This window comes from Rhinatrema bivittatum, chromosome 9, assembly GCF_901001135.1.
Source record: "Rhinatrema bivittatum chromosome 9, aRhiBiv1.1, whole genome shotgun sequence".
NCBI lineage: Eukaryota > Metazoa > Chordata > Amphibia > Gymnophiona > Rhinatrematidae > Rhinatrema > Rhinatrema bivittatum.
Window position 1 is genome coordinate 103400436 of NC_042623.1, and position 144179 is coordinate 103544614.

The window sequence follows — 144179 nt, forward strand, 5'->3', positions numbered from 1 at the left end:
AGGGTAGAAGTTCCTCTGGCTCTGGGAGCCCATATTCCTGCACAGATAGAAGAGGAGACTGTAAAGGAACTAATTCTGTGGTGCTATGGATGTGTTCTACCATTTTCACTCATTTGCAACAATAAAGATTTAATTGAATACTAACCCAGTGGCTCCATTGACTTATTTGGCACTTCCAGCCACCTCATCCAGGTACTCAGGAGAGGAGAGTTAGTCACCCTCACTGGGACCTGAGAGTCCCCCAGTCGAAAGAATCTACATCTTGAAAAGAACAGGAGGTTGAGAACTAGCCAGGGTCCCTGCCCCCAAAAACTTATAAATTCTTTTATGGCCCGATTGGAATGCAATCTGCACCCAGGGATGTGGGGATAAAACTGAATTCCTACCCCAAAGAGCTAACATAGCTAAACCATCATGTCACACAGAGTGTGCCATTTCTTTCTGTAAGACATCACCAAAATGCATCCCTTCCTTTTGATCACATTAAAAATAATTTATCGACCCTATTATCACATCCTGCTTACATTTGTACAATCTGTTCCTCAAAGATCTCTCACTGAAATATTTATCACCATTACGGTCTATTAGAAATTCAACTGCAAATCTCATTTTTCTCCAGTGTCACAGTGGCTCTGTAATCCCTCTTCAGTATATTGGCTCCCCATTCACTTCCACAAACAGGTCAAGCTTTTCCTCATCTTCAAGTACAATCACATTCCAGTTCCTCACTAGTTCTTCTCTCTTATCTCTGCCTACACCTCTCATCACAAACTCTGTTCATCAGACAAGCAGCTGCTATCTGTGCCTTTCTTCTGCATTGCAAAGTTCTAACTTTGCGCTTTCCACCTTGCTGCATCAAATGCCTGGAATAGTCTTCCTGATAGTCTTCCTGAGTCGGTGCGTCATGCTCCCTTCTCTGGCCATGTGCAAATCCTGTCTAAAAATGCATCTTTTTTAAACTGCTTTTAAGTCTTAAACACTGGTTCTCCCCTGTCATACTTTATAATACATATATTTCCTGAAGTTTCCTATTTGTCTTTTCTGTGTTATCTTGACTAGATTGTAAGCTCCACGGAGAAGGGACTGTCTCTTTGTGCATCTGTCTACTTGTCTAGTAGCACTACAGAAATGAGAAGCAGTAGCAGAGGAAGGAGTATGGGCACGAGGTCAATCAGGGCACTATCTAGAGGTGCATTAAGCATAATGATTTTCAAATTAGCGTTTGTCAGATCTTACCTTACATCTCACTTAAAGTATTCCTCTCCTCTATTGTGGTCTTCTTTCCACTCAAAAAAATAATTTTTAAAAAGGATCCTCCATAGAGCCCCCTAAAACTTCAATTGAAAAAAAATAACATTCTGATTTTTATTTTCGACGCTTCTTCTGTACTGTTTTTAGTGCCTGGTGCAAGCTTCTTTATATCTCTGGTGGGAGACAGGAGGGAAGAGATGTATGGGTTTGGGGTGGGGGAAGGGCAGAAAATATGACATGCAGTGTAAAGTTGGCATCATTACATTATGGGATCATGTTCTGGCGCTGTCCTAATAAAAATTACCCAGTAATGCACATATTGAAGTAGACACTCTATTATAAACATTGCTTCTACAATACAACACCGCATAATCTGATATTATTTAAAGGAATAATTTAAACTATAAAAGGGGGTTAATATAGGAGACTTGCAATTTCATACAGTTTGAAGAGTTTCTTCAGTTCCTCTAATTACCACTTTCTTTGTGACTTTGAGCAAGCCCTTTAACCTCCCAGTACTCCCTTGGGGAAGGAACACTGCAATAATTTGATGTGTCCTAAATAGTATTGAGTACACCCAAACCATCACTTATAATTATTATAAGACATAAGTATATTGAGCAACATAATCCTTTATTTTCCCTCTAGAATTTTTAATTATTATTCAGAATAACTCTAATCTCTTATTTCTGTTGTTTATTGTGAGCAAATGTGTTATTGTACCAATGCATTTTTTAGTATTTCAAACTGCATACCTTTCTGCTCACTATTTCATGATTTTATATTATTTGTAGTATACTATCTCCATCTTGTGGAAAAGATAGTAAATAACTTTTTTACTTTCCTAATATCCATCAGGTAATAAATGTTAGGATACTTCTATAAAATCACCTGTTTACAACCCCCCATATTAAATGTAGTAGTCACAGATTATGTGCAAAGCTTAGTGTTAGTAGAACATAATAGATTCCACTATACAACACATAGACACCATATAGTCCATAAAGTGCAAGGTTTTTATGTGCTTGGGTTTTCAAATAAGAATAAAACATGGTTATTTATGTGTCCTCTGTTCTACAACAGAAAGATTACCACTTGCAATGCGATGCTTTGTGATGTGTTTTCACTAAGTGTAAAATGAAAAAAAACTTCAAAACTGGATTGTATACAGATATGCCAAATATTGTTTTATCATTTTTTTCTGCAAAAAAACCATGAACTTGCAAATGTGCCTATTTTCCTCTTTCACCTTATATCTTTTTCCCTTCTCACTATTTCTTAATCCCTCTTCATTTTTATTTCTGTCAATCTCCAGTATTGCCTCTATTTTTTTTGAACACTCTTGACATTTGTCATAAGCTAGCATAAAGACTGAAAAGGAAGGTTAATGTTGGCCAATGTATTTTTCTCCATAGTCAACTGTCTCCCTTCATATGAATCATTGAAATCACTTTGTATGGACAGTTCTGAGGTGGAATTCATATAGGGCTATTGGACATACTAAAATACCAATAAAATAATTTAATCTTTATGAAAGCAAACATTAGGTAGCTCATTGAAAATGTATGTTTTTCATAGCTGTACATTTCTTAATGAGTTATCATTCATTGACATTTATATTTATAACTATTTGTGTCAAAGTCTGAAGCACTAGAAAATAGTTGTAGGGATCATCTTGAATACATTTTAGAACATCTAGAGGCCAATGTGCTAAAATGCGTTATATAGGTTGTTAGCATGTATTATTTAGTTTGCATTAATGGCTCATGTTAATGACATATGTAAATCACTTTGCAGTTAATTTTCTTACATTAAAGCTGGCATTAAGGAAAAAAAACAACTAAACTACATCTCCCTGAGGTATTGTCAAGTTTCTTGCCTTAGTGAGTCTACATAACATTCACATGTTTTTTACTTTGAGCTCATAGGTAATGACCTGATTTGTATAATTTTATAGTTCATTCCCTATTTTACATTCACTTTGTGTTCATGTTCACAAAAGCTAATTAACATGCATTAAAACTGCTATAATTGCTCGTAAACGCTTGTGCGAACATTAACATACTTTAGTACATCAGCCCCATACAGAGCACTAAGAAGACACATAGGGGGTAATTTTCAAAGGAGTTACGTGCATAAATGTAACTACTGTTGTAGCAATTTTCAAAAGCCATTTACTCACTTAAAGTGCACTTATGCGAATAAATCCTATGGACGATTCAATGGCATATATTGTAGCAATTTTCAAAAGCCGACTTACTCGAGTAAAGTGCATTTACACGCGTAAAACCCAGTTTTACGCATGTAAATGCTTTTTAAAATCAGACCCATAGCTCATTCACGCTGCTTTACAGAAACATCCAAAAACTCAAGCTAAAATCATGACATTGAACTCTAAGGGGGTCATTTTCAAAGGAGTTACGCATGTAAATGTGACATACTATCGTAGCAATTTTCAAAAGCTATTTACTCGAGTAAAGTGCACTTACTTGAGTAAATCCTATGGACAATTCAATGGCATATATTGTAGCAATTTTGAAAAGCCCACTTACTTGAGTAAAGTGTATTTACTCGAGCAAAAACCAGTTTTGCTCGAGTAAATGCTTTTTAAAATCTACCCCAGAGCATATATTTTACTTTGAACTTCTTGCAAGGTCTATGAATTCCTAAGTACCAAAAAATATTTTTCTCCATCATCTTTGAATCTGTTTTTCCTTTATGGTTTCTCACTTTTAGCATAATTTAAGATAACTGTATTTCTACCTTTTCATATTTAATCTGTCATTTGTAATCTTTTAATTTCTCAGTATATGTTCAAGATCATAAGATAAAACATGGGCAAGGGAAATAAGCTATACCCTAATTCTCTGCTCCCCAAATCAGGAAAACAGAACCAGCCAGAAGAAAAACACATACACACACACACACACACACACACACACACACACACATATATATATATATATATATATATATATATATATATATATAGATATATATATATATAGATATATATATATATATATAGATATATGAAATCTATAAGCAACCAAAGACTACCCTCATTGCTGGAGCTTCAAACAATTTGGGGGAGATTGTCAAACTGTTTGCATAAGGATAAAGTGCATGAGTACTTTTCACCTGCAGATTTGTCTCAATATTCAAAACTATGCACATACTTTCATTTTGAAACTTGCCATGGATACAAGGTGCTTGTGGACTCTTGCATCTCCTTTTTTGTGCAGGTAGAAAATAAATCGGGTAGATTTGAAAATGTAATCTACACATGTTATTTTCCTCCCCTGATCAAAACAAGGCCCCGGGAAGACCTACATATGGCAAAAAATATACTTGTAGAACAACACACAGTACTTACTGTAAACTGCACTGAGGGAGTACAAATTTCAGTCAGTTTATGCATATAAATCACTATATGCCTGACTGAAAATTGTCCTCCCTATGCTGAAGTCTTGTGAAAGAAGCTTTCACTTACAATTGTAACAAAAGAGATGGATTTTAAAAGCCCTACGTATGCCAAAGCAAGAGATACGCGGGCTAGAGCACACCAATGCGGATTTTAAGAGGCGCTCAAGTATGCGCATATCTCCTGATATGCACACAAATTGGGAAGTCAAAAAAGGGGCGGGGCATGGGTGGGACATGGACGTTACAGGTCCGTAACATGAAATATGCACTTAAGAATTTACGTACACCAGTAGGCAGGCTGGAAGTCAGGACAGGCAGCAGACAGGAATGGTGGTGAAGTCCAAAGTCAAGGTCAGAATCCAGGAAGTCAAGCTGAGGGAAGGAAAGACAGACACTACAATGCAAGGCTGAGAGAGAAACAGCAAAGACAGGAAATATGACTGGGCAAGGCAAGGACAATGCAAGACCAAAGGAAACAAGGCAGGAGACAAAGGCAGGAATAGAATGCAGGAAACACTGGAACAAGGCAACACACACTGATGAGCGAGGCACATCAGGAGACCTATTGCTGAGGCTGATCTACTAATGCGGGGCTTGAGTAATATATATATATATTATATTATATATATTTATAATCTATATATATATAATATATATCTATATATATCATATAGATATATATATTATATATATATATCTATATAATATATAGAGGTGATGTTGTTTGACGTGCCCCGGTATATAAAAAATTCTTAAATAAATAAATAAATAAATATATGCCAGGAGGCTGACATCAGCCATTGAACTTCCGGCCATTGTGTGCATATTAGGTGCGTGCCTATGGGGAGGCTGGTCACGGCAGCATGGCAGCTGGATTTGGCGGTGTTCATGTTGGTTTGAGACCAAGTGAGTGCTGTAAATCCTAACAATATTTACTTTACTAAAAGTGAGGAAATAGTCTACATCCCTAACGTATAAATGTATATGTCATTGTTTTGAGTCATTCCTTAAAGTTGCATCCATTTTTCCTTGGAAAGCACGGATATCTGACATATTAAGCTTTTTACAGAGAGAATTAGCCAAAGGATTAGCACAGAGTAACTTAAAGATCTATTTGGTAGCTATATCTTGTTACAGAGGAAGAGTTAAAGGCCTAACATTTGCATCTCATCCTGATGATTGTGATGCTTCCTCTGGCCGCTGGACTCCAAAACTCAGCCTCTCCAGGGTCCAATCTTGGAGAGGGACTTTCCTGGCCACTTTAAATTCAAATAGCAATTATTTATAGTTTTTCCCCACAAGACTAGCGTGAAATGACGACCCAGCAAGTAGTACTGTAATATGTCCGTGGCCCACTTTGCGGCCAAAACACTCCTTTTCTACTGTGGAGTAGTTTTGCTCAGCCTTTGATAGTTTTTGGCTAAGGTACAGTACTGGATGCTCATCCAGTCCCTACCCCTGACTCAAGACCACCCCAATCCCCACCCCGGAGGCATCGGTCTGCAAAGCAAAAGGAGCTGAAAAATTCACATTTCTTAGTATAGGTTGCTGGCACAGGGCATTTTTCAATTCCTGAAAGGCTTCTTCTTGTTCTTTCTCCCACGCTACATTATTGGGTAGTTCTTTTTTTAACCGCTCAGTCAATGAACTGGCTAACTCTGCAAAGTTGGGGAAAAAATCGGCGATAGTACCCTACTAAACCCAAAAATGCCCTGAGCTGTTTCTTGGTTTTTGGTGCTGGACAGTCTAACACCGCCTCTACTCACTGTCGGGATGCCCTAATTCTAATGCATCATTAGTATCCTTTGAAGATACCTCCCTCTAAACCATGCGCTGCTGAGCGACTGTTGGCTTTCTCCTTTGTTCTAGTTTAAAAGCTGCTCTATCTCCTTTTTAAAGGTTAGCGCCAGCAGTCTGGTTCCACCCTGGTTAAGGTGGAGCCCATCCCTTCGGAAGAGACTCCCCCTTCCCCAAAATGTTCCCCAGTTCCTTACAAAACTGAATCCCTCTTCCTTGCACCATTGTCTCATCCACGCATTGAGACTCCGGAGCTCTGCCTGCCTCTGGGGACCTGCGCATGGAACAGGGAGCATTTCAGAGAATGCTACCCTGGAGGTTCTGGATTTAAGCTTTCTACCTAAGAGCCTAAATTTGGCTTCCAGAACCTCCCTCCCACATTTTCCTATGCTGCAGGTGCCCACATGTACCACGACAGCCGCCTCCTCCCCAGCACTGTCTAAAATCTTATCTAGGTGACACGTGAGGTCCGCCACCTTCGCACCAGGTTGGCATGTTACCAGGCGATCCTCACCCGGCTGTCTACATTCCTAATAATCGAATCACCAACTATGATGGCCGACCTAACCCTTCCCTCCTGGGTAGTAGGTGTTAGGGAGTCATCCTCGATGTGAAAGGACAATGCACCACCTGGAGATGCTGATGACATCCAGCTGCTAGTCTCAAGGCCATCACCATCCTAAACAAATGCCTGGAAAAAATTGCACACTGGTTATGCCAAAATAAACTAAGCCTAAATTTAAAAAAAAAAAACTGAGATGCTGTTGATTGGAAAACATGAACTTAGCTAACTCCTCTCAAAAGTGATCCTAGAGGGAAAAACCAATAGCTTCCAAATCCAGAGGCTAGGATTCATCCTAGACTGTTACAGCTATGGCTGCTGTGCAACCGCCTCACCACCAGGGGTCCCTCCCCGTCGGGCTCTCTGTCTTGCTATAAGGTTCTTGTGACCCTGCCTGACCTGTGACTTTGTTCCCAGCCAGTACTCTGCTCCATATCTCAGCCATCACCAAGCTCCATTCATTCCTGCCTGCATCTCATTCCTTCCCAGCCATTCATCACAGACCTTCCAGCTGTCTCTGTCTCTCTCCACCTGGAGTCACTCCTGAAGGTGGTGTTCACAACCCCGGACCACTGCCCTAAACGTAACATAGACTCTGAGCTTACCATCAGAAGCCAGATTTAAGCAGTGACCAGAGCAGCCTTCTTCCAATTCTGCCTGCTTCACCACCAAAATCTCTTCATAGATAACACATCCTTCAAAATGGCCATCCAATCTACTGTAATCTCTCACTTCATTTGCTTCAATTCACTCAGAATCCCAAATACCTTAAACTGCCATCTACAACTTATATAAAAATGCACTAGCCCAAATGACAATCAACATTAGAGATGTGAATCGTGTGATCGATCGTCTTAACGATCGATTTCGGCTGGGGGGGGTAGGGAATCTTATCGTCGCGGTTTTGTTTTTTAAAATATCGTGTAAATTGTAAATCGGGGGAGGGCGGGAAAACCGGCACACTAAAACATCCCTAAAACCCACCCCGACCCTTTAAAATAAATCCCCCACCCTCCCGAACCCCCCCCCCCCAAAATGCCTTAAATTACCTGGGGTCCAGAGGGAGGGTCCCGGTGTGATCTTTTACTCTCGGACCTCCGGTGCATTGTAGAAATGGCGCCAGCGCTACCTTTGCCCTGTCATATGACAGCAGGGCAAAGGTAGCGCCGGCGCCATTTTGTTTTTTTGTCCCCCGACGTCAGGAGCGTTGGAGATCGCTCCCGGACCCCCGCTGGGCCCCCAGGGACTTTTGGCCAGCTTGGGGGGGCCTCCTGACCCCCCACAAGACTTGCCAAAAGTCTTGTGGGGGTCCAAAAGACCGTACGGCATGGTCGGCGCCATTTTGCTGTTTGGCAAAATGATTCGAGTTTAGGAGGTCGTTCCCGGACCCCCGCTGGATTTTGGCAAGTCTTGTGGGGGTCAGGAGGCCCCCCCAAGCTGGCCAAAAGTCCCTGGGGGTCCAGCGGGGGTCCGGGAGCGATCTCCTGGACATGTGACGTCGGGAGCTAGGAATCAAAATGGCGCCGGCGCTACCTTTGCCCTGTCACATGATAAGGGCAAAGGGCCACCGGCGCCATTTCTCTTCACAGCAGCCGTGGGCAGAGAGCAGGACATCGCGCCGGGATCATCGCGCCGGGACCCCAGGTCATTTAAAACATTTTGGGGGGGTTCGGGAGGATGGGGGTTTGTTTTAAAGGTTCGGGGTGGGTGTTAGGGTTTTTTTGGTGTGCCGGTTTTCCCACCCCCTATTTAATGATACAATACAAATGCCCCTGACGATAAATCGTGGGCATTTGTATTGTATCGTGCACTCTAACGATTTTGGACGATTTTAAAATTATCTGACGATAATTTTAATCGTACAAAAACGATTCACATCCCTAATCAACATAGACAAATCTGAATGCATAACATCTTTCCTAAAATCCTTATATTGCCTCCCAACACTGTACTGTACCAAATTCAAACTCCTAACCCCAACCTATAAAACCCTCAATGGACTGGCACATACTTACCTAAATAAATCATTAACCCTATATGTGCCCACCCATGCCCTTCTCTCAACAACAAAAGTCCGCCTAACAGTGCCCTGCCCCAGAAGAATGTGCATCATCAATACCAGATAGAGAATTTTTGCAGGATCAGTCTCTACCCTAAGGATTTCCCTACCACTTCACAACAGACTTACCTAAGATCTCCTTTCTTTCAGAAAATTATTTAAGACTTGGCTTTTTGAGGCAATTTTTGGAGCAAACGAGTAACACAAACTCCACTGAACATTTCCCTTAGCCCTTTCTCTCTCTGCTGATCAAAAAGCCCACACTGGTTCTTCCCATCTCCTACCAAACAGGACCACGTCTGTGCCCCTTGATATCATTGGTAACTAAATCTGATGTTCCTTTGAACTACTTCTAACTGATATAAACTGGCCTTCTGTGCTATTCTCGGCTCTGTAATATAGGGCCAGATTTTCAAAAGCATTTACTCGAGCAAAACTGGTTTTTGCTCGAGTAAATACACTTTACTCAAGTAAGTGGGCTTTTCAAAATTGCTACAATATATGCCATTGAATTGTCCATAGGATTTACTCAAGTAAGTGCACTTTACTCGAGTAAATGGCTTTTGAAAATTGCTACGATAGTATGTCACATTTACATGCGTAACTCCTTTGAAAATGACCCCCATAGGGTATTTGCCATAAACTGACACTCTGTCCTATGCCTAAGACAGTAGCTATCTACTAGCTGCATCTGATTTAAATTAGCTTCTGTTCTATACTGAGCTCTGTAATATATTGTAGTTGTATAAAGATGTTACCCTGTGCTAATCTTAATCTGTACAAAGAGTTCACAAATCTTCAACTATATATTGTTCCAGTTTTACACTGTAGTGCAACATGCTGTGAAACAGCTCTGTTAGTGTTCATAAACATCCTTTGAACTCTCCAGCTGGAAAAGCATATCTAAAACAATGATGATGATCATGATGATGAAACTGCAAAACACACTTCAACGCTTCAAAAATTAATCCACCTTTATTTATACAAGACAAATATATTTCCAATCAATGATTACCGAAGGACAAAGATATTTGTTGATATTGACATTTAGGTCGATACAGTAACGTTCAGTTAAAGATTCCCCGTCTGTAACGTGCTGGGAGCGCACAATACAGACGAGTAAGGCGGTCCAGCAATACAGTCTCCAGTTTCACGCGTCCTTAGCGCTTCCTAAAATAAACACCTAACCCTTTCCGCACCCAGCATGTAGATGATGTGTAAATGAATGAAAAAGCTGTATAATGAAGGAATTAGCTATTCCCCTCCGATACTGTAACGGGCGCTGATATTATCTCCTCAGTAACCCGCTGTTTTGCCGCGGCCTTAACGTGCTAGTTTACCGCCTCCCCCTAGTAGGAGTTAGTGTAGTGTAGTTTAAAAAAACATTGCTTACCTGCCCTGGTCCCCGGTCCAGCCGTCCGGTGTAGCCCCAGTCCGGTCTCCTGCAGCCCCGTCCGGTCCCCTCCTCCCGAAGCAAAAAAAAAAAAAACGAAAAAGTAGCAAGGCTTGGGCCTGCTACGGGGGGGGGGGGCAGCGGGATCTGGGGGCAGCAGCGGCAGCGGGGGGGGCAGCGGGATCCGGGGGCAGCATAAAAAAATAAAACCATTTTTTTAAATACCTGTCGGAGGGCAGTGGGTCCAGGCGGCGGCGAGAAGCAAAAAAAAAGCGGCATCCGGGATCCGGGGGCAGCAGCGGGATCCGGGAGCGGCGGGTAGGTAGCAGGGGCAGCGGGATCCGGGGGCAGCAGCGGCAGCAGGGGGGCAGAGGGATCCGGAGGCAGCAGCGGCAACGAGGGGGCAGCGGGATCCGGGGGCGGCAGCGAGATCCGGGGGGCGAGTAGGAGGCGGCGTGTTCGATCGAGCGAGCGGGTAGGTGGCAAAAAAAAGATGGCCGCCTGCACGGGGGGAAGCGTGCAATTGGCCGCCAAACGTCGTGACATCACGTCTTTAGCGGCCAATTGCACGCTTTCCCCGTGCAGGCGGCCATCTTTTCTTGCCACCTACCCGCTCGCCCGATCGAACACGCCGGATCCCGCTGCCCCCCCGCTGCTGCTGCTCCCCCCGGATCCCGCTGCCCCCCCGCTGCTCCCCCCGGATCCCGCTGCCCCCCCGCTGCTACCCCCGGATCCCGGATGCCACTCCTATTTTGCATAGGCCGCCGGCACGCGCAGAGCCCCCGGGACGCGCGTAAGTCCTGGGGCTTCCTGTCGGGGCGTGGCGGGGGCGTGACGGGATGACGCGGCATTTAGGGGGTGGGGCACGGCATTTAGGGGGCGGCGACGTGGGCGTGGTTTTGGCCTGGGGGCATGGCCGTGGCCTCCAGAACAGCCCCTGGGACCAGACCACAGAGCAGGGCAGCCGGCCGACGCGCGCAAAGTTAAGGGGGGGGGGGTTTAGATAGGGCCGGGGGGGGTGGGTTAGGTAGGGGAAGGGAGGGGAAGGTGGGGGGAGGGCAAAGGAAAGTTCCCTCCGAGGCCGCTCCGAAATCGAAGCGGCCTCGGAGGGAATAGGCAGCGCGCGCTGGGCTTGGCGCGCGCAAGTTGCACAAATATGCACCCTTTTGCGCGCACCGACCCCTGATTTTATAAGATCCAGCGTACTTTTGTTCACGCCTGCTGCGCGAACAAAAGTATGCGTTCGCGCAAGTATTTAAAATCTGCCCCTCAGCACTGACAAATAGAAACCCTCCCTGCCAGGAATCAAGTAGGAGAAGCCAAAGGAAAAAGAAAATTGAGCATGCTTAGTTTAGCAGAGTCACACTATCTAGCTTCCCCTTGATAGGTAACTTAGGGCCTTATTTACTAAGCTTTCTTCCCATAGCCACAGAATGGGAGAAAAGCTTTAATAAATGACCCCCTTAGTCATGCTATTTTAGTCAATGCATTTTCATTATTTATTTAACGTGTTTTGTATACCGTCATTCGGTTTCGCCATCAGAACGGTTTACAGAATCATGCAACAGGTTGTATAAACATCATCACATTGTCTTATCATGTAGTGTAAGTTGATTACATATAGTAATTATTACTTGTAAGGTTAAATGCATACAGTAAAGGTATTACATACAGCAAAGATATTACATACACACTGTTGTTACATATATTCTTGGGTTACTAAGCTAGGGAGAGAGGAGTGTGTATAGGTTGGTCGGGTGAGGTATTATACATTTGGATCTGTAACAGCAGGGGGTTTAACAATACAAAAGAAGTGAGGTCGGTTGGGTAATCCATTGTTAAGAGTTCTTTGGTAGACCCAGGGATGTAACATTTTTCTTGTTGTTGGGTTGCATGTGTACTTGGTGGGCTGGTTGGTTGAGTAAATTTGAGTAGGCTCTGGTGAACAGCCAGGTTTTTAGCTCTTTTTTGAACATTTTACTGTGTTAGTAGGGACATTTTTTCCAAAGACTTGCACTACCTTTTTGCAGCACTCAAGTGTCATTTTAACATGCACAATACATTTATTTGCAAGTGCATACTAGACTTCTTTTAGCATGAGCTTTACTGCATAGATCCCTTTGTGTAAGAATTAGCATATTTACATTTAGACAGTTATTATGCAATATTTGTAATAAGTGTGGAGCACAGTATTCCAGTCATAACAGTGAATGATGCCTTTTTTTTAAATCAAAAAGTAATTTTACAATTGAAGTGTTTTTTAAGATTTTCAGAATCAAATATAAACAAAATGTAACCATGTGTATGTAGTCAGCAAATAAAGGCAGCCCATCCCAACTGCAGGCTAACTTCATTCTATGATAGCTCTAGGGTCTGCTTCATTGCCATAAATGCAGTCAGCCATGAAGCAAGCTCTCCCCAGATCCAGATGGCACTGCTGAAATAAATGTATCCCGCAGCTTGATACCTGGATTTAGCGGTTGCCAAGTATATTTTTTTAACAATAGAGATGATTAACTAGAAGTTTAAGGAGACAGCTGAGGAAAATAAAGGGATCAAAAATCACAATAAATATGGAAAGATAATTGAAGCAAACAATTCTGTATCAATATCGCCACAAAATTAATTTGTGCATATTTGCAGAGAGCGAGAGCTGCTTTCATACCTAAGTAGCTTTTACCTGTTTGCTAAAATTTAAGCAAGGATCATTGAAATTAAATGGTATTGATTTGTTTTTCTATTTTAAAATAAAATAAAAAAGAAGAGATTTCCTTTGGGGTCTCAACTGTTTGTTTTCAGATAGTGTACACTAGCTTTCAGTGATGACATTTCTTTCTTTTTCTTTTCTTTTTGGTGGTGGTGATGGTAGTGGTGGATGGCCAGCAATTTTCTTCTCCTTCTTTGGTTCTCTATTCAGTCTTAATGAGACTTGGGATGTGCCAGCAACATTCATTTCCCCTATTTATGTCCCCTCCCAACTCACTTAGCCCAGTCATTGCAGCAACAGTCCTCAGCCAGGGGCCACGCAGCTGAAAAGCCTGCAATCATAGACCCTAAAGCCAGTCCACGAGATTTCTTAGATAACAAACACACGATGTTTCTTTATAATAAACTCCTCAAAAATTTGATTGGTGCAACTCAAGACACTTATTAAAATTAACGACAACTTAATGACAACTTGTGTCAGGTTAGCTGTCAGCCTCATGTCTCCCAATATAGTATCTCTTGAAGTGTGAAAAGAAATATCTTGTTCTTACATAGTGTCTTTGTCAAATCACTTTACAGACATAATTCACACTTACTGCTACCCAGTCAAAATTGGTTTGCACTGAATTGAGTTTGAAAATATGAAAGTCTGAGTTGACCACTTGACCTTGTAAACCATGACTGTTTAACAGTGTTTTGCAGGGTTTGGAGAGCAGAGCTTTCTTTCTGCTAGTATAGTACCAACCAAGAAAGAAAGTATTATCTGCAAGCTTTTAAAGTCTGCTCTGTGGTTTTGGATGTCTGCAGATGCTCCCAAATTAATTAGTAATGCTTAATTTGGGAACAAAATCCAAGATGGAAGGCAGATGACAGTGGGAAAGTAAAAGCAGTATTCCTGTCTTACCACTGGGTATGATTTACAAAAGCGTTTACATGCTTAAAAATGGGTGTTACATATATAAATGTACTTTACCTGTGTTAAATGGCTTTGAAAATTGCTATTATCTATGCCATTGAAATGCCCATAGGATTTACTTCCATTAAGTGCACTTAATGTGGGTAAATGGCTTTTGAAAATTGCTTTGATAGTATGTTACTTAGTTTGCATAACTCCATTGAAAATTCACCTGTATTAGTTTAATAGTAAACTTGAGCAAAGTATTGTGGTTTCCATGTCAGTCCATTTGAATGTATAGGGGCGGATTTTAAGAGCCCTGCTCGCGTAAATCCGCCCGGATTTACGCGAGCAGGGTTCGCGTAAATCCAACCGGCGCGCGCAGAGCCTACCGGCGCGCGCAGAGCCCCGGGTCTCGCGTAAGTCCCGGGGTTTTTCGAGGGGGGAGGGTAGGGGGCGTGTCAGGGGGCGTGTCGGATCGGCGTGGCGTTTTGGGGGCAGGACACAGCGTTTCGGGGGCAGGTCCGGGGGCATGGTTTCGGCCCGGGGCAGTCCGGGGGCGTGGCTGTGCCCTCCGGAACCGCCCCCAGGTCGCGTCTCGGTGCGCTAGCGGCCCGCTGGCGCGCGGGGATTTACTTCTCCCTCCGGGAGGCGTAAATCCCCCGACAAAGGTAGGGGGGGTCTAGATAGGGCCGGGGGGGTGGGTTAGATAGAGGAAGGGAGGGGAAGATGAGGGGAGGGCGAAAGCGAGTTCCCTCCGAGGCCGCTCCGATTTCAGAGCGGCCTTGGAGGGAACGGCGGCAGGCTGCGCAGCTCGGTGCGCGCCAGCTACACGAAATCGGCAGCCTTGCGCGCGCCGATCCAGGATTTGCGCGGCTACACGCGTATCTACTAAAATCCAGCGTACTTTTGTTTGCGCCTGATGCGCCAACAAAAGTACGCGAAGGCGCGCTTTTTGAAAATCTACCCCATAATAATTAGGATCAACAAACAAACTGTAGGTGATACTTTTTTATTGGATTAACTCAATTCATGTATGACTAGTTTTCAAGAGCAAAGCATAGCTCTTAGAAGGTAGTCAGAGGTGTATTGAGTTAGTTCAGTAAAGAGAGAATATCTACTATTTGCTGTTTTTAAATTTTTACACAGAGTAAACTTGAAATGTTTGGAACCTGGTGAGAACAAGGGTTTTTGTTTTATATCTTTTTGCAATATATATAGAGAATACTTTAAAGAGATGAACACTCATTAATTGTTAGTTCTACTAGATGTGAAAAACACTTTTTTTTTGTTAATATGACTTGCCTGCCACTTGGACACATAATGGCCATTAAGTATAACCTGGACATTCCAAGAGAGTTCACTAATCATAAAAATACAGCATGATTTTTGTTTAGTACCCCAAACTACAACAATAAATAATGATAATATTGTAAAAGAAAATGAATTAAGGCAGATCATAAGATTTGCCATACTGGGTCAGACTAATGGTCCATCAAGCCCCAGTATCCTGTTTTCAACAGTGCCCAATCCAGGCCACAAGGACCTGGAAGGATCCTAAAAGGTCAGGGATAAGCAGTGGATTTGTCCACCTTAAGAAGTTAGGATTTTAGATATTTTGCAAATAATGGATGGAGCTTAGACACTACCTTTCAGGCTTTAGTGTGTATATAAAGCAGCCTTGTTTGAAATCTGATAAATCGACATTTTCTATTCCCCAGGTTACTTTTATCCTTGTAACTAGTGAATCAAATGTCAGCACCAAGAGCCTCAATTTTCAACAGCAGTAAATGGTCCTTGTATCTAAAAATATGTGTTTGTAGGCATTTGTGTATTACTTTGAAGAGGTCTGTTTAAAACATAACTTGGGGAAAGCAAATGAGTGCAAGGATGGACTAGCTCAGTTAATTTTGTATTTTATTAGTTTGCTCTCGTATGATGCTATATGAAACATGCAAGAAAAACAGAAGGGAAAAAAGAATTTCAGCCTCTCTATCTAAACAGATTGAAAACAAATATGACATCAATTTGTTAGAAACTTTTACGCGATAAACTTAGCCCTTCTTCAGATGTAACAAAACAGAGTACTCAAAAAAACATATCAAACTGGACTGCCATAAAAATGACTTCAAATTTCACTGTGTTGCTATGTGGATTGTTAACTTTAATCATTCTCCAGATAAAAAAATACTTCAAGTAATAGCCAAAACAGTCTCATATGAAGAAATCATTCTTTAAAATAGTTCTGGGAGTCTCTGTAAGTAGGCAGCAACCTTAAATTTCATTCAAATAAAGTAAAAATTTGCAATTGATACAGACTGATTGAGTTGAAACATGGTCAAGTCAAACTGCCTGTGACTTATTATGCTGACTGCTTTAGAGTGAATTTTTCATTTGAGGCTATTTTGGATAGTATTGGAAGTGAGTTTTCTTTTTCTGGGGAAAGATTAGAGATAAGACTCCTACATAGAATTAATGTGTGACATTAGAAGTCATTTTCATGATTTTGATTTTTCCATTTCTGTAAAAGTACTCTATTTCTTTTGTTACTATTATTATATCTTTTGAAGAATCAAGTTCCTTGAGTGAAAATTTCTTACAGTTACCAAACCTTATACAGTTCATAAAATTACGATAGTTTAATGTTTATTTATTTATTAAAATTCTACTTTTCATCAATTCAAAACATATTATATTCAGATACTGTAGATATTTCCTCTATCCCCAGAGGGCTTACAATCAAACCAGGTCATTCATCTAGCTACATTAGAGCTCTAACATGGTTTTTTTTTTTCAAAATAATTTTTATTGTAATTTTAAATAAATACAAAAATAAAAGACAACTTACAAAAATAAAAAACACAATATAAAAACCATAATATCAAACAAATATCCCAATATATAAACCATAGTATCAATCAAATACCCCCAATCACACAACTTTCATACATTATCTTTCACCCATTACAGGAACCTCCATTTAAGACCTCACACAACATTCATACATTTCTTTCCACCCATTACATAAACCTCCCCACCCAGATGCACACCATATTACAATGATCTTCTTTGCATGTGATTTACATGCACAAAAAATGCAAATTCATGCAAAGAAGTAAATGAAAAAGCAATTTCATGCTAATATTTTATTGCGGCCGACCAAGAATGTGGTCAGCCACGATAAAATAACAACACCTCCTAGGGAAATGTTAGATGTGTGGCGGGAGACCCGGTACCCTAACGTGAGTCCCAAGGCTCCTGCTGTACATTTAAAGAGTAGTTATAGAAACTCGAGATAGCTGAAAATCAGAACCTGTCAAAATGCAAAATAATCCAGCTATGTATGGAACTCTATGGAAAACACTTACATTGCAACCGTCATACGTAGCCGCAGTAGAATAATGGCTTATATTGTCAAGCCCTTGCAACTCTGGGCTTGAATAATCATAGGTTGCTGTAAGTATTAGGATGCAAACATTGTGTAAACACTACTAATGTCTGCACACCGCTTTCCACCAGTTAGGTAAATGATATCTTACGTCCTGAAGTGCTCGCTCCAACAGCAGTGTTTCGGAGTGTAGACTCCTTCCTCAGGGAACTTCAGGGAGGTAGTTTACTGGTGCAATTCTGTGTGGAAATACAATGTAAGAGTTCTGAAAAAATGCCAAAAGGCTATTAATATAACAAATGGCTGAGATTTGGAAGCAAAACCACAAACTTACTGTGAGATGATGGTTATGGTCAGTCAAATAGCGGTGAATAACACTGGCTGAGATCGCTAAAAAACATGAAAGACAACGCAATTGGGGTGCAGGGAAACCTCCCTTATGGATAAACTTATGCGTATAGGATAAAACATCTTTAGTGAATTAAAAAGTCTTTGAATGTCGTCAATGCGATGCCCAAGTGAAAAACTTACGTGCCCCAAAAGTGAGCAGCCTTGCCGTGATTCTTGCCGCTGGGATGACAGCGATCCGCGGGCGAAAACGCCGGTTTTAAAGGGGACCTATCGACTGAAGTTGATGAGGCAGGAAATGACGTTTGAGATTCCAAATTTGGTGATGACCATATTAGGTGAGTGACGTGTGTGGGGAAAACTAGCCCAGCTGAAATCCATATTTGGGCAGTGACGTCATGCGGCGGCCATTTTGAAAAAGGAGAATTGTGAAATGCATTCAAAATATAAAGCACTGCGGGTAGGGAATCCCATAAATGCGGAGGGAACTTCATAAACCTAATTGTCTTCTAAACAACAGGATGATAGGGTTTAAGAAGTTGGCCATGCTCAAAAATGACGTACTTGATTCATAAGTCAAAAGGAATGCAGTGCTGGAATTTAAAGACCATTGACACATAATCTGAAAAAACTGAGAAAGCACCCATGAAGGATTGTTAAACTAGAGAAAACCATTCTATTCTTTCGTTTAGCCCCAGTGGTTCAGTGGAGCGTAATAGAAAGATCCAACGATTTTCCTTAAAGTTAAGCTGGGATGTTCTATCGCCTCCTCTCCAATGATGGGGAATATGTTCCAGAATGGCCCATTTATATTCATCAAATGTATGTGTGTGAGCCAAGCTGTGTTGAACTATAGGTGCTTTGATGTCCTGGTGTGCAGACATTAATAGTGTTTACACAATGTTTGCATCCTAATACTTACAGCAACCTATGATTATTCAAGCCCAGAGTTGCAAGCGCTTGACAATATAAGCCATTATTCTACTGCGGCTACGTATGACGGTTGCAATGTAAGTGTTTTCCATAGAGTTCCATACATAGCTGGATTATTTTGCATTTTGTACATTTAAAGAGGCCATAAAAAAAACAAAAAACGCAGCCAAATGGGGAGGTTGAGTGGACGTCAGTGCTCATCCCCTTTCAACCCAGAGCTGCCAGTAGAGATGGCTCTGACTTCCCCCAAAATTAAAAAAAATTTCAGTAATGCATATAATGGTGATGGTAGCCCCTCTCCCAAGTCTAAGCTCCCCACCCCCGGCCCTCCTGATGCATACCTACCCCCCACCCCTGGCCCCTGATGCATTGAAAAACCCGCCTACCCCCTACCCTCCCCAGAGCCCACCTTACCTTGACCTGGATCCCACGTCATGAACGGGTATACCCTCACACCCATCCCAGTCGTCACCATTTTCCAAAATGATGCTGACCTGATCTTACCCCAAGCATGCGACTGGGGTAAGGTCTGGAGATCACAAGCAGGCCACAAGAAGCAGCAGTGGGATTTGAACCCTGTTCCTATGGTTTGCAGCCTGCTGCGCTAAACACTAGGCTACTTCAAAAAGTAGATTTATATTCCGCTTTTTGACACTTCAAAGCAGATTACATTCAGGTCACTGGATTTAAAAATATAATTCTAGATTGCATGTTAAACCAGTAACTTTTATTTATTTCCAACAGTATTTCAGAAAGCAAGTTGGCAGGCTTTATTTCCCACTAGGCATTTTAGACATGTGCCTAGATGTGCCTGGTCTTTGGAGGGCACCAACCTCTGTCAATTGGAAGTGCTGTACATGATGGACAAAAAGAGAGGATGCATGCTGGGTGGGGGGACCCTAACCAGATTCTCTCCCCTCTGCCCTTTTTGATTTTTGCAGGATACATGCTCACCTCTCCTACCTAGGGGCATGAAATGTGTACATTTGGCCCTGCATGTGGAACAAAAAGTGGTTAAAATACATAAGTCTGTGTGTATCAGGCAGGCAGTTTTATAAAAAGCCATTTCAGGGGGTAAAGCACTGCTTTTCCTGTAAAAATACCTTTTAAAATTACCTTCAAGCATAGTAGTTTTATAACATTCTTGATAATTTATGCTGCAGCTACATCCTTTGGAAATTATGCATAAGTGCATGCAGAAATTCACCCACACAAAGTTACACTGCTTCTTGCAATGCATAACATGTACATAAACCCCAAATATAACCCAGCTTCACTGCCCTAGAATGCCTCTTTTGTTCTGTGCATAAAGTATGCATTAAATTGTATTTCACACATTATTTTACATGAACAAACTCTGGGCAATTTTATAACAAACCACTTTCATGCCTAAACCTGTGTTTTAAGCTTTGAAAAATCACCCTTAAATGATTAATCATTACCATTCCTAGCGTATATTGAGATTGTATTAACATAACCTAACAAATGACTCATTCAATGCTCTTAGGGGCAGATTTTATAACCTGCGCACGTGGGGTACATTTGTGCGTGCTACCCGGCGCAAACAAATGTACACCCAATTTTATAACATGCGCACGTAGCCGCACGCATGTTATAAAATCCGGGGTTGGCGCACACAAGGGGGGCGCACACTTGTGCACGCCGAGCCCTGATGGCTTTCCCCGTTCCCTCCGAGGCCGCTCCGAAATCGGAGTGGCCTCGGAAGGAACTTTCCTTCCGCTCCCTCCACCTTCCCCTATCAAACCCACCCCCCAGCCCTACCTAAATCCCCCCCCCCCCCCCCCCCCCCCCACACACACCTTTATTTCATTATTTACACCTCTGGCAGGCATAACTTGTGTGCGCCGGCCGCCTGCCGGCGCGCCATCCCCTGGCACAGCCGCTGTGCCGGAGGCCTCGGTCCCACCCCTGGACCACCCCCAGACTGGCACCCCGCCCACCCCCACCCCTTTTTTAAAGCCCCGGAACATACGTACGTCCCGGGGCTTGCGCGCATCGCCGAGCCTATGCAAAATAGGCTTGGCGCGCACAGGAGCAGGTTTTCGGGTTAACGCACGTAACCCTTTGAAAATCTGCCCCTTATTGTGTGATGAGGCAATGGGTAGGAATCTGCATTCATTTTGAATTAATGCAAATAATGCAATGAATGAGGAGGCCATTTTTTGTTTGCATGAAAGATATGAACTAAAAAGTGGCCTTGGACAAACATAGATGAAAATTTGTGTATATTTGTTTTCATTTGCTTAAAAAAAGTCATTCAGTAGGGCAAGACCTCAGACTAGTCCTGTCCCCAAGGCCTGGACTTAGGCCCAACACCAGGTCTTCATTGCCAAAACCTAGGCCTTTGCCTGAGAACTAGGCTCATTTCCGATGATGGAACCCAGTCAAAGCTGGATCCCATTGTCAATGTCTGAGTCTAGCCCCAGGCCCAATGCCAAGGCCCAACCCAAGACCAGATCCTGGTCAACAAGATCAAGGCATAGACCCAGATCCAACTCTGAGGCCTGGCTGAGGTTGAGTCTTGTTGCTTAGACCCAGTACAGGGGACCAGATTGAGGCCTGATTCCAGTTATTGAAGCCTAGGCTTGAGTCTGACACCAAGAGCTGGACATTGGAATTAACTTAGGCCTACCTCAAAAATAAAGTGGACTCGCATGCAGAAGTCACACCAATGGGAACAACCAAAATAACACACGAGTGCTGCGTTAACATTCAAGTGGATGCATGCAAACAAACATTATTATTATTATTAAGCAACGGAAAACAACTCACAAAAGTATAAAGAGTCCTTTTAATCAGGGATAAATCCACAATACATTCCTTGAAAGACAATGTTCATAAGGAGTTTATCTAAGATTCAGTCCCCCAACACGGAACCGTGTTTCGCTGTCTTTTGGACATCTGAGCCCATCTCAAGAAGAATCACAAATTAATTAAGAAGACAATTTTTCTGTGAACTTCAATGCAAAAATGACCATTACCTGTATCAGCCGGACAGCCAGATCCAGTATGCTTTTTGAGCTGCTTTAACTAGAGAAATTCTTCGCTGCTGATCAGAGGTTTGGATCTAATTTTTTAGTGCCATGAACCGGCAATTGGAGTTGATATAACAGGACAAGGACTCATTTTCAAAAACTAACCTATACCAACTGTCCCTATGCCACTCATTCACACACTGAATCCACTTTTTCGATGCAGACATTTCCAGTGGCATTGATGATGATTTACTTTTAATCAGGGATTTGTTACTTGTGATTATACCTGTTTTTGTTTATCTGCATAGCTTTTTTACAGTGGATATTTCAATTCAATTTGCTTCTGTCTGTCTGTTGGGGAGTGCTAGGGAGCGGTCCCTATTCAGGAGAAAGTGTGCCCTTGGGCCATGGCTCGACTCCAGAGGAGGACTCCAGAAAAGTGCCAAGGCAGGTGAGGTGTATCCAAGCATGGGTGGACAGGTTGAAGACTCGAAGCATTCTGACCTCTGCCAAACCCGAATGCACCAGAAGAGACCCAGCAACGCAATGCTGGTCTCTGGGGTAGCTCTCCAACCACTCGATTGCCCTTTCGGACCCGCCACCTGGGAACGGCAGGTGCAACAGGATTGACAGAGGTCGAGGACAGGCAATGACTCTAGAACGAGGATGAGACATAAGGCTCTTGCAGTCTTGGATGAGATGAGGCACTTGGAGACTTGGATGAGATGTAGGCATTTGGAGACTTGGCTGAGACAAGGCACTTGGAGACTTAGGCAGGCACTGCCCCTCAGGGCACCCTACACAGCCCCCCATGGGCTAGTCACAGACCATCCTGTCCCACTGCGCGCCCTACACAACCTGAAGAGGTTGTAGAGAGCGAGACAAGCACAGGACGGAAGCAGAATCCGGGCAGCACTTGAAGACAGATCTGACCGGACCAGGGCTCCAATGACCGGGAACAGGACTCAGGCTCAGATTCAGACACGGATTCAGGCAAACTCAGGATGGTCATCTAGAGGTGGAATCTGGCGGTGAGACAGGGCTGGGATACCCAGAACCAGGAACTAAAGGAACAGGGACAACTGGAGACAGGGACCGAAAGACTGGAACTTCTGAAGACAGGAACATCTGGAGACAGGAACTGGAGAACTGGAACGTCAAGGCACTTCAAAATATAGCAATTTCCCACATGAATATTAGGGATCTTAATTTTCAGTTTTTATTTTATTTTCCCTAAGAATTTATCAGTGTTTATATTTTAACCTACAAAAACAGGAGAAAGTCATTGGGGAGAAAATGAGCCATATTTATCTACTGATTTTCTGCAATTTGGTTGATTTTAATAAACACTGATCAATTACCAGGGAAAATAAATTAGAAACTGAAAATAAAGGTCCCTACACATGACTTAGAAATATGAATTCAGGAAGGATAACTTTCAAACAAATGTGCATGGTGGCATATACATGCATATAAGGATGCAAGCAGATCTACACAAGTATTTTATAACCTGTTCCTATGTTAAACGTATGCTTTATAAAGTATGCATATTTCTATTCACAGCATATGTGCGAATACAGGCAATGCATCAAAACCATATATATCAATGCATTGTATATTTTATGCGCAAAAGTAAAGTAGGACTTGCTCGAATAAGTTAGCAATATTAAGCACGCACATGTAAATGAAATTAACCAGTTTACCAATTAGTTCACCAGTTCACCCAGCCTTCTCCAGGTCATCGAGACCTTCCAAGTTGTTCAGCCTGAATTCCCTTGGTTCATCCAGACCAACCACCCAGTCAGTACCATACAATAAACATGTTCAATATGACTTTTGCCAGATAAATGGCAGGTGCATAAATATGTAAGTTAGAAAATGTGCATGCATTTCTTTTAAAATAGCAACTTATATGCATAATTTTGCCCCCCCCCCCCCAGAATGCTCCAGACCACCCCTACTTTTTGCATGTGTATGTGTGTGCAAAAGTGAAAATATGTGTGCATTTTTAACTTTTATAAAATACAGAATATGCACGTAGAGGCTACTTATGTGTCTATATGCAAATTTTTATGTGCCTAATGTCTTGAAAATTCAACCCAATAAAAGCTTCTCTCACAATTACAGTTGGCCTGACTTCTGCAAAGTCATCATTCATAGCCCTTGGTAGGATAGGGTTCTAGGCATGGGTCAATAGCAACAAAATCTACTTGTGAGATCTATATGCACCTGTTTCTAAAGGAGGTGCAGTCTGTGGTCCCTTACTAATGATTGCTGCTGTAGTGGCAAAGCTAGAAAGAAAAAAGTGATTAAAATATGAAGAAAATTTCTAGGCAGCTGTGAATGAAGGCTCTTGGTGCCATAGACTCAGTCAAATCATGATTGAACCGGTAGCCTAAAGGAGTAGAAGGAATCTGCCATCAGGACAAGAAGAATTTACTGTAGCAGTTGTTTAAAGATAGAGGAAGTGTAGTTTGTTGATAATGCAAAGCCTGGAGCCATGCTTTTCTTCTTCCATATGTTTGAACTTATTGCACAGGAAAGAGAAAATGTTTGCTTTAATTACAGTACTACTTGGTGTTTTCTATCCCCTAGCTTCCTAATTTAAAGAACTCTTTAGTTTTTGTTTTTCATGGTGATTTTGTCAATGGGGTTTCTGCTAGCCTAAGGTACAGTTTGTCAGTTAATTTGCAAGGCTTAGTGGCTGTGATGAGATTTTCCTGCAACATCTGTTTTTTACTCAATTTATTAGCAAGGTGTTTATGTTTTGTAGGCTTTTTGAATCTCTTTCAGTTACAAGTATGTACATTTTTAGTTTGTAATTGAACCAGTATTTGCTAAAGTACAATTTTTTTATGTTTTTATTTAGAAGCACAATACCATCAAATAAAACTTTTCAAGTCATAAAATTGAAACTTAAAGAACAAGCAATAGGGAATCTCCACCTGACAGTGTAAAGTCAATGTAATGACCTTCGCCATGTCCAATATATCTCCAGCACCTGTTCATATATCTCCAAACGATCTTTGAAGGCATATGAAAACGGATACACTGAAGCAGTATCCTCAATTGCTCTTCGCTGGTGTTCCAACAGTAGTTTCTGCTGCCAATATGCTATAGTAATTCTAGCTGCATTTATAGATGTGACATCAGAGTCTTTAGTTTCTTATTAGAGACTTGTGATACCCATCTACCCAGTAAACACAATTGGGCAGATGAGTCTAGGTTATAACCAGTAATTGATATAATATCACTTTGTATCTCCATCCAAAACTTGGACACAATATTACATTTCTACCTCATGTGAATGCAATTAGCCTCTTCCCCACAGTGGGCTAGAGTTACTAAATCTGGAGTAATAAAGAAGATATTGATATGTTCAGGGTAACAACTTGAACACGAGTTCTCTGTTTTTATTACAGAATTGAAAGCTTCTGAATAGAGCTTCAGTTAAAATGCCAGTTGTCACCATCTAAGTCATTGTTTCCCAACCCTCTCTTGGAGGCACTCTTAACTAATCAGGTTTTCAGGATATATGCATGAGAAAGATTTTCATACAATAGGTTTCCAGTGTATGCAGATCTATCTCATGCATATTCATTGTGGCAATCCTGAAATCCTGACTGGATAGGTGTGCCTCCAGGACAGGGTTGGGAAACACTGATCTAAGTCCAAAGATAAATCATCATTTCAACTGCTGATAACACTTCTTTCTGATGCCTTACATAACAATAAAACTGTGAAATTACTTTCTTATCTGTTACTTCACAGAAATTATTTCCAGGCCATTCCTTGTTCACAATGATCTGTTCTTGCCCCTTTCCCTAAATATATCCCATGTAACTGCAAAAGTAAATAATCTATTGGCTAGGGTATAGAAAGTTCAGCCACCAAGTCAGAAAAGGACTTAAAATTATCACCACACTGTATCTGATCTAAAACTCTAACTCCTTTTTAATACCAGCTCCGTATATCTAGTGATAACATAGCCAGAGATAGTTGAGATTTTTTGATAGAGAAGATAAAGAAGAAAATGTTTCAGTCCCCACTTTTGATACTTTTTGTGTGAGATTTCATACCTTAATACTTTGAGATATAATGAAATTGTTCCTACATTCTCTAGAAGGACTACTACCTGCCCCAGGGGGGTTAAGAGTGATGCCAGTCCATGCACTTGAGCCTGTAAGTATTCCAGGTTAAGCCAGGAATAAGCAGTATCTCCTAACCAGTCCCTAGTGCCTAAAATTCTGGCACATAGATAATACAGAAAAAGGTCAGGATTGTCCAAACAACCAATATCAATGGTAATTTAAGTGTGGAATACTTACAGGACGATACAGTAAAAATCGTGGGAGAGCGGGCAAACGCCCGCTCTCCTGTGCGCGCAATTCAGTAAATTAATTTATTTAAATTAGGGCCTGCGGTAAAAAGAGGTGCTAGGGATACTAGCGCGTCCCTAGCACCTCTTTTTTGACAGGAGCGGCAGCTGTCAGCGGGTTTGACAGCCGACACTCAATTTTGCCGGTGTCAGTTCTCAAACCCGCTGACAGCCACAGGTTCGGAAACCAGACACCGGCAAAATTGAGCGTCCGGTTTTCAACCCGCGAGCCACAGGCCGATTTCAATTTTTTTTTTTTTTAACTTTTTTATAACTTTCAGGACCTCCGACTTAATATTGCCATGATATTAAGTCAGAGGGAGCACAGAAAAGCAGTTTTTACTGCTTTTCTGTGCACTTTCCCAGTGCCGAGAGAAAATATTGCCTACCTTTGGGTAGGCGCTAATTTCTGAAAGTAAAATGTGCAGCTTGGCTGCACATTTAACTTTCTGAATCGCGCGGGCATAACTAATAGGGCCATCAACATGCATTTGCATGTTGCAGGCGCTATTAGTTTCGGGGGGGGGGGGGGGGGTTGGACGCGTGTTTTCGGCACGCTATTACCCCTTACTGAATAAGGGGTAAAGCTAGCGCGTCAAAAACGTGCGTCCAATTGCGGGTTAACAGTGCGCTCCGCCGGAGCATTAAAAAGTAAGGATAATAATGGGCAGCACAGCCTAGAGCCCCTTTCAATAATAAAGGAATCTGAGTGAAGGCCATTGACCATGATCTGGGCCTAGGGATTCCTATATTAGGCCTTGGGTTTTGTAGGCTAAATTAATCACTCTGCATTTTTAAGCATTAAATCTTAGCTGCTAGTCTCTAGACCATTCCTTGATCTTCGCTAGATCCCTCCTTTAATTCAGAGCACAGCCGCCAGTGCGCAGCCAAAGCCACGCACCAAAGGGGTGCACCCCTGGGAAAGAATTTGGAAAGAAGGTTTTCTCTACTTTGATGGGGAAAAAGAGAAAAATGAAGATTCTGGCATCTACACCTGTGGTAGAGGAAGTGAGAGGTTCGATGGATGATCATCTAGTAAGGAGGGTAGTCAAACCTCAAGAGACGTTACCCCAGATATAACATTCTTGTTGGGGGCTTCTGTGAATCCTGCCCAGAGCCATACATCCAATTTGTCCTCTGGTAGCAATGGGGTTAGTGAAGTTGAAACTTCCCCAAAGCTGTTGAATTTAACATCTTCTGATAACAGAGGAATTAATGTAATGGATCAGGTGTTAGTCGTTAAAGTGGCAGATGAAAGCAATACAGCAATGTGTGTAAATAACTTGCCCTCTGAATTAGATCTAGAAGTGACTGAGCCTGAAACTATTACCTTGACTGATGTGTGGAGAGCTGTTATGAAAATGGAGAGAAGACTCTCAATCCATGTCCCAATCCACCAATTTCGCTTTAGAAACTAAGAAAACATAAGAAAACCATGGAAAACGTTTAGAACAATGCACTGTACTGTATCGGCCCGTTAGTATGGGGAAAGTTCTTACTCCACAAAAAGTATGCTATAGCACTATGAAAGGCTTTGAGTGGTACGTTACTTGGCAGATACTGAAGCAAATACAGTAATTCTGGTAATGTCATCATTTTTCTTAATAGGCCCTCCCCAAGAGTGAAAAGGATAGCATTGTCCATCTATCTAGGTCTCTTTTAAGCTTATGAAGGACCTTAGGGTAATTAAGGTGGTATAAGTCTATAATATTAATAAAAACATTTATTCCTAAATACTTAATTGAATGTCAGTGATTGAAAAGCTGTTTAGACAGCTAGATATTCTTTTTCTTAGGGTCAATATCAAGTATAATAGATTTATTGTAGTTTGTTTGATATACTGATAGAGTGCCATATTAGTTTAACAGCTCATTAAAAGCAGATGCAAACTTTCCACATCTGCAACAAATAAAGTATAACATCCACATAAAATACTATCTTGATTTCTTTGACCTCAGGTGTAAATCATTTAATAGCTCCCTAAACCTTTAAATCATTTAAAGACTCCCTTAATCTTTGTGCCAATGGTTCTAGTGCTACATTAAAAAATAAGGATAATAATGGGCAGCATAGCCTAGAGCCCCTTTCAATAATAAAGGAATCTGAATGAAGACCATTGACCGTGATCTGGGCCTAGGGATACCTATATTAGGCCTTGAGTTTTGTAGGCTAAATTAATCGCCCTGCATTTTTAAGCATTAAATCTTGGTTGCTAGTCTCTAGACCATTCCTTCATCTTCGCTAGATCCCTCCTCATGTTTTCCACACCTTCCTGGCTATCTACCCTGTTGCAGATTTTGGTATAATCAGCAAAAAGACAAACATTTCCTAACAATCCCTCACAAAAATGTTGAAAAGAAACGGTTCCAGGACAGATCCCTGAGAAACATCACTAGTAATGCCCCCGCCTCTGAGTAAACTCCATTTACCTCTACCCTTTGTCACTTTCCACTTAGCCAGTTTCTAACCCAGTCAGACACTTTAGGTTTGCTATCAAGGGAACTCAATTTATGTATAAGTCTGTGTGGAACCTTGTCAAAGCTCTTATTGAAATACAAGTACACTACATCTAGCACTCTCCCTTGATCCAACTCTCTGGCCATCCAATCAATGAAATCAATCAGATTTGTCTGACAAGATTTACCACTAGTAAAACCATGCTCTTCGCATTAAGCAATCCATTGGATTCCAGAAACTGCACTATCCTCTGTTTGAACAGCAATTCCATTAATTTGCTCACCACAGAGATCAGACTAACTGCCTGTATTTGCCAGCCTCCTCTACTTCCACTTTAATAAATAGGAAGTTAGGAACCACATCTGCCTCTCTCCAGTCCACTGGAACTACTCCCAACTCTAAAAAATATATTGAATTGGTCAGCCAGTGAAATTACCAGTTCTTTTCTAAGTTCCCTCAATACCCATGAATGTATCAGATGTATCTCATCTGGCTCCATCGCCTTATCTACTTTAAATTTAGTTAGCTCAATACGAGCACACTGTTCTGAAAATCAATTGAGGTTTACCTTACTGAAAATCTTATTTGTGTTTTATGTGATCCTGCTCCAGGCCCTTCTACAGTGAACCCTGAACAGAAATATTTGTTAAGCAATTATGCTTTTTCCTCATCAGCCTCTGCATATTCTTCCCCTTCAGCTTTGAGTCTCACAATCACACTTTGCACTTCCTTCTATCACTAACATATCTAAAAATGGCTTGTCGTGCCGTTTTACCATATTTGCTATTTTTTATTCCATTTGAATTTTTGCATTCCTAACTACTTTCTCAGCTTCTCTTAGCTGATGATAATTTAAAGCCCTCCTCAGTAGGTTTGCCAGTGTATGTTGGAACATGCTACTCCCAGGTGGACCCCATTTGTGCTCAGTAGTCCTTGAAACTTAATTCCATGGCCAAGGAAGTGAAAACACTCTCATCGACACCCTCTGTACAGCCATTCATTTATCTCTAGAATGGGAGCTTCCCTGCCTGAGCCTTTATCCTTGACTGAGTGAATGGAGGAAAATACCACTTATGCATCTATTTGCTTCACCTTCTTCAAGAGTCATGAAATCACTTTTGATATGATCTGTCTGGAACCTGGCAGTATAATTCTTGCCAACATTGATGAGCACCATAGTATAGTAATCAGTAGGCTTGAGTATTTTCAACATTCGCTTCATAATGTCTTGGATTTTGGCACCCAGCAGACAGTACACTTCCTAGGACAACATGTCTGGTCGGTAGATATTAGATAGATGCCTCCATGCTCCTCAGAAGCAAGTCACAAACCACCACTACCCTCCACTTTCTAGATACAGTGGTTCTTGAGCCCGCAGTTTTGTGCCTGCATGTTTTGTTTTTTCTCCTCCTGGGCTGTGTCTCCTCCTACACTTTCAGGGCTGCATACTGGTTCTTCAGATCACAAGAAAATGGATTCAGGGTATAGGATCTAGTAGCCATAGTAATCATGGTCCAGCTGTTATCTCATTGTCCAGTAACACCTTCCCCTCTGCTTGAGTTCTCTATCACTGATGCCTCAATAAGCATTTTATCAATGTAGTCCTCATTCTCTTGGATGCTTCAATCTTGCCATCACCTCTATGAGTTCCAGTTTCCTGAGGGAATTGATCTGCAAACATCATTCACACTGAACTGGTTCCTCACTGTGAATCAGGAATTCTTTACATAAGCACAAATTAAGAGCATTGTATCTGATGATCTTAAAGAGGCCAAACTAGTGGATAAAGCAATAGTAAAAGTAAGAAAGAAGGACAATATGCTGCGAAGTACCCCTGGCTCTCGGGTGACAGCCTGCAACTATCTACCTGCATTGGCTCCTCCAATGGGGCAGCAGCCCCATTAACTCCAGGGAGGCTCGGTGAAGACTGTGGAATAGAGATCCTGCGGGTAGGATGATGAGATAAGACTCTCTCTCTAGTCCATTCTTGGAACTGCAGATCCAACCTCACGGCCACCTCACTGCTCCTACAATTGTGCCATAGAACTGGTCCCCAGCCAGGTCTTACCCTGAGACAGAGTATATCTGCTGTCTGCTCCCGAAACAGAGGCCATGACCAAATAATTAAGGAACATTTTTATAGGGGCTTTGTTTGCCCCTCCTCGTCACTTGCAGGGGCTGGATTCTTCTTCAAGGGGAAGAAGGACTGGTCATTACATCCCTGTATCGTGGATTCAACTCTATCACTAAGAAAAACTGCTATCCTCCTTCCTTTGATCTCAGAGCTCTTTGACCTCCTTCAGGGCATACAACTATTTACCAAGCTGGACCTTCAGGGGGCATATAACCTCATCAGAATCCAGAAGGTGATGAGTGGAAGACTGCCTTTAACACCCATGATGGCCACTACAAATACTTAATGATGCCCTTCAAGCTAAGCAAGCCCCCGCAGTTTTCCAATTTATGGTCGAGATTTTTCTGGACCTTCGCTATTCCCAAGTGGTAGTCTACCTAAATGATACCTTGATCTTCTCCAAGTCTTTGATGGCACATTGATGCCATGTGAAACAGATTCTTCAGAGACTATGGGAGCACCAGCTTTATGCTAAATTAGAGAAGTGTACCTTTGAACAGGAAAGCTTCCCTTTCTGAGATATATTACCTCTCGCCAAGGACTATGAATAGATCCAGATAAATTAAAAGCCATACTGGAGTGGCCCCACTCCATGGGCCTAAAAGCACTACAGTAGGCTTCCTGGGGTTTGCTAACTACTATAGACAATTTATCCATGACTACTCCTCCTTAGCAGCCCCACTCACAGCCAATGTTCCCTCTAAGTATTGAGTTGCTGAGTGCAAACATTTTGCTCGTGAGCAAAAATTTTTGGTTTGATTTCCCTGTGAGCACTACTTTCTTTGATGCAAAAGCCTATCAATTTATGCTCACAGCAACTCAGTCTTTAGAGGGAATATTGGTAGCAGCATGCACACAAACTTTCTTACATACATAAATACACACTAACACACTTGCTTATTCACTCTCAGTCTGTCTCACAAATACATGCTCATTCTCACAAACAGAAACACACACTCACATTCCTTTCATTCACTCACCAGACTCTCACATACAAGCTCACTCACTCGAGTCTTCTCCACTTCTACACACACACTCATCTCAGTAACAGTAAACCCTTCACTGCCAAACACTTTGAGAAGAAACACAAACCCCTGCAAAAAGAAAAAAAAAAAAAAAAAGACACCTAGAACCTTGTCATACCATACCAGCACTATCTCAGTAATCAACAGCAGCAGCTTTTTCTATGATAAGGCAGCAATGCAAACATTATATCATGCCCTAAAACACTAATACATCACCTAATGGGGTTAACAGAACAACCTTTACTGCTTCAAAATGCATCTCAAAAAAGATATAATTGCGATGGAGAAGGTACAGAGAAGGGCTACCAAAATGATAAAGGGAATGGAACAACTCCCCTATGAGGAAAGACTAAAGAGGTTAGGACTTTTCAGCTTGGAGAAGAGACGACTGAGGGGGGATATGATAGAGGTGTTTAAAATCATGAGAGGTCTAGAACGGGTAGATGTGAATCAGTTATTTACTCTTTCGGATAGTAGAAAGACTAGGGGGCACTCCATGAAGTTAGCATGGGGCACATTTAAAACTAATCGGAGAAAGTTCTTTTTTACTCAACGCACAATTAAACTCTGGAATTTGTTGCCAGAGAATGTGGTTCGTGCAGTTAGTATAGCTGTGTTTAAAAAAGGATTGGATAAGTTCTTGGAGGAGAAGTCCATTACCTGCTATTAAGTTCACTTAGAGAATAGCCACTGCCATTAGCAATGGTTACATGGAATAGACTTAGTTTTTGGGTACTTGCCAGGTTCTTGTGGCCTGGATTGGCCACTGTTGGAAACAGGATGCTGGGCTTGATGGACCCTTGGTCTGACCCAGTATGGCATTTTCTTATGTTCTTATGTTCTTAACAAAATAACTACATGCCAGCAGAAATACTGCACCTCAATTACACAGGTAGAACACAAACAGACCCTTACCTAATATAGAATAAGGGACTACAAATCAGAAACAGAAACATGCAGACAAAAATAAAATGTAAAAGCCCTATACAAAGCACATTCCCAAAGGTAATATATGCCAATCAATAAAAAATATATATATATATATATATATATATATATATATACATATAATTATTTTTTTTTTAAACTTTTGTTGTCTGATCTTATTTTTCTAATTGGTTGGTCCCAGGCTTTTTTTTTCTACATTCCCTTTCTCTGTCTTCTAACAATTCCTTTTACAGGGTCTCTTTTTTTTTTTTTTTCCTGTTTCTTGTCTTCACATGTCTTCTTCCCTTTCTCTCAAACACATACTCAGAATCTCATTCTTACATGCTTTCTCTCTCTCTCATACACACACACTCTCACTCTCTCTTGTACATCATGTCATGCATTTGATGAAGTGGATACTGTCCTCAAAAGCTCATGCTTCAATACATTGATTAGTCTATAAGGTGCTACCCGACTCCTGTCATTTCTTACTCTCACATGCTCTCTCAAACACAGGCTCCCACTCTCACATGCTGTCTCACACATAGGATCTCTCTCTCACATACATAAGCTCTTGCATTCTCTCTCTCTCTCTCTCACACACACACACACTTGCTCCCTCTCTCACATGCTGTTTCGCACTCACACACATGGTTTTCACTTTCACATGCTGTCTCTCATACATAATCACTGGCTTTCTCTTACATGCTGTCTCACTCAAACATACTCTCATTTTCACATACTGACACACATACATATAGGCTCTCATTTTCACATGCTCTCTTTCACAAACACACATTCTGCCTCTCACACATACACATCGCTCTCACTTTCACATGTTGTTTCTCTCACACATATAGTCTCTCAACTCTCTCTCTACAGAGCCTCAGCCTCTCTCTCCCCTCAGTGCCTCCTCTTCTTGGGCCACACAAGATGGAAATGGCAGTGGCCCTGCCATAGACACTGCTTTTCTGCATGTGAGTCTATGCACCTCCTCCTCTTCCTTCCTGCACATGGCTGCAGTAACATTTTTCTTCCAGGCTATGTAGACAGGAAGAAGAAAGAGCACACAGAGTTTTGGGGCCTCTTTCACTTTGGGCTATGGTAGAATGGGCTCCACCACAGCCTGCTGATCTTTCTGCACAGGGGGAGGACAGTAATAAAAGCTGCACTCAGCCATGAAAAAAAGTTGTGCGTGGGCTTGCACGCAACGTAGAGGGAAGAGTGCTCACAGCCCTAACCAAAAAGGGCTTTAACACTAAGAACTGGAACAAAGATGCCATACAGGTTTTTGAACATTTCAAAGAAGAGTTCACCCTTGACCCATGCTTATACGATCCATCCAAGCTATTCATCTTGGAGGTAGTTGCATCTACCCTTGGAGTAGGTGCAGTCCCCTCCTATAGCATAACCATAGCAGCACACTTATGACATGCTCCTACTTTTCAAAAAGTTTTCCCTAGGATAGAATTACACCATAGGAGACCTCAAGCTATTAGCAGTCAAACTGGCCTCGGAAGAGTGGCAATACCTGCTGGAAGCAGCTAAGCATTCAGTAACAATTTAGAGACCACAAAAATCTGGAACACATGGTGCAGGAACAGAGATTAAATCCCAGGCAAGCCTGTTGGTCATTGTTCTTTAACTGATTTGATTTCGAATTTTGGTATCGACCCACAGAGAAGAACCACCAAGCTGATGCCCTCTCCTATTTTTTTGATGCCAAGGGAACCATGGAAGCCCCCAAACATATCATAGATCCTGCTATAATTGGGCTTGTGCCACATTCACAATTCCTCCAGGAAAAATTATGGTACCCTGGCGCCTACAACAGAAAGTTCTGCAGTGGGCTCATGACTCCTGTCTAGTCATCCTGGCATCACTCAGTCATTGGAATTAATCATGTGACACTGCTGATGGCTTAGATGAAGATTGACATTAAGCATTATGTTGAGTCCAGCCCTACATGTTCCATGAGTAAAAGTGTGAGAGCACGGCCTTGAGGATTGTTATAGCTGCTGCCAGCCTCCAAGGAACCCTGGACCCATCTAGCCACTGACTTCGTCATTGACCTTCCTTCTTTCTGGTGGCATTACCACCATATGAGAGGTAGTGGATAGAAACTTGAAGAAAGTGCATTTTACACCACTCTCAGGTCTCCCATCTGCACCTGACTTGGCAAGACTCTTAGTTGAACACATTTTCCACCTGGATGGCCTGCCACTTCATATTCTCTCTGACCAAGGAGTTCAGTTCACAGCCCATTACTGGAAAGACTTGTGCAATAAGTTTGGAATTTCATTGGCCTTTACCTCTACTTATCACCCCAAGAGCAATAGACAAATTGAACGGGTGAATCAAAGCCTCAAAGCCTTTCTATATGCCTACATGACTCAATGACAAGACAATTTGGCTTTCTCCTTTCATGGGCTGAATTTGCTCATAATAATCATGTCAACAGTTCCACAGGGTCATCACCCTTTTACATTGTCTTTGGGCACCATCCCCATATAACTAGACTTGTATCCATCCCTGACACCTGCCCAGCAGCTAACCTGATGGGACAAGAACTCCAGGAACTATGGCAAAAGACCCACCTCCTCCTGGATCAAGGGTTGAAATGTTCTAAAAAAAAAACAAGCTGATAAAAAAAATGTCACCCAGTGCCAACACTCTGCCCATGACATTCGCACCGTGATTTATGGTATCCTTTCCTATTAAGTGACAACTTGGTCCTGTGGCACACAAACTCAAATTACCAGAATTATTAAAGATTCACATCTGCCCTGATATTTGATTAAAACACAAAACACAGATGAAAAGATAGGGATTCATTAAACAAACCTGGTTATGCAATAGAAATGCTATAAATGGATTAAATCTAGACTACCTGGTAGATTAAATTGGTCTTCAAATCCAATAGAAGTGACATGGCCTGAGAAAATCTCTCACTGGATCCTAAAGGGTAAATAGCAGGAGGAGTTCCAACATTTATTCAAACAGGCTTTTAATAAGTCTTCAAGTTCTTTTTGAAGTCTTGCAAATTGGTGATTTCTCTTAGTGACTCTGGGATTCTGTTCCAAAGTTTTGGTCCTGCAATTGAAAAAGCACAATTTCTAGTGATATCTAATCTTGTTGGTTTAGGAGTAGGAACTTCTAGTAAGTTCTTATTTGCAGAACACAAATGTCTGGTAGATTTGTAATTAAGGAGTGATGTATTTAACCAGATAGATGACTCGCTGCATACTAAATTGAAAATCAGAGTATTTTATAGTGGATCTGTGATGCAACTGATAACCAATATAAGTAATGCAAGTCTGGGCAATATGATCCCTTACATGTGCATCTGTAAGGATGTGTGCTGCAGATTTTGGATCAGTTGTAAAGGTTGGATGGAATGTGCAGGTAAACCCAGGTACCTAGAATTGCAATAGTCCAAATTGTTTAGAATCAAAGCTTGCAGGACGGTTCAGAAATCATGTGTTTCAAGTATAGGTTTTAATTATTTCATTAGTTTCTAAAAAGAAGATTTAACAAAATACCTAAACAAAGGGGGAAAGAATTATTTTATGGCAGTAAAAATGTGTCCGGTGCATTGAATGTAGAGGTTTCAGCCACATTAAGGCAATACCAATAGCCAGGCTATTGTACTGATATATGAAATTAATTTTTTCTCATTTCAAAACACATTTTTACTATTTTTTCTTTTTTAATGCAAATAAAATTATTTCAGCTTCAAGTGTTCATTGTTTGCCCTCATTGTAATCCAGACACTTGGGAGGACTGTATAATTAACTTATCTTTAGAGCATTGTCATACTACTCTATGAATTAAAGGATGGTGTCCTGCACAAGGTAAGATGTCTGACCCTGACAGCATTTCAATGACCTTCATCTGCTTCAGGGGCTGGAGAGGGTACTTAGCAGATGACAATGTTTTATCAGAATCCAATATTGTAAAACAGAACAAATGTCTTGCCTTAAAAAGTACTTTAAATCAAACTTACTGTGCATTGATCAGCTTGCTTTACCTGGCTGCCATCTTAAGGTAGCCTTCAGCATCTTACCTGGTTTAAAAGTCACTATGGGTCCAATCAGAGCCTCGCTTCCTGAGGATCTCATTTCTGATTGGTTAATTCTTTAATGAATTGTTCTAAATTAAAAGCTCTGAATGAAATGATAAAATGAAAAGAGATGTTTAATAGAAATGTGTCCATTCTATTTCTTTATTTAAACCATGAGGGATGACTGCATTCCAATTATAAATGAACTGTTGTTCCATTTGTAACAGACATAGATCAAAATCTCTGCTTCTGGGTGATCTTTTTAACTGGATTAGGAAAACTGCTCACATCGGATTTTGGTAGTGGTTAAAAGGAGATTTAACAACAAAAGATGTATGATTATGCATGGAAAGATTTATGTATGACTCCTATATTGTTGGCTTTGTGTGTTATTGGAATACACTGTCCTTGAAAGTTTAGAGGTTGAAATGTAGGTATAGTTCATGTCTCTAACTGTTGATTGACCATGAGGTTTCTGATGTGATCCACAGACCCTGGACATACTTAGTGCGCTCTAACATCCAGTAACTGAAAATGTTACTGATAAGTTAAAAAGTGTCAATTGGGGGAGCACTTCATTAGCTAGAGGCTTGGCAACACATTAGCTAGAGGCTTGGCAACACAAACAAGTAACTAAGGAGACAGCCAATGGGAATGCAGAACCATAGTACCAGCTAATGAATTGTTTCTCCAATTGACACTTTTTAACATATCTGAAATTTTTTCAGTTAGTGTGCACAAAGTCCCGTTAGTGTGCACTAACTCCAGAATTTAGGGAACCCAAAATAAACACCCCCAAACCATTTTAAAAACAAAATCAAACAGATAATGACTCAAAATGAAAACAGAAAAAAAAATAAACAAAGCACACGCCTAGTGGGGTCATCCCCAGCGGCAAAAAGCAAGATCCTATAGATGTGATTCTCTAGCTGAAAAATAAATTCATCCTCATCATTGTGCAATTTACTGCTACATTTTAATTTATCATCCTCTTGGGCTTGAATCCTAATTCTGCTCTGCCTATTTTCTTGGTGATCTTGGCTTAAACATATTACTTTACATATACCTGTTTCAAACCTGATAATATTTATAGTGGGATAGATACCTTTCTAAAAGGCTTTGTATTTGTTTGAATTTAAAATATTATATAAACCCCTAATTATTATATACCTCCAAATGTTTTTATCAATAATCTTTGATAAAAGATTAACCAATTTGCTATTTATATGCCTTAAACTGTAAGATCAAATAGCTCTCAATATATAAATAAAAACTCTGTATTTTAGATTACACTACTACTAGGAACACAATTTCAAGCTTAATGTGTCCATAGCATTTTTCATTTACTAGTTTATATGGAATTAAGCTATGAAATTGCAAATATTTATTTCCAGTCAACTTATCAAATGGATGACCTAAATTATATCAATTTGCTGCTCTGTCTTCCTAAAGTCTGAATTTTACTGCTGCTATACCCAGAGTATTCAAATTTCCATCACAGCACATGCTGAATCTCAGCAGTTCATATGAGGTATGACAGCTGTTATTTTACAGTGCTTAACTAGTGTGAACTGGTGGCCAACCACCCACTGGAAATAGCAATTACAGGCATAAATAACACTGAACTGCATGATTCCTAGAACATAAACCCATTAATGCTAGCCATAATTTAGCTCTAAATTCAGTTTCTCACAGCAGCTGAATATCCAGTCTTTTTTTTTTTTTTTTTAATGAAAATCAGAATCTTTACGGTGAACTTAATACATTCAGAAAGGCTGCCTTCTAAAACAGCTTACTCGGAAATTTATTGTATTTTAATTATTTCCTTAATACTTATTCTTAAAACATTTATGTTTTTAGCATGTCTCAGCAGCATCATTTTAGGGTTTTAGTAGGTTCCTTTTTTGAAGTTTGTTATGATATTCCAGGATTGCAAATGGTGCAAGGGTCCTGGGAAGCTAACAGTATTTTTCCTTCTCTTCATTCTTCCCACACTTCTCAATGCTATCCTAATCTTTCACTTCTTGTTTGTCACTCCTTCTCTCCCATCAGAGGTTGGAACCCTTTGATCTTTTCAGTTTCTTTTAGTGCTCTGTCCTCAGCCATTTATAAGTCAAAAAAGAGGGGCAAAGCAGTACAGAGGACAATTCTCTGATTCTTATATCTGCCTGAAGCTAACAGGAAATCTCATAAAAGAAATAATTCAGATGGAATTTTTACCCCATTCTGTGCAAATCAAAAATATATTGATGGAAAATATCTTTATTGAATTTAAAAAGTGATTCAGACTCAAAAGGGAGGACCAACCTAAGAACTACATATTGAATATTAATGATGTATATTAACTTGAAACAAACAGGCAAAACAGAACAAATGAGCCCATACTTGTTTCATTTAGAAACCCTGAATCAAATGGATAGGGTGTCGCAAATGAAATGATTGTTCATTGTCCCATTCATTTATGTTTCTCATTCATTTCAATGGCACATTGACATCTATGGCTGTCTACTGTTAAGAAAAAAAGCAAACAAACTGGTAACTATAGCATTCAGCTCTTGCCTGTGTGATTTCACTGCCTTATCAGAGCCAAGACAGGATAAGTTGGCAAGGAGACCAGCCCGAGAACAAACCATGACACAGCATTTTTTTTTTAAACTAGCCTATAGCTGCTATCTGGATGAAGTAAGGCTGATATTCTCCCACTGTAAAGGCTAAGCATTTGCAAGAAGCCACCTTTATTTCCTCTTAGCTCACAAAGAAACATGGATTAGGGAAAGCTGAGTTTCAAAAAGCATAACTTTTGGATTTGATACTGGTAAAGAGGTGCTTCTAAAACTGTTTTACAGTGGTCTCACTCATTGTGCCAGGAAGAGGGGCAATACATGGCTGCTACTTTTATTTTTCTCTTCACTGGGAGCAGGTCAGGGTGGGAGACAGAATGGAGATTGCAGTTGCAGCAGGGCTAGTGGTTTTCATTGTGTCTGGACAGTGAACTGAGGGTAGCACACTCAGCCTGAAGAGAAGAGTGTTAGTAGATTGCCATTCTTTTTTGTGTTAGTGCTTAACAGATTTTGAGTGTGGAATCTGTCAGCACTACTGCACCCAGCACGCCATACCACACATGAGTGGAGGAACAGAGAAACATAGAAATGACAGGAGAAAAGGAACAATGATCCATCCAGTCTATCCAGCAAGCTTCCCATGGTATTATCTACTGTGCTGTGCAGGATACACCCCTGGATCAGGCAGTGTTTGATATGCTTTGTTTATGATCTTGGCTGTAGAAGCAGTCCTGTGTTTCCCCCCCCCCCCCCAGTCTGTCCATCATACCCCAGACTAGAAAAAAAAAAAAGTCATGGCTCATGGTTGTTGTCTCTGAATCCCTTTTCCTCCACCCCCACCCCCCATTGTTGTAGGTGTATCAAAAGCATCTAGGCTTATTGGTTAAGGGTAGTAATCCCATGCCTTCTGTTAAGGGTAGTAACTGCTGCTCTGTGCAGATTACCGCCATGCTTATCAGTTCCCAGACCGTAAAAGTCAGGGCCCTCATTGGTTTGCTGTCTGAATCCAATTACCCTTTTCCCCTGCCGTTGAAGCAGAGTAAGTTGGATCAAAAGTATCAAGGCTTATTGGTTAAGAGTAGTAACTGCCACACCTCAAATTACCCCCATCCATGCTTTCTTCGTTTTGTTTAGGACTTGGCCATAGAAATAGTCCTTTGCTTTTTCCCTTATTCCTGTATATCAGTATTCCCAATTACAGTACCAATAAATTCATTTCAAATATTTAAACCCCCAGTATGCACTTCAGCAAATTCTATCATGTCATGGAGAGATGGACACAGAGCAAACTGGCATCACAGTACATAGAAACCTGAAGTGACATCAGCCTGCCAGCAGTTTCTTCAAAAGCAAACTGGACAGACTAGCAAAAATCTTGATTAAAAACAGATAACCATGTCAATACTCAGCCAACAGAAAGCACTGAGCTCAGACAAGAAACATATCTTGACTCTTACAGGTTAAAGCACCATTAAGCTTTAACCCATACGCTCTATTATATCACTTTATATTTATTTCCTGCCTTATCTTCTTTCCAGCTTGTTCCAAGCTTCCAAGTTCTTTCCCTGTTGATTGTAACTTTGACTTATTCCTTCCTATTGTTCATTTTTGTTTACCTGAATTGTTACCACTGTTATACCTTGTTAACTGTAAACCGATCCGATATGGTTATTTACTATGAAGGTCGGTATAAAAAACTGTTAAATAAAAATAATAAAAATAAAATATCAACACTAGACTAGGGACTCGACTAACACTTACCAGTAATCCCTGTAAGTGTCACATAAGAGGTCCATAGTACAATCATTCTGGAGCCAAGGGAGGGAAGCTGGATTTATCTGACTGTCCTAAAGAAAAGAATCAGGTAAGTAGTAAGTTCTCATTTCTTAGCATCCAGAACAAGTGGGATGTACCCCAGCTATCCCAAATAGGGCAGGAGACTGACAACAGTCCTGTCAAAACTACATGTGCAAAGGCTGCGTTCTCCCAGGCCTGCACATCCAGACAATAATACTTGGAAAAGGTGGGTAAGGAGGACTGTGTCGCCTCTTGGCAAATGTCAATAGGAGACAGCAACCTAAATTCCACCCAAGACACTGCCTGAGCCCCAGTAGAATGAGCCCTAACCTGACTAGGTTATGGCTTGCAAGCATCAACGTATACTACTGTGATTACCTGTTTAATCCAGCGGGCTATTGTAGCAGAGGCCAGCTCTCTTTGTTTAGAACCACCATGAAGGACAAGCAGGCAACCTGTTTTCTGTAAAGGCTTTGTAACCTCCAGATACTGGATAAGACTACAGAGAGATTTCAAGACTTTCAAAAAGAGCTTAAAGACATGGCTCTTTAGAGAAGCCTTTCCACAAAGAGAGCGAGAGAGAATAAAACGCTGAAAGCTGTACACAAAATCTTCATACAGCACTAGCACATTATATGTATGTATGTCATGGTCTGTCGTTTGCACCTTATATGTATGTATGTCATGGTCTGTCTTTTGCACCTTTTAAATTAAATGTATATTTTAACAGTCTTTATCTTAATCATCACTAAACTTAGCCATTACTATGAAACGATGTCACCGAGATCATGAGGCACCTCCTTTCTAATAGGAACATTTGCGTATACATTGTACTATATGTGCCTATATGTGAACCATTGTGACGGTATTCTACTAAACGACGGTATAGAAAAGATTTTAAATAAATAAATGATCTCTTCACATCCAAGGGTTGCAACAGATTATACTCCCCTACATCTCTCTCTGTTCAGATAGCAGGGAGATAGACTGAGTCAAGTGAAATTCAGTGACCATCTTCACCGGACCAAGGCACTCATTTGAGGGACCACAGAAATCACCTCAGGAATTCTTAACTGTGGGAGGGATCTTTTGATATCACTGGAGAGCAGGGTGAATGTAATATCCTTAGTTCTTTTTCAAAATGAAGCAATCCCCAGTAGGGAGATGCACATCCTCCATCTACTGGAGGATGAGAATACTGACAGGGGTATATGTACTGTGATGTCAGTTTGCTGCTCCATCTGCTGGTAGAAGTATAACACCCACTTGTGATGATTGAACTGCCTGAGTGCAGAGGAAGCTTTTTTTGGTTGTTGCTGCCCCTAGATTCTGGAATTCTTTTCCAGGATTATTGTTTAGAAAAGGTCAAGGCACAGCCATTCATTTCTGTTTGGCAAAATCTAAGAGCACAGTATCTGGATGTGATATGGAAGCAATTATTTTAATAGTGAGAAGAAAATGATCAAGCAGGTAGTAAGGATTTTTTTAAATTTTGGTTTTTTTTTTTTTAATTTAGGACTTAAATTAGTTTGGCTTTTATTATTTTAGTTTGTTGTAAATCACTACAAGAATATAAAAAAAAAAAAGTTATATTGTAGATTGTATATCTGTTTTTACCTACAGATATCTACTAGCACCTATTTAGTGATTGTTTTCAGGGACATTCCTTCCACAGGATTTTTCCCTTTTCCTTCTACCTGCCATTTCCATACTTCTATCCAGCTACATATTTTTTCTTTTCACCATTCTGGTCATGGTTCTTAAACTAGCTGGCTTTCACTTGGCTGTTCCACTTTTGACCAGTATTAGAACTGCTGCTCCTTTATCCTGGTCTGATCAGTTGAACTGAGCTGCTACTGTCTGGTCAAAAAAACCCAAAAGCAAACACACGACACCAAAATTGAGCTACTGCTTTTGCTCTGACTAGTAGACAAGGTTGATTCTCCCTACTCCTATATCAGTTCTTCATTCAGCTGATCCCTAACTCCTCCTCAGCAATGGACAAACATTTTTCAAAATGGAACAGGCATCAGTTGAAGGGAAGGACCACATTTTCAGAACCATTGTTGGAGAGTGACTGGATTTTTAGCACTCAACATGATAAATGTTACCAAAAAAACAAAAAAAACTGCAAAGCAAAAATTTTCAAATCATAAGTATTTTATTCAGCTCATGCACTCTTTTTCCATGTGCAACTTGATATATTTATCTAGAGGATTAATATTAACATGAAGTATGCTGTGGAAATATGCAGAACAATGAATTTTACATAAACAAATTACACTGCAAAAGTATTTGCACAAAAATCAGAATAAAAGCACATCAAATTCTTGCTCTAAAAAAAATATTGCACATACTACTGAAGTTATTGACTTTCACACAGAAGATGAGGTATTAGTCAAAAGTTTCAAATGAATCAGGACTTTGGGTACAGACATAAGAAAAAAGTGGAAACAGTTAAAAGTTATGCTGGCCAGTCAAATAGCCTCTCCCCCTCCCATAATTTAAACTGTCTTTAGTCCTGCAGCCACCAACCAAGTGACAGATCATAGCTTCTCTTGGATAGTCGCAGTTCAAAAGGACTGGCAACACGGAAATCCTAAAATTGAATCTTTTGATGCAGCATTTGGGTGACAATTGGTTGTTTTGTATGTCCTAACCACGAGGAGAAGCCGAGAGGGACAGAGACACGCTGCAGTCAGTTTTCAGTTTGTTTGGGGAGGGGAGGGTACGGCGGCTTTGGTCTTGAATCACTTAGTTTTAAAGCATTTGAGCCCAACGTGGCACTTTTTGATTCTTTAAAAACTCTGGTCTTGCAACAAGTTTGCAGGACCTGTTTAACCATCTGAAAAATTTGCCAGAAAAATGAAATGGAATGATATTACATTTAAGTTTAGTAAACTAAAGTAATATGACAATTTAAAAAGGGAAGAACAAATCAGATACCAATTCTCCTTAAGATTTAATGAAGCCCCAAAGATACTTTGGTACTTCCCCTTTAAATAAATCCTAAACCTGTGAACTTTAAGCTCAAAAAAGTAAACAATTAATTTGCAGGATCTATCTCTCACAAAGTTTTAATTCCTGTATTTTACAAGTTAGTCTATGAAGGAATATAAATCTTTAGTAAAGCTAAGCAGTAATATTTTAAGTCTTCGCTGCCCCACCTTTGAATTTTCAGGACAAAATCACCGCCAGGATTCCCTACTATACCCAAGCTCTGTAAAGGAAATACAAGCCTTGAATCATACTAAGGAAAATATTGTCTATTTCAAATACTGGAAAATGTAATCCCCGATGTTACCCTCACAGCACCTAAGAGTAAGAGGGAGAATGAGTGCATTGAGTACAATAGAATTCTGAGGCAGGATCTAGGAAGACTGTACTCGTTATACATAGTGCCACATATTTCAAATGAGGATTCTTGGGCTAAGAGGAGAACCTTATCTACTTTTGCTAGATTGCTTACAAAACTGCAGTCACTGGCATGCTACTACAAATAAATCTTCCTAGTCTTACTAGAAGATACATGAATTTCATAGGAGATTAAAGTAGAATCAAAACCACCAACTTTGCAGAAGAATATTTTGTACAACAGCTTTTCTAAAGTGTTTAAAATTTAAAAAAAAACACAAAAAACACAAAATGACTTTAGGTTTTATGAAAGACAGCAGCTTTGAGAACAAATTACTAGGCCACATGTATTAATGAGTTTTCACATTGTGTGTCTAGGGCAAACACACAAAGCTCATCTGGTCCGAGTACTAAACCATTAAACTACGTTCTAGACAAATACTAGTGTAGGAACCTTAAACTGGTAGAATTAAGCTTTGATTTCTGGTATATAACTTAAGGCAAAAAAGTCACACTATTCTATTCTAAGCTACCTTCGAAAGAGGCTAGGCCAAAATAAATAAAAAAAAAAAAGGCTAAGCTTTATAGAGAAACATTCCTGTGTATGGTCTGAGAGCATTCAAATGTTATAAAATTCAGTGTAACTAGAGATTCTAAATGCCTTTCCTCAGTCCTTTCAATCTTTTTAATCACTGAAACTTGAAGGAAAAAAACAAACAAAAAAAACCCCACACTGCAATACTTATATAAGCAACATGACTTAGTAATTACAAAATGTTCAATCTACTACTGCATTTTTTGGTCTCCAGTACAGTTATGCTGATATGGCACACTTCACAGCCAATTCCTTTAAAATACTCACTTCTAAGCAAGTTTTACACAGAATATTTTCTTTTACATGACCAGGGTATAGAGAAATCACCTTGTATTGAGGGAAGTGTACAGGCATATTTTCTCTAAACTGAAATTAAAGCCAAAAAGAACTGCATACTGATAATAGCAAAGTTATGTGATAAATGCTGTAGGCCATGTATTCCTGAAACATACAGTATAATCTATTAAATTAGAGTATCCAATGAAGAAAACCAATTTTGTGTTTTTGGCTGGAAAAGAGCTGCATTTTGCCTTTTGAACATGCAAGAATTTAAAAGTTACTCGGAGAACATATGTCCTCACTCCAACTTAAAAAAAAAAAAAAAAAAAAAGGCAGAAATTGGATTTGCACTTCAGTGTACTTACAAGTGCAAGAAAAATAGTGGAAACTATTGTAAAGAACAAAAATCACAGAACACAAACTTGGGACTGAGCCAGCATGGATTTACCGATGGGAAATCTTGCCTCACAAAATGCACTACTTTTTTTTGAAGAGGTTAAACAAGTGGATTAAGGTGAACCGGTAGATGTAGTGGATTTGGGCTTTCAGAAGGCATTTGACTAAGTTACTCATGAGAGGCTTCTATAAAAATTAAAGTCATGAGACAAGCGGTGATTTGTGGATTGCAATCCACAAAAGGACAGGAGAAAGGAAACAGCATTATTAAATGGTCAGTTTTCTCAGTGGAAAAAGGCAAATGGTGGCATGCCTCAGGGATCTGTATTGGACCGGTGCTTTCCTAGAAAGGGGTATGACAAGTGAGGTGATCAAATTTGCAGATGACAAAATTAAAAGTAGTTAAATCACATGCAGATTGTTATAAGTTGCAAGCAGACCTTGCAAAATTGGGCATCCAAATGGCAGATGAAATTTAATGAGGACGAGTTCAAGGTGGTGCATATAAGGAAAGATAGCATCATGTAACTGCTGCATGGGTTAGGTTTCATGTTAGAAGTTACCACCCAGGAAAAAGATCTGGGCATCAGAGTAGTCTGCTCAGTGTGCTGTGGCAGTCAAAAAATTCCTGTTTGCTTTATTAGGAAGGGAATTGTGAATAAAACAGAGAATGTTATAATGCTTCTATCAGCCCATGGTGAGACCGCACCTTGAACATTGCAATTCTAGCCAATGCATCTCAGAAGAGAAGGACCCAAATGATAAAGGAGATGGAACAGCTCCCCTATGAAGAAAGGCTTAAGTTAGCTGTCTCTTGTCCAAGCTGAACAGATAAATGTGAATCTGTTATTCCTTCACATAATAGAAGGATTAGGGGGAACTCCATGAAGTTAGCAGGTAGCATATTTAAAACAAGTCAAATAAAGTTCTCACAATGCAGTTAAGCTACAATTTGTTGCTGGAGAATATTAGGGCAGTTAGTGTAACTGGGTTTAAAAACTTTATGGACATCTTATCCAGGAACTTATTAATCAAGTTGACATAGGGAATAGCCACTGCTATTAACATGGAATCTAATGTTTTGGGTACTTGCCAGGTACTTCTAACCTAGATTGGCCACTGTTGGAAACAGAATGCTTGGCAACATGTTATGTTCTTATCTACAAGTGTTAAATTTGAGTAGCAAACTGTTCTACCTATCTCCGGAAAGTCAAATTTTGCCCTTTAAATTTACCCTTGTCTAAATAGCAGTGTACAGAAAATATTACCAAAAATCCAGTGCAAAGATCTTCCATTCTGGGAAAAACAAACCGAATAAGACAATGACTGGGACATTATATAAATCAGTTCGACAGATAGCTGAAGAACAGCACAGTGTAGTACATGAACTTGAGGACAGAAATCAATATTTTATCTACTGCCCTTAAATAGTAGATGCCACATATTAAATATTATAGTTACTTTTCTTTATGGTAGATTGTAATTAAGAAACCTGAGTATTTATATAAGGGATTACATTTTTCCAAGCTTCTCTTATATAAAACTGCAAAGCAAGCTGGCAATCTTTTATATACAGATAGTACAAAAGGAAAGTTCAAAATACAGCTATTCTGCAGCTCTATTCCTCAGTGTTGAGCCTTTTAATCTGATCCAAAAAAAACAAACAAGTAACATGTTATTGTAATTAAAAGGTGTTTTCATAAATAGCACCCACCTTTATTAGTTCATAGTGAATTTCAAAAAGCTTCTTGATGTTTTACTTCTAGGAAGCCAAGTTTTCTAGCCCAGAGAACATAGTACATAATTACTAAGTCACTTTCCATTGCTGTATGTTCTTACATTAATAGAAATTACTTCCAACACACAATTTTTAAATAACAAAAGTTCATAATTTTTCAAACAGACAAAAAGCAAGCTTTTATTTGTTTACATGTGCACAAACCCAACATTGAAACCCAGCCTGTAAAGTAGTTTACTGTCCTGAACAGTCTGTGTAGGTAGTGACCATGTTTCCTCTGCGCTGAGTTACAGTCCTACAATGCTTGCTAGACCCATGGAATCTGTTTTCAGTTCGCACTGTGTGTCTGTGGGTATTGTCAAAGCCACTGAATGAGAACATTTTTTCCATGTCTTCAAACATATCATCAAACAGTCCGCCACCAAAAGAGAATTCCTGGAAGTGACGCCTTTGCCGGTTATGGGCCTCCTGGTGACTACGGAAATGATTTTCAAAATGCTTCTTAGAATGAGTATTTTGGTTTTCACCAAAAAAGTTAAAGTCCTTAAATAGATCATCAAAGTTGAAGTTAAAGGACTGATGAAATGGGTTTCCAGGACCACCTCTTCTTCCACCTGCATTCGTAAAAGCCTCATGGCCCACCTGGTCATATTCTCTTCTTTTATTCTCATCCGAAAGGATTTCATAAGCTGCAGAACCACAAAATAGTTTTAAAATGTTACAGTATTGGTACTTATTTCTTAATAAACAAACACCACCACATCACCAACAACAACTAGTACACCATGTCCTGAAACATGAAGTACTGATTTCAATGTGAAGCTACTCCTCAGTATAAAACAAAAAAAGCTTTTCTAGTAGTATGCCTCAAACATTACTGTTTTTATATATTCAAAAGTATCCTAAAAATATTGGATTCATGTTTCTCAGCTCACTCATTTATCTCCTGCCATTTACTATGTTCTGAACTTATTCTTCCTTCTCCTAGACATTTGAAAACCATTAAGTCCGCATATATTTATGAATATGGCTATAAAAAAAACCAGAGTACCAGTTCACCTAAAATATGACTATGTCCAGGCAAGGAACTAGTAGTTAGGAAGAGGAGAAGCTGGGCCCAGATCAGAGAAACTATGTTTAGAGTCTGAGGGGAAGAAGCCAGGCAGACAGCAACTTCCAACAGGCAAAAAAAAAAAAAAAGAGCCACCAGTGGGGAAAGCCCCTGCCACTGAAGAGGAGAGGCTGGAAGAAAGGCTGGAGAAAGCAAAACGAACAAGCAAAAGAAAGTTAGCTTACTGTAAACTGTTTTTGCTGACAGTAAGATGAAGTCATCTGTCAGAACCAAATGGATTTCTCCCCTAGCTAGTAGGGCTTTTGCTCTGAGCATGTGCAGAAATTCCTGCTTAAGCGTTGCCTCATGAGCCCCCCCTCAGTCAATTAAGTATCCAAGTCTAACTAGGTATTTCATTTTCCAGGAGACTGACATGTATTTAGTACAGCTAAATAAGATGTGGGAGGGAGGTTCTGGAAGCCAAAATTTAGGCAGAACGCTGCAAACCAGACCCTCCAGGGTAACATTCTCTGAAATGCTCCCTGTTCCACGCATAGGTCCCCAGATGCAGGCAGAGCTCCGGAGTCTCAATGCGTGGATGCGATGATGGTGCAAAGAAGAGGAATTCAGTTTTGTAAGGAACTGGGGAACCTTTTGGGGAAGCAAGGGGGAGTCTTTTCTGAAGGGATGGGCTCCACCTTAATCAGGGTGGAACCAGACTGCTGGTGCTAACCTGTAGTTGAAAAGCTGCGTCGCTCAGCTGTTGAAGAATTAGGTTAAATTATTGCTTTAAGAAAACTGCCTCATGTTGACTAGTAACTGGAATAAAAAGGCCTGAAGAGGGAAAAATGTTATTGTCAGCCCAAGGCTGGGAACGACATAAGAATGCAGAGTGAATTCCTGATAAGAAAGGTGCCAAGAAAGTTACAAGAGACAAAGGAAGTACTAAGTAAGCAGAATGTGTGATGTTTGAGAGGCGCATGAAGGAAAATTACGAGCAAACATAGGGGGATGAGCGAGGGGAGGGGTAAGCATATGCGAGCCATGTTTTACAGAGTATAAAAATAAAAGGAAAAAATTTAACACATTGAGTAAACTGGCGTTGCTCACAAAGCAGTATATTCTGTAAGATGGGCTCCTTTACTCCCTTAAGGAAACAATCTGATTCCTTATCGTTTCCTCTATTTTAATTTTGTATGCATGCATGAAATAAACAAATACTGCCATTTCTTATAAGATCTCCAAGCTACTTAATAAATGTTATGTTTTGAAACTGACAAGTCTATTTCATCACTGGTATCTCTGGGGAGGAAACCAGGCGGGGTAAGTTTCAAGGTTTTTACCATTATGCATGGTTCGGAGGGAGGTATCTTCAAAGGATACTAAATGATGCATTAGAATTAGAGCATCCAAACAGTAAGGTTCCAATAAGAAAAGTAGTCCAAGTGCCTGTAACTAAAAACTCACCTGAACTAAAAAATTCCAATTTATCCCTTTCAATTAAAAAGCAGAATGAAAATACAAATAAAACACACTTTGCCATGTTTGTATGCTAATGCCAGAAGTCTAAGAAGATGGGATAATTAGAATGTATAGCAGTGAATGACAGACTTAACTGGCATCTCAGAGACATGGTGGAAGGAGGATAACCAATGGAACACTGCCATACCGGGGAACAAATTATATTGCAATGAGAGTAGCACCTGGGAGACAGGATGGTGCTTTATGTCCGGGTTGGCAGAGAGTCCAACAGGATAAAGATCCTGCATGAGACTAAATGCACAATCAAATCTTTATGGGTAGAAATCCCTTGTGTTGGGGAAGAGTATAGTGATAGGAGTATACTACCGTCCACCTGGCCAAGATGGTGAGACAGACAGTAAAGTGCTAAGAGAAATTAGGGAAGCTAACCAAATTGGTAGTGCAGTAATGGAGAAATTACTTTCCCGATAATTTTGTTTTCCTTACTGTAGACAGATGGACTCAGGACCAATGGGTTTAGTGTGCTCCTGATAGCAGCTGGAGACGGAATAAGATTTCAATCTGATGTCAGCCCTAGTACATATACCCCTGGCAGGAGCTCTGCTCTTCAGTATTCTCTTCAAAAAGCTATTGTGGATATATGTGTGACTGAATAACTTGGTTAACGTGATTAACGAACTGGTTGATGTGGTTATAGCTGGAGATCGCCAGTGCACTCAACTGAGAAACGCCGACACCCGGAAGATATGGGTGTCTTAGAGGGAAGCTTGGCTTACCAGTGTTTGTCTTGCTCTTCGGGATTGTCACTCGAGGTTTCCGTGTTTGTCAGCAGCCGTGGGCAGGATGCTGAATCCATCTGTCTACACTAAGGAAAGTGAAATTATCAGGTACGTAATTTCTCCATTTCCTAGTGTGTAGCAGATGGATCAGGACCAATGGGATGTACAAAAGCTACTCCCGAACCGGGTGGGAGGTTGCCTGTGGCCCATTTATTACTGCCTTTGCGAATGCTGTGTCCTCCCGAGCCTAAACATCCAGGTGGTAGAACCTAGAGAAGGTGTGAATGGAGGTCCAAGTCGCCACCTGACAGATCTCGGCGGGTGACAGCATCTTGGTTTCTGCCCAGGATACTGCATGGGCTCTAGTGGAATGGGCCTCGACTTGAAGTAGAAGCTTGCCTGCCTCTACGTAGGCCGCCTTGATAACTTCTTTGATCCAGCGAGCTATGGTTGCCCGTGAGGCCGCTTCCCCTTGTTTCTTCCCGCTGTGAAGGACAAAATAGGTAGTCCGCCTTTTGTACGGATTCCGACCTTTCCAGGTATCAGACTAGGAGTCTGCCGACGTTAAGATGGCGAAGCGGCGAGATTCTTCAGAGTCCTTATGCTCGTCTGGCGATGGCAGAGATAGTTTGGTTTAGATGGACGTGAGAAACCACTTTTGGGAGGAAGAGGGGACCATGCGTAGCTGTATGGATCCCGGTGTGAACCTGAGGAACGGTTCAACAGGACAGTGCATGAAGCTCGGAGATGCGACGGGCCGAACAGACTGCCACTAGAAATGCAGTCTTCAATGTTAGCAGTAGGAGGGACAGACCACGGGTGGGTCTGAAGGAGGCTCCTGCTAGGAAGTCTAGGAATAGATTGAGATTCCATAAAGGTACCAGTCACTTCAGAGGTGGTCGGATCTGTTTGACCCCTTTCAGGAAGCGGGAGACATCCGGGTGAGAGGCTAGGCTGCTGCCCTCCACCTTGGCTCTGTAGCAGGCCAACTCTGCCACCTGCACCTTGATGGAGTTGAGACAACCCCTTCTGTACGTCGTTCTACAAGAATTCCAGAATCGTGGGAATTTTGACTGTCCGCGGGAAGATGTCGCATTCTTCACACCAGGCACCGAATATTCTCCATATTCGTATGTAGGTTAGAGATGTGGAAAACTTGCGTGCTCGGAGGGGAGTATCAATCACTGCCCCCAAGTATCTGCTCTTCTTCAGGTGTGTCCTCTCAATGGCCAGAGCATAAGAAAGAATAGAGTTGGGTCTTTGTGGAGGATCAGGATTTGTTGGAGCAGATCCCGGTGTGGAGGGAGAGGGCTTCCTGTCAGTAGTCTTCGCATGTCTGCGTACCACGGCCTTCTTGGCCAGTCCAGGACCACTAGAAGTACTTGTCCCCTATGGTGTTCTCTCTTGCGGATGATCCCGCCCAGCAGCAGCCACAGAGGGAAGGCGTATAGCAGGATTTCCTGTGGCCAGGCCTGGGTTAGGGCATCAATCCCTTGGGATTGTGAGTCCCGTCTGCAACTGAAGAAGTTGGGAACTTGGGCATTGTACCGGGTTGCCAGAAGGTCCATGGCTGGTGTTCCCCAGCGGTTTACTATCAACTGGGTCTAGATTATCTCTGCTGAGGTAATCCGCAGTGACGTTGTCTTTTCTCGCGATGTGGGCGGCTGAGATCTCTTGTAGGTTTGATTCCGCCCACGCCATGGGGGGGGGGGGGGGGGGGGTCTATTTCCAGGGACACCTGTTGGCTTCTGGTTCCTCCCTGGCAGCTGATGTAGGCAACTGTTGTGGCGTTGTCCAACATGACTGACCGATTCACCCCGGAGTCTGTGACTGAACCATAGGCAGGCTAGCCCGACTGCACGTGCTTCTAGTTGATGTTCAATCCCACCTCTTCCTTGTCCCATTGCCCCTGGGCGGTCAGTTCCTGGCAGTGGGCTCCCCAGTCTTGTAGGCTTGCATCCGTGGTGAGCAGGATTCAGGTCAGCAGGGATAGCCTTACTCCCTTGCTCTGATGTTCTTCCTGTAACCACCATTGTAGCTGGGTTCGAACCTCCTCCGGGAGCTGGATGCGAACAGAATAATTGTGTAACATCGGATTCCATTGTGACAGAAGGGAATGCTGTGGGGGGGGGGGGGGGGGAAGAGGGGTGTTGCATGTGAGCTCTTGCCCATGGAACCACTTCCAGTGTGGATGTCATGAGACTGAGGACTTGAGGTAGTCCCAACACCTTGGGGCAAAGACTGCTTAACAGGTTTCACAATTGGTTCATCAGTTTTGTTCTCCTTGGAGGAGTTTGAATGACCTTGTCTTGTCTGGTGTTGAACCGGATTCCCAGGTATTCCAGAGATTGGGAGGGCTGCAGGCAGATCTTGTGTGTGACCACCCACCCGAAGTTCTGCAGTAGAATTTTGACTCTGGTGGTTGCCTGATGACTTTCCTCTGGGGATTTTGCCCTGATCAGCCAATCGTCTAGATATGGGTATACGAGGATTCCTTCTTTCCTCAGTGTCGCCGCCACTACAACCATGATTTTGGTGAATGTTTGGGGTGCTGTGGCTAGCTCAAAGGGTAGTGCCTGGAACTCGTAGTGGTGTCCAGGATCGCGAAGCGTAGAAAACGCTGATGCTCGTGATGGACTGGGATGTGCAAATAGGCCTCTGACAGATCCAGGGATGTGAGAAATTCTCCAGGCTATATCACCCTTATGACAGAGCGTAGGGTTTACATGTGAAAGCGAGGTACCCTCAGGTGGCCGTTGATGGACTTTAGGTCCAGGATGAGCCAGAACGTACCCTCTTTTTTGGGAACGATAAAATAGATGGAAGAGTGCCCAGTATTTTGTTAATGCGTGGGCACCAGCATTATGACCTTTAAGTTGAGCAATTTGGTCGGTGTGGTTTCCACTGCTGTCCTCTTGGAAGGGTCGCGGCAGGGAGATTTCACAAACTTGTCCGGAGGAATGTTGTAGAAGTCCAGCTAATATCCCTCTCGAATGATGGTTAGGACCCACTTGTCCAAAGTTTGGCCCATCTTTGGTAGAATAGGGCAAGTCTGCCCCATATTGCTTCTTTCTGTCAATGGTCGGCTGATCTTCATTGCGGGGTGCGGCTGGGGCCTGGACCTGTGCCGGTTTCCCTTTTGCTGTGTTTGTTCCTGCGGGATGAGATGCTTGATATGTACTTTTGTACGGATTGAAGGGCTGTGATCCCCTGCCCTTAGACATTCGGGGGGGGGGGGGGGGGGGGGGGGGAGGTGCTGGCTTCTCTTGTTGTCTTCCGGTAGACGCGGTACTGGGCATTCGCCCCATTTGTCGGCTAACTTATCCAGTTCGCTTCTGAACAGGAGGGTTCCCTTAAAAAGCACTCTCGTGAGTCTCGTCTTGGACATCGCGTCAGCTGACCAGCTTCGGAGCCAGAGAGTTGTCTTCTGGATGCCACAACGGACGAAACGCCTCTGGCTGCGGCGCGCACCAGGTCAGAGGTCACATCCGTGAGTAATGATACCACTGGTTCTAGTGCTTAGACTGGTATGGTGGTGTTCCTGGTCTTTGATAAGCAGGCACGTGTCACCACGGCACAGCAGGCCGTGATCTGTAGTGACATAGCTGATACATCAAATGACTGTTTGAGGATGGATTCCAGATGTCTGTCCTGGGCATCCTTGAGTGCCACTCCTCCATCGACTGAGATGGTAGTGCGCTTTGAGACTGTGCAGACCCATGGCATCCACTTTGCGGAATACCATGAGATCTTTGTCAGCAGAATCCAGGGGTATAGGGCTGCTAGGGTCCGTCCTCCCTTGAACGTGGCCTCCGGAGCCTCCCATTCCAGGTCAGTCAGCTGTTGAACAGCTTGCACCAAAAGGAAATGGCGGGAGGCCTGACTAAGTACCTCTAAGAGGGAGTTAGTCTTCGGATACCCTGTGGCACTCTTACCTGGGATAGCGAGCTCTTTCAAGCTGTGCACCACGAGGTCTGAAAGTTAGTCTTTGGTGAAGAACCGCCTCATGGTTTGGGGTAAGGTTCCGTTCCTGGAGGGATTTCCCCTTCCTCCAGGGAGTCTTGATCCTCGGCAGAGGTGTCTGTGTCCCAAATGTTGGGGCTTTTGGGCAGGAGAGGCACTTCTGAGTTTAGAGGGTCCCGGGATGTTAGGGTCCTCTGGGGGGAAGACTGGTTGTGTCATTGTAGGCGCTGGTTGCATGTGGACAAAGGTATGTAGGCTTTTGAAGAATTCTACTCAGAAGATGCTGGCTCTAAATTGAGAGGCGCTGCGTCCTCCGGGGAGCCCCGTTTGAAGGAGGCTCCCACTGGGGATAGCAAGGTCCGGTGTACTGTCTGTGGATCCGGATCCCAGTACTGGCTGGGGAAGACCTTGACCTGGTTCACCCAGAACCTCCTCGCACTGTAGACACAGGGCCGTGGCCTCTTCGTGCTGCGCAGCTCTAATGTGGCATGCTGGGCAGAGGACTTGAGCCTTGAGTTTGTCCAGTGGTGCCATGGTTTGTGCCACGTAGGACTGCAGAAACCTCTGCTTTGTGCGTTCAAGTGTATGCCAGGAGACTTAGTTATGCGCTCCGGGTGTGCCGAAGTTGTGCGTGTAGGTCAAATGCGTGCGCCGCTGTGCACATGGGGTTTACTTATGCGCCCGGCACAGTTGAGAGTGTGGCCGTGGGCACAAGTGATTTTGTGTGCATGGCTTGAATCGGCAGACAGGGCAGCGATCGAAAATGGTGATGGCAACCACCTTGGAGGGTCTCCACGTGGGAGGTCCCTCACATCGGACTGGGGTCTAGCCTGGATAGGGCTGATCAATCTGGTAGCACTGACGCCGGCTGGCAATCTGTGCGGCTATTCGAGCCTCAGAGACCAGAGACTTTTAGGACGTTTTCTACCTTAGCTTGTCTCTGCATTTCCCTGCACTTTCACCGCCACGCTTGAAATTGCACCCACTGCCTCTCAGCTGCACCTGTTGCCGGGGGCTAAGTCCCTGCCAGGGATCGCAGAAATCACCTCAGGAATTCTCAACTGGGGGAGGGACCCGTAGGTATCACTGCAGGAGAGCGGGGCTCGTCTGTAGAGGTAAGATTTTTTTGGTTAGAATACTAATGCTGTGGAAACAAGTATAGAATCCAGAACTGCTATGGAGACGGAGAAATATTGAAGAGCAGAGCTTCCTGCAGGGATGTATATACTAGAGCTGTCAGATTGAAATATGACTGTCTCCAACCGCTATCAGGAGCGCACTTTACCCATTGGTCCTGAGTCCATCTGCTACACGCTAGGAAAAAAACAAGTTATTCTCAATAGTTTGTGATTAGTCAATCTTTCAGGAACAGGGAAGAACATGCATCCCCTGCTGACAGAGGGATGCAGCTACCATTCTATGGCAATAGGAAAAGGCTCTCAAAGCCACAGATAAGATAAACCTGAGTACCCTGTCCTGGTAGTGAGAAGAATCCACCTTGAAGTTAAGGTAGGACGAGTATGAGCATTTAGATTCGAGAGCACATATGCATTCCCAATTTTGTATGTAAGAGAAAAGCATATGGGAGGAAATACGTTTACAATTCCTAACAAAAGCAGATGTTTGTTCAAGGGCTTCAAATCCAGAAATAAGCCTCACTCCTTGAGAGTGTGAGTGTGTGTGTGAATTAGGAACATGGGGTATAGAAACCTCATCTAAGCAGGGAGGCAGCTGTTTTACCGTTGGTTGAAGCTGTTGCACTTCAGTGAGACCGAGTCAAGTGAGACTGATAGGGATAAAAAACTCAAGTAGTGTGGTGGGACGGCAGCTGGGAGAAATGCAAACAGCATCCAGACTCCATGGACCTAGAGCTCCTTGGCTATCTGATGCCTTATCTCAAAGATTTGGATCAGGAGTTGAGAGAATGGTTTAAAAAAAAAAAAAGTTGAAAGTTCATAGACTACACTGAGAAGGTAATGAATGCCTCCACCTTCAAAAGTAGTTGTGGGTAATAAGTCTCCTGTGGAGTGCAAGAAAAAAACAAAAAATAAAAACCCCTCAGGTTTTGACTAAGTACTAGGATAGTAATCTACACAGAACCCAGTGCATAGAGATACAGGTGGGAAATATGGCGTTTCAGAAGAATTCCTTGCCAAGAATGTCTAGAAGTCCTATTCAGGGTAGATCCAACAATGACTAGCTGATGCGGCAGCCAGATGACTGAACCCCGGATAATTTGAACTCTGCATTTGAGATATAGCTTTGTAACTATTAGAATGCCAGTTAGGTTATATCCACATTCTCATCAGTGAACAGTTCAGCTAAGAGAAGTCCATTTGGTGCTGCCAGACGAGATCACACACATGTAAAGGCTAAACCAACCTTGCTTGAAGAGTAAAAAAAAAAAAAAAAAGGCTAAAGAGAAATGTATTTCATGCTGTGGAACAAAATAAAACTAGCTTAGTGTCCCTTTTCTGCAAGTCTTATGATTTGATATTGCAAACAGCTTCTTGTTTTCAGGTGTAAATGTTGATTTGCACCTAGGATACAGTTAGTGAAACTGAAAGGCTCGATGTTTATGGGAATGAAGGAAGGAATGTCACAAGGTGGGATGGAAGAAAACCACCACTAGTTGCCTTTCCAAAATGGAGGCTTAAGGAATACATTGTCTTAGACTTAAGACAGTGGTCAGTGGGGCAAGCTATGGAATTAAAATATAAGTTGATGAATCAGTATACAATTGCATTGAGAGCTGTAGGCCTGACCCTTGATTGGCTCTGGGGTACAGTAATGTAAGAAGATTTAGGGAAATGCATTATCAAATGTATGTATGCTTACAAGGAAAAGTGAAATTAATATAAATGTCTGTGCTAGTATCAGGAATAGCAGCCTTACGATGTCATCTTGTCCTGTTTTTTCTTCTCACAATAAAAACAAAAGAGGAAGTTCTAATTTGATGTGAAATAATTCTTTTAAAGCCATTTTTCTTGTAAAAAGCTCCTGAAGGTAAGCTACTCTCCTGGAGGTGGCTACCAGGGGAAGGCTGCTGGTGGCTTTACAAAGGTGGATCCTTTTTCTTAACCGGAAATCCACAACACCAAAACAAAAACTATACTTATGTTTCTGAATATTAATACATAGTTTTTATTTAGCACAGACCATGCATTCAAACTCCAGAAATAAGTGCGTCATAACACTTAAGAGTAACTTGTGTTGGCAAAAGTGATAGCATTTCATCTCATCCTCTAGTCTGAAGATTTACAGACTGACAGCTCTTCAGCTAGGCTTGGAATTTCTTAATACATGTGCCTAGGTCCCACCTTGCACTCTTACCCTCTAGTCCCATCACTAGTTTGCTGGGAAGGAGACATCTCAGGAGGCAGCTTCTAAAATTTGATATATTGGTACTTGTGTGTGCAGCAAAATGTTTAATACTAAGTGCAAACTAGTCAGTGTTTCAATTGTCCAGATTTTCCAGACAGGGCTTATACTTTTCAATTTAAAGTAAAATACAAATTAATTTATATGTGAATTTTTTCAGTATTTTAACAATACAGATTGTGAGAAGGAAAACTGGCAACAATTTTAACTATCAATTCCCTCCATTTGCTTTTTCTCATTTGACAGAAGAACTCCAGATAAAATTCAACCTCACATTACTAACCAAATATCTATTCAGAAGCCAATGTGCTGTTTGATTCTTTTGTGCTCAGATTTCTTCAAAGAACTCCCAAAATTAAAAAATCCATCTTTTATTTATTTCAATGTTTATGGTTACAAAAGAAAACGAGTCAAACTTGTTGAAAAATATAGATGGGAAAGCTTAAAAATACCAAGCACCAGAAAATCAAAACCCCTACTTGCAAAACATTCAACTAGCCTATCATTATAGCATATATATCCCAAGATACAAAACTAATTAACAGGAACCCCACCCACATCTAGATCTGCCCAAGCTACATGACTTCATAAAGGTGCAACTCGGAATTTATGCTCAGTATGTAATTAATTTTAGAAGACAGTCAACCTAGTAGCTCATCCTTGGTGCATTTAATATCTCTAATACTAGGTGTTGCTGTTTACATTAACATACACCAAATAAAAATACAAAGCCTTACCTTCAGCAATTTCTTGAAATTTTGTTTTCTGCATCTGGACTTTTGTTTTTGTCCGGGTGATACTTCATGGCTAGTTTGTGAAAAGCTTTTTTGATCTGTCGTTCAGAGGCATTTTTTGGAACTCCCAAAATATCATAGTAACTCTTTTTAGCCAGAATTAATTCTGTTATCATTAAAATGCAAATGGCAAATGTGAAGACAGATTGAGTATATGCAGTTGCCATTGTTGACTATTCCTGAAAGAAAATAAATTATGGATAATTGATCACTAAAGTTACAATACACGAACATTTGCACACAAAGAAAAATAAAAACGGCAAACAAACATCTTCCTAATGCATATCTGAGATGTAGTAAGCAACTGAAACAACCGAACTATGGAGCTGATGTAATAAGACCTACAGCGAACCAGCACAGTTTAAGCTGGTGCCTCCACGTAATGTAAAAAAAAAAAAAAAAAAAAAATTATGCAAACATACACACAAATCCACTCACTCATGAAGAAATATGCGTACAGACATGTTAAGGCACTATGCAATAAGCAGCTGCATCCACACCAACGGTCTGCACATAACAGTGTGGCGAGCAACCAGGTCTCCCTTTTCAGCTAAATTATGACCCCGCAATAGACATGCATATATTTCTAATAACTTTGGGCTGCTGAAAACATAGCAACTATATTAATGGGTAATAATTCACTATGCATGGTAGCCTGCCAAACCTTCTGCAGCAGTCATCCTTTGGTAAAGGCGCAGGATGTACCACAGTATCAGGAACACCTAGGCACAACCAGAAATCTCCATAGTAATTAGACTATAGCTGCACAGACACACAACGACACCACACCAATGCAAGCAATGGAATAAAGTGGCCCCCCAAGTCACTGCTACTTAACTCATGCCTTGACCGTGGCGCTAAAAAACCCACACTAGCATTTCTATCTTCTGGCACAGCTCCCTGCATTGCCCGTGAATAATCGCTTCCTTTGCATGCCATTAGCATGCACTCGTGCCAAAAAAAAAAAAAAAAATGCAGGTCAGTAAGTGTTTTTCCCCTCTTGCACAAAACCATTGCATACCCATATAGGTATGTGCAGGAAAATGTGCAAACACACATGTAGCTGTGCACAAACCCATGGCAGCTTCAGTGCACATTACATTGGTCCCTTTGAGCCCTGTGTACTAAAATGGGTTAATACTAGTGTACATTTCTTGGCACACGTTAAAATCTGAACTAGCTATCAATATACTAAGCACAGGCACTGCATATTACCTTAGTGCATTGTTTTGCTTAGCTATTATATACTGTCGTTCCATCTATAGATCACAACAGTTTACAAAAGTAACATTCATAGCTATAAATCAAACAATGACTGGCTAGAGGTAATATTCATAAACAGGCATTACCTTCTATCAAGTGAAATGTTCTAATACATATTAATTAATGATTTAGGACATAAGGCAAGAAGTACAGGAAAGTAAACTGCTCACATGCTAATAATCCCCTCAGATTCTAATCCTTCCCTCCACATTCCCCTTCCCCTCACTGCCACAAGCCTCTGTAGACCTAATGGGAGTATAACTTCAAGAAGAGTAAAAAATATATTTAGCCCAAAACAAAGATATTATACCTACATGTTCAGCAATGTCTACCCCTAAACTACACAGCGCTAACTGTATCAGTGCATGCTTAAATAGTGAAAGAACTTGTAGTTCGTATTAAGGGGATCTTATGAAATTGTTCCCCAGGTTGACTGGAGATGCTGCAAAGACAGCATTCACAGCCACAGGAATATATGGGGGGGGGGGGGGGGCAATTTTAGAAAAATACATGAGGTGATGCAATCGGGTCTCAATCAGTTCCCGCCCAGTCCACACCAATAAAGGAGCGGACTAGGAAGTAACTTCCCTAACCCCCTAAACCTATCCTAGGGGAGATATGATAGAGGTGTTTAAAATCATGAGAGGTCTAGAACTGGTAGATGTGAATCCGTTATTTACTCTTTCGGATACTAGAAAGACTAGGGGGCACTCCATGAAGTTAGCATGGGGCACATTTAAAACTAATCGGAGAAAGTTCTTTTTTACTCAACGCACAATTAAACTCTGGAATTTGTTGCGAGGATGTGGTTAGTGCAGTTAGTATAGCTGTGTTTAAAAAAAGGATTGGATAAGTTCTTGTAGGAGAAGTCCATTACCTGCTATTAAGTTCACTTAGAGAATAGCCACTGCCATTAGCAATGGTAACATGGAATAGACTTAGTTTTTGGGTACTTGCCAGGTTCTTATGGCCTGGATTGGCCACTGTTGGAAACAGGATGCTGGGCTTGATGGACCCTTGGTCTGACCCAGTATGGCATTTTCTTATGTTCCCCAATTTTTTTTTTTTTTTATTTCAGTACTTACTGTTCCAGTCCGGAGGAAAAGTAAACTCCATGTCCCTGCCCCTTTTTTGAGGTCCGGCATTTCTGCACATATGGGGAGTTACACCTGTGGCCGGACCCTTTCAAAAATGCATGCAGTTCACATAGGACCCACCCCGTGTGTAACCACCCAATCGAAAATTTAGGCTTTATATAGTACATAAGTATAGTTTAAGTAACTGAAAATAGCATCTTGTGGAGGGTAGTCAGGGTATGCATAACAATAGTATTTTTGTGCATTTAAGAAATTCATTTTTATGCAATTGGGACAAGCTTTAGAATGTTACCATAGAAAAAAAAATCCCTTGAATTCAGCAACTAAACAGAAAACTGCCTAGAAGTGTTTGATCAGCCAAAATAGATATAATAGTACTTGTAAGTAAGTCTGAATACAGCAAACCATAAATATAACCAAACAACGAGTATAGCTGGAGGGCATGTAAAGATGGGAACAGGCCATAGACTATAATATAGAAGTAAAATATTTTATGCCATTCCATTCATATTTGTGGTGGGAGGATACAAATAATGAATACAATGAGAGCTCCTTAATCTCCACTTTAGTGAGATTATACAAGGCACACAATGTTCCTTTCTTATTTTAAGTATTCACTTTACTACTATATAGAAACTATTTAAAAAAATATTTGAGACGTTTATAGTATTCTGCTTTTTTTTTCCCCTTCTAGTTCCATTACTTTTCTACATTCTGAAGTTTTTCCAATCATTTATTCTCTACTCTTTCCTTATATGGATCCCTCTGAACACATCTAAGATACTCCAATTATCTAGTCTGCGCTCTGTTCTATAGCCAAAGGCTTCATGCTGCACCAGAAATTATATAAAACACAAGAGTCACTCAAATACTGCACATTATAACAAAAATTAAAAAGAAACATGAAAGCAAAATGGACAAGTCTCACAGGAAAACTAATTCGAAACTCAGAGGCAGCTAACTAACAAAGAACCCATTTCACTAAACCAGCATAGTGCCCTCGTCAAGAGCAGGGCGAATCTTGCACTCCAAAAGAAGTTCAGCGTTACTCTAGACGTTTTGGGGTGCAAACCCCTTAAAATGCAGCTCCACACAACCCATGCAGCAGGGAGGCCGCCAAAGACCTGCTGCCCCATGAGATGGGAGGAAACATCCCGCGTTCGTTCAAAACCTGAAGCTATATCTCTAAGCCAGTGTCCACCCGCGCTAGCCAGCTCCAATGCCCAGCAAACAACTAGAGAAGGTAGCAGCCACGACCTCCAGGAATGATACCAAGCGCAGATACCGCGCAGGCCCCAAGCACTTCCTATCCCGGGACAATATCGAAACCCCAACTGCAGAATAAGACCCACCTTGCGTCGCTAACAGATTGATCTATTGCTCACTTACTTGGACCACTGCGCCAGACGTCCCCTTCATCTAACTGACGCAGCTTATCTGTTATCCTAAACGCGCCGAACTCGCCAGTCTCCTCCCGCCAGCTCAGCGCCGCCACGCTCGAAACACCACGAAACGCTGCCCCATTGGTCCACTGCCGTTCACGTGATCTTAATGGGTAAGCGCACGTGTAAGACTAGTATTACTCGCCACCTGCTACGTCACGCTCAGAGCCAACCGGAAAGAGGTCGGAGAATGAGGAAACGACTTGAGCAGACCCCGGATACGGAACAGTGTATTGTAGGAAGAATATGTTGCCTCAGGTCACGTGATACGGTAAAACTTAGGCGGAAGTAGATATGCTTGGAGTTGTTTCTGACGCAGTAAATATCTCATTATCGCGTGAACGTTCTCATCCACTTTTTATCGGTTTGACTCTCCGTTCGTCAGACATGACTCGCTATTGCGCGGCATTTTCTTGTAAGAGCCGAGGCGGTCGAGGCATTAAAGAGGAGCGAAAGTTGAGTTTTTACCCGTAAGTTTTCCTCCATGCAAGTGATAGCTCTAGTTCTTACTTTTTAATTAAATTACTCAGCCGTCCCACCTCATTATTGGGCCCCCAGTTAGTGTATGTGTGATCTTGTGTGATGTAAAAAATGTATATAAAAATATGTTCCTTTTGTTCTGCTACACCATTCCTTGCTCACGAAATATTTCCGCTCTTCAGTGGAAGGAGGTAGAGGACACACCTCTTATGACTTCACTTAGTGCCAGAAGGGAAGTGTTGGGTGCTAGGCTGTGGCGTTGCTAGTAGTCTGGGTTTCTAGCAACTGAACACAAGTGTGGTCTTTTCAAAAGCTTCCAGATAGAACCTAGGGTTAGCCTCAGTTTGGTAGAGCACTCTTGGTTCCTGGAACAGTAGTCTTTCGGGGCAGAGTTGTGTTTTGTAGTGTGTTTTTTCTTCTGAAGTAGCCTTTCTACGCGGCTTACCCAGTACACTCACAGGCGAGTTTTCAAAGCTTGGTGTGCATAAATACTGGGAGATACGCGCGTGGTCGTACCCTGCTGGGCCGAGCGCATTTTAGAAACGGCCTGGCCACACTGCTTTATCTGCCCGGTAGGCGCAGAAGTGCCGGGCCTTTCCAAAGGGGCGGGGTCTGGGCCGGACAGCGCGCGCACACTTCTGCTCTTTAGAGCAGGTAAGTTGTAAAACGAAAAAAAAATATAAAGGAGTTAGGGTGGGTTTAGGGGTCGGGGAGGAGAGGGGGGAAGGGTAGTTAGGACAATAGGACTGGGAGGGAACTATGAAAGGCCTACTCCTGTCGCTGCGCGATGTTTTTTTTAATATTCCCCCCTCCCGCGTCTGCCAGAGGGAATCCTTTTTTATAACATGACGATGAGCCTTTAAAAATCCACCCCTTAGGGTTCTGTGGACTCCATAGGGTTCTCTAAGGGCACTAGTCAAGTTAGAAGGTGGCAAAACTGAGCAGTGTCCCCAGTCTCCCCTTATCTCATCTCTTTGCTTCCTTTTTTTCTTCCCCTTCCCTCCAATGAAAAGGGCATCAAAAAGAGAAGTAGGAAGGAAAGCTTGAGAACAACTACTGCCCGGGAATAAATACTGCTTGGGAAAGAGAGTGTAGGGAGAGCCGATGCATACAGAGGCATTGTTTTGTTTTTTTCTTTTTTTTTGGGGGGGGGGGGTTTGCAGAAGGTGGATCCCCTGGAAATGATGCTCTGACTAAAAAAATTAAAGAAAACCCTGCCATTGTCAGGAAAAGCACTGCAGGGAGCAGTTTTCCTACCACCCTAGCAATTAGCAGTTTGCAGCAGTGAGAAGGAAATCCTAACTGTAAGCTAAGTGGCAGAGAAGCAGTCTTCACTCACTGCCATGTTCAGAGACAGAAGTTATGCAGGCTGTGAGGCTAAACAGGTTCCTAGCATTGCACAATCCTTTTGTCTTGTTTGTGACATGGTCGGGAGCTGGGCACACAAGAGGAAAAAGGAAGGCCCTCCTCTTAGCAGGAGGAAGTTTGAACTCCAGAACTCTCTTGAGGGAATTAGCACCTCCAGAATTACAACTGAGTCCAGTGGGGGCCTGGAAGGAGCGCCCCCCCCCCCCGAATTTGTGTTGATGCATCAGGTATTTTGTGCCCTAGAAAAGCTGGATTGGCTCCCATTCCCCAGGATTTCAGAATATAGCCATTGCTTAAAGAGAACAAGGGAAGTATTTCAGATCCCCCTCCTTTTCATACACAGGAGTTTAAAGGAAGCTCCTGGTTAGAAGAAGACTTGGACCATGATTTTCCAGTACATTCCCAAGAGGAAGAAGAATACTCCTCGGAGGAAGAGCCAGTAATGTCCGCCTGTGTAGAAGGAGAAGCTATCAGCCCTGACAGATCTAAAAATCATGGACCCCAGCCCAAAAGATCCGATACTTCAAGGGTTTAAGGAGGCTACCAAAGACATTCCCCTTCTACAGCATTTTAAGGCATATGGGCCTTACAGAATGGGACAACCCACAAGAAGAGTTTAAGGGAGACAGGGCAATGAGTAAAATTTACCTTCTGCCCCTGGAAGAGAGAAACAGTCTTCAGAATACCCCTGATTGATGCTTTAGTTTCAATGGTTACATGCAAGACAAAAATCTGGTGTTGGGCTGAAGATCTCTGCAGCACATGCACATAGAATTTGTTGCAGTAGAGGATTATTAAGAATACAAACACACAGCACTTTCTGACTGCAGATAAATTTAAGGAGATAATTCATAATGAAGGGTAATCACAAGTGGGATTAGGCTTGTTTCCAGTCGGGTCTTTGCACAGTAGATTCTTTCCAATAACAACTCATTCACAGAGACAAGACTTCTAAACTTCACACCACAGTATGACATTAGCACATAGCAGCAAGAACTCACAGGTCTCCTCCAGCTCCCATGTCTTTCTTTGGCCTCCACACCATCTAAATGCTGGAAATTCTTGGGAACTGTCCCAGCACTCCTTTTGAGTACTCTGAGGACCAGTCCAGATCCTCTGGTGGGGCCATAAGCAGATTATCTTTAGGTTGAAGTTGGCGTTTTCTGAGACAGTTTGGGGCTCTGTGCACAGCATACCAGCCCCAGATCCAGCAGACTCTGGTTCAAGATCATGAAACACACCTTGTTCCCTGACAGAATTCCTCCTCTCCTTCAAGGAGTCCCTCTGGACACCTCAAAATTTCATCAGGATCTGGCCACATACCCTATCCCCATTGGCGATGGGTTTGCCAGAAAATATCACAAGAAGTCCTGCAATGGAAATGGGTGTGGTAGTTCTGGGTTCAAATACATGTCCTATGAATAGAAGCTTTTCAGATTTTAACACTTTTAGATTTGTATAGTCCCTAATACTGGGAATAGGATCTGAATGTGTAGTTACGATCAGTAAAGGTAAGCACAGTATGTGGTTCAAAATCCAGTTCTGTAGACAAAGGAGTGCATCCTTTAGGCACAGGGTCAGATGTATCAGAAGCACTAGGTGAAGTTCTCCTTTCAGGCACAGGGTCCAGCACGGCAGATGAAGAGTCCATCCCGGTAATCACAAATTCCGGTAGACCAAGGGGTACTGATCCTGCACAAAAGCTTTTGGACCTTCTGTGTGCTCCATTTTATGTGTTCATTAGTTCTTGTTAGGTCAGGGGTATCCTCTCTTGGAATGGCTTCAACACTTGCAGGTCAGTCACGCAGAACAGGCACAATATCTGGCATTGGGCTTGCACCTGGGACCAGCCTGGTATGAGAAACCGGCTGGGCAGTTAGCACCACATACAAAAAAATCAACACACAAAATAAGACCCTAGCTCTAACCAAGCAATGACTATAATTAACTTAATTTTCTAGCTGGTCTCAGACCAGGGTAAGATCTCTCTTTTGATCTGAAATCTAACAAGAAAACACAGGGGCTGCAACATAAAATGGCAAAAAAAGAAACCATTCCTTTAAAACTACCCATGGTTCCTCTGGCCAGCTAGCTGCAAAAGCTGGAGGTAGAGTAGAGGGTTCTCAGTACGATGTCAGGCTAAAGACCTCTGTAGCACATGCATCCAGAATTTGTTGCAGTAGAGGTTTTATTAGGAATGCAAACACAGAGCACTTCTTGACTTATGCACTGCAGGTAACATTAAGGGGATAATCCATAATGAGGGTAATCGTAAGTGGGATAAGGCTTACTTCCAGGCCAGGTGTCCATTTGGGTTTTAGCACAGTAGATTCTTTCCAATAAAAACTCGCACATAATTAGAGACTTCAAAACTCGCACATAATTAGAGACTTCACTGAACAGTATGACATTAATACATAGCACCAAGAATTCATGGGTGGTCTCCTGGATTCAGCACCTTTCTTTGACCTCCATGCCATTTAAATACTAGGAACACTTGGGTGGTGTCCAAAATAATAACTAGTTATTACTATAACCATTTGTTGTCAAAATTCCCATGAGATTTTTAACAGTAAGTGCAATAACAATCTTTAATTTGGCCATTGCCAACATTTCGCTTTAACGCTGCATCAGGGCGGACTAGTTCTTTCTCAACCCTCGGGCTTGTTGGTCACTCACACACAGAGACAAGACTTCTAAACTTCACACCACAGTATGACATTAGCACAAGACCGAGGGTTGAGAAAGAACTAGTCCCACTGATGCAGCGTTAAAGCGAAAAGTTGGTGGTGGCCAAATTAACAGTTGGTGATTTTGGAAGGCACATATTTGCCTAAGGAAAACGAATAACTCAGAGCAAGTTGAGAGATAAGTGCCTGGTTGTTTAAAGATGTTGGGATAATGCTTTACACAAGAGAATGTTACAAGTATTTTTCATTCACGGATTCTCATGATTGGGATACAGCCATACCGGGCTATAACTTGTTAAGGAAGGACAGAGAACAGAAAATGGGGAGGAGTAGCTCTTTGTCAAGAACAATATCCATGCAACTGAACTGCAAGGAAAGTGGGGTAGAGAAGAAGCATTTTGGGTAGTCCTAAAAAAAAGATGGTTCATCCATTTTCACTGGTGTGGTTTACAGGCGGAAGAACTAGGCAGAGATCTGGTTGAAGACATCCAAAAGGTGGGAAAGAGGGAGAAGTGCTGATTCTTGGAGATTTTAATATGCCAGTTGTAGACTGGAGAATCCTTTCTGTGGAATCGAGAGATAGTGGATGCACTGCAAGGGGCTGTCTTCAAACAAATGGTAATGGAACCCACAAGGGAGGGTGTTATACTTGACCTAATGCTCACTAATGGGGAGATTGTCTCTGTCTGGGTGGGTGCCCATCTCAGCACCAGTGATCATCAAACGGTATGGTTTGAAATAGCAAATAAGACACGGAGAAGTTACATAAAGACCTGAATTTTGCATTTCAAAAATACGAATTTGTTGAAATGGGGACATACCTGGAGGTAGAGCTAGAAGACTGGGAGAAAATGGGAGAAGTGGTACAACAGTGGGCCAAACTAAAAGGAGCAATTACAAAAGCAACAAATCTATATGTTAGAAAAGTAGACAAAGGTAAGAGAAATAAGAAACTGATCTGGTTCTCAAAGGAGGTTGCTGACATAATAAAAGCAAAAAAAGCAGCATTCAAGAATTATAAAGGATCCCAAAACGAAGAACAAAGGGAAGAATATCTGGTAAAACTTCGGGAGACAAAAAAGTAATCAAAGCAAAACGTCTGGCAGAAGAAAAGATTGCCAAAGAGATAAAGTAAGGTGACAAAACATTCTTCAGATACATCAGAGAAAGGTCCAAAGAGGTATTGTGAAATCAAAAGGTGATTAGGATCAATGTGTGGAGATAGTCAAAGAAATGGCCGAAATATTAAATACTTGTATAAAACCTCGGACTAATGAGACCAGTAAAGACCAGTATTAAGAGTCTAAATAGAAGTTTATTAAAAGAAATGTGTCTTTTCTTTGGAGCAGCAAGCAATACAAAGCAAGTGGTGCACAGCTCAAATCTGCTCAGTGTTACACTGCTAGTGCACCGGGTTATAAAGGGTTACCTTCAGCCAATCAACAGGTGTCTGCATTTACCCACCTCTTACCTTATGACCAGTCATTAAATTTATGCATGTATGTACGTGCCTGGTTACTATGGACAGAAGCCCCTGCACTCATTTCCAGGAAATGAGTCCAAGTAAGTTTCGTTTTCATAATTTTCACAGTGCTGTTGTCACGTGTGCTGGCTATCAATCCACTAGGTGTAGTTTTGTGCTGGCTATTCATACATTCCCCCCTTTTGAAGGGTTTCTCCTAGGAACCCTTCACACCTATCTGCGTCACATATCGCCTTTCTTAGGTTGTTCCGCCTAGTTAAAGCTATTCCTTACTGGCTAGAGACTTACCCGTCTTAGTACCAATGTGCTCATTTTTCACAGCTAGCTATTATAGGTGGTGGGGAATGGTTCGGTGTCATCATTGGAAGCCAGGAGCATCAGGTTCAAAGTTTCAGCTTGACTTAGCACAGGGGTGGGCAATTCGGGTCCTCGAGGGCTGCAAACCAGTCGGGTTTTCAGGATATCCTTAATGAATATGCATGAGAGAGACCTGCATACACACTGCCTCAGTTGTATGCAAATCTATTTCATGCATATTCATTAGGGGTATCCTGAAAACCCGACTGGTTTGCAGCCCTCGAGGACCAGACTTGCCCACCCCTGATTTAGCATGATCCGGGTGCTGGTCTGAGTTATCAACATTTCAGATACTTGATCGCGGCATCTTCATAAACAGATACAAAGGCATGGCAGACAGAGGCAGACAACAAGTCCCAGTAAGGCATTCGTACACATGGAGCCAATTAGAATTTTGAATCCTGAACCTAAGCTAGTGAACCAAGATCCAAGGGATCCAAATGGGTCACTGACATCAAGGCCTTTCCAGGTTTGCACAGGTACATGAGCAATTGACATCATGTTGCGGGTGATCTCTTCAATTACTTCACCCTGGTCGTCTATTTGAAGACAACAGTTACTGAGGTTAAATTTACCACATAGTCCTCTTTCTGAAGCTAGTATGTAATCTAACGCTAGACAGTTCTGGTAAATGGCATTCCAGAAACCCTTTTGCTGTGTAGCTAATATTCTCAGTGGTTTTGCAGTTTCATTAGTAATTATTTCAACAACAGCTTGCAGTCTTATAATACGATTTAACATGTAAATTGGAGTTCTTTAACCCCAAGAGCCATCCTGAGCCCAGGAGGCTGGATCGTAATAAGCTACAATTCGTTCTGGGGGCCATTCGTCATCCTTCCAAGTACCTATCTTAAGGTCTCTCTTCTTGCGCACATCTGAGTATGTACCATACAGGGGCATCCCTAGTTGCTGACCCATTTTTAGGGGAATTAAGAAAAATGAGGGGCAAATAGTACCTATGGTACAGGTTCCAAACCAATCATTCGGTAAGGCGGCGTGTGCGTATTGTCCAGGGATGACCACGAGTACAGGAGCCACCCTCAACAGTATAAAAATACTTCAGTGTTCACTAAAGAAGACCCTGGGAAAGGACAGTCACTAATTAACAAGACTGTGGAAGGGGGTGAAATAGACAAAACTCTGTTTACAGCAAAGAAAATATGGAAAGAGCTAGGAAAGCTGAAATTGGACAAAGCCTTGAGAACTGATGAGGTTCATCCCAGGATACTGAGGGAACTCAGATATGCTGGCGGGTCTGCTTTGTGACCTGTTCAATAGATCCTTCAAAATGGGAGTGGTGTCCAGTGATTGGAGAAGAGCAATGGTAGTCCCGCTTCACAAGAGTGGGAGCAGAGAGGAGGCTGGAAAGTACAGGCCAAGTTAGCCTCACCTCAGTGGTGGGAAAATTTAATGGAGACTCTGCTGAAAGAAAGGATAGTTGAACTATCTACAATCCAGTAGGTTGCTTGATCCGAGACAGCATGGATTCACCAGGGGAAGGTCCTGTCAAACAAAGCTGATTGATTTGGGTGACTAGAGAATTGCACCAGGGAAGAGCGCTCGATTTGGTTTACTTGGACTTCAGTAAAGCTTTTGATACGATCCCAAATAGAAAACTTGTGAATAAAATGAGAAGCTTGGGACTGAGCGCCAAAGTGGTGGTGTGGATTACAAACTGGTTGATGGATAGAAGACAGAGTGTGATGGTAAATAAACTCCTGAAGAGAAAACTGTATTAATTGGAGTGCCACAGGGATCAGTGTTAGGACTGTTTCTGTTCAGTATCTTTGTGAGCGACATTGCAGAAAGGATAGAAGGTAAAGCTTGTCTATCTGTGGATGATACTAAGATCTGCAACAGAGTGGGCATGCCGGAAGGAGTAGAGAGAATGAGGCGTGATTTAAGGAAACTTGAACAGTGGGCAAAGATATGGCAGCTGGGATTCAATGTCAAGAAGTGCAGAGTCATGCGCCTGGGGTATGGCAATCCAAAAGAGCTGTATGTGATGGGGGGTGAAGGGCTGTTGTGCATGGAACAAGAGAGAGACCTAGGGGTGATGGTGTCTAGCGATCTGAAGTCAGCGAAGCAGTGTGACAAGGTGATTGCAAAAGCCAGAAGAATGCTAGGCTGCATTGAGAGAGGAATAACCAGTAAGAAAAAGGAGGTGATAATCCCCTTGTACAGGTTCTTGGTGAGGCCTCTCCTGGAGTACTGTTTTCAGTTCTGTAGACCGTATCTCAAAAGGGACAGAGAGGGTATGGAGGCGGTCCAGAGAAGGGCGACCAAAATGATGGTGGGTCTCCATTAAATGACTTATGAGCAAAGTTTGAAGGTCCTAAATATGTATACCTTGGAGGAGAGGAGGTGCAGGGGAGATATTATACAAACCTTCAGATACCTGAAAGGCTTGAATGATGCATAATCATCAACAAACCTTTTCTGTTGGAAAGACATCGGAGGAACTAGGGGTCACAAAATGAAACTATAGGAGAACAACTCAACCAATGTCAGGAAATATTTCTTCACAGAAAGGGTGGGGGATGCCCTTCCAGAGGAGGTAGTAAAGACAAAAACAGTAAAAGATTTCAAAGGGGCATGAGATAAACACTGGATCCCTTAAGGCTAGAGGATGGGAAAGAAGAAAAGAGTACATGGGGGTAACTTGCTGGTGTGGCAATCGCTACCCTTAACCAATAAGCCTTTATGCTATTGATGCAACTCCATCATTGCTGTATACTTCAGTGGCAGAGGGAAAAGGGAAACTAGATTCAGACAGCAACCAACAAGGACATTGAATTGCACAGTCTGGGAAAATAAATACTGGCCATACAAGCTAGCTTGCTGGTCTGACTAGATGGACCATTTAGTCTTTTCTGCCGTCATTTCTATGTTTCTGTGAGATTGTTCCGTCACCTCGAAAGCCTGACTAAATCATCCTATCTATTGAAAACACCATTTACTATAAACAAACTTGCTTTTCTTTTTTTTTTTCCCAACTTAGATTCCTTAAGAAAAGCCGAACTACATCTCCCTTCATGCTTTTGTATAAAACCAAGATTCTCAGCTTGTTCCCCCTGACAATGATCATCCAGTTCATACATCATGCTCCTGTGTATTTGAAATAATTTAGGTACCACACTTGTGAGACAGTTTTATTTCCATGACTTGATTTAATTTAAAGTGACACCCTTGATTTCATACAAACAGAAGAGATAACCTAATTTTGTCAAACTTGGTATCTGTGAGAATCATTGATGTCCAGTTTCTTCTGTAGTATATCTCAAGTAAAACTGAATGATAGGTTGTACATAGTTCAAATGTGCCTCTTGTGGTGTTTGATTCACATAAACAAGAGGCACATTTGAACTATGTACAACCTATCATTCAGTATAGGGTAAAAATGTTATCTCCTATTTGCAAGGAAATTTAAAATTTTTAAAAACTACCAATTTAAAATGATTACAGAATAAAAATTAACTGTGATAATTGCTGTGTTGCTACATAATTAATGACATCTCTTAAATTGGTTCTGAAGAATTTCACAGTTGAAAATTTGAGGTATGTCTGATCACCTGTTATTTATGATGAATGTGGATGAAGGCATTTTATGATGATTATAGGTTGGGATTACTGTATCAGTCAGTCATGTCTTCATCACTTTGTATGTGAGACTGTTTTTTGGTAGTGTCATAGAAGCAAATGACAGCACAATTGATCGCTGTTTGCTAGAAATCATAGTCTCATCCTAATTTTGGGTAAATTTTGCTTTTACTAGCTGACACCTGTGAAGTTCCCTGAAAGTTCCTATGAATTGCCCTCCCAGCCAAAGCACAGCCTGCCCTCCTGCTATGAGTCCCAGAATATCCTACTTGGCTCCACCTCCCCCCACCTCAGTCCCAACCTAGGCTACCCTTCCCAGCCCCAGCACAGCCACTCATGAAAATTTCAGTCTCTCATTTATTGCCTTGCCTCTTTCCGATCCCAGCACAACTTTTTCTGCCCCATCCAGCCCCAGCACACTGTCCCCCATCTCTGCAGCTCCAGCCTCAGCATATCCTGCCGCTGTAACGCCAGTCTTAGCATAGCCAACCCCTCCCCTCAAGCTAAGCTCTCCCCCGCCTCAGCCACTCTAGCCTCCAGAGATCAACTCATTCTCTGAGAGCTAGGAGCTCTTAGCATCAAGTGTACACATACAACCTCTCACCAACTAGTAAATAATTATACATGTGGCACTTAGTGCAAAAGACTTGATAGCCCCCATCTCGTTGCTGGACTACTTTCTGCATCTTAAGTTTGTTCACTTATTAACTATTTAAAATTTATAAGAGAAACCTTAATCTATTGCTTTATATTTGTCAGTGATCCTCCAGAGACTACAGTTAATCTACTTATAACTACCAGTTGCACACCTTATTGATCCTTGTTTTGATCTAATTCCCTGTTACTGTGTCATAAATAAAGCGGTTGCTGAAAATGTATAGGAAGTGGGAGCTGAAGCCTAGATGACTTGCTGTATCCTGTAGAATCCTCTGCTAGGAGAAGTATGCAGATCAGCCTTCTGGTCCTCTGCTGCTAGGAAAAGTACAAGTGCTAGGAAAGTTTAAACCTACGGGCCGATACAGTAAAGTCCGCGGGAGAGCGGACGAACACCCGCTCTCCCGGCGCGCTCACCGGCCCTTCACCGGTGTGCGCGATTCTGTATTTAAATTTAGGTGACGCGGTAAAAACGGGGGAAAAGGCGTTAGGGACACTAGCGCGTCCCTAGCGCCTCCTTTTTGACAGGAGTGAGGATACTCATCTAGTATCCGGCAGAAGCGAAGGCAGCAGGGTAGAGAAGAAATGGCACCTACAAGGTGCTTATTCACAGCATATACCCATCTGCTATACAGCAGAGAATCAAGGAGGTGACTACCTGAGTTAGAAACTGGTTGATTGGGAGGTGAGAAAGGATAGTGGTAAATGGAGTTCACTCAGGAGAGCACTGTTACTAGTGGTGTGCTGTCGGATCAGTCCGGGCCAGTTCTTTTCAACATTTTCTTAAGTGAAATTGTGGAAGGATTGTCGGGAAAGATTTTTCTTTTTGTGGATGATACCAGAATCTGCAAAAGGGTAGACACAGGCAGATGTGGGCAACATGAGAGATCTAGTGAAGCTCAAGAAGTGGTCTATAGTCTGGCAGCTAAGTTTAAATGCTTAAAAAATGCATACTGATGCATTTGGGCTGCAAAATCCCAAGGGAGTTATATAGGGGTGAAATTAGAAGTAATAAAGAAGTGGGATCTGGTGGCGATTAATATATCTGATGATCTTATGGTTGCGAAATAAGATAAGGCAAACGGCAAAAGCTAAAAAGATTTTTCACTGCATAGGGAAAAGATTGGTCTACAGAAAAAGGAGGTGATATTGTTCCTGTTGAGACATTGTTTGGAATATTGTGTACAATTCTGAAGAGCACACCTTCAAAAGTATATAAATTGGAGTCCATCCAGAGAGTGGCTTCTAAAATGATCAGTGATCTTCATTCTAAAGCAGACTTAAATATCTAAACATGTATACCATAGAAGAAAGACAAGATATTGGAGATATGATATTTCTAACCAGTACAAAAGAGAAACAGAGGAGTGGAAGTAAAGACAAGGATTCAATCAGAGCTACAACATTTCTTAGGTACTGTTTAAAGGAACTCTACATTTTAGATGGAGTGTCTATTGTACAGAGTCCCAATAGTCCCTAAATTCCAGTTGGAATAGAGGCCCAAAATTTCAGGATGGACTAAGGAGGACCCCAGTAACAAAAAGGAAGGGACCACGCAGTTGCTGATTCAAATTTGTATTTCTGGATTGTGGATTTACCAAAGGAAAAGTATATTTTATATCTGATCCCTTTTATTCCACAAGTGCTTCAGTAAAGATTTTTTGGAACACCAGTTGTGTCCCTCTGATTCCTTAAATTCACTTGATGATTGGCACATTTAATATCTTGGGCCCTGGAGAATATTCCTCTCCCCTCCCCCCCCTATGAAGAATCAGCTGAATGATCCTTGAAGAGTGGATTGTGACTGTGTATGTGACTTGGCCCCAATCTTTTGTGACTGACCATGAATTTCAAATTATTCCCCAAATCCAGGGTTACACAAAATGTTGCCCAATGTGGGATCTCAGCTGTAAGAAACTTTATTTTCTGTGGAATTACTGTAAAAAGTGGTGATTTTGGTGTTCAGGAGACACTGTCGCAATCTTGAGAAAACTTGTGAAAAGTGTAACATAGGGACCCAAAATTACCATTGTTCCCACCACAGGGACAAGATGGAAGATAAAGCGTGCAAGATCGCTGAGATAAAGGGACTTGCATGCATGCCCCGGAGTTCATTGATGAAGAGATGCAGTGTGATGTACAAGGATATGATTGCATGAGGCTGCAAGCAAGAGAGTTATCAAGCCACAGCTATTCATTTAGCTCTGTGACTTGTATGCCAGAAGAAACTGTGCCAGATGGCCACATTGGTGAATGGAGAAAGAAATCAATTGAAAGAGATTTCCACCCCCCCCCCCCCCTATGTTTGGGGAGGCACTGCAGCAAGCATCTATACAGCTGCACGGTCCAAAATGGGAAACTACCATCCAGTGTCATGTGTGCTATGGTCCAGAAGAAACACAAAATGGCTAATCATCAAGGGACTCCTACATCACCCCTTTACATGGTACATGAAAAGGTATGGTTGGATTTAAGAATACCACTACTCCATTGAGTTATGAGTGCCGAGACAATGGTAGAGGCCTATCTTGCTGCATTGTGAGTCCTGCCAAAGTAAGTTATTTAATTGAATTTGAGAAATCGTTGTTCTATCATAAAGCAAAGCAATGTACAATTTAAACATTAAAACAAATGAAAGAAATTACCATCAAAATAAACTACAATAACAAAAGAAAGTAAAATAGTCTTAAATGTCATAAATTAGCATAAAATAAATCTTGAATAACAAAATCAGCATTAATGAACAATAGTATAAAATAGTACCATCAGCAAGAAAAAGCGTGGGAAAATAAGTCTTGAGTAGCTTTCTGTAAATTGTTTGCCGAGGAATTACCAGAAGAGCTTTTTCCTCCCAGCACATTTGAAACAGCCCAGGAGACTAGAGCTATGTGTATCCAAGTGGCAGGGCTAGTTTGACTTTCATCTCCCCCTTCATCTGATGGCAGCTCGCACGCTCAGCCTGGAAGTTTGGAGGTGAGTGTTAAGGGATCTACAGGAAAATGTCCTGAATCCCTCTGAGGGACTTCACTGGTACCTGAGAAACTTGTAGTTACTCCCAGAGGAAAGGCTGACTGCATGTGTTACTCAGCTCCTTGAGAACAGCGTTTTGGGCCTAGAGCCCTAAATAGATGTGGATCCACCCTAAAGAATGGGAGGCCTTCAGCCTACGTAGATTTCACTTCCCAGATCTGGGACCGATGTTCACAGTAGAAGCTATGAATGAAAGATTTCTCCCAGTGACTTATAACTACTATGACCTTGTGGTAGGGGCCATAGCCAGATTAAACACAATTATGAAGCAGCTGCTCCATTAATAACTAGTCCCATCCAGCATTGGATGTCTTTGTTAAAGAACTAGGAATTGGTGGTAGGTATGTTGTACTCTGAGTCAAGTTAGCTCTTCCTGCTAGAAAAATATCTGGTTTACTAGCCCATAATGCCTGATTTATATTAGGATTATCTTGACCCGGCTAGAGAGCCTGATTATTAACTGTAAACTTCAGAAAGGAGTAAATAAGCCTGTCCTGCAGTTAAAAGGTAAGAAAATCATCCTTGGGTAACTGGAATCAATTCTCAGTATTGCCTGAAATAGATCTCATAGCTTTCTCAATCCTTTCTTTTCCCGTCGATAGCAGGGCTGAATTAGCCATGCTGTCATGGGATCTGTCAATCAGGTCCGGGAGGCGGAGCTTGTCAAAGCAGAGATCAGAGCTTTGCTTTCTGCGGCTGCGCGTGTGTTCCCGCGCAGGAAAGTAACAGAATCTCCTCAGTCTGTTCTTTCCGTGTGCGGGATTGCACGCGGAGCTGTTCTTCTCCTCAGTGTTTAAAAAACAAAAAACAAGTCAAAATCGAAGTTTAAACTCTGTAATTGCGGCAAGGTAATGTTGGTCACGGATGGCCACGACCGATGCCTAGATCACAATCGGGAAGACTGAATTTTGTTCGAGGATGTCACCCAGAGCACTGAAGCAAAGGGCCTACAGGCTTCAGGAACATTTTGCTTCACTAGAGCCATCGGAGGCTCATTCGTCGCCTGGCCCTGTGATTTTACTGGCTCCCTCAAAAAAGAGAGCATCATCGTGGAATCCTCACTCCTCCAATCTTGGAGGTAAGGATATGGCAAGCCGGCAAAGGCCATCGGATTTTCAAAAATCCATAGAGCCAGAATCGCCGGTGCAGGACACTGGCGCCAAAAATCTCGGCGCCTAAAACTTCTGCACCTAAGCCGCCTTCTGCGCATAAAACAGTGTCGGCGCATAACACTTCTGTGCCTGAGTAAGTATCGGTGCACAACACTTCTACACACATGGCGCCGAAGACACTTGTGTGCACGACGCCGAAGGACTCTGTGCGCATGGTGCAGAAGATTTCTGCGCGCAGGGCGCCGACGACTTCTGTGCGCACGACCAAGGAAAACTCTGCGTGCATGGCACCGAAGTCACTTATGCACACGACGCCATCCACATCTGCGCACACGGCACCGACATCACATGCGCACACGGTGCAGATACTACCTCCGTGTCCGGAGCCAAACATATCTGCGCGCAAGGCGCCAATAACTCTTGTGCGCACGGAAACAAAAAGATATGCGTGCAAGTCTACATCCGCGCACAAGTCTAAATCGGCGCACAAGACGCATGAGCACCCATCTCATGTACTACATCATGAGTTGAAATGACGACGTGGACCCTCACAAATGTCTTCTTCCTCCTCTCCATCAATAGCTCCACCTCATTCGGGTACTTCCCTTTCTTCGACAGCTACTTCGACAGAGTTTACAATAAAACGTAGAAAGCGATCACAGTCTTCACATAGAACTCCTACAGACTCGTCGTCACACTATTATCATAAGCACTCACGACATTCCCACCACAAAAAGTCGGCAAAGAGGAGTGCAACATGGGAAGTAAGCCCTTCGACTTCTAAAACATCTCATGTACCAACTACAAATACCTTCTCCCACAGAGAGGTAATACAAGTTGCTTCCTCTAACGCTTCTACAGCTTCAGAGGATTCGATGGACATAATATGCGACAAAAAACAGAGAGACCATAAAGTATCCAGTACTTTACCTCAGAACACTCCAATGCAACCTAAAGCATTTGAGTCACAAGAATTAGATCGTACAATAATGCCCCCTCGTACAAAAGAGGCATTTTATCAATTGTCTCAATCCTTAGCAGGATTTTATGAAACTCTTCAGTCATCATTCAAAATGACTAATATTGCCTCTGTCAGTTCTCCCGAACATAAAACACAGACTATTAGAGAACTGTCGGTGGAACCTCTCAAACATCTCCCATGACAAACCAACCAACTTCACCAAATTATAAACAGGATACATCTTTTGATTCTCCTTCACCACCAACATCCCCATCATCTACGGGATTCCATCGGAGCCACAGGAACAACCTCAGGAGCTGTATTCTCCTCCAGAAGACCTTACATACCCAAAATTTCTAGAAAAATTGGGTATAATGCTGCATCTAGAGGTCCAAAAAGAGACAAACCCTAGGTCAGAAACACTTGGTCTCCTAAAGATTTTTGATACTCCAGGAGAACCAATATCTCTTCCACCACAAGAGCTCCTGCATTCAGTCTTACAGAAATCCTGGGAAACACCTTACGCAATCTCAGCGGTATCCAGGAAAACTGACATAAAATTCTGTATGAGGAAAACATCACCGTACTCTATTCCACAATTACCTCATGCTTCAATTGTAGTAGAGTCGATGATGCAAAGATTTAAGAAAACGAAGTCGCATTCCTCATACCCACTAGGCAAAGACAACAAATATTTAGATGAGTTTGGCAGGAAAATATACCATAACTCAATGTTGAATGCCCGAATTATGCACCATCAATTCTACATGGTACAATACCTATGAGTGCATACAAGCTATAAAAGGTATGCTTGCCTCGACTGCGGATCAAATACCTCCACTTCTTCATGACATGGAAGAGTGCTCTCGACACCTTTTGAGGTCAATTTATGAAGCATATGAAACATCTTCCAGGGCATCTGCATCAGCCATTGCAGCCCGCAGAATGGCATGGTTACGCTCAAGTTCGGTACGTGAAGATTTACACGAGGAACTAACAAACCTTCCCATGTACAGGAGATAACCTGTTCGGAGAAAGATTCCAGGACACAGTGGGCAAACTGAAGGAGGAGGCTCTAGCAGTACAATCATTGACATCACATCCTCACTATTCGACCACACATCGTTATAGTGGCTTTACTCGCCGGCAATCATTTGCCAAGAGACCCTACAGATCTTACCAGTCCTTTTGTACACAGCCTTACTCTGCTGATCAATGTCCTCCTCCACAACAGAATACCTCAAACCAACGTAGAGGTAAACCACGTAACCAGAGACAGCAGGCACAGCAGCCGGCTACTGCAGTAAAATCGACTCCATCTTTTTAGTTACCCAGCCACCACCACAACATCAAGCACCACCCGGCAAAATTCATTCTTGCCTGGCAGCCTGGGAGAGAATAACATCCGATCAATGGGTTTTGGAGATAGTACGTCACGGTTACCAACTTCAATTTGTCACAAAACCCATATTACCTCATCTTTCCACTCTCAAGATTCAAAGCTTTCAACCAACCACAATTGGGGGAAGAAATTGCTTTGCTTCACAAACAAGCGATACAACAAATATCCCCGGGGACCCAATCACAAGGATTTTATTCCCCATACTTCCTCATACCCAAGAAATCAGGTGGACTTCGTCCCATCCTAGACCTAAGAGAATTGAACAAATTTCTCACCGAAGAGAAATTCAAAATGGTATCGTTGAAATCAATCCTTCCTCTGATTCAAACCAACGATTGGATGTGTTCCATCGACCTGAAGGATGCTTACACACCCATCCCAATCCATCCATCCTCGTGGCGTTACCTATGCTTTTGCTACAGACATCAACACTACCAGTACAAAGTTCTCCCCTTTGGACTATCAGCTGCACACAGGGTTTTCATCAAATGCATGGTAGTGGTGGTGGCTCATCTCAGACAACAGGGTGTAACCATCTTTCCATATCTGGACGATTGGCTCATAATTGCCCCAACTCCAAATATCTTACTAGATCACCTCCATCGGGTGATACAATGCTTACAGGAATTAGGATTAGTGATCAATTTTCAGAAATCACACCTACAACCAACACAACAGTTACAGTTCATAGGAGCATGCCTGGACACTACTTGCAAGAGGGCATACCTACCAAACGACAGAATATCACAATTCCATCACCTTCTACATACCTTGAACCATACTCGGACACCTTCAGCGAGACAGGTTTTAGTAGTCCTAGGCCACATGGCGGCGGCTGTTTTCATGGTTCCAAACACCAGGCTACACATGAGACGCCTGCAATGGAGACTAAAACGCCAATGGAAACAACACTCACAACCATTGACACAGAAGTTATCTTTGACCGCCGAAATGAAAAAAGATATAACATGGTGGCTCCTAAACTCCACCCTGTCCAAGGGAGCATTGTTCAGTTCCCCTCCTCACAATGCAGTCTTAACCACAGATGCGTTTTGCAAGGGATGGGGTTCACACCTCGAGACTTACGAAACACAAGGGTTATGGACAATCTCGGAACAAAACCTACAAATGAATTTATTGGAACTCAGAGCGATTCGGAATGCATTACAAGTGTTCCAAGACCACCTGAAAGAACGCAGGGTCATGATCTTACACGGACAATCAAGTGGCAATGTTTTATATCAACAAACAAGGAGAGTCCGGTTCATGGTCCCATCTGCAAGGAGACCCTGATAATCTTCGAACACGCTCACAGGAATTGCATACATCTGCAAGCAACTTACCCTACCAGGAGTGGCAAATACAAGAGCGGACAGGCTAAGCCGCATCTTTCATCCTCACGAATAGACACTCAATGCAGAAATAGCCCAAAGCATATTCATGCAGTGGGGGACGCCTTCGATAGATCTCTTTGCAACGGAGATCAATGCTCAAGTTCCCAAATTCTGCTCAAGAAGACCAAGCCAATTCAGGATCGCTCAAGATGCTTTCCTCATCCTGTGGACGACAGGCCTCCTGTACGCCTTTCCTCCCATACCACTCATAACAAGGACAATTCAAAAGTACCTAGCAGACAAAGCTCAACTCATACTCATCGCCCCAGCCTGGCCGAGGCAACCATGGTACAGTTTCCTTCTCAGACTATCCATCATGGATCCAATTTGTTTACCGAATCGCCAGGATCTTCTCTGCCAAGATCAAGGAACACGTCTACACCCGCTACACTTGACAGCGTGGAGATTGAAAGGCTCCTTTTAACAGAACAAGAAGTTTCCACTTCGGCACAATTCATTTTGTTAGAATCCAGGAAACTCTCAATGAGGAAAAATTGTAGCTATAAATGGAAACGTTACTCGACCTGGTGCACTTCCAAAGGTGTACCACCATTGGACTACTCACCTGAGTTGCTCATTGATTATCTTCATACACTATATGCAGCTGGTCTAGCAACATCATCCATCAGAGTTCATCTCAGTGCCATAGGGGCATATCATAGACCAGTTAACAATATATCCTATATTCAATCACCCCTTACTCTCTCGTTTCATTAAGGGGTAAACTCACCTTCGGCCTCCCATCTCTAAGCCTCCAGTTCCATGGAACCTCAACATAGTTCTGGAACAGCTCATGCTTTTCCCGTTTGAACCCATGGATTCGGCACATATTAAATACCTTACATGGAAAGTTGTATTCCTGGTTGCAGTAACATCTGCACGAAGAGTCAGTGAATTACAGGCCTTGGTCCATTATTCTCTATATTTGCAATTTCATCACCAAAAGGTAGTTCTCCGAACTCACCCATCCTTCCTACCAAAAGTGGTTTCTCAATTCCATCTCAATCAGACATGGAATTACCCACCTTTTTCCCTAAACCTCATACAAATGATAGGGGAAAAACTACTGCACACACTAGATTGTAAAAGAGCTTTAGCATACTACAAAGAAAGGACAAACTCGGACTCCCGTGTTTCTCAACTCTTTGTCTCCTTTCACCCAAAGGCACCTGGATTACCAGTGGCTAAACGCACAATCTCCAGCTGGATAGCGCAGTGCATCAAATTCTGTTACGATAAACAGAAACTACAACTACATTCAGAGCCTAAAGCTCTCCAAGTCAGAGCAGTGGCAGCCTCATTGGCACCCTCAGAATGTGCAACCCATAGACATTTGCAAGGCAGCTACATGGTCATCGCTTCATACCTTCACATCTCACTACTGCCTTGATCAACAAGCAGCCACTGATGCGAAGATAGGGCAAGCAATCCTGTAATCTCTATCCTCCTGTCCACGGTGACCGCCACACTGTCAAAGATCACGTACAAATATACATCATAAATGACGTGATCGGGAGCTTGGGACTCCCATGACAGCATGGCTAATTCAGCCTTGCTATCAACGGGAAAAAGCAAGTTTGCTTACCGTAAACGGTGTTTCCTTAGATAGGATGAATTAGCCATGCTGACCTACCCTCCTCCCTGGCAGTCACCAAGTCTTCGACTACATTACAGCTTAATCACAGACTGAGGAGATTCCGTTACTTTCCTGTGCGGGAGCACACGCGCAGCCGCAGAGAGCAAAGCTCTGATCTCTGCTTTGACAAGCTCCGCCTCCCGGACCTGATTGACTGATCCCATGACAGCATGGCTAATTCATCCTGCTATCTACGGAAACACAGTTTGCGGTAAGCAAACTTGCTTTTACCAGAGGAATGGAAGAAATGCCATTGGTTCGGCTCAGGAAGTCTTCTTGAGGACAGATCATTGACATGTCTACCTAGTAGTAAAAATGGTCAACAGGAGTTTTGCAGCATAGTACCTATAGTACCTATTTATGCCACTTGATATCATGGACTATATTGAAAGACAAAGGGATGAGTGACATGTTGAAGAACAGATTATAAAAGACTGTTTATATATTAATCGCATTAAAACCTATCCAGTGTTTCAAAATATTATGGATTTCAGATGCATTGAAATGGAGATGGCTGAGGGTGGATAGGATAGAAATCTATAAAATCATGAAAGGACTTGAATGGATAAATGTGAATTGATTATTTACTTGTTCAGATGATAGGGACACTCCATGAAGTTAGCAAATAACACACTTAAAATAAATATGAGAATTCTTTTTCACTCAACGCACAATTAAACTTAGGAATTTGTTGCTGGAGGATGTGGTAAAAACTGTTGGTGTAGCTGAGATTAGAAAAGGTTTGGACAAGTTCCTGGAGGAGAAGGCCATAAACCATTATTAAGGTGGACATGGGGAAATCCACTGCTTATCCCTGGGATAAGCAGCATGGAATCTTATCAACCTTTTAGAATCCTGCCAGGAACTTGTGACCTGGATTGACCACGTTGGAAACAGGAACCTGGGCTTGATGGACCTATAGACTGACCTAGTATGGCAAATCATATGTTCTTAAATGGCAGCACTTTCCGCTATCCTGGTTTGAGAGAAGAGCAAGCATAAAGATGAATGTTACCTAGAATATGTACTGTATCTGACAGAAGAATTTAGTATATATGGAGGAAAAGATCTAGAGTGGCAAAAGAATTCATGTTTCAATGTAGGAAGCTTGGAGACAGAGTACCAAATTTTAAATAAATTGGACTGCTCAGTTAAGAACTATAGTGGAATGGTGAAGAAGGGGGAATTGTTTGTCTTATTGTAAACTGATAAGACAAGTTTATCTGCATGTAAAATGTATCATCATTAAACACCTAAATATAAGGTGTTTAATGCTGAAAATCCTTAATAAAATTTAAATTATAAAAAAAATTGCTTATTATAATACAAATGAAAACATACAAAAACAGAAAAATGTAATAGTGTTCATGCATTAGGTGGGTGGTGGGAGGTTGGTATCCAAAGCCAAAACTTGGCCGGAAGTCTCCCTCCAGAAAGTTAGTTTTGCTCTATTTCTGCAACAAAATGCCCTGTTGTAGCACAGTATTGAAATTTTAGGTCTTGAGCATTTTTATTTTATGCCCAGGTCATTCTCTAGCAGTTTTAGCATGCAATCCGTTGCATCTTAAAGCTCTATTTTTTCTAGCATTTGCCAAAAAGCAGCTCTCACCTTCGCTATTTATTAATGGCATTACCAATGCATCAGTCAATACATTGACATCTGTTGTATCACAGGAAAGTGAACTACGGTAAGTCAATTTGCTCTGTGTGCAAGATAGCCTGCAAGAAATAAAACATGCCATCATAAAACCTGAGCAAGTTACATAAAATATAAATCAGTGCATACTCTAATGATATCCAATTTCCCCTTTTTCTATAAAATAACAAGCACTTCCTTACTCCCTAATGGCATACTGACCCACACTGACCTCTTTACAAAATGTTTGCCTTCTGATAGGCCTAACCTTGTGAAAATAATGTCTATACTTTTTACTATCTGTATTGGTTTGCAATGCAATGCACTTTTTGCCTTTTATGGATATACACCATACCCAATTTAATTAACAGCAATCATTCATATTGAACTAGGTTGCAATTATGGTTTTATTAAATTTATTTATACTGAACATACAGTCTGTTACAATATATGGTAAATCACTGTATGTGTGCATTGACTGTGCTGGATACTTGGATTGACATGTAAGAGCACAGAGCATTAGTTTGATGAAGCAATATATAAAAATAATAAACACTGTGAGATCCTTTGATATAAACACTGATGTGCAAATACTAACACTACCCACAAATTCACTTTACAAAAACCATGCAAGTCATGCGTAGAGCAACAAAATGGCCTGTGCAGTGCCCAGGCAAAGAGCTGGAACATAAGAAGGCTGCTTGCCCAGGCACTAATTTTTACACCTTAATATTTAAAAAGCTATCCAGATCCGGGACTTGGGTCTACAGAATATTGACTTTAAACCTTGATAGAACTTAAAAATGCTTGGGATAAATGGAAAGCAGAGTGGCAAGGGCAGGTGTAAGTGAGTAGAAGAAATGGAGGAGAGATTTAGAATGATATTTGGTCTGTCAAGTTTCATATGACTGAACAAAGAGGGGGAAATGCAAGCAAATGCGCAGAGGGGAGTGGATGATTTCTGTAGACTACCCAAAAAAAGGGGGGGGGGGGGGGTTGGAAGAGGCACAGAGCAGCAGTGGTACAGTTGAATCAGGTTTCCAAGAAAGTGCACAGAACAGCCATAATTATATCTCTAATATCAGTGAGAATGCTTAGTACAGATAGAGAGCAGTGGTGGGAACAGGGTTGAGCAGTCGGGTAGAAGAAGACTTGAGTTGGAGATCTGATGTTTTAAGCATAGAAAGCTGTGTGCTCAGCTATCCAAGATAGTAGAAACCAGAGAGGCAGACAACTGGGTATATTGCATGGACTAATTAGTCTTCACTGTGTTACTATTCTTCAAAATTCATATCCTGTGCTTACTGACTTTTAAATCAGTACTTCAACTGTTTTCTTGTTTCCAAACAGTAAAAAAGGGATTTATTTTTACCTTCCTTGTTTTTGAAATTAAGATGCACCATTTTATTATTTGTCTTGACTAGGCATTTTTTTTTTTTTATATAAATTGGGTCAAAACCTTTGGTAAACAGGCCACCTAAATTGCTGCTTTAAAAATGACTTTATAGTACTACATATTACTTTGTATGTGCATATCACATCCTGAAACAGAAATATTTTCATATTTCCAAAGAACAATTTAACTTGGCTTGACCCTTTTCTACTATAAGTATGCATGCAGAGTTAGGTACCAATGACTAAACAAATTCCTATCAATTATTTGAAAAACATTGTTCGGGTGTTGATGCATAAGGTATGAAACAGGTTTTCTCTTTGTGACAGTTTGACTTGACACAAAAAGAAAACCTGTTTGATACATGCCTTATGTTGCATTAGCACCTGAACAATGTTTTTCAGTGTGTGTTAGTCATTGGTACCTAACTCTGCAAATATCCTCTCCCCTATTTTGTTTCTCTTCAAGTTGCTTGAAGCAGCAAGCACTCACAGACACAAACAAGCATGGACACAGAGCGGACAACCTACATCCAGACCAATGGAGAGTCCCCACACCCAGCCAAACACAAGCACATCACATTTAGACACAGAGAGAGACAGCACATCCAGACAGACAGGCTACCCACCACAGACAAAATGGTAAGGGGTGAAACATTTTTCATAAACTGAGGTGCCAGCCAAAATTCTTAAGAGTTGGGAAAAACTCTCACCTTGCCCAACATTTCTTTTTGTTTTTTTACTTATTCCTATTTTTCTCTTTATTTTTGTATTTTTTTCTTAGTTTGCTCATGTATTTTTTTTTATTTTGTCATGTTTTGTTTATGTAATTTTTCCGCCAATAAGCAGTCTGAATTAGTCATGATCTCTGGGTTGACACCCTCTGGTGGCAATGACCAGACCTCTCTCTCATAGCTAGTAGAGCTTTGTGTTCTACTGAGCATATGTGGCAGTTCCCGCATAGGCAATACCTGTACCCTCCTTGCTCTTTTTTTTTTTTTCCATCTGCACAGGAGCATGGACGGATCTCTTTTTCTTCATTTGAATACCTCAAAGTTACTCTCTCCATAACAATTTTTATTTCTGTGTTCTTGACAAAACACTATACTAGAGTCCCACAAAAGGCACTTTCTTGGCGTCCAGTCAGATGAATCCAGAACAGGTGGGTTATGCACCTCTACCAGCAGATGGAGATAGAGCATACTGACGTCACAGTGTTTATATACTCCTGCAGCGACATGTGCCTGCCAGTAGTCATCTCCAGCAGATGGTGGACGTGCATCTCCCTACTGGAAATTGCTTCAATTTGAAAAAAGAGAAATAAGGAAAATAAATTTGCCCTGCTCTCCTGCGGTGATACCAAAAGGTCCCTTTGCAGTTGAGAATTCCTGAGGTGATTTGTGTGGTCCCTCAAATGACTGCCTTGATCCGGTAGCTGGTTTTTCAGCCGGTGTGGCCTTACTGTTAAGCAGCTGAAAGGCAGCAGGTGCAAGAAACTGAGCACTGCGGTGACGGCATATGCCCTCTTCCCCCCACAGCCGGAGACCATCTCTGTATTCAGCCAGGTAAGGCTGAGCTCAGGTAAGTTTAAAAAAATAGAGACAGAAGAAGAGGATTTTTTGGTGTAGGGCTTCCTCCTTCCTCTCCTCCCCCCACCTCCGTGCTTGGTGCGCCATTCCGACATTCTTCCCGCTTGGTGAGAGGTCTAGGGACATGGGCAGCCTCTATAGGCTAGGCCTTACTCTGAGGCTTTTTTGCTGCGCGCAACATGGTGGGCCTCAACAGCATTTCACATGCTTTCTTTAGGCTGCACTGTACAAGATTATCGGTTCGGTGTGTGCTTCTAGCTAAGCGTCCAAGTTGTGCATCCAGCTTTTGGATGCATAGGCAGGCCTAGTGGTCTGTGTGTCCAAGTTAAGTGGCGCCTTAAGTGGCCATCTGCTTATCTGGTCCAAAGAAACAAAATGGTAGACGGTCTAATAAAGCCAGGAGGCAAACAAAGTTATTATTTTAAATAAAGGAATCTTTACATCTAAGGTGACCAGTCTTCTACTTTGTTCATCCATTTACCTATGCACAGAAGTTGAGCGTTGCTGTGCGCTTAAGTTTTTTATGGCGCCTATCCTAAGGATGCCTAAGTCTTGGGCACCTAGGTGTGAGATGCCTAGGTTTTAGAAGTCTAATTTTTGGGGACACAGAATTTTTAGGACATCCTAAAAAACAAACAAAACCAAAACCTAGATGCACGCCTCTGACTGCTGATCAGCGTGCTGCTGGTCTAATGGCGCCTATATCTAAGAAATGTAAACGCCTTTCTCTTTGCACTGCCTGTCACATTCGGGCATCTCAACCAGGAGTGCCCGCCGACCTGTGCCAGCACACTTTGGAGGCTCAGGGAGAACTATCTTCCTCTGATTTCACTAAGCCTGGTTCTTCCCAGCCAGATGTAGGTCTGGGTAAAGACATTTCAAGTGGGGTGCCTGATTTTGGAACTCCCCTAACTGGTTCTTCAGCAAGGAAGGCAGCTCAGTGAGTATGCCTCAGGTACCTCCTGGTCTGGATACTTCTACATTTTCATGGATAGAATTTCCAGGGATTCCAATCCTTTCTTTAGATGCAATTCTCAGCCTCTTCCAATGCTCCCAGGACAGATTTGCAGGTGCAAACCTTGCCTGGACCTACTGTTAAGTGCTAGAGTACTCCTAGAGCAGCAGCTGGACTGCCTAATAGAGATCCGGATGGCATGGATGATGAAACTGATCCTGACACTTTTGAGGATGGTGAAATTCCTCCAGGATTAGAATCATATAGGACTATGCTACGGTTCTTCCATGGAGATGAATTGCCAGCCCTGATTTCCCAGACCTTGAAAATTCTGGGAGTATCTGGGGCAGATTCCTTTTCTGAGCCAAAGAAAAATCCCATTTTGGTTTCTCTGCTTAAAGCCTCATGTTTTGTTTTGGTTTTTTTTTCCCCCTGTGATGGAGGCCATTCAAGAATTGATTGATCTTTGAGTGGGGCGCCCCAGAGGCTAATTTCAAAAGGAGTTTGGGTTTTGGAAGGCTTGTACCTTCTGGATCCGGTGGTGAGAGAGTGTTTGTTTTCCAAAGGTGGATACACTTGTATGTGCAGTCTCCAAGCGAATGATAGAAGGATTAAAACGGATTAAAGTGATAGAAGGATTAAAATGGATTAAAATGATAGGATTAAAAAGAAGAATTAAGTCATTCAAATGACTTAGTCATTTGAATCAGTGGCAATGTCTTTGCAAGTAGGTTCTTGTTCCCTGATGGCTCGCTCTTGGTTACTTCTCTTTCAAGAAGGTTGATGACTCTGGATTGGCAGTTATGGAGCCAGTGGCCGCCTTCTTGGTAGATGCAGACTCCGATTTTTGTCTGCACCTCAGCCAGAGGGGTGTCTTTGGTAATAGCGGTCAGGTGTCAGTTATGGCTGAGGAATTGGTCAACCGATGCAGTCTCCAAGGCTAAACTCACGAAATTGCCCTTTAAAGGCTCGCTCTTTTTGGGAGTGAGTTGGAGAAACTGGCCAGTTAGTGGAGTGAATTACCGGAGGATAAGAGGCAGATGCCACGCTGCTTTGGCATGAGAGGTCACGCTAAAGGTACCAAGTGTTTTTGACCCTGAAGGGGAACAACCTTTCAGAAGACTCTGTCTTTTGGTAGGTCTCAGTCCTTTCGTCCCAGACAGCCCAGAAGGGGCATGGGCTCAGGAAATGGATACTCCCGAGCCTCCCAATGAAGATTTGCCAATCCACTCCCAGAAACAGGAGATGCAGGGACAAAGGTGTCCCCCTTTTCAGAGGTGGGTCGAGATCACATCGGATCATTGGGTCCTGGAGACTATACAAGAAGGATATGCGTTAGAGTTTTGCATTATTCCTCAGAACGTATTCATGGTCTCTCTTTGCCACTCCCCCGCAGAAGAAGCAGGCAGTGTAGGATACATTGGCAAGGCTCCTCAGTCCGAGGGCTGTGGTTCCAGTGCCCATGTCGCAAGAAAATACAGGGCAATATTCAATTTATTTCATTGTGCCCAAGAAAGAGGGATCCTTTTGTCCCATCCTAGATCTCAAAGTTGTCAACTGTCATCTGCAGGTGACTCATTTTCGTATGGAGATTTTGCGCTCTGTTATAATGGCCATACAGTTGGGGGAATTTCTGACCTCTTTGGAACTGTCCAAAGCATATGTTCACGTTCCCATTCGACTAGAGTATCAACACCTTCTGCAGTTCGCAGTTTTGGGACGCCATTATCAGTTTCAGGCATTGCCTTCTGGTCTGGCCACAGCTTCCAGCACCCTTTCCAAGGTAATGGTGGTAGTTGTGGCAGAATTGAGAGAGGAATGGATCCTAGTACACCCGTATTTGGATGACTGACTGATTCGAGCCAAGTCACTGGAAGGGAGCCACCTGGTGAACACAAGGTGATCTTCCTATGGCAGGAGTTCGGCTGGGTAGTGCACCTGGCCAAGAGCAGTCTGCTCAGTCATTGGCATACCTTGGGGTTCAGTTCGTCACAAAGCAGGGCAAGGTATTCCTTCTGGAAGCTCATATTCAGAAGTTGATGGCACAGCTACGTCTATTGATAAACACTCTGTACCTGACCGTATGGTCCTACCTGCAGGTACTTGGTTTCATGGCGGCAACCCTAGAAAAGTGGTACTGTGGACAAGAGTGCATATGCATCCTTTTCTGCAATCCCTGTTTTTTCGGTGGAATTCGCAGTTTCTAGACTGTTTGGTTCGGCTCCACCTGCTGATGGAGACTTCAGACTCCAGTGGTGGTTACAACTGGATCATCTAAGGAAGGGAATTTCCCTGGCACCACCAGACTGGCTAGTACTGATGACAGATGCAAGCCTCCATGAGTGGGGAGCTCACTGTCGGGAGCTGAAAGCGCAAGGGCACTGGGATGCAGAAGAGTCTCTCTGGAACATCAATTATTTAGAAGCCAGGGCAGTTAGGGTTGCATGTTTGCAATTCGGTGACAGGCTGCAGGGTCAAGCAGTCCGGATAATGTCGGACAATGCAACGACTGTGTCTTACATAAATTCGTCAGGGTGGAACCAAGAGACAAGTGTCGCAGGAGATAGATCAACTTACAGAATAGGCTGAACTACATCTCTAGATGATCTTAGCCTCGCATATAGTGGGAAAAGACAAAATAAGAACAGACTTTCTCAGCAGGGAAAGCTTGGACCCAGGAGAATGGGCGCTATTAAACGAGGTGTTTCAGCTCATTCTGGATCGCTGGGGTATCCTGTTTCTAGACTTGTTGACAACTTCTTGCAGTGCAAAAGCTTTTTGCAATTATTCAGTCGCAGGAGAGATCCGAAGTCATTGGGGATCGATGCCTTGGTGCAGGAGTGGCCAGAAGACAGGGCGTTGTACTCATTTCCTGTACCTACCCTACTAGTCTGGACTGATCTGGCTATGTACTACTACCAGCAGATGGAGTCAGAGCGCAAAGCTTCGAGGCACTGGTATCCCAAGTGTGCCACCTGCAGCTCATTAGTATTTCTCTGACTCCAGCAGATGGTGGTCATGTATACCTGCAGCTCTATGTGAGACGGAATTTTCTTGCTCCCTGAGGTGCTAGGTTCAGTGTCTGGGCTATCCCTCAGGTAGAGCCAGGTTACCCCTGGCGGTGCTAGCCCATGTGGTTCTGGGTCCCCTGATAGCCAAGGGACTGGCTCCCTCAGCGACCCAAAGGCTCCCCCTCAGTGTCTGCAGTACAGGGAAGTAGTCCCTTTGGGGATTTTTTTTCTATTCTTAACTTAGGCTTTATTTTTTTTTATTACTAGAAGTTATGGGTTTTGTTTTTTTGGGGTTTTGTGTTTTTTTTTTTTTAACACACACATACATAGCTCCTAGTTCCCTGTTCACCGCGGCTCCTGGGATAAATCAGTCTGCCTGGTGGTGCAGAGCCAGGCAGACCCCTGAAGAGGAGGGGAGAGTGTTTCAGCCCTGGTAAGAACCTCCAAGGATGTTTTTAGGCTCCCTGCCTCACTTTTACCACCGGCTCCCCAGTGTTCCTGGGGCCGATTTTTTTGCGGCGTTTTTGATAGGAGTCACCAGGGCTGGGTGGCAGCACCTGTTTTCTTCCAGGGGAGGAGTTATATGCCCCTTTTTGCAGGAGGAACATGCAGAAACTCCTCTGGTGGAACCCTGTAAGGCTTGCGGGGTATGGTCAGCTTATTTAGACATCTGTCACTGTGCCTAGACTGTGCACTGGGTGGGGAAGGGGCCTCAGACAAGAGGGCCAAACCTAAAAAGTCTGCACGCAGGGGCTTGGTGGGTGGGTCTAACAGAAGGAGCCCAGCCCCCACTGTGCACCCTGTAGAAAATGTGTCCCAGGATGACCCTCCCCCGCTGTCCCCCACTGCACGGATTCCGAGACCAGAGGAATCAAGAGACACGGACACTAATTCTAGCAGTGATGGGACCGGGGGGATTTTCACCGGAATTTGTGCTACTCATGCATGAAGCATTTCTGGCTCGGAAGCTCGCGAAGCGCAGAGCCCAGGATGGGAGCGTGGGAACCTCAAAGCGTCCCCTATCTGTGAACTGTCAGTCGTCCATCCCGGGCAACTTTGCTAGGGAGGATCTAGCGGATGCAGTCGACCAGCAGGGGAACAACCCCTCTCTGCGCCCCCCCCCCCCCCCCCCCCCCCCCCCCGCACATCAGGGTGAGGTCCCTCCAGATGTAGATAGGGCAACGACAATCAGGATCCGGTAGAACCTAGTGCAGAGGGGGACGACCCCTGCGTAGTCCAGCTGTTTAAGAGGGAGGAATTGCGCCCCCTTATTCCCCTGGTGCTTGAGGAATTGGGGGTGAGACCCTCACTGGACGATTCCGTCAGTGAGGGAGCGAACCCAGTCCTGGACGGTCTCCGGGGTCCACCTAGTGCTTTTCCCATCCCAAAGAAAATTCAAAAGCTCATCAGCCGAGAGTGGGAATCCCCGGAGGCAGGGCTTAAGGTCGGCTGGGCAATGCAAAAACTCTACCTGCTAATGGAGGAACATTTAGAACGCCTCAGGGTACCTAAGGTGGATGCGGCTGTATCAGCAGTGACCAAGAAGATGACCGTTCCAGTGGCAGGAGCAGCTGCTCTCAGAGATGTGCAGGACCGCAAGCTGGAGCTGCATCTGAAGTGGGTGTTCAAGGTATCCTCCTTAGGACTTCGGGCAGCGGTGTGTACCAGCATGATGCAAAGAGCTTGTTTATGTTGGATTCAAAAACCGCAGGACCCATGGTCTTCTGGGACTTTGTCAGCTCCTTAGGCAGCTCGTCTGGAGGCAGTGGTAGCATATGTGGCGGATGCCTTATATGACTTGGTGCGTTCTGTGGCCCAGACTATGGTCTCCTCGGTGGCAGCTCAGTGACTCCTATGGCTCCGCACTTGGGCAGTGGCTGCTTCCTCCAATTCACAACTGTGCAGTCTGCCTTTTCCAGGGAAGTTGCTGTTTGGAGGGGGTTTGGATCAGCTGATGAAATCTCTGGGGGATTCCAAGGGCAATAAACTGCTGGAAGATAGAAAGCCCTATAGAAAATCATTCAGTCCTTGATCCCGTTTTTGGGATTTCCGAAAAAGCAGGTCGGGGAGGAGTGTTCCACCCTCTGGTTCCAGACAGACCTCTTCCCGTACACAGTCCTTTCGTGGCTCCAGTTGACTTGCTTCGGTCAGGGAACCAGAACTGAGAAGCCTGCCCAATGAAATCAGGCCCGCCCACTCCTCGGACGGGATGGCTGGGGGCAGGTTGTCCCAATTTTATGAGGAGTGGGCCAGGATCACCTCCAATCGCTGGGTGTTGGAGGTGATGAAGGTTACGCCTTAGAATTTTCTCGGCCTCTCATGCTGGCCTTTGTGGAATTGTGATGCGTTTCTCGCAACAAGCGAGCCGTGGAAAGACACTACAAAGATTGCTGGCCCTGAAGAAGCGAATTCCTGTGGGGGACAGGATATAGTCTTCCCATCCATGTGGTAATCCATCACAAAGGACCAGTAGGTTCTTTTCATTGTGCAATGAGGATACCATCTCACCTTCCACAACTACCTCATTTGGTGACTGTTTACATCGAAAGCATGAACTTCAAATGGAAATATAAGGTTTCCTTATCCACCAGGCCAATCACAGAGGGAGTTGGGGTACTACTACCGATTATTTCATCATTCCCAAGAAGTCAGGAGGCTTCTGACCAATCCTAGACCTCTGACAACTGATCATCCACCTTCGGAAGGAAAAATTCAAGATGTACTTCCTCAGCACAATCTTACTCTTTCTCCAGAAAGGAGATTGGGTGTGTTTACTGCATCTCCAAAATGCATATGCACATACCCTGATTCATCCATCTTGCTGGAAATACTTACATTTCCAGGTGAGTGACAGCCACTACCTATACAAGGTACTCTCTTTTGGAGTCTCGAAAGCTCCACTAGTCTTCACAAAGTGCCTAGTGATTTTTGCACCACATCTGCGACACCTAGGGATCAAATTTTTCCCTTACTTGGACAGTTAGTTAATTACAGCACCAATTTGGGCAGCAGCACAACTATCCCTTCAAAAAATGTATCCAGCTTCTCCAGGACCTGGGTTTTCTCATAAATTTCCCAAAATCCCATGCAATTCCAACTCAGTTGCTCTACTTCATTGGGGCATTACTAAATACAGAAAAGCCAAGGCATACCTCCCCTCAGAAAGAATTCTAAGCCTTTGTCTCTTCATATCCACCGTATTTAGCCGATCATGGGCAATGTCTCATCAAGTTCTTGTGGCGCTAGGGTATATGGCGGTGGCGATACACATTGTACCTCACTCAAGACTACGCATGCACCACTTAAAATGGGGACTCTGAGTCCAATGGGATCAATGAAGGCAATCATTTTCCCACACAGTTGTGATCTCACAAGTAATGAAAACAGAGCTGTCCTAATGGCTATGTTCGCCCAACCTAATGATGGGGGTGGATTTCTCCCCAAAACCCTATCAAATACTAACAACGGATACATCCACACTGGGCTAGGGAGCGCATGTGTTTTCACACCAGTGTTCGAGTGTCTGTTCCACATCATCCGACTAGAACTTCATGCAGTAAGATATGCTCTTCAGGCCTTTACACATATCCTTCAACACAAAAGCATACTGATCCAGAAAGACAACCAAGTTGCCATGTTCTGTGTCAGCAAACAAGGGGGCACAGGTTCCTGGGTACTATGCTTAGAAATACTGCATATTTGGCAGTGGGCACTCAATCATCGGGCTTCCCTACAAGCAGTGCATGTACCCAGCATAAAGAACACAAGTGGACAAACTCAGCAAAATATTTACTCCACATGAATGATCCATCGGACTCTCCACAGCCATCTGGATTTTCCGGCAATGGGGTTACCCAACCACAGACCTCTTTGTGTCGGACAAAAAAAAGAAAGTAGACAGATTTTGCTCAATCCGATGGAGTCCTTAGTGGATCTCACAAGATTTTTTTTCTGCTCGATTGGGTGCGCAATCTCATGTATGCTCTTCCATCCTTCCCACTAATTGGCATAATGATCCAGAAGATGATCAGAGACTAGGCTCACATGATATTGATTGCCTTGGCATGTCCCGACAGATTTGGTACGTGTATTTGATAGAACTGTTGTCACATCCACCAATACCACTGGGCAGTGGCCCCCACACTTCTAACACAAGAAGAAGGCTCTTACACCTTATCCCAGAATCTCTTCATTTCACTGCATGGATGTTGAACGCTCAATGATTAGAGTGTGACAACTGCCTTTAGAAGTAGAAGATATTCTTCTTGCAGCAAGGAAACCTACGTGCCACAATTATGCATTCAAATGGTGCCAATTTACTTTGTGGTGTCAGGCTAGTAGTCTAGACCCCTGATTATGCAACCACAAATCATTAGTATTATACTTACACCATCTCTCTACTCAGGGTTTAGCAACATCTTCAGTAAGCGTTCACCTTAGCACCATTGCAGTCTACCATGACCGAATCAATAATTCTGTAGCTACGCTTCCGCTGGTAGCCTAGTTCATAAAAGAACCGTGGAAAATTTGTCTACTGATCACTCATCCAGCCACACCTTGGAACTTAAATCCAGTCCTCCGACAACTCATAGAGTCTATGTTAGAACCAATGGAATCTGCACCTTTTAAATTCCTTACACAGAAAGTGCCTTTCTTGGTAGCTGTCACCTCAGCATGTCTCATTGGTGAGCTACAAACACTGGTGCACTATTCACCTTATCTTCAGTTTTTTCATGACAAAGTGGTACCCTGTACCAACCCCAAATTCTTACCCAAGTTGATAACTTCATTCCACTTACCAGTGTACCGGCACCATTTTATATAGCAGCAACTGTCCTAGGCCAGGGGCTTTGCATCAAGGTTTCTTCTAGAGCCCCACAATCATGGGCTCAAAATTTAGAGAATCAGGGTTGCCATTAAATAACTGACATCCATCAACCCTCCTTAAAGGCTGTGAACACTACTTTTGCAGCATCCCCAGCTATCCCTTGAGATAGGAAGACCACAGCCAGGAATTGAACCCTAGGGCTCTTCTGCATCCATTGAATCACTAGCATGCTCATTGCTGTCAGTTGTAAAGCACATTTGCATTATTACATTATTTTGTATGTTATACTGTATTGATATATTTGCTCTGACATAATATATTATGTCATAATGAGGATATTTCCATACATTTGCATCTGCTTATTAGAAGTATTGGTATTTGTTTAAAGCTGGATGTATTAACATTAACTCTGCTGCATTAACACTTGTAACATACATGTTGATAACCTTCATAAATATGCATTATGTAAGGTGGAGAAGGAGATATGGTAGTGCAGGATTTTCTTCTAATTCTCAAGAAGAACTTTGCACACACAACCTGTCTTTTCCTGTGTGTGCTTGGTATCAATGCTAAAAATAGACAAACACCAGGAAAGGAGGCAATAACTAGAAAAGCTCAGTCTTTAAATAGTGTTCAATATATCTCTTCAGTAGGGGTAGACCGGGTAACCACCTCAAAGGTGGTCTTACACTGGCTTCCCGAGATATATATTGAACACTATTTAAAGACTGCGCTTTTCTAATTATTATTTTCTCCTATCCTGGTGTTTGTCTATTTTTGGTTGGAGTACAGGATTATTGGGATTTCTGTTGTCTAGTCTTGGTATTAATGCAACAGAAAAAAATTCAGAAGAGCAGCTAGAGGAACCCATTCCTATTTTATGTACACATTGCACTCACACACTGCCAGTATGGAGAAGCAGTTCAGCTTTTTTTATTAATAATAATAATAACAATAATAAAAAAGCAACCGTGGTTAACAGCTGTAGATACTCTTTAGGGGAGGCAAAGTGGAGGACCGGGGAAGAAAGGGAATGGTGGGATTTATGAAAATTAATTGGCAAGATATGACATTGAGATTAACTGTGGTTTGTAATGTGGTGGTTATATGCAAACAAATCAGTTGTTTAACTTGGATTAGGTATGTTCTGCTCACTATAATAAGGTAATATATAAATGCTGTACAGCTACGACTGAACAGTTTAGAAAAGGTGACTGTTATAACATCTTTGATACTGAGAAAGGTCCAGAGTGGTGGTCTTGGCCACAGGTTGCCTTAGTAATTGAATTACATTTAGGGGTGCTGTGTACGTGTTACTTGGATTATCCTTCAGAGTTAAGCATGAAGGCTTTTAAATAAGATCTATTTATACTACCAAAGAGCAGGAGTTACAATTGAATTTGAAAGCTGTATTAAGCAGACTTTCGGGGTTAGATGGTCTATAGATAACTTGCTTACTAATGTCATTCTTTTACATTTGGCAAGGTTTCCACTCCATGACACACAGAGACTTGAGAAATGGTTGCGGAATATGAAACGTGGCTCATGGGTTCCTTCTAAGCATCATTACTTATGCAGCGACCATTTTACTCCTGACTCTTTTGATGTACGATGGGGAATTACATATTTGAAACCAAATGCTATACCAACTGTTTTCTGTGCAACACAGGAATTTAAGGTAAAGTATCAAAATAGTAATCTTCCACAAATCAAATATAACATCACATACCCACTACAAAGGCTTGTTGTAGTGAAGTGAAAGGTTAAAAAATCTATACAAAATATATGTATAATGGGCTGCATGTATCTAAAAGTTTCAGGTGTAAGAGTGGAGGTTTCTGCTGCTTGCAGCTGAAAATTTTTGACAAACATCATTTGATAGTTCAACTTAATTTGTATGTTTAAATATATCATACCATTCCTTATTGTCCATATCTGATAAGTCCAGGCAAGTGGGTTATGTCATCCTGCCAGCAAATGGAGACAGAAAAAAAGGTCAAAGCAGACTTCATTCACTGTGCTTTCAGCTCTTCTGTATTTCCCTGTCCCCAGCAAATGGTGCAGACATGTGGACTGAACTGTAGCTAGGAGTAGGCTGCTCCTGGGATGGCTTTAGGCCCAAATTGCCAGTGGAGTGTAGGCTGAGTCCTGGAGATGGTCCAGATTATGATCCTGTGAGACTGATTCTTCCTTTCCCCCCTTGGAAACCAATTTATATGGGATCTGAGTTCCCGCATCAGTGGGTCATACACCAAGTGGTCCATAGTGACTTTGTTCCCTTGGTGAGTCTGGCAGCAGGAGCTACAGACAAGGTTCCTAGGTCAACAGTCTTCGGGCTGATTTCCCTAGGTAGAGCATGATACTAAAAAGATGAAAAAAGGCTTACAGCACAACACCTCTTTCCCTGGACTGTCTCCCAATCTCCTATGGCACTGTGCAGGATTTGGACTCTGTCAGGAAGCTGCAGGTGATCATCCTCCCCTCCTTCCCTTTGCTAACTTCTGATTTCTCAAAAGGGGGATGGGGGGAAGGGAGGTGAGGGGTCATGGTAGTTCAGCATGTCAGCTGGTGCATTCTGCATGCTTTGTGATCAGGCATATGCAGGCAGGAGTGTGTGATCTATAGAAGGTTGCCATGCTGCCAAAAGCAATACTGGGTGGGTTCTCCAGTTTAAGCCCTGGATCCTATAAGAGAAGGCAGTGCTGTGGTACACACAGAGTAAGGCAGTGCACCCGTTTTGGCAACCTTTCTTTCTGATATTCGAACAGAGAAGTTCTGTGGGGGCTACAGATTTACCCTCAGGCGTGGCAGAATGTACACAGCTCCAGTTGACTATGGAATTATTGCAGCAAGTGATCTCCAAGCATGTTGGAGTTCTCTTGCCCTCTCTGTTAATGGAGTGATCAAGGGAACAACCTGTAAAACTGGCTTTCTTCCTTTCTACACAAATGAGGCTTCCTAGAGGGCCTTTTAAGACCAAATTAAGGGCCTCATTTTCTAAGGATTTTTCCCATAGTCACAGAATGGGAGCAAAGCTTTAGTAAATCAGACTCTAAGCTCGTGGGGCTGAAAATGACTGCCAGAAAAAAAATTCCCAGGGTCGTTCTGCTTGGACCGTGGCTTTCAGATTCCTTCTTGAGCACTTCCCAGCCATTATTCATATTCCCATATGGAAGAACCTCAGGTTGACCTTGGCAACATATGGGATACTAGAGTGCTGCTCTGGCTGGGGACAGTTCAAGGGAGTCAGCAGGATAAGAAGAGGAAGAGATCGTCATGTCTTCTTAGAAGCGGGGACTGTTCAGGAGATAGGAGCTGGTGACCCTTAATTATGGGGTATGATTTCTTTTATCTCTCGGAGGAGCAGCGAGAGTCACTGTAGGAGGATCCTACATTCTTAGGTGCTCAAAGGCCCCCTCCCCACCAATTGCTTTCCACTACATTGGATTGTTGGAGATGGGACGCCTGATTCCTGCCTTAAGGTGGCTCATACTTCGAGGGATCTATATTCCCTTCCCAGGAAAGAGAAGGATAGGGAGTTGGAGCACCATGAGAAGGAGTTGCCCTCATCTTTCAAAACCACATTTGGTGGAGGAAAGCAAAATGTTCAGGGACCCCCATGATGAAAGATTGTCCATGTTTAAACAGTCTTATTTTCTATAGTCTCTCTTTCCAGACTATGTGTCAGGATGCAACAGCTTTGTGACTCATGTTCTTATGCATTGTATCCAGCATCCCTCAGATTAGGTGACCTTTCCCCACAGTTAAGGATGTACAGAGGGGAGAGGTTTCAAACCTCCCTATAAGGGAGCCAACAGCTCCTGGACAAATTCACAGCTGGTGAGTCTTACATGGTGGAGGTAAGTGATGCTGGGAGCTCCTTTTGGTCAGAACTTATTAAAGATGGGGCCACAACATATTTATAAATGATCTAAAAAGGAATATGACGAGTGAGGTAATCAAATTTGCAGATGATACAAAATTTATTCAGAGTAGCAGATTGCGATAAATTGCAGAAGGACCTTGCGAGACTGAAAGATTGGGCAACCAAATGGCAGATGAAATTTTAATGTGGACAAGTGCAAGGTAATTTATATAGGGAAAAATAACTCATGCTGTAGTTACACGATGTTAGATTCCATATTAGGAACTACCACCCAGGAAAAAGAAGTAGGCATCATAGTGGATAATACATTGAAATTGGCTCAGTGTACTGCGGCAGTCAAAAAAGCAAGCATAATGCTAGGAATTATTAGGAAGGGAATGGTGAATAAAATGGAAAATATCATAATGCCTCTATCGCTCCATGGTGAAGACTGCACCTTGAGTACTGTGTACAGTTCTGGTCACTGCATCTCAAAAAAGAAATAGTTTTAGTGGAGAAGGTACAGAGAAGGGCAATCTAAATGATAAAGGGGATGGAACAGCTCCCCTATGAAGAAAGGCTAGAAAGGTTAGGGCTGTTCAGCTTGGAAAAGACTGAGGGGGGGGGGATATGATAGAGGTCTTTTAAAATCATGAGAGGTCTAGAATGGGTAAATATGAATTGGTTATTTACTGTTTCGGGTAATAGGACTATGGACACTCCATGAAGTTAGCAAGTAGCAAATTTAAAACTAATCTGAGAAAATTATTTTTCACTCAACGTACAATTAAGCTCTGGAATTTGCTGCCATAGGATGTGGTTAGTGCAGTTAGTATAGCTGGGTTTAAAAAAGGTTTGGATAATCAATTTGACTTAGGGAATAGCCACTGCTATTACTGGCATCAGTAGCATGGAATCTACTTAGCAGGTAATGGAGAAGTCCATTACCTGCTATTAAGTTCACTTAGAGAATAGCCACTGCCACTAGCAATGGTAACATGGAATAGACTTAGTTTTTGGGTACTTACCAGGTTCTTATGCCCTGGATTGGCCACTGTTGGAAACAGGATGCTGGGCTTGATGGACCCTTGGTCTGACCCAGTATGGCATTTTCTTATGTTCTTATGTTAATTTACAGCCATTCTTCTCAGGAGCTACCAGAAAGCAACAGCCATTGCAATCTCGGCCTTGTTATATAGTTTTCTCACAGGACAAGCAGGATGGTAGTCCTCACATATGGGTGACATCACAGGATGGAGCCCTGTTCGGAAAACTTTTCTGTCAAAGTTTCTACAAAGCTTTGACTGACACTGGCACACTGAGTGCACTGAGCATGCTCAGCCTGCAATTATCCCTGTGAGCCACAGGTGTCTCCCTCAGACTTTTTTTTCCGCTCTGCAGTAAGCATAGCGGTTAGGAGCTCTATGAGAAATTCAAACATTTTTTCCGCACAGAAACACTTAAACTTTTACTTCTCAAACACTTTTTCCCTGCATGGGTCACCCTTCACGTACATTTATTCGCTCGGTGAGTACTATGCCCTGTTTTTCGGTCGGTTCCTGTCACCTCACTGGCCTGCCAACCGACTGCGGCCTTCCCTCTCCCTATGTTTTCAGTTAGCCACACACAGCCTGCGAGTGACACTCTGCCTGGTTATTAGCACTAGTGGGACAGGGACTTCCATGGTTTCCGTTGCCGCCAGGGCCTCTGTCTATTCAGGTCCTTCGATTTCCTTGGTACCCTCGCGCAGTCTATGCCCCCATTGCTACAGTCGGTACCCCCTTCAGACCGTCCTGGATTCTTAGATGCCATCTGTACCCCTCCCCCCGCAGTACACTGATGCCATCAGTCCCTGCATCGCTTCTATCAGTGCCATCCATGTTTTTCATCCATGGCACTGATTTTTCCCTGGGTTTCATTGGTGCCATCATTGCCCGGATGGATGCCATCGACGTACACCTTGTCTCGTCAGTGCCATCCATACCCGGGGCACTTCCATTGATGCCAGGGTCATTTCCATCGATGCCCAGGTCCATTCCATCGATGGGCATCGATGCCCAGGTCCATGCCAAAGTGGATGCCATTTGTGCCAGTCGATACAGTCGACGCCCATGGCCATGCTGTCGATGCCGTTGGCACCCGCCTACATACATTGATGCCCTCTGCCCGCGTCGTTTCCATCTGTGTCTTCGTTCCTATCGATGCGGTCATCGACTCGATTGATGCCGGTATCATTTTTCCAATGCCAACGATGTTTTTTTGATTATTCGATGCCACATCGTTCCCATAGATACCTACGCCGATACTGTCAGTGCTTCCGTCACTGTCATCATTGCTCTGGCCAAGTCATCGATGTTTTTTCATATATATTTTGACGATACTCTCGAGGCCGCTTCGGCCGCCATCAATACCGACATAGCATCGCCACGTAATGCCCTCGCCTGAACACAGTGCTCCATGCTTTGGGTTCTTATTAAAGCCCTGTATTAGCCTACGACACTATATAGTTCCACGAGCAGTGAAGGCATGCTGACAGTCCGTCATCAGTCACCATCCAAGACAGCAAGGGCATCCATCTCGGCGCTGGGGAAAGACCGGGCCGAGCACCGTGGCATGCACTGTCACTGACATGGTGACCGGCCGCCACCAACGCCATCCAGCACATTGGTGCTATCCTTCTCTATGCTGGACAATGCTTGGGCCAAGCAACATCACCACTGCCATCGACACTGTTCCGCACAGTATTGGCAGTCCTTGGTGCTCCAGAAACACTGGAACGAGTTCCAAAGAATTCTGCACTGGCGTCATGAGACATCGAGCCGCTGCGACGAGGGCCGCGTTCACGAGCTGTTAATCTGCTCCCCTGTTCCCGAGGCGTGCCCCCCGGATATTTTTTGGGGGATTGTGGCCCTCCACAAAATACTACCGTGGTAGCGCCAGCCACACTCAGCCTGTCTCCTCTATACCTGCGCCACCATACCAGGCATCAGAGTTGAGAAGGGCGTCTACTCACTCGATGACTCCTGAAATCCACGGAGCCAGCAGTCCTTCACTGGCTCGTCCTTCGGCGATCCACGTCGGATGGTAAGTACCCGCTTCTGCGGCATTCCCATTGAGATGTGTTCTCTAATTCGGGCCACATGGTTCGAAAAGTTCTAGGTCATGTACCTTCCAAGAACCGTATTAGTGTCCACATATCACTATGCCAGCTGTCAGCCACGATACCAAGAGAACCTCTCTATTATTTCTTTGGGATTGCATCAGGGCATCCTCCCTTCTTCAGCAACAAGTCTCTGTACTGATTAATGCTCTGGCTTCTGGTTCCTGCTTCAGAACCAAAGTTCCAGGTGCATTCGCTGATCTGCTAATCACGAAATCCAGCAAATGCCTCATGTGCAAGTCCACCTCAAAGGCCGACGACAGGTCTCGATGTCTCCTTGTACAGCACACAGAAATGCGGGTAAGACTTTACCGCTCACGCTCCCGTGGGAGCTTACATGATATCCAAATTACATCAGACCCTCCAGTTGGACACCTTTTGGTCTCCCAACTGGCCAGATATCAGAGCGGCCACCCCACCTTGTTCCAAAGTTCCCGGTACACTCCCCCAGACGCCACAAAGCGCAGGGGGGGGGTGGTGTTTGGGGAGTTTTAATTACACTGTTCTTTCTTTCAACAGAAAGTAGTTACTCTCCGCCCAGCCTGGACCTCAGAAATACCAACTTTCTTCAGAAGGCACAGGTAAAATGGTATCTCTCATCACCATGCTTCCATATCACAGTAAGTACAATACCTCTAATCTTTCTGGCTGGAACAGGCAAGATGGCGGCATAGCAGGAAGCAGGAACGTGGTGCTCCACACTGAATTTATTTTTCTAATAATATCATGCCTGCTAAACGAAAAGGTAAAGTGAGGATTTACCCCACCGAATCCTTACCACCGATGACCCAGCTAGAAATTGACCGATTCCTGTCCGCTTCAGTAAGTCAGGGTACCGAAGAACCCGCTGGGAGCTCCTGTGGAAGAGAACAGGTGGCTCCCTTGGAGGAGGTTTCCCTGAGCCCTGAACAGCGCCAACCTCCAGCACAACGCGAGACCGATGCTGAACCAATTCCAGTGCACACCGATGACGCGGTGGAAGCGTCGGAACAGGAGGGGGGAGAAGCCTCGGAAGAGGAGCGCGCTGCAACGCCTCAGAACGCCGTGGAAGGAGAAACTCCCGGCGAGAGAGGAGAGACTGGGCTTCAGAAAGCCGGAGGAGGGGTGCGAGAGAGGCCTTCTGCAGAAGATCAAGCCCAGAGTACATCTTTACCTGGAGGTGAGTCCGCGGTCAGTTTTACAAGACCGCAGACTATTACATTGGAAAGCATTTGGGAGGTTATGGTGGGTCTGGGGGCCTCCATGAACAGATTGGAAAAGAAGATGGACTCTGTTGCCCAAAATTCTCAATCGAAAATAGAAGAAGTCCAGGAACAGATAACCCAGATGTCAGTTAAAATCGGCGAGGCAGAAAATAAAATAAATACAATACAAGAATTCAATGGAACTATTCTACGAGATCAAATATCTTGCATAAGGAGACTGGAGGCTATGGAAAATAGCTTAAAATACTTAAATATTAGGATTTTGAATTTTCCCAAGGTGGCGGGAGAAATCCCTTTCACTACACTAAAAAGGTTTCTCACCGAGGTTCTCTCTTTTCCGTTTGATAAATTGCCATCCATAAATTGCTGTTATTTTGTTAATAAGAGAACCTCGGCTGGAGGAACAAATGTGGTAAATATTCAAGCTAACCTGACCAGTTTTCTTGAAAATTCAAGTATGGATGTTATAGAGAGGTACTCTCTTGGCATCCTTTATTTATAAGCAAGATGTAAATTCAATTATGAAAATGTATTTTAGGAAATTTCCCTCGACTTACTATGACCAGCCGGTGAAACTATTTCCAGATGTGGCTCAGGCCACACAAACTAGGAGAAGAGAATTTCTTTCCTTTAGACAGAAAACGATTGATTTAGGATTTTCTTTTGTTTTACGGTATCCATGCAAATGCATATTAAAGAGAGGTAATGAAGTATATGTTTTCTATCAATTTGAACAGTTTAAGAAATTTGTGGAGGCCAGGTTACCATCTACTTCCTCCCCAATAGCTACCAATATGTAAGGGTAAGAAATATGAAACTGGAGAATAAAGCTATGTTAATGCCCTGATTTTAATTAATAAGAATAGTTTTTCTAAGTATTCTCTTCCTAAGTTTCTTTACTTGCCTCTTCTGTGTAAGGTCAGTTTCAGGAGAAGACTATTTCCCTGTGAGGGGTCCATTCTTTCAATCTCTCCTTTCCATCAAAGGAAGGAAGAACTTGTAGATATCACAGAGGGCAGAGACTGGCTCTAGCTTACTGCAAGAGAGACAATCATGGAAGGTCTTGCTACTCTTTCAGATTAGATACTTTCTTCTTAGGATTTAAGCACACATGTCCTCTGCTACAGGAGGTCTCCTAGTCTTGGAAGCGAGCTTAGTTTTGAAGAGATCTAGCATCCCTTCTTGAGTTTTCTAGGAAAGCATCTCTGAATTTTCTTCAGGTCAGCTCCTTGATGGCCTTTGGTAATTTTAAAGGAAAGAGTATCTGTCTAGTATGCTCCTTTTTTTGGAGGGTAGTGTTTCACTTCTGTAGAAATTAGACTTTTCTCACTTATGAGTGTGAGAAACTCCGGCGATGCATGCCAGGACAGGAATAGCCACTTCAAATCTGTTATAGGTGTTCTTTAAGATGTTTGTACAAGACCAGTTTCTTCTCAGTTAAGACTGTGGTCTGTTAATGTATCATGTTAAAGCACAGTGCTTTCTAAGGCATTCATTTCACTAGTAATCAAGGAATGGGGCACATTGGCTCATTACAGCAACAGTTTGTAGGTCTCAGAGGGCCAGTGATCCTGCTCTTTGAGAGCACAGGAATCCTCATATGCAGAGTCAGAAGATAATGGTAGGGCAGCTCCCTTGCCTCCATTGCATCCCTGTTCTAAATACCTTGGAGTGGGTGTGCAGGTTGGGAGAGGTTATGCCTTTAACAGTGAACCCTGAGAGCTAAAGTGACTTAATCCCACTGGGTGGAGCTTTGGTACATCCCACTTGTCTGACTGGTCTGGCATGGCTGTTAAGGAAGCTGACATTTTTAAACTTATCTATTAATTTCCTTTCCTTTAGTCCTGCCAGACCAATCCCGAACCCACCCAAGGAAGCCATAGCAAACAAGGGTTCTCAGTCAAGTTAAAAAGAATCTATTAGTGAGTACATTGTTGCCCACTCTGAAGACATCTGGCCTAATTGTGAGCTTAGTGTACGGATTCTTATTCCTAGGTTAATAACCATTGAATGAAGATTTCTTGCTGTATCATGTTTTGGTTGTGATGGTTATTTGGAAATCAAAATGAACAATTGTCTTTGTCTTAGCTTTGACGTACATTACTGAAGAGTTGAAAGCAGCACCAGTTCTTTATAGAGGCAGTGAAATAAGCTTTGAGCTATTTTCTTTTCACTGTATCTGCTGGCAGAAAATAATCCACTTGTCTTGACTGGTCTGATGAGACTAAAGGAAAGGAAATTAACAGGTAAGTTTGTTTCAGCATTAATGTTTACCTAGTACTGTAAACTATCTATTCAGATAATTATTAGCTTTTATAGCTATTATCACAGCACTAACCCTGTTGACCTGTAAAATAGATCACATGCTTACAAGGTCCTTGCTATAGATTTCTTGTAGCTTTAGGTGTTGTGCTTAAGGAGAGTGATTCCTATCTTTTTTGTGACTATCTACTATGACTGGATTGGTCCTTCTGAATAGCATTAAAATGAATGTCCATGCAAAGAGTATGAACTGTTTAAAGGAATTTCGGACACTTACTCAAAGCTGCATAGTTAATAGGAGAAGTGGGATTTTAATCTAGGTCTCCTGGTTGCTCTGCCACAGCGACTGCTTCCTTATTTTACTTAGTTGAAATACTTTGGTGCTGTATGTGTGTGTGTTCAATTTAATGATATGTTTAGCCTTTTGAAAGTGGCTTTACTGTTCATGAGTTAAGTAACCATCTACAGCTAACCTGATGTTTTTTGTAGTGTTGAAACAAATCTGTTTCATATTAGTGAAATTTCATCAGGTAACTTAAGTAATAGGTAATTTGCTTTACTTAGTGTAAATCCCATTTATGTTAGTATAATTAGATAAGTAATGTATAGACAGAGTTTGTGACTTGTGCTTGGGGCATGGCAAATGTGTTTTAAAGTGATTTAAGAATTAAGTAATGCAAGCACTGCAGACTATATCATTTAAACACTCAAATTTTATGGGGAATAAATATGACACTAAATGATAGAAAGGGAATCTATATTATTTCTATCTCCTTTTAAACCATATTTTTGGAGGAATTCTGTGCCACTGCACATCGCAGAATGTGCACAGAATTGCTCTCCCTCATAAGAATTTTATATTCTGCAGAATTTGGGCTGCCTGCCCAAGCTAGTAGGAGTGAAAGCAGTGTGATTTAAATTGCTGGATTCCTCCCTCACCTGTCGCTCTCACCACCCTCGATCAACCTGCCAATCCTTTCCTGCTTTCCTCCACCACTCACAGTTTATCCCAGCATCAGCCAAGAATAACTGATGCCTTCTGGGACCATGCAGCTCTCGGTTTGAGCCGTGCAGTGACTGTACTCTTGCTGGTCTCATGAGGTTGAGACATGTGGCTCCCAGTTACAGAGAGAGCCACACAGTGCCAGAAGACATCAGCTGTTTCAAGAACAATGCTAGGGGAGCTTGCAAGCTGTAGAGGAAGGTGAAAAGGGGCTGGCTGGTTTTTTGAGGGGGTCAGGTTGGAATGATGGGCTGGCTGGTTGGAGGGGAGAAATAGCTTGCAGGTTGATTGGGGGAGTTGAGGGCCTGGCTGGTTCAGTGGGAAGAGAGACCATGGTGGGAGCAAGCTAGGGATGGGGGAGAGTATGTATACGAGGGAAGGTGAGGTGAGACAGGGTGGAGACGGTCTTCTGCTTTATGGTTTGGACCTGTGATTTTTCGGGATTTCAGTTTGGCAATCCACAAAGTCTGAGAGGAACTCTGACTTTTGCAACTGCTGGGATTTCTGGCAACAACTATGGATGTCGCTCTGTTGCCACAATTCACAGCTCCAAGAAGACATTGCCTGCAGCTTGAAGCTTCCTTCAGGCTCCATGGATTTCAAATTAAAACTCCTAAAAACCACTATTAATTAGTACTACAAGGAGGCCTTGCACCAAAATTTGGAAATTACTTTCATATTTAAGAAATAACTTTGTTCTCTATTATAGTTTTAAATTCATTACTACTTGTTTGTGATTCATTGTGGTGTTTTGACAAATGGAATGTGCATAATTTTGCAAAATTTAAAAATATTGTGCATAGAAAATTTTTGGTACAGAATTCACCTAGGAGTAAAACAATTGGGAATTCTGTTGTAGTATTCTCATCAACTGAAAGAATAAACTTATTTTTTGTTTATCATATTCACTTTAGAATGGCAGTACGTCTGATTATTTAACCAAAATATTCAGCATTAAGATGGTGAAAACACTGACTGTTGTTCAGGGGTAGGAAAAGATAGTCTGCAAAGTAGTGTTACAAAGCATTATAAGGAAAATCCCTGATTTATAAATGAATTTTCATAAGTTGCGTGCATAAAAATTAGCACTAGCACACACAAAATAGCACATATGTGAAAACATGCTATTTTCAAAACAACTTGCACATATAAATCGGGGTCCACAAATAACTTTATACATGTAAGAAAGGGGCAAACCAGGGACGGGGCCAGCATTCACACACACAAGTTACTATTGCTATTTTAAAACTTGCCAAAGTGGTGCACATATGTCTTACGTGTATTTACTTTTCTGCTCAGTATGTGGTGTAAGGGATTTAAACATCATTAAAGTGAAAAAATGACTGGGTAGAGGGTCTGGGTGCAATGAGGAGACTTCAGGCTAAAGAGCCAGTAGGGTTTTCATTAGCTGCACATGGACTGGGCGAACTGGTAGACTAACTGGTAAAACTGGTTATTTCATTGCACATGCATGTTATAAAATACCCTGATTTACATGTGTAAAAGTTGTTTTGAGGGAGGGAGTAAAAGCATCAACTTAATGTAATAAAAATCTACACACTTATCCTTGTTTGGCTAAGTGGCACCTTTCCCACTATTTAAACAGACAAATTTGAAATTATTCAGATAAGTTGCAGTACTATTTTCTGATTTATACAGCTAAATTGCAGCAGGCCAACATAGCCAGAGAAGTCTGAAAAGCACTACTTGTTCAACTAAGTAGCACTTTTTGAGCTTATCCGACTATGTGCCGCTATTTAGCCAAATAAATCTGCATTTATCAGATAAGTTCAGACTTGCACAGCTCATGGTTTTTACATACACGAGCATTTGTGCATGCATATGTACTGTTTTTTATAACTTTTCTGCGATGGTTATACCTGATCAAATTTTGGAATCCAAAAATACAGCTAAAAATACTGAGGATTCAATTGAAAATCCCATTTCACTTATTGAATGAAGTAAGTCCTGTCTATACAGCAAACGAATGAAAATTCATTTTTGTTCAATACAAGCACAAAAACAGTTGAGCAGTTTAACACCAAAGAGAACTGTCATTATAATTGTGCCAACTGAGCGTTCTGAAGAGTTCTCATTGGTATAAAATACAGTAGCACCTTTACGTGCACCCATATACATGTGTAAATGGTTACATGCAAACAGTTTTGAAAGTTATCCTCCCTGTGTGAAAGATAGAGAATTTTGATGTGATGCCAATGTACAACCAGAATTTTGGATGTCTGTTTAAAAAAAACAAACCTATTTTACAAACAAGCCAGCTTGCAGTCTATATTTATGAACTGTTCTTTGTGTACAAAAAATGGAAACAGAAACCTGAGTTGACTTTTTATAATAGACATAAACATGTACAAACCTATATTATTTTGTTAAGGTTGGGGAATTACATCAGTTTGTGAAATTTGGAATATAATATAATTCATATTTATACTGAAAAAGAGAACATATTTAGAATTTATTAGCTAAATTTTCAGATAATATAATTATTCTTCCCACAGAAAAGAGATTATTTCAAATACAAGCTGCAAATGAAAGAACAAGAGCCGGAAGAAGAAATAAGTGAAACTATAGAACTAAACAGTTTATGTAAGTCTTCAGAGCCTTACTTTACAAAAAATCCAGGAACAATAGAAGAACTAAATATAAGAGCAGAGACTTCTTGCTTGCGATCTGAATTACATCTTCAGCACAATGAACCTACTTTAAAATTGGCATCATTTGCGAGCATAGAAAATGGTATGTTTTCCTCATCACTGGAAAATCTCTTAAATAGTTCAACCACACCTATGGAATGTACTAAATCTGATCACTTTTTGGAATCCAAAAATACAGCTAATATTACTGAAGATTCAATTGAAAATCCCATTTCACTCCTTGAAGTCAGTTCTATGGATATACAGCAAACCAATAAAAATTCAGTTTTGTTCAATACAAGCACAAAGACAATTGAGCAGTTTAACACCAAAGAAAACTCTGTCATTACTATCATTGTGCCAACAGAGTTCTCTGAAGAGCCTTCATTGGTAGCCAGCTCAATAGCATCCCCGCAACAGCAGCTGGTAAAATTAGAAAATGCTGAATTCAAAGAATCCATTTGGAAAGACATGGACAGTGGAGCTGAAGTATTACAAACGGAACATTCATATTGCAGACACTATATTTACCGGGACCACCTCTGGCAAAAAATTGCCAAGTTGCATTCTAAAATAACAGTTCTGGAAGTACAAGAAAGAAAAACTTTATCTAGGCTCAAATCACTTGAAGCACTTATTGGACAGCTCAAACAGGAAAATCTGCTGTCAGAGGAGAAGCTTAGAATAGTGAAAAACTGCTTCACAACGTTTTGAAGTTACTATGTTATAATACAAATTTAAGGGTAGATTTTCAACCACCCGCGCACATAAATCCTGGCATTTACGCGCATGGCCGGGCCTTGAGTGCGTTGGGCGAATTTTCAAAGAGTACCGGCGATGCACGTCAATACCGGTATGCAAATAAGTGCCAGGCCTCTTCGAAGGGGCGGGCCGGGGGCATGTTCTGGGAGGGGCAGGGGGCAGGCCGGGACAGCGCCATTGTTCACTGTCCCGAAGACCTGGCTGTTGGCACGCGTAACTTACTTCAGCTCCTGAACTGAAGTAAGTTGTGAAATGGAAAAAAAAGAAAAAGGTAGGGTTTAGGGGGTGGAGAGGGAAAGGGAGGTTGGGAAGGAACTGGGGAAGGCCAGAATGAGTCACCGCACGAAAATTGCAGAAGGGCCGCCCGCACATACGCACACAGGTTATAAAATCTGGCACATGCACATGGCCCACTGACTTTCCACCATGTGCGCACCGGCACACACATGGTAGAAAATCTGTGCATTTGTGTGTGCGCACAAAGTGGAAAATCTACCCCATAATGGGTACTGCTTGTAGTAGTCATTTTGCAGCTTTCTTTTGAATTATTATGGTATTATGTATGTCATATTTTTAATACAAATAAGCAATTTCAAGAGTTTTCATAATTTCTGTACACAAGTAACGTATTATAAATATTTCATTCCATAATGTTGTCACTTTAATGATAATTTAATGTGTAGTCTAAATTTCAGTGAAGTAAAGTCTTAGCTAATGACCAGTGGCCAAAATGAAGAGCACAACAAAATTGAACAGAGAAAGCACCAAACTAAAAAAAAAATGGAGATAATTTCACTAACAACCTTGAAACTTAAAAAGTAACTTGTAGGATTAACAAACGCTATGCTGATAGTTACTCGGATACAAGTTATTGTAGTTCTTTGGGCTGTGTAGAGCAGAGAGAGAAAGTGAGAGACATATTCAACTAGCAGATTGAGAAGTGAAATCACATTCTTAAAATCTGAAATAGTGGCATGGCTGCTATGGTAGTCCACTGGGATACATAGAAATAAAGAACAAATATGTTGTAAATGGTATGATGAGTTTTTCCAATAAAAGGTATTTGTGAATAACTTTTAAGGGTTATACCTCTGTCTATGCATTGTCCTGTGGAAAGAGGTATTGTGTTTGAAAGCTATTAGCTTTCTATTAATCCGTTTTATTGTTCATTTTATTTGCATTGAATAATTTTTATGAATTGTTATCCGCCATGAACATGTTATTGGTACTATGATGGGCTAGAAGTCCCTGTAAATAAATAGTTGCAAATAGTCCAGTAAAAAGGTACTACGTGCCACTTATTAGTTCTTTATTTTTACATTAAAATGTAAAAAATTTACATTGTTTATAAAGTAGCTGTTTGGGCTTACTTTATTGACTACATTGTCTTTCACAAAAGAAATTACATTTCCAGTGGTTCAAAAGTATTGCATAACACGGTTGACAAATTAAAACTCCAAATTTTTTTTTATTTTATTACTCATTTATACATAAAGCACATAATCAATACTTTGTAAACACAATTATATTGGTTAAGATAAGTAAAGCAAATGTGTTCATAAAAAAATTAACATAGTAACATCACTTTGATACAAAACCATTCTAATAAAGAAACAAAATGCCAGAGAAGCAAAAAGTAAGAAGAGGAGCATTAAACTGAATAAGGAAAGGGCCATAGCATGGATACACTCCCTAGTACTAACAAATCAAGACTATTGGTCTACATTGGGATTTGAGAAGAAATTAAATTCTTCCTAGCATCAATAAATAACCTGAGCTGCTTAGGAGAGAAAAAGACATAATTATTGGAAAGATATTTAATGTGACATTTACATGGATTACGTAACATAAAGGAAGCTCCTAATGCTAACACCTCTTGTCGTAATACTAAAAAAGCTCTACTACTCTCCTATTTCATTCGTGATAAATCTAGAAATATACAAACTTTCTGGCCATGAAATTCACAGTTAACTTTACTTAAGTGTCTATATTTTTGTAATTTTAAGTCACTATCAAATACAAAAGAAACAAAGTAGAAAACTCTATTTCATATCCAGAAGTTTCAAGAAACTGGATTACATTAAAAGGACTAGAACAAGAAGAAATTGGTAGAAAATATGCCTTATTTATAGATGGTATTTCTTCAGAAGGAAATTGTAAGATATCCTGAAAATATCTCTTCAAAGTCATAGGCAGTTAACCAAATATTTTAGGAAAATTAGGAAAATGTAAATTTAAATGTCTAGATGAATTTTCAAGGTATTCCACCCTTCTAGAGAGCAAACTTCGTTCCTGAATTAAATGAGCCTGAGTTACTGCCATAGTATCCATTTTTTTCTTGAAGAGAAACAATCTTAGCAGCATGCTCAATTATTTTTAAATCATGCAGAGAGACCAAAGGGTCTAATTTGGCAGAAAAAGAATCAAGCTTTGAAGAAACTGTAGATAAATCTTGACCAAAACGTGAAGCCAAATCCCAGATAGAGTCCAATGTTACCTCAGCCAGTTTTTCAGGGGGGTTTAGGATGCCCCCTTCCCCGTTACCGAAGAAACAGGAAAATTCAGCACAGGAGCTGAAGAAATCATGCCTATTCCTGAATTCTGAATAGGCATTTGCTGACGAGAAGCAGGTTTGGGGAAGATTACTACCCTGCCCTTCAAAGTTGAAACTACAGATGCCGACTGCTTGCCGACAACACCCCCCACCCCCCACCCCCCGCGCAGCAAGGGAGCAAGCATGTCATCGTTTGGCGCCGCTGCGATTGGGGAAAAGTCGCATCTGCACCAGCGGGGGGAGTCTTGAACATGGGGGCTGAGAGAGAAACTTCTCCTCCCAGGGAGACCAGCACTTCTCCACAGAGACTCCCAGTTGGGACCAAACCACCCAGACCCACGGGAGTGGGAGAGGCGAAAGAGGTGATCAAATGCTGCCGTTTTAAGGTACTGGGATTCAGGGGGGGGGGGGGAATCCTGTTTATGGGCATTTTAAAATTCTAAATGGGGGAAAAAACCTGAATTTTGGCAAAGTAATTAAGAAATTTCACATACGTAAGATTGTACAATGACTTTTATGGATTATTTTGCAAATGTGGACAATTAAGAATTGGAGTGGATGTTGTCATTGCTGGCATGTTTCCAAAGTTCCTCATGGAGATGCTAAAAGAATTTTAGAATTAATACTGACTTTCAGTTTACAGCAATTTGCTGTTTTTATTTACATTCCACTTCAGGCATTTATAAGCATATTCAAAAAATGGACTTGGAGGGTGGTTGTTCACTCTGCAGCAGAGAGCAATGTGGTACAGAGAATCCATATCCCATCTAGCATCTGGTGAGGGAGTAGCCACCACAGTGGTGATTTGTACCAGCCTACCAGCCAGTACCCTTTCTTCCAGCCACGGGCCTGGCAAGCAGCACCTGGGCAGTATGTCTGGGAGGTGGTAGAGACAGCAGGGTACACTGAGGACGCTTAAAAGCAGAGATGTGGAATAGACAATTTTCCCCTATTTTATTTTGCTGTAAAAAATGTTCCATTTTAAAAATTTGTTTTTGCAGAAAATTCATTAGCAACAGTGAATGGGTTGAAATGCAATATTAGGTAACCTTGGCAATTTCAAACTTGTAATTAATAGTTTTTAGCTGATTATCCCTAGGAAGTGAGATGATTTTTTTTTTTTAATTATTGATTGGTAAACAGGAAAGTAAATATACTTGCATAATCCAAACTGAAAATAAAGTTAAAAAGTCTCCTAACTGGCTGTGCCAGTCAAATCAAAACTATAATTCTTATTTCATCTCAGACTGCAAATGAAAGCAAAGCTAAAATTGTGATTAATTTTTGTTTCACGTTCAAGTACAGCAGACACTCAGAACAGTATCTTTTCTTTTACAGTGATGGGAAAATTGCCAGTTTTCCATAATATCTGTTAGCTTTTTAGTGCTTTTGGCTTTAAGTAATTCCAATAATGCCTGTCAGAACAAAATTAGTGTATGGCATTATTGTATTGAAGTTCAGGCCATGAAAGAAAGTTGGTAGATGCAAATATTGGGCCTGATATTCAGCGCTGGCCAGGTAAGTAATGTATAGGGTCATTCATCAAAATGTGTTATGGTGTTAACACATTAATGCATGTGTTAATGCATTAACACATGCGATAATAATGCTAGCGCATGGTGCAAATGCAAATTTTTGGAAGGGGTGGGATCAGGGAGGAATTTGGACGGAATTTATGAAAATGAGGGACAATATCACACCGTGCAGAAATAACTACCCTTTTCCTGGAGTTAAGCTGTGCAATATGCCCGAAAATGGCCATAACACAATTCGCGATAAACTTTTAGAATTACATTTTGGCCATTTCTGGGCTTGGGAGGGGAGAAGGGGAGTGGAGTACAGAGAGAGATCACAGTGTGCAATTATTTATATCTCTATAAGAGGGCCATCTAATGGCTCGAGGTGAGGTGTTGTGGTGGTTTAGGATTTAGGGGCCAGTTTCTCATGTAGAGTGAGACGTACAAACAGCACAGCACACCTCAGTGAAGGTTTGACATCATTTGAAGTGAGGAAAATTTCACAAAGATGAAATTTTGTATTATGTTATCTTGCCCTAGCTTGATGGTACTCTGTTAATAGAGTCCATCAAGCTAAGGTGAGAGAGCATAGTAGAAATGTCATCTTTGTGAGACTTTCCTCACTCCAAATGAAGTAAAATCTGCTAGTTCAGCTGAAAGGCAGCGGGTGCAGGAGGCTGAGTGCGACGGTGACGACAGATGCCTCTCTCCCCGCAGCTGGAGGCCATCTCTACTCAGCCCGTAAGCGCTGAGTTCAGGTAAGGTTTAAAAAAAAAAAAAAAAAAGAAAGTTTTACCTGAATCAGACAGTTTAAAGGGGTTTCAGGACTTCCTCTGGTCTCCGTTCTCTGCGCTCCATGCTGACGTTCGTTCCTGCTCCCCTTGGAATTGGGGAACTGGGCAGCCTGGCAGCATGAGGCCCCCCCCCCCCCCCCCCGGCCTGCAAGGAAAAGGCCTATGGCGGCTGTTTCCGCACGCTCTTTTGCGTGTACTGCTGCCCTCTATAGGCCGTCTGGGTGCACAGTGGGTCAGCTCTGAGCACGTGTCATGCGCTCATTTTTTGGGCGCGCTTTTTACGCACACAAACCTTTTTACACGCTTAACATGGTGCACAGGTTGTGCATGTGCCTTGCTGTGCTTTCTACATCCCCTAGTTTTTCCCTTCCAGCTAACGAATCCTTGGGAAAGTTAGTTTTTCTGAAGTCTAGGATCCTCAACTTAGAATGAACATTCATCTCTTGCATCCTAATATGGTCATCCACTGCAACATCTGAAATACTGTTCTTGTTGGTAAGCACCAGGTCTAATATTGGCTCCTCGTGTTCCTGTTACCAGTTGACAGAACAGTTCTCCTTGTAGAGAATCCAAGATTTCTCTGCTTCTAGAAGATACTGCAGTTGGGATGTCCAAATCAACATCTGGAAGACTGAAATGCCCTAGCATCACCTCCCCTTTCACAACAATCCTGTGAATATTCTCCATTGTATCTCTGTCCATCTCCTCTGTGTCTGATGGGGTTCTGTATATTATACTAGTATAAATAGAATTTCCATTCCCTCTTTCCAGATTAACCCACAGTTCTGCTTCTTTACCTTGTAAGCTCAGTGATGCTTTTGCTTTAATACTGTTCTTTATATATATATTGCCATATCTCCTAGCTTCCTTCCTAACCGATCCTTCCTGAATAGATTGTAGTCATATATAACTATACCCCAGTCAAGTTTTTCCATGTACCAGGTCTCCATGAAAGCTACTATATCTAAATCAGCTTTTTACATGACGGATTATAGATCAGGGACTTTATTCCCCTTATTATGAACGCAGGAGATCCATCTGCCATGGAATTCATTGGAAGGTTTCACTGCTCGAGGCTGAGCAAAAGACTCTGGTCAAAAGAAGACAAGGGCTCAGCTTCCTCCGCCTCTTGACATCCTCAAGGACCTGTCCTCAGAATCAGCTGGTAAGCACATCACACAGGAATCAATTGGGCCAGAACCACAGGGCTCAGAGGATAGATTCATGGTTTTCTGTTTAATTTATTCACCTTTGCAAGGCAAGTAATAATAAGAAGAAAATTTTTCTGTGGATGGTTGGGAATTCCTCCCTTGTGGTGCCCATCGATATTGTGTTTAAAAAAAAAAAACATGATCTTCAACATTTTTGGACCCAGGAGCTACCATTAGTCTGAATATGCATTATAAACAGAGCCAGTCTTTAATTTTTACTGTATATGTATATGACAGTAGTGCTATTGGTGCAACCCACCTTAGGCCAGGCTGTGACCCAGTTGTGGATCACAATTCTCCAGTTGAAAATCAGTCTTCTAAACATAGTCCAGAGTTGCTTTAACAACTTTTATTTATGTAAAACATTTTTATCCTGCTTTTCTGCTTGCACTAAGCAACCAAAGGCGATGTAGGCTTAACACACTTTTTTAATTTTTTTTATTTATCTATTTTAGATTTACCTCACAATTTTTCATTGGTATCTCAAGGTGAGTTACTTTCAGGCACAGTAGTTTCCCTGTCCCCAAAGGCCTTAAAGTATAAATGGGTTATTTACTAAAGGTGTTCTCCCATTTTCAGTCTGAGAAAAATGCTTTGTAAATAGGATCCTAAGTTTGTACCTGAGGCAGTAGAGAGTGAAGTGACTTACTCAAGGTTACAAGGACCATCAGCAGGATATGAGCCCTGGTTTGCATCCTGCTACTCTAACCACTAGACAACTACTATTTCAGCCAATCCTTATGCTCTACAGTCCCAGAAGAACTGATCTGCAGGTTGAGCAGCAGAGTATTCTTCCAGGTAGGGAGGAGGGAAACGAGCTTACCTGATGCTGCTGCTTCTGATGGATGAAACCAGACTAGAACAGGCATCATTCAAAAATGGAAAACCCAGCATGCTGTCTTTGAGAATGGTCAGTCCAGGACATAACTACCAGCAGATCCCATAAGTAAGTAATAGAGCAGACATATGCAACCCTAAGGTCTTACTTTCTATCAGATGAGAGCTTTGAAAGCATTATTACATTTTGGTTATTTCCCCCACCTTAAGAACCAGGCATCCTTACCTTCTATCAGTTGTCACATATGGCAAAATTCATTCATTCATACAGACAACTTATACTTGTAAGAAGATTCTCTAAGATATTTTTAAGAGGTAAATACTGTATAAGGTTTAGAAGACAAATGGAAAGGGTATTACTTGAAATCATAGGCATGCTTCGTTGTCAGCAAGCTAGGTTTTTTTGAAAATGGATTGCAGTGTTGGCCAGGCACTCATCTTGCAGTCTTATCAACAGCTTTTGGCAGCTTAAGAGAGTTTTTTTCAACCAGCACATCATGGCAGAAATTTGTTCCTATTTACCCAGTGCACATAACATTTGTTTTGCAGTCTTAATTGCCTGTTTTCCCCCAAGGCTGATGTTGCTGAGTGAGGTAACAGTTACATAATATTGTGCTAGCAGAAGGTTAAAGCTAGGTAACTGCTTGCTTTTCAGTATGTCTCGAATGTGAAAAATCCTAAATACTTTCTGATTCAGTTGCAGGTTTTCAGCTAGACATGTATGTTCATATGAGATGCAATATACCCAGATTATTTTTTTACCTCTAAAAAGCCAGTATCAGAAAACGGTCAAATAGTATCTGTCAGAAAAGCAGTTGTTTAACTGAAAAAGAAGATACTTGTAATTCAGACTGCACAGAAGAGTCACCCAGACACTCCTTTCAATACCCTTCAGTCCTTGAGGGCTCTCATCTGATAGAAAGTAAGACCTTAGGGTTGTATATGTCTGCTTTGTTACTTACTTATGGGATCTGCCAGTACTTGTGTCCTTGAGGGCTGATTCACCTGTATACGTATGTGATTTCATCTTCTGGAACTCTCAAACCTGAATATATTTGCTGCTCCTTCTTCAGCTGGAAATAATGCAATGCAGCTTTCATTCCTATCAACAGTTGCTGTTTTAACATGTAAAAGAAACTTTTCTAAGTTGGGGGGAAAATAGGAAATATTAGATGATGGCAGAAAAAGACCAATTAGCCCTTCCCATCTGCCCAGTTATTCTTGTCCACACTGCAAAATATATCCCAACTGCTAGCTGTAGAATCTTGACCAAGTCAGTTTTTATTTGCTACTTTATTGGTTCTCTGTTATCATAGGGGCCAATGTAATCTGCCCTGAGCAGGTTTTTCTGTTACAATTACATGTCTGAGTAAGGTTATTATGAGTTTAGAGCTACAAAGCCTGCAGTATGCTTAGCGTGGGGACACGCAAATCACATGTAAAAGAGGAAATTAGTTATTACAGGACAATGTGCATTTGTTTATCACGAATTAAGCAATTTCAACGAAATCACCTAATTCGTCCTGGTTCGGGGGACCCGAACCCCCGAAACGGATTTTCCCCGAACTTCGGGAAAAATGTGTTTTTTGGGGGGAGGGGGGCACATTTAAAAAAAAACAAACAAACCACCCCAACCCTTCAAACTTACTTTATTACAAACCTCCCCCCCACCAGACCGATCTCTCCCCAAGACTTGGCCCTGGAGGTCCAGTGGGGTCCCGAGAGCGATCTCTCCCTCTCGGGCTGTCTGGCCATCAGGCCTGCCAGGAATCAAAATGGCACCGGTGGCCCTTTGCCCTTACCATGTGACAGGGGCTACGGTGCCATTGGTCGGCCCCTGTCACATGGTAGGAGAAATGGATGGCTGGCGCCATCTTAGAAAATGGCATGGGCCATCCATTGCTCCTTCCATGTGACAGGGGCCGACCAATGGCACCGGTAGCTCCTATCACGTGGTAAGGGCCACGGCACCATTTTGATTCCTGGCAGGCAAGACGGCCCGAGAGGGAGAGATCACTCACGGGACCCCGCTGGACCACCAGGGCTTTTAGTAAGTCTTGGGGAGGGATCGGGATGGTGGGGGGGGGGGGGGTTTATAATAAAGTAAATTTGAAGGGTTGGGGTAGTTTTTTTTTCAATTCGTTTTTTTCCCGATCCGTTTTGCCGAAAAACAACCCGCGGGAAAACACATTTTTCCCATGAAGCGCCCGAACCAAAACCCGACCAGACACAGAAAAACAAAGCTCATCTCTAATGTAGAGAGCCACTTTTTTTAAACACACGAAATCTAATGCCTAGGTCAGGACAGAAGTAAAAGTTAACTCACATTTCTGGTCACTGTTTTGGTCCATTTTGGTGCCGTGTGCAGATGCTTCTCTCTTTTCTGTTACATATATATATTTTTTTTATGCATTGGTACATTTTGTGGGTAAGATGAAGAATTAGAGCAGTAGAAGCTTTAGAACAAAGAAGAGCGAGAAAGAAGATGCTTTATCGCTGAATAAGAAAGGAGGTTCCAAGAGGAGCAGGCTGTCCTGGCTCAAGCTGTTTGCAAAACTGCACATAGGCAGCAGATATTTTGCCTGGCGTTACCAAAGACAGAGATGGTGTAGACATTACAGAGTGAGCTCCGTGGCAATTCTTTCTTTCTATGAAGAAATCAGAGATGATATTGATCCTCTAATCTAACCAATGGTGGACATGCCATTCCAGGCTCGGTACCTTGCATTTTTTGCCATTGGTTCTTCTGGAAAGAGCTGGTATGGATCAGTTAATGTTTTCAAGGCATTTCAGCCAGGTATTAAGAGCCATGATGAAATGGCTCAGAAAGTGCATCAGGTACCTACAGCAGTTTACAGAGTGGCAGGAGACGAAGCATACTTTCTTTGATATAGCTGGCATGCCAAATGTAATGGGTGCAATTGATTGTACCTTTTGTTATTCTCAACCCCCCCCCCCCCCCCACCCCCACACACACGAGAGAAATGGCATACAGTAAGAGGAGGTATTTCCACACTCTGAATGTACAAGTTGTGTGTAATGCACATATGAAGATCCTTAGTGTTGTCTCCAAGTTTTCTGGAAGCAGTCATGGCTCCTTCATTCTTGCGCAGTCTCGAAATTTCACTGAAGTGAAATATGGCGAAGGCTGGCTGCTCAGTAAGTTTGAAATAGAAGTAAAAGCATAAGCTAAAATGTCAAAATATAAGTTCTCTGGGATGGGTACCAAAACTGAAACAGTGCACACTTTCTGGTGCATCTGTCAAAAGCATATACTATTCTTCTATATAATCAAATGTTAGTTGTCTGTGATGGGTACTGAAAGTGTTGGCTGAACTATATTGTGGGTAGCAATAGGTTGACAGCACTATTTATTTTGGTGCCTTGCATGCAGCAAGATTTATTCTATTTCCAGTTTTTTGCTGGAGATGCTGGTTACAGCTGCAAGGCATGGTTTCTCACACCCCTTTCTGCACCATGTATGGCAGCAGAAATCTGCTATAATGAGGCACACACAAGAACCAGGATTTTTTTTTTTTTAAGTCAGTTCCTCAGCCTTGACTTCTCTGGAGAAGTGCACCCTGTCTGTCAAGTCCCATTCTCTCCACTGCCATGAATACCTACTCTGCTCTTTCATAAATCTAAATACAAAATGGGACAAAAAGACTAACCATCAGATGCACTCTAAAGATTCAATCAAGAACACAGACAAAGACAAAAAGATGGTGAAACAGCAAGAGAAAAACAAGCAGTACAAATGACATGACTCAGCAATTGCAAGGCACCAATCAAGGTTAACCAACTGACACCAAGAAAACCTCCAATGCCTAGTCCAGAGCTCACCAAACACCACCCAGCACTGATAAAATGGCCTTGGAAGAGGCTACAGACTTTATCACCAACCTCCCTTCTTCAGCAGGTAATATCACTATTTGGATAATGGTGGACAGATTTTCCAAGATGGCCCAATTTGTTCCACTGCCTGGACTACCCTCAGCACCAGAGCTGGCCAGGCTATTTGTATAACATATCTTCTGGTTGCACAGACTTCCCCCACCATATCCTCTCGTAGCGAGGAGTCCAGTCTGTTGCACACTAGTGGCAGGGCCTGTGCAAAAAATTTTGGATTGTGTTGGATTTCTAGTTAGCCTACCACCCCAGACTAATGGACAGTCAGAGTGCACAAACCAGTTGTTATCGCTCTCCTCCAGGAGAGGGAGGAGTCAACAATCTGTTATCACTCTCCTCCTCCAGAGGGGAGGAGTCAGCGCTCTGTTGTCACTCACACCGCCAGGAGGACAGAGAGAGCAATCTGTTCTGTTCTCCTGAAAGGGAGAAGAGTAATGATATGACATGACCTGCTCCTCCAGGAAAGGAGGTAGCAGTCTATTACCAGTCTGTTAGGGAGTAGCAATCTGTTACGGATCAACTCTCCGAAGAAGAGGGGTTGACAATCTGGTATAATGATACTCTTTGCTACTGAGATAGCAATCTATCATGCCCCCCCGCTACGGAGTAGCAATATATATATAAGCTGCTGGCAAGAGAAGTAGCTGTCTATATAACACTTCCGTGAGCGGAGTTAGTGGTCTGTAGTGGTTGGCTCCCACAGAGTGACAATAGTGAAAGGAATGACCACTTGGAGGAAATGGTGAATCCCTGGGTCGATGGCAGATGACAGCGCCCTCAGGAGGAGATCCTGAGAGGAACCACCGGCTAGGCTAGAATATGAGATAAACACAATAGTTCTTTATTAGTCTGGAAGCTGGACCACCAGAGGTGGCAGTAGTGAGTCGCTTAGTCCTTCTGATACTTGTATATAATCTCTGGATCGCTGAGCTGTAGAGAGAGACTAGAAGTAGTGAGTAGACAGGGTATACTGGATACAAGATGGTACACTCACAATAGTAGATGTCTGCAATGGTCTCTATGCCACAGAGAGTCTTCAGTATATTCAAGAACAGGAGCCATAGGTGAGCACTGGTTCCCACAAACAGTCTATAATAAGAACTCACAATAGCTGTATATGAAATGGCTTCTAAAGTAGAAGAGAGTCTGTAAAAGATTCTAGGAACTTGGGCCCTCATGGAGCGAGTACCGGTTCCCATCCGCAATCTTTCCAATATAACTCTTGATCTCTGTACCTGCGATAACATCTTGGATGGAAGGGAGTCTTCAGAGCTGTAGGAATGTAGGCCCTCTTGGAGTGAGTACCGATTCCTATGTAATAGAACTCACTGTGTTCACGTCCACGATTCCTTCCAGACAATGAGGAGTCTTTCAAGTGTTCTGGCAATCTGAAATCAAGAAGAGAGAGCGGAGCCCTCGTGGAGCGGGTACTCCTGGTAAGTTTGAAAAGGCCGAGCAGTGGGGAAGGCTTCCCCTTGCTGACTCGGATCGTTGTTGCAAGTATCATGGACTGCCGAAGCAAGTCCTGTTGGATTTCCTTGCTAACTCGGTAGTGGTTAGCAAACAAAGACCTTTTAAAGTATAAATGGATGATGTCACTATGGGGGGACGCCCCCGAGGTTTGCGCCCTCACTGGTACAAGTCTGGAGCGCACGCATGCGCCCTTACATCATCGGAAGCATGGCGGATGCATAGCGTCAGGCCAGCCTGGGAGAACCGGGACTAAGGAGGCAGAGAGAAGCTATGGCCGCATCTGCCCATCAGAGCCGAAGGGAGTCGCATACAAGTAGAGAGGATAGAGCGAGGGGCGAGAAGAGGCACGAACGCAACACCAGTCACTCAAATACTTCCTGGGCTCCTATGTAAACCAGTGCCAAGACAACTGGTTTTTCCTGCTTCCCTGAGTGGAGGCCTGTTACAACAACCACGTCAATAAATCTACTAGTTCCTCTCCTTTCTGCTTAGTCTATGGACAGCATCCCAGATACCCATGCTGTTGGCTGTCTCCATAGTTGTCCAGTGGCCAACTTAAAGGGTCAGGAGTTAATCGACCTCTGGCAATCAACATACCAACTTTTGGAAGAAGCTGCAGTCTGTTTAAATGTACAAGCAGACAAGAAATGGCAGCTGGCACCCCAAATCCAACGAGGGGACTTGGTCTGGCTAAGTAACCAGAATTTGAGACTCCATATGCCATCCCTTCAGTTTGCTCCACGGTTCATTGGACCTTTCCTGGTGACACTCTTAAGTGGGGAGCATAGCCTATAAGTTGAAACTAGGGATGTGCAATCATTTTTCCCCGAATTAGGAATGGTTCGGGAGAACTGAAAAATGATTGAATTTTTCCGAAATATTGGAAAAAAATTCATTTTCAAGTTAGTGCACGCTAACTCCCGATAGCGTGCACTAATGTAAAAATGGGGGCACCTGAAAAAAAATACCCAAACCACGGGAAAAACGAAATTCCCGCAGGGGTGCCCTGAAACGAAGCCTGACATGATATACCAACCCGAAGCACATCTCTAGTTGAAACTACCCTCCATGCTCTATATTCATGATGTGTTCCATGTCTACCTTCCAAAGTTGGCTGTGTTGTCATGGCCTTTGTGACCTCCCCCTTGACCTTCTGACATCTTCGTGGAAGAAGATACCCAGTATGAGGTAGCCAAAATTCTAGACTTAGGAGAGTAAGAAATAAGCTCCAGTATCTCATAGCCTGGAAGGACTATGGGCCCAAGGGGAACTCATGGGAGCCAGCCTCCAACCTGTGAGCTCCTCAATCCAGGAATTTCATCAGTGGTTCACCAAGAAATCCAAGCTCAGAAACTTGGAGAGGGGGCTTTGGAAGAGGGGTGCTGTTAGAAGCCACAGTGCCCAGCTGCTTCTCCCCAGCCTTCCAACTTACTGGCATCCAGCTCCTCCTTCCCACCAGAATGCCACCATAATGCGCACATGGCTGAGCTTACAGCAGGAACCCACTGGCAGTTGCCTTAGGTGTGTGTATGCCCAAGTATGTGCATAATATATGCACCTAGGTGGGAAACTATTGCAGTCATCCTTGGATGACATCACCTGCCTCTAGCTTTTTAAATCTACTGAGCCCTGTATTCCTTGCCTTGGTAACAGTTCTCCTAGGTGATCTGTTCCTTGGTGCATGTTGTTTTAGCTTGCATTGTCTACCCTTGTTCCTGGTTCTTGGTTTCTATATTCCTGCTTCCTTTTGTGTTCCCTGCCTGGTCCGGTTCCTCCGTGTTGTGGTCAGTCCCTGTTCTTGTCTTGTTCTGTTTTCCTGGGCTTGACTTCCTGCTATTGACCTCAGCCTGTTCTCTGACACTTTTGATGGCCGCTTAGACCCGACCCTCTGCTTTGGTCCTGATCTTTGTCTCCTGCCTGCCCTGACCTCTGACATGTCTCCTGGATCTTCATTTGTCAGCACTTGCCCTGACCTCTGGCCTGTTTCCTGGATCTTCGTTTGTTTGCTGCCTGCCTCAACCTTCACTTTGACTTGGACTCTCATACTTGCTACTGTCTCCGGGACCCTCCTAAGACTTGCTGGCCATCAGAACCTAAGGGCTCAGCCTGTGGGGAAGACATTGATAAAGGCAAAGCTCTTGTTAGTCTCACTCGGGGTACATCCATCAGCTGTTGGTGTGAGCATACAGGCTTGCTCGTTTAGTAGTGCCAACCACACTATAGCATAAGGGTCCACTTTTCCAGCAAGAGCAGAGACTCATTCCTTTACTACCTGGCTTCCAAAACATTTTGATCACAAAATTACCTACTTCTGAGCCATTTCTAACCAACATTTTTATATATATATATATCTTGTACCTCTAGTGCTTAACTTACTACTTAACTATATATAATCATTTTTCTATACCCAACTTACAACTTTATTGCCACCCAATGCCCAAATTACTCCACTTCTATCTTTTTTTTTTAACTTATGTTGCTATTAATTGACCACCCCACAAAAAATGTTTGTATCTGCTCCCTAAAACTAATGAATTTGTATCATAAGGTTATTGGTTAAATCAGATAATCTACTGTAAGTTATCCATACCAGATTTTCCTACAGTAACTTTTCGTGGACATCATTTCAGATGCTACTCACCCTGAGCCATTTCATTCGCTGGCCATTGGCCAGGCCCTGTCACATGGTAGGAGTAATGGACAGCCGGCGCCATCTTTAAAAATGGCGCGGGCCATCCAGTGCCTACCATATGACAGGGGCCGGCCAATGGCACAGATACCCTGTCACATGGTAAGGGCAAAGGGCCATCGGCGCCATTTTGATTAGTGGCAGCCGACGGCCCGAGAGCGGGAGATGACTCCCGGGACCCCCACTGGACCCCCAGGTACTTGTAAAAGGTTTTGGGGGGGGGTTTGGGAGGGTGGGGGAAGCTAAGGGAACAGTTTTAAAGGGTTGGGGTGGGTTTAGGGATTGTTTTGGTGTGCTGTTTTTCCTGCCCTCCCCCAAAACGATAAGAGAACCCCAGGAACAAAATCATGGGGTTCTCTTATCGGGAGCCCCCGATTTCTGATGATTTTGAAAATATCGTCCGAAGCCCGATTCACATCCCTATTATCAGCCATAGTCCAGCTTTCTGTGGCAAAATCCCTTCATAATTCAGGATGGAGCACTGCTTTGTACTTTTTCCTATCAAGTCTTACTAGTGAAAGATGCCTCCGCAAATGGATGGGCACTCACATGGGGTCACTCTGATTCCAAGGTACCTGATCTCATGAGAAGAGCCACTTTCAGATCAATCTATTGGAATTAAGAGTGAGCAGATGCACTCTATCAATGTTCATGCATCTTGTTCGAGGGAAGAGCATCTTAATTCAAAATAGACAACCAGGTTGCTATGCTTTATGTCAGCATACAGGGATGCAAAGAACCATGGCCTCTTTGCAAGAAAGTGTTAAAGGTTTGGGAGTGTGCAACAAGACAATGGCCTGACGGATATCCCTCCTATCTTCCAGGAATCTCCATCAGACTGGTATATCGTCTTAGCAGAATAATCCAACTACACGAGTGTTTCTTGCAATTCTCGACAGCCAGTGAACTAGTCGAATTAGGGGGTTGGTTATTGATTGGAATTGGAGCAGAACTGAAAACTAGATCTAATTTCTGCAGTTCTATTCACTGATTTCAGACTGGTCAGGAAGCTTTTTTCCTTGATTGGGGAACACGTCCCATGTGCATTTTTCTATCAATATTACTGATTGCTAGAACAGTGTAACACCTGCTGCAAATCTATGCTTGCTTGATTCTTATAGCTCCAGCATGGCCCAGAAAGATATGCTTTGCATATCTTTCCAGCAGTTTCCCCATATATCTGGGGACAAAACCTACGTTCACAGAGGACAAAAAAAGCTCCATCAAACCTTCCATGCTTGGATGTTGAATGTTCAGTAATTGTTTATCTCTTTGCCTTGAGCGATCTAGAATATTTTGGTTCCAGCTAGAAAACTCTGCCTTCAAGCATTCCCAATGGTGCCAACATAAATCCTTTTTCTTATGAGCTCAAGCACTTGATAATGTCACAGAAAATGAGCCCTTCTGAGTGGTATGGTTGACACAGCTTCACAAGTGAATTTGTTAGGCCCACGCTGACAGCGGACAGATGTGCTCAGGCTGGGACAAGGTCGAGCTTCACCTATTCCAGCCATGTTCCCCACGAATTGAGCCTTTAGGTTCAGGGGTCCGCAGGACTTAGGCATGGGTCCCGTAAGGAGTAGTCATACGAAGTCAGGAAGTGGGCCAAGATAAGGGCAGGTGGTGGTCAGGGCTAGTGGAAATAAGACAGAGTTAGAATCCAGACTGTCAGAGAGCAATAGAAAGGAAAGACAAGGGCAAGAATAGGCAAGACACAAACTGGAGCAAACAAGGACAGGCAAGACACGGTCAGGAATAAGGCAAGAAGCAGGACTAGGATGAGGCAAGACAGGGTGCAGGACTGGAGAAAGGTGAGGAACTGGACTAGAGGCAAGGCATGAAGAGCAGGTCAGAAAGCAAGGCAAGGATGAGAAGTAGCAACACACACTGTAGGCAAGACAGAAGGACCTGTTGCTGAGGCATTGGATGGTTGTACTGAGCTTCCTTTTATACTAGAGCAGGGATGACATAATCAGTCAGCACCTACAGAAACTGTTAGCTGCCTGGTCTATAAAAGGACTTCAGAAAGTGCATGTGATTAAAATCAGACCCTAGGACTCAGCACATTTCAGGAATGTATGTAGGACCGCTTGTAGGTAAGGAGTATTACAGATAATGTACTTGCTCCTACTTTTTGTCTCGAGCCTCACCACATCAAAGATGAATGTATGTCTCAGTGCCATAATGGCTTAGCATGTTCAAGTACTTGCTAAACCCATCTCTACTCATCCCCTATTATCTAAATTTATGAAAGGCTTGTGCTGCATTAAGCCCCAGCATGAAAATCCTCCACTTCCATGGACCTTGCATGCTGTCCTTTCTCAACTCATGAAGTTGTTCTACGGGCCACTCCAAACATTTTTTCTTAAATTTCTGACCTGGAAAGTAGTGTCCTTCATCATAGTTACCTCAGCTACAAGAGTCAACAAGCTCCAAGCTCATGACTGATATATGCCATACATGAGATTCTTCCATGTATGGATTATAGCAGCCCAGGTAGGCCTGCCTACTCACCAGAAATTTCTACCTAAAGGTTGCCTTGGCTTTCCATATCTACCTTTTTTCAAAGATCACATGTCCATGAAGGAGAAAGAGCCTTTTATATTTTAGATTATAAAAGAGCCTTTACCTAGTATAAGAGAAGAACTCAACCACATCATCAGGCTTCACATTTATTCATTGCATACGACCCTAACAGACTTGGCATTGTCTTTGCCAAATGTATATTGTATACCTGGATATTAGAATACATTCAGTGCTGCTACACCTTAACAGGGTTGTAGATCACAGACTTGATCAAAGCTCATCAAATCAGAGTTGTGGCTTCTACTGTTGCTGAACTTAGAGAAGTGCCCTTTGGGGCCATTTGCAAAGCTGCAACTTGGTCATCAATTCACATCTTTACATCCCATTGCTGTCTGCACAATCTCTCAAGGATTGACAGTAGACTCGGGCAAACAGTTTTGCATAAACTATTCTCACAGAAATTTATCCTCCACAGTGAGATCCAGGTTGCTTGTTCAGTAGTCACTTTGCTGCAAGGCTCAGCTTGGGATTCCCCATATGTCATGGCTAGATCAGCCTGCTCATTGATGGAAAAAGCATGTTTGCTGACCATAAATAGTGTTTTCCACAGTTTAGATAGTAGGATGAGTTAGCCATGGAATACTCACGCACCTCCCTGGAGAGTCAACTACCTAGCTAGATTTAATTGTAATATAGACTGAGGAAGCTCATGAGGTAACTCCCGCACATGCTCAAAGCTCTACTAACTACGAGAGCTGAGTACGTTTGGTGCCACTGGATGATGTCACCGACATGTAATGTCCTGCTATCTATGGAAAACACCATTTATGATGAGGCAACATGCTATATACATCACTTATATAAAATTCAACTTAATCTACCCCGTCATCTGTGCATTGTGCTCGAATGTTTTCTTATGAGCTTTATGTTCTTAAATTTTATGTAATCCGCCTTGTGCCTAACTTTAAGGATAGGTGGGATATCAAATGCTTAGAAATAAATAAATAAATAAAAGGAATATTGAAATTTCCCAAGTATTCTCCAATCTACAAGTCAGTCAACAATAAGACAAAATCTAAAGAAGGAACACAGATCATAAAAGGGAAGAAATATAAAATAAAACTTTTTTTTATAGATCCAAGGCATGTTCATAAGATGAGTTCTACCAAAAGATTCCTACTTGCAAAGAAGTAAAGAACATAAGAAAATGCCATACTGGGTCAGACCAAGGGTCCATCAAGCCCAGCATCCTGTTTCCAACAGTGGCCAATCCAGGCCATAAGAACCTGGCAAGTACCCAAAAACTAAGTCTATTCCATGTTACCATTGCAAATGGCAGTGGCTATTCTCTAAGTGAACTTAATAGCAGGTAACAGGTAGCAGCCAATGATCAGCCTTGGTCTAAGGCATTTCACCAGGCAGGCTAGATGAACTTTATTATCTTTATTTGCTATCAAATTCTTTGTTTCTATCTTTCTATTCTAAAGAAGATACTTGTACTTCTTTAAAGTACAGCTTATATTCTTTGCAAACAGTAGGTGGTGCTGTTGGCCAAAAGTATGTCAAAAGAGAATCAATGGCCTAGCATCAGTGCATTAAAATTCAGCAGCTCCAGTGCTTCATTTAATCAAATAAAGGTATGATTTATTTAGGCTAGTAAATAAAATTTTCTTTTGATCAAAGTTGCTGAATAATTTTAGCAAATGTAGGTGTATAAGGATGATAAAGTGCTGTAGAATGAGTTTTACTTTGTCTTAGTTTCATAGTGATTGAAGGGTTTAATAGTCATATGGTATTTCATTATAGTGAATTGGCTTTGAACAGTGGATAAGCAGGAAATAAATCTTTTAAAGTAAATAAATAGGCTCACACTGATAGAACAGATATATCACAAGTCTTCAGTAAATTCATAGGCAGATTTTAAAACTAGTTTCTATTTTCGCTTCCTCTCGCTTCCTCCAGACCTACGGATTGAACAATGCCCAATCACTTTAAAAAAAAAAAAAAAGACTCGAGACCTGGTTGTTCATCCAAGCATTCTCTTAAGTCAGCTGTCTCATCAACCCCCTGACCAGGCAAATCGCTGTTTATACATCTCCCACTAGATGACCCTGTCCTGGCAATTCGCTATTTGTATATTTCCCACTAGTAATCCCTATCTTGACATATCGATATTTGTACATATGTTTTAACTAAAACATCGCCATCTTTTACTCTTTGTAAAACCCAGTTCTTTGTATCCAGGTTCGACCACCCTGTTCAATGTAAGGCATTCTCATGTCATGGTTATTGTTAAAATGTGAACCGAAATAATTGGTAACTTTGTTACTTGAATATCGGTATATAAAAATGCTAAATAAATAAATAAATAAATATTTTATCTACCTGATATTGGTCAGTAAGAGTTACTTCATCTTTTCAGTTTTATATGTGTAAATATATAGCAGATATAGCAAACTAAGTAATTGATCTTTTTTCTAATTGCAATTTATTCTGATGGCACACTAACGATTGCTATACTTGAACTGCCCTCTGTTTTAATTACAATGTATCTAATACATGCTTGGTCCAATAGATGAAAAATATATATCAAGATATTTTTTCCATTTTCTCCATTTTTCTAATAGCCATTCCACAATCTTGCAATTAGAAGGAATTGTCTACCTAGAACCTGAAAGCTAAAAGCTTCACAACTTAACTCCAAGTATGTAATCTACTAATCTTCATAAATTTGAATGATAATACTGCATAACATGTGCGACCTATTCACTCAGAAGCAAGTATTTTCAATGGAAAGGGCATTCTAGAAGAAGGGGTCATGGTATGCAGTTCACAGGCAGTAGACTAAGGAACAACATCAGAAAATATGGGTGGCGGATGCATGGAGCAGCCTTCCAGAGGAGGTGGTGATGGGCAAAACAGTAACAAAGTTTTTAAGAATGCATGGGAGAAGCACGGAAGATCCGTATGTGTGAGGATGTGCAGGAAAAGCCCGTGATCAGATAGGCTCTGCCCTATTACATCATGAATAGGCAGTCTAGATGGACCTTGCAGTCCTTATTGGCCATCATTTTCTAGCATACATAGCATCCTAATGAACAGTGGATAAGCAGGAAATAAATCTTTTAAAGTAAATAAAGAAGGAAGTGATAATGCCCTTGTACAGGTCCTTGGTGAGGCCTCACCTAGAGTACTGTTTTTCAGTTTTGGATCCCTTATCTCAAAAAGGATAGAGACAGGATGGAGGAGGTTCAGAGAAGGGTGACCAAAATAGTGTGGGGTTAGGAACTGGAAGACTTATGAGGAGAGGCAGAAGGATCTGAATATGTATACCCTGGAAGAGAGGATATGGCAGGGGAGATATGATATAGACCTGAAAAGTTTTAATGTTGCACAAACTTTGAACTTTTTCCGTTGGAAAGCAAACAGTAGAACTAGAGGTCACGAAATGAAACTCCAGGGAGGATGATTCAGAATCAATGTCAGGAAATATTTCTTTACGGAGAGGGCGGTGGATGCCTGGAATGCCCTTAAGGAGGTGGTGGTGGTGAAGACGAAAACAGTTAAAGAATTCAAAGGGGCATGGGAGAAACACTGTGGATCCCTAAAGGCTAGAGGATAGAAATGGAGGAAAGCATGCAAGGAGATAACTTACTGATGAGGTGGTTACTATCCTTAGCCAATAAGCCTTGATTCTTCTTATGCAACTGCAACATTGCTCTCAGCTTCAATGGCAGGGGTAAAAGGGGAATTGGATTTAGACAATTGAGGGCCCTAACTTTTATGGTCTGGGGAACTCATAGGTGCAACTCCAATTGCTCTCCACCTTGACAGTGAGGAAGGAACACGGGCCCTAACTTTTACGGTCTGGGGTACTGATATTAGGGATGTGAATCGTTTTTGAATGATTAAAATTATCGTCAGATAATTTTAAAATCGTCCTAAATCATTAGAATGCACGATACAATACAAATGCCCCCAATTTATCGTCAGGGGCATTTGTATTGTATCGTTAAATAGGGCACGGGAATTATTGGGGGGAGGGCGGGAAAACCGGTACACCAAAACAACCCCTCAACCCACCCGACCCTTTAAAACCAATTCCTTACCCTCCCCCACCCTCCCGAACCCCCCCAAAATGTTAAGTTACCTGGTGGTCCAGTGGGGGGGGGGGGGTCCCGGCGCGATCTCCCGCTCTCGGGCCATCGGCGCCATTTTGGCTGCCACTAATTAAAATGGCGCCGATGGCCAGATTAAAAAAAAAAAAAAACAACCCACCCGACCCTTTAAATCGACCCCCCTTAGCCTCCCCCACCCTCCCGACCCATCGCTAATTTTTTTTTTTTAGGGAGGCCCGCGCTGCTAAAAAAAAAAAAAACCCACCCGACCCTTTAAATCGACCCCCCCCCCCCCAAAACCTTTTAAAGTTACCTGGTGGTCCAAGGGGGCCTCGGGGAGAGGAGAGATCCAGGGGGGCCTCAGGGAAAGATTTCCCGTTCCCAGCTGTTCTAAAAAAAAAATGGCGCCGATGCCCCTTTGCCCTTACCATGTGACAGGGTATCTGTGCCATTGGCCAGCCCCTGTCACATGGTAGGAGCACTGGATGGCCGGCGCCATCTTTAAAGATGGTGCCGGCCATCTTTACTCATCAGCCCCTATTATACTATACTCTTTAAAACACACATCCAGTGGCAGGTTACTGTATCGGCCCATATGTTACTATATGGCCAAGTACTTTTTCATAAAGGAAAATAAAAAAACAACTAAAATGACATTTTAATATCATAATCAGGTGCCAGCTTTTAAATTCTGATTTGTGCTAGGACTGAGAAATATAAAATTTCACTGAAATGTACTTAATTGAAATTTTTTTTGGCAGGGTAGAATGAATAATTAGTCATATCCTAAGCAAGATTTGGAAATGATATGGTGCTGCAAATGCAGGACTGTTGCATATCCTATATTAATATTCAGAACATTATAATTAAATTCAGAGATGCTAGTGGCATAACTGAAATGGCAAAAAGCCGAGTGATTTCTCTAAAATAAAATTCAAAATGTTCTTTCTATGCAAACGGTCTTGGGTGATATTACATAATTTACAATAGAGACCTAATGCTAAAATATAGCTGAACAAGGGACAGATAAGCTTGTAGCATTTATTTTCATCACCAAATGCAAATCAAACTCACTGCAGATCAGCTCCATTGAGCAATGTGCGTAAGTGAAACAACCTTGTGTGATGAAAAAGGGATTTGCTTAATAAGTTTTAACACTCGTTGCACTGAACCAATATTTTGAAGTGATTATCAATAATGAGGTGATGTATGTAGAGGCTTTATCCAAGATATAATCCAAACACAGTTTGTGGTCTCAGCTCTTGGAAGATATGTATTCATCCACTTCTAGGATGTAATTCACAGCAGTATTTTTTTTTTCCTTTAGCACAAAGATGTGTAACCCAAAACATTCTACAAATCAATGCATATCCACGCAGTCTGAAATGAATCAGCAGTAGCAAGTTAATTATTTCTGCAACTCTCTGGAGGACTGACTAGACTGGGAGACTCTGGCATCTGCATCTGTCAGTCACTCCTGTGCTTATGGAATGAGAAAGAAGATGGCTGCAGTATGGGACCTCTAGTAGGGTGGATGTATGTAGCCAGAGTAAAGCTAGTAACTATTGAGAAAGAGTTGTGGTTATATCGGGGTGGGGGGGGGTGACCAGCTCCCATTCTCATGAATACAATATTTTATAGAGCTGCAGTGTATCTAAGAGATCAGGGAGGTGCTGTCCTGAGGCAAGCAAGGCGGAATGCTCAGGGAGTTGGTTTTGGTCATGAAACCAGGACGCACTTGCCACAATGACCAAAAGTTGAGCTTCCCCACTCATTTTCATGGGAAGACAGTAAAACATTTTTACAAATACTAGATATTCATATATTTAGGGGTGTGTTATGAAGTAGAGAATAATTAGAATAAAAATATTTTATTTTACATCATATTTCCCTAGATTTTGAGTTTTTGGTTTTATTTTTAAATAAGAAATGGAAGAGAGAGAGAGTAAAATCAGTCAAGGAAAATTTAACATATCTATAATTTCAATCCAATGAATTCAGGCATTCTTGATGGTATATTTAGTGGCACAGTCCTGATTATTAGGATGGAAACAACTTTGGAAAAGATTTCTAGTATCCTAACTTTTTGCATCATTTGTGGTATTTTTCTATTATTTAACTGTTTGGGTTTTTTTTTTTTTTAAGTTTCTAATATCAGTTTGAAATATGCTAGATATTTTATTGATGTACTGTTTACCATTTGTAATCCCCACACTATCTAGCAACAATATTGGGAATGTTTCTCCAAATGCAAGTCACTTGGTCAACTTGACTGGCATGTAGTTTGTAGGCAAGGTGCAAATGCAAGTGATGTGTGCAACAGGCTAGCATGGATTAACCTCTTGCACCTGCTTTGGGCAAGAATGTTCCTTGTAAGCACCTCCTTCATACATCTTTTCACATTCGCAGGCCAGGTAGGGATAGCATAAGCAGGGGCCATTCTATAATGAGGCAGGGTGAGGCAGCTACATCAAGCGGCAGAATTTTTAGGTGGCTAAAAATGCCCCCCCCCCTCAGAATACCACTATGATGTCTGCCTCACACTGCCTGCCCCTGTTGTGGCTGCTTCACACTCATACGTGGGAACTCTCCGGATCTGGCCTGGAGACTCTGGAATTCTGAATGAATTGCCGGGTCTCCAGGCCAACACTCGAAAACTCTAGGTGCCCTGCTGCAGAAGGCCGGAAGAGAAAAAAGCCTGAAGCAGCACATGCTCGAAGAAGGAGGAACATCAGTACCTGTGCCCCCGGAAGAAAACGGGAAGCCTGGTGCTCTGCAGCAAGAAAGACGAGTAGGAGCATAGTCTTCCTCCATGGGAAACAGGAAACTGAAGACACAGGAGGAGGAGCAAAAGGGACCGGCTGCGCGCCAAAAATAAAACAAGGGCAGAGTGGGCCGACACTACTGGAGGAGGAGGGAGTGGAGCGCATGTGCCGCAAGCCTGGGGAAAGAGGAGGCTCCTATGGCTAATGAGAATCGAGGTGAGAAGAGACAATGAGAGTGCATGTGTGTATGGAAGAGGGAGAGAAGTGAATGAGTGTGTATGCATGGTGGGTGTGGAAAAGGGAGATGGGACAGGGGTAGGGGGGGGGGTGCCCTCACATCCCTCACCTCAGGCAGCAGATTGCCTTGAGCTGCCTCTGTGCGTGGCTCTCAGTATTGACCGTCCATTTTCATAATCCTTGCACAGCCACGTCTCCTTTGCGCCCAATGCTTTGGAGCATTAGGGATGCACAATCTCCCCTAGCGGGTCCTATTTAGCATTGCAGCTCATTAGATTATTGCATCGGTGCCCAGGAGAGGTGGTTGTGCATGCATTAGGAAAATGTGTAAAGACAGTGCAGAATAAGGTAAGAGTCCACACGATAATTTCAGTGCACTATTATAAAGGTTTTACTATTGTTTCAGCAGGTCCCCTGACAGGGATCCCATGTTTCACCGTGAGGCTGTGTCGGGAGGGACAAACATAAGGTTTTAAACCTGCATAAATTTAAACTCCCAGTCACCTTGAGTTGAAATTTATGCAGATTTAAAACCGCGTTTGTCCCTCCTGACACAGCCTCGCAGCGAAACATGGGATCCGTGTCGAGGGACCTGCTGAAACAATATTATGTGTGTTGCAAAAATATGTGGAGTTGCCGCTCCAAGTAAAACCTTTATAATAGTGCACTGAAATTATCGTGTGGACTCTTACCTTATTCTGCACTGTCTTTACACCTTGGTGGCTCAACAAGTGCAGAACCTGTTCTCCATTCTTTATTTATGGATTGCTCAATATAAATGCCCATTTTACCACACATCATGTTGTTTTGGCCTCTCTGAATTTGTCCCCCTGAATTTGTCTGCTGGAAGAGCTTGAGCTAGATGAGGAGGAGGAGTTATGCCCCCCTACAATGGCTGTTCAGATGAATTGCCATGGAAGCCTGGAATAGCTAACACATCGCATTGCATGAGGCCCTGAAATCTTTGTTCTCCTCAGGCATAGTTCCTCTTTGTTTAGACCTTGTTTAGACCTTTAGTGGACAATCTGTGAATAAAGTCCATGTCTCTTATTTTATTTATTACTGCAAGGATCCATCAAAATGATTATAGAAAAAGGCATTAATATGCATAATCACTCCTCCAACCTTACCCTGCTATCGGGAATGCTCCTTTTCTCAGCTGCAGATATTCTGTTCTCTTCTTAGGCTTATATACTTGCTTAACCCCCCACATGGGGACAGAAAGTACATATATGTTTTTTTGTAGTGGGTAAAAATGGACTCCCTATTAAACAGCATGTGTAATTCTACTACACAGAGGCCAGACAATGTTCAAGCATATGCATGTTGTCACCCACAGGAAATGCACAGAACATTGCTACCATTGTGTGTCTTATGAAACATGGATTTTAATTGTACTTCATGTTTACTTAGAATTCTTACGGGATAATATTTGATGTGATACTGAACTTGGACCCTAAGGAAACAAAATCAATCATTAAATCTCCCCAAAATGTCACACACACACATGATTTTTGTAAATAAATGTTCTAGTTTAAATTTTACATTGCATAAATATTTTGTATGCATTTTGGTAGTCTCGGGGTGCCATGTATAGCTGGCCAGCCTTGCAGAGTGTTGCATATTTTCCAAGTGTTCTTCTTAAACAGCACCCCCAGTTAAACTTCTTTTGCTGGGAAGAAGCAGGGAGGCAGATGTCATTCTTAGCTGTGGGCCAGCCCCCAGGACCTATGGCACAACTGAGAGACCTGATGAGAGGTGTATTATAGTAGAAAGCAGGAGTGCAAGAAAGCTACAGCTTAATCTTTTTTGAAATATTTTATTTTGCTTTTCAGAGGTTCCTTCCTTGTTTTGTTTTGGAGTGCTCTTTTTTTTTTTTTTCTGATACATGCAGATACTTTTTTTCCACTGCATCAGCCCTCTGGAAATGACTAAAGGAGAAGAGCAAAGTTGTTCTCATCTGCTTTGATCTGTCCCCTCCTGCTCCTTCCCGAGAGGAGAGAGGCTGGAATAGGAAGCCAAAGGCTGCATTCTGCAAAGTACAGCTTTAGTATACATTTTTATGGAAAAATGGTATATTAAGTTTACAAATAAACTAAATAATGAGATAATGCCAAGGCAAAAATGGCATTTGGCAGGCCTTGAAACAGGGTCTGAATAGTCAGACTGTTGCCCTGACCACAGCTGCTCCCCCCCCCCCCCCCCTCCGAGATTCGAATTGGTCTTCATTAGGCTCATAAAGGGGCTTCTGGGAACGTTTCAATGTTCTGGCAACTTAATAGCTGAGGGCTGCATGGTGGAGCTGAAGAGTATGTCTGGACTCCGAACTGGAATACTGGTGAAGCTACCTAGTATGGTCAGGCTGGACTAAACATTCACAGTAAGTAACCGACTGTTGGACTAAATTCAAACCCAATTGAAAATAAATCTTGTCCTGTAAATAAAAGTCCTTGCATTCAAGTAAAGAGGAAAACTGTGTTGTATCAAGGAGGCAGATAAAGTTGGAGAATGAGTCCTGTATTCCCGAATGGGGGACACAGACCTTGTGCCCTACCTCCATTGGCCAGGGCCCTGAATTTCACTTTGCAGAGAACAGTCCTCTGCTCCCTAATCCAGTTCCTCCCTCCCCCCCCCCCCTTGTAGTCTCTCTCTCTCTCTCTCAGAGGGTACCTGAAACATGCAACAGCAGACCTACAGCTCTCTGTGTTTCTGCCAGCAGGGTGAGGGCTGAAAGGTGGTGGGATGAGAAGGGGTGAATGCTTGGGGGAAGTAGAGCAAGGATAGAAGATGCGCTAGGTGAATCTTTAGTCATGTGTCCCCATCCTCTCCTTACTGCCAGCAGCCAGTCCACTACCCAATCACATTAAGAGCCAATCTCCTCTACTCTTTTCCCTGCATAATCTGAGCGGGATCAGTAAAAGCCTGATCCACTGCTTCATGCTGTCCTGCCTTCTCTGTACAGGCACCATATGCATTTTTTTTTTTTCAAAACTTGCAGCAAGCCCATCCTGCTGCTGATCTTGCAGTGCACAAGATCAGCATAAGGACAGGAAGTGCTGGCCACAGGTTTTGAACATGTTCATGGGCCAGCACAGAGAAAGCAGAGCAGTGGGGAGCAGCAGTCAGGCTCCAGTTAGTCTAGCTCGACTCACTCCAGCTCATCATTGACTGGCATAACCTGGGGAAGCACACCAGCCTGCTATTCTGATGCTAGCACTTTTCCTCATCTTCAACTGGGGAGAAATAGGGAATCCTATCAGCCCACTACTCTAAATACGTCGTTCCTTCTCATTTTAGGCTGTTGCAGTTTGTCTCTGCCTCCCTCAGAGCATTGTTTTTGCTTCTCCCCTATCTATATTTTGGTGCTCTAGACAACCACCTAGTTCACCTAATTGTAATGCTAGCTTTGAAAAATGTGAGTGTGTTGAAGATAGGGGGAGGCAAGAAAGAGAAAAGCACCAGTAGTGAAGGGAGAGAAGAGCACTACTGGTGCTTCTCTCTTTCAACTTCTACTCCCTCAATGTGTGGATTGTTTGTTTTATGCCTCTCTCCTTCCCAAGTGGTGTTTGTCACCCTCCTTTTCCCACTGACATAAGAAGTATTTGAGCTTATTGCTTGAAATCCTTGTGCTTATCAACAGCAACATCAGGTGGGCACAACTGGAAGGAGCAATGATATAATTAACCCTCTTATGAAACTGCAAACTTTGCATCCAAACTTAGTTAAGTGATATATTACATATATAAATATGTAATATATCACTTAACTATCACCAAACTATCACCTAAGCCAATAATAGGCAGGGGGCAGATTACTAATGAGACTTCTTAATTAATTACATCTAAAATGGTGGATCTGACATTGTGTCAGTCAGGCAGAGAAGAAAAGAAAGGGAGACCATGAAGTGACTAATCAATCTCAGCCTTCCTGGGCTGAAAGAGGTAAAAGGAGGAAAAAAAAGTTTTCTTTCTCCAGAGGATCTGCTAGTGTGCTAACTTGTCAAGAAATGAATTCTCTAGTTCTGAAACAAGACAAAGTGGTTTATCCTGCGTTCAGGAGACCCAAATCCAGGATTCATGTACACAGGATCGCCACATCTAGAACCATGTTTGAACAGCATCATAGATTAACACTAACCCCCAGATGGCACCATTGCTAACTCTTCTCAAATTCCACATGCCATTTCATTGTTGCATTTCAAATTGGCTCTATTTTAATTATTATTAGAAACATTCTTCTGCCTACTAAAGCATAAATAAGCAACTATTCAGTACAGAGCAACAGTATGGATTTCAACATGCAAATTGCCTTATTAATTAGAAAGACAGTTCTATAATAGGATCTATTGAACTGTAAATATGCTTATATTTAGTTCACAAAGTCTAAGAAGACTTCATTAGTCCCCATGGCCTAGATATTTCTCAGTCAGAATAATAGCTAAGTGTAGCAAAGAGATCACAAATGGTAATGTTTATGAAGTAAAAGTCAAATCATTTGAATCAAATTTGCATGTTCAGCACAGCATGTTTGCAGGTGCTGTCATGTCTGGTTGAACTTAGCAGAAACTAAGTATGCAAATGATCTACTGCAGGTGACAATATTTTTGCATGCTTATCTGGTTATGTGGAAATGATGAAATTATGGGTAATTTCCTGGCTTTACCAAATGCCTCAGAGGTCTACCACAGTTGTTCTGATGAACAAAATTACTATTAAGATACCCTGTCACAGTGGTTGAGTTTTATAATCCAAATGGACTATCTGAACATAATACCACACAAGCAGAAAGTAAATTACACCTATGTCATCTACCCTGCTAAAGTCTATACCAAACCAGGACATTTAATTAACCTCCACACGAGCTATAAAAAGCTTATGCTCATACTTATTATTATCGCATCACTTTGAGGTATACTGTTCCATATTTTTCTGTTTACAAGCTCCAAAATCTCACTCATGCCCGTGACACAACAGCCTAAACTTCCTTGATTACATACCACCCTGGCCAAACAGTGAGAAGATCAGGTTAGTCAGCTATTGCAAGGTTTTTATGTCCAAGGTGGGGTTGGTTGGATTACTACTGACCTACATGTGCTGCCAATGTATTTCATAGTTTCAGAGCAATTCCATATATTATTGTAAATCCAATTGATTAAAAGTAAACAGTTTCTGGTCCCCCTTTGCATGTACTGCTCTCCTCCTCCACCTCTTGTATATGCTGAAAGCTTAAAGGCTACCATATTTTGGTGAAATCATCAAACATTTATATCTTCTTGCACCACAAAGTAAACCTTTTCCATTTCGAAGAATAATTCTTTCGTGTTGAAGGTTTACGTGAAGCTATAAGCACTTGAGAGACATTGGTTGAAAGATTGAGCGGTTGTAAGATCAAGCTTTCAACATCCATGCTGTCAGGGATAGGGATTGAAGGTTGGGATGACGCAACCAACCCTGATCCTGAGTTATGAGAGTGGGAGCTACACCCAGGCGAATTGGATCTCTGATCAAGAGTTCTAGAAGTATGGGGAACCATACTTGCCGAGGCCAATACGGGGCTATGAGTATCATGGTCCCTTTGTCCTGTTGTAGCTTTACTAGAGTTTTGGTTATTAGCGGTATCGGAGGATAATCATATAGAAGGCCTGAGTTCCAAGGGCGAGCAAAGGCGTCCTTGGCTGGCTGGTGTTTCTGTTTGTGCAGAGCACAGAATCTGTCCACTTTGTGATTCAGGTGTGATGCAAAGAGGTCCATTGTTGGTTGTCCCCAACGTTGGAATGTCCTGGTCGCTACTGAGGGATCCAGGGACCACTCGTGTGGTTGGAACTGACAACTGAGGCGATCTGCAACTATGTTGTGGATGCCTGCTAGATATGTGGCCCGGAGAAACATGGAATGTGTCAGGGCCCAGTCCCAAATCTGAGCGGCTTCTTGACAAAGGAGATACGAGCCCGTACCTCCTTGTTTGTTCAGGTACCACATGGCTACTGTATTGTCCGTTTGAATTAGAACAGTCTTGTGTGAAAGGCAGTCTTTGAACGCATGCAGTGCATAACATATAGCTCGAAGTTCCAGGAAATTGATTTGAAATGTTGATTCCAGTTTTGTCCAAGTCCCCTGGGTTTGGAGATTGTGTATGTGAGCTCCCCAACCCAAGGTGGATGCATCTGTAGTTAAAGTTATCTGTGGGACTGGTTATTGGAAGGGTAGGATCTTGTGCAAGTTGTCCTTGTTTACCCACCAGAGTAGAGATGAACGCAGCTGATGGGTTACTTGAACTGGAGAGGACAGTGTTTGAATGGCTTGGATGCATTGTGACCTTAATGTCCATTGGGTTATTTTCATGGCTAGTCTTGCCACAGGAGTGACATGAACTGTGGAGGCCATGTGGCCTAGCAAAGTTAGAAACTGATGAGCTGTTGCTTGTTTCTTCGAGTGTAGCGAGTTTGCCAATAGGGAGAGTGTTTGTGCCCGATCTTCATGTAGAAAGGCTCTTGAGATGATGGTGTTCAATTCTGCTCCGATGAATTGAAGTAGGTGAGATGGAATGAGATGGGATTTTTGATAATTGATGAGAAACCCCATGGAGTGAAGCAGAATAATTGTGCGGTTGAGAGAAGTTAACGCTTCTTGTTGAGATTGACTTCTGATGAGCCAGTCGTCTAGATAGGGGAAAACGTGGACACTTTCCTTGTGTAAGTGTGCTGCTATTTCTGCCAGATATTTCGTGAATACTCTGGGTGCTGAGGAATGTCCGAATGGTAGTACCCTGTATTGGAAATGCTGTTGACCCACCACGAAGTGCAGATACTTGCGATGAAGAGGGAATATTGGAATGTGAGCGTAAGCGTCTTGTAGATCCAGAGAACAAAGCCAATCTCCTGTTTGAAGAAGGGGAAGCATGGTGCCTAGAGAAACCATCCTGAACTTTTCTTTCCCTAGAAATTTGTTGAGATTTCTGAGGTCTAGGATGGGACGTAGGCCTCCGGTTTTCTTTGGAATGAGGAAATAATGGAAGTAGAATCCTCTGCCCTCTGAGTCCGGGGTAACAGCTCTACAGCTCTGGCTCTCAGAAGGGTGGATAATTCTGCTTGTAGATGAATTATGTGATTTTCGTTTAGCGAAAGAGGTTTTGGAGGAGAGTCTCTTGGAATTGAGAGGAAATTGAGTTGGTAACCTCGAGATATTATTGAGAGTACCCATTGGTCTGTTGTTATCTGTAACCAATGGTTGTAAAAGGAGGAAACTCAGCCTCTTACTGGCAGATCTGGTTTTGGGTTGTGGAGATGGCTTTGGTCTCTGGTGGTAGCCTCAAAACCCCGCAGCCGGTCCCGTCTGCGGTGGCGGTTGAGGCCTAGCAGCTCTAGGTTGTCTGGGTTGAGATCTTTGCTGTGGATGAGAAGATCTGCCCCTGGATGCTGGAGGGTAATAACGCTTTTGTCTGTAGAAAGGCTTTCGAGATTCCTTTCTTGGAGGATGGCGAGATGATGATGCAGCCGAATCTTGTGGAACTGACGACAGTTGACGCAAGGTTTCCATATGTTCTTTAAGTTGGGCCACAGCATCTTGTACCTTTGACCCAAAGAGGTTGTCACCTATGCATGGCAATTCAACCAGTTTCTCTTGTACCTCAGGCCTGAGGTCAGAGGCCTTCAACCATGCCCAGCGATGTGCACTGATGCCTGAGGCCGCTACTCTCAAAGCTGTTTCAAAGTTGTCATAAGCGGCTCGGACTTCGTGCTTCCCAGCTTCAAGTCCTTTGTGAATTATGGCCTGAGCTGCTTCTTGGTATTGCTGAGGTAGGGAGTTGGAAAGTTCCTGCATCTGTTTCCAAAGGTTCCTTTGGTATTGCATCATATATAGCTGATATGACTCAATCCTTGAATTGAGCATAGCTCCCTGGTACACTTTCCTGCCCAAGGAGTCCAGGAATCTATGATCCTTCCCAGGAGGAGTGGAGGAATGAGGTCTTATTCTCTTGGATTTCTTCTGTGCAGACTCAACAATAACTGATTGATGGGGCAGTTGTGATTTTTGGTATCCAGGAACATTTTGGACTAGATAAGTGGTGTCCGCTCTCTTGTTAATAGATGGAACTGAGCATGGATGTTCCCAGAGTCTATGCTGTAACTCCAAGAGCACCTCGTGGACAGGGATGGCCAGGACCTCTTTTTGGAGGGTCCACGAACTGTAAAACTTCCAAAGTTTGCTGTCTCGTGTCCTCTTCAGATACCAAGTTAAATGGTATTGTGTCTGCCATGTCCTTACCGAAATTAGTGAAGGACAAGTCCTCTGGTGGGGATTTCTTCCTACCTTCCAGAAGAGAAGGGTCCGACATAAAGCTCTCGGAGGAAGTA

At 42.4% G+C, this 144179-nt stretch overlaps 2 protein-coding genes across 13 annotated transcripts; one reads left to right on the forward strand and one right to left on the reverse strand.

Moving 5' to 3' along the window:
• Positions 1-43236: 43236 nt before the first annotated feature.
• On the reverse strand, positions 43237-61281 carry DNAJB9 (DnaJ heat shock protein family (Hsp40) member B9). The gene is given in 4 exon segments (XM_029615004.1): positions 43237-48147; positions 58852-58876; positions 58878-59087; positions 61257-61281. Coding segments are annotated over 3 exon segments (678 nt in total). The 5' UTR covers positions 59076-59087; positions 61257-61281; the 3' UTR covers positions 43237-47692.
• Positions 61282-62858: 1577 nt separating this feature from the next.
• On the forward strand, positions 62859-111977 carry THAP5 (THAP domain containing 5). 12 transcript variants are annotated; one of them, XM_029614992.1, is made up of 5 exons: positions 62988-63180; positions 72090-72218; positions 75387-75800; positions 97774-97966; positions 110300-111977. In XM_029614992.1, exons 3-5 carry the CDS (start codon positions 75580-75582, stop codon positions 111146-111148), a joined length of 1263 nt encoding a protein of 420 aa, XP_029470852.1. In that variant the 5' UTR covers positions 62988-63180; positions 72090-72218; positions 75387-75579; the 3' UTR covers positions 111149-111977. The 12 variants fall into 12 exon arrangements, with proteins under 12 accessions (XP_029470860.1, XP_029470858.1, XP_029470854.1 ...); XM_029614994.1 differs by lacking the exons at positions 62988-63180; positions 72090-72218 and adding an exon at positions 62892-62981; XM_029614996.1 differs by lacking the exon at positions 97774-97966.
• The last annotated feature ends 32202 nt before the right edge of the window (positions 111978-144179 follow it).

Coding starts and splice junctions, on each gene's coding strand:
- THAP5 (XM_029614994.1), top strand. CDS start 75,580: ATGGCCACATTGGTGAATGGAGAAAGAAATCAATTGAAAGAGATTTCC. Junction 75,801..97,773: donor TTTACATGGTACATGAAAAG/GTATGGTTGGAT, acceptor ACATTTGGCAAG/GTTTCCACTCCATGACACAC. Junction 97,967..110,299: donor GTGCAACACAGGAATTTAAG/GTAAAGTATCAA, acceptor TTCTTCCCACAG/AAAAGAGATTATTTCAAATA.